Source organism: Saccostrea echinata, unplaced genomic scaffold (genome assembly GCF_033153115.1).
Source record: "Saccostrea echinata isolate AGI-Se365-2 ecotype Australia unplaced genomic scaffold, CSIRO_AGI_Sech_v1 ptg000035l, whole genome shotgun sequence".
In the NCBI taxonomy this organism is placed as follows: domain Eukaryota; kingdom Metazoa; phylum Mollusca; class Bivalvia; order Ostreida; family Ostreidae; genus Saccostrea; species Saccostrea echinata.
In genome coordinates, this window is record NW_026889784.1 from 1,003,661 (window position 1) to 1,147,839 (window position 144,179).

Below are 144,179 nucleotides of genomic sequence, written 5' to 3' on the forward strand. Positions count from 1 at the left end.
TGTCTCAAAAATTCACTCATGATTCGTGTCCTAAATTTTGACCCCTACCGAGCTTCCATACTAGGCATTTCCGGAAAATATCCAAACCCAGGTGCATAATGGCAACATGTCCTCTATCATCACTGAAAATTTCAGCGCTCTAGCTTAAGCTGTTTTTGAGTTCCATCGCAGACAAGGAGGTCCTCTGAATTTTGATAAAAGGGCGATAACTCCGGACCGGAAGTAAATTTCTAAAAATTGTTTAGCCGGAATTAACTTCAGATAACCTAGCAACAATCCTGAAAATCTGAAGCAAATCCATCGATCCATCTCCGAGAAATCGTCTGCACAAAATTTGTGCAGAAAAAAAGAATAATAATAATAATAACTAGATGGTTCTCGTTGCGAGCAACGAGTGGGTCTTCCGTCTGATTTTGGATGAGATAAGTCAAGATCTTGACTGAGATATTCGTCTATAAAAAGTGAAAGGATGCATATTGTTTATAACATTATTCTGAGAATCTTTTGTTCAATATTACTGATCAAAATATTTCCCCTTGTTCGAGGTGTCAAAGATTTGGCATTCTGGCCCTTTATGGCCCATTATTTTGAACACATGATCAAAGTTTTATAATATATAGTTAACGAATGTTAAGATGAACATTTTTCCTTCAGGAATTTATAACAAAATATTGATTATTTAAAAGTTATAAATGAAAGACTTTTGGCCCTTCTGGGCCCTAATTTGAGGGATCAACCCTTTTTTCTTGATATCAAATGAAAGGTCTTGTGATTTTCAGAAATTTCCTTTCGTTTAAGAGATATATAGAATAACAATATTTAGGGGCCAGCCCTCCAAGTCCTTAATGGGGATGTCTTGCAAAAAATAAAAGGGTGTATATTGTTTAGAACATTATTCTGAACATCTTTTGTTCAATATTGCTTATCAAAATATTTCCCCTTTTCGAGATATAATGTGTCAAAGATTTAGCATTTTGGCCCCTTATGGCCCCTTATTACGTAACATATGATCAAAATTTTATAATATATAGTTGCAGAGTGTTAAGATAAACATTTTTGCTTCAGTAATTTATAACAAAATATTGATCATTAAAGAGTTATAGATGAAAGACTTTTGGCCCTTCTGAGCCCCTAATTTGAGGGGTTAGCCCCTTTTTCTTGATATCAAATGAAAGGTCTTGTGATTTTGAAGACTTTTTGTTCAACAACTATTCAGAAATTTCCTTTCGTTTAAGAGATATATAGAATAACAATATTTAGGGGCCAGCCCTCCAAGTCCTTAATGGGGATGTCTTGCAAAAAATAAAAGGGTGTATATTGTTTAGAACATTATTCTGAACATCTTTTGTTCAATATTGCTTATCAAAATATTTCCCCTTTTCGAGATATAATGTGTCAAAGATTAAGCATTCTGGCCCCTTATGGCCCCTTATTACGTAACATATGATCAAAATTTTATAATATATAGTTGCAGAGTGTTAAGATGAACATTTTTGCTTCAGTAATATATAACAAAATATTGATCATTAAAGAGTTATAGATGAAAGACTTTTAGCCCTTCTGAGCCCCTAATTTGAGGGGTTAGCCCCTTTTTCTTGATATCAAATGAAAGGTCTTGTGATTTTGAAGACTTTTTGTTCAACAACTATTCAGAAATTTCCTTTAGTTTAAGAGATATTTAGAATAACAATATTTAGGGGCCAGCCCTCCAAGTCCTTAATGGGGATGTCTTGCAAAAAATAAAAGGTTGTATATTGTTTAGAACATTATTCTGAACATCTTTTGTTCAATATTGCTTATCAAAATATTTCCCCTTTTCGAGATATAATGTGTCAAAGATTTAGCATTCTGGCCCCTTATGGCCCCTTATTACGTAACATATGATCAAAATTTTATAATATATAGTTGCAGAGTGTTAAGATAAACATTTTTGCTTCAGTAATTTATAACAAAATATTGATCATTAAAGAGTTATAGATGAAAGACTTTTGGCCCTTCTGAGCCCCTAATTTGAGGAGTCGGCCCCTTTTTCTTGATATCAAATAAAAGGTCTTGTGATTTTGAAGACTTTTTGTTCAATATGTTTTAACAAAATACTTTTATTTAAAATGTTATTATCAGAAATGTCTCTAAAATTCACTCATAAATCACGTCCTAAATTTTGACCCCTACCGAGCTTCCATACTTCGCACTTCCGGAAAATTTGAAAACCAAGGTGCACAACTAGAACATGTCCTCTATCACCACTGAAAGTTTCAGCACTCTAGCTTTTGTCGTTCTTGAGTTTTTGTGCAGACACGAAGTCTATCAAAAAATCGATCAAAGGGCGATAACTTCCGACCGGAAGTGATTTCTCAAAAACTGAAGCGGCGTTATAAACTTCAGATAGCAACGCATTAAGCCTGAAAATTTGAAGCAAATCGATCGAGCGATCTCCGAGAAATCTTCTGCACAAAATCGGTAAGGAAAAAAAAAAGAAGAATAATAATAATAATAATAAGAAAAGTGAAAAATCAACAATAGAATAATAGAAGGGTCTTCCGCAGAAGACGGAAGACCCTAATAATAATAATAGGGAAAAAGAAACCGAACGAAAACAATAAGGTCTTCCGTTGGAGACGAAAGACCTTAATAATAATAATAATAATAATAATAATAATAATAATAATAATAATAATAATAATAATAATAACTAGATGCGTTTCTTGTTGCTAGGGCAACAAGTGGTCTTCCGACTGAACTTTTCTCCAGAACGCTTTGCTATCTCACTTCATTTAATACTTTATTGAAGGTATTTTTCGTTTGCGTTTATGTATCACAGTCTTTCAACATAGATCATAATTATTAAAGGATTTCTGTAGAATCTCTGAAAACAAAGCTTTAAAAAATAAGCAAAAACTATCATACATGTCTTCACAGAGAGAAATATTATTTTCAACTGAAAAAAGAGAGAAACAATCTCCCGCCCCAGCAGGATTCGAACGAGCAACATACGAGAAAATTTGGATCGGTCATATCTTTGCAATAAATGCATCAATCAAAATGATGAAAACATACATAGAACTCTTAAAAGACTCTCTATTAACCCTGTAAATTTCAAAGAAAAAAATTGAAAAACAAAAAAAATTGCAAATTTAACATTTTTGAATTCACTTCCGTTCGCGACCGGAAGTACAAACGACGAAAAATAAAGGTCGATCACCATATCTCCATTTGATGTTCTATCAGGTCAGTGAGTTTCAATTTCATATCTTTAGCAGTTTTCTCGAGAAAATTAACGGACAAAATTCCATTTAAAAAATACAATTTTCCCCCAAAAATCGCGAACGGAAGTGAATTTCAAAAAAGTTGAAAATTTAACATTTTTGAATTCACTTCCGTTCGCGACCGGAAGTAAGAACGACGAAAAATAAAGGTCGATCAGCATATCTACATGTAATGTTCTATCATGTCCCTGAGTTTCAATTTCATATCTTTAATCGTTCTTTAGAAAATTAGGGGACAAAACTCCATTTAAAAAATACAAATTTCCCTAAAAAATGCGAACGGAAGTGAATTTCGAAAAAAAGAAAAACAGGTCTGGAGATATTTTCATGATGCATCTTCCCTGAAAAAATCTTTGAAATCCGTCCACTCACAGCTGAGATATCGGCCGTACTATGAAAAAAGAATAATAATAATAATAACTAGATGAGATCTCGTTGCAAGCAACGAGTAGGTCTTCCGTCCGATTTTTCGATAAGATGAGATATGATTTTGACTATGATCTTTGTTAAAAGATAATAATATATAGACTTCCCTAATTAGATTTCATTCTTTTGATTTATATAACTTTATCAAAGAACTATAGATGACATGCTTTTGGCCCCTTTGAGCCCTTTGTTTGAGGGGTCGGCCCCTTTATCTTGATATCAAATGAAAGGTCTTTTAATTTTAAAGATTTTTTGTTCAGCAACTATTCAGAGATTTCTTTTCGTTGTGAAGATATGCTGAATGGAAATATTTAGGGGCCATCCCTCCAAGTCCTTAATGGGGCCGTTTGACAAAAATTAAAAGGGTGCATCTTGTTTAGAACATTATTCTGACCATCTTTTGTTCAGTATTGCTTATCAAAATATATTCCCCCTTTTCGAGATATAAAGCGTCAAAGATTTAGCATTCTGGCCCCTTGTGACCCCTTATTACGTAACATATGATCAGAATCTTATCATATATTGTTGTTAATCGTTAAGATAAGCATCTTTGCTTCAGTAATGTATTACAAATTATTGATCGTTAAAGAGTTAAAGATGGAAAACTTTTGGCCCCTCTCAGCCCCTAATTTGAAGGGTCAGCCCCTTTTTCTTGATATCAAATGAAAGGTCGTATCATTCTGCACAACTTTTCTTCTATATGTTTTAACAAATTCTTAACATGTGTGAAGATATAAAAGAAAAGGTGTAAAATTTTGCGAGATGTTTCTGAGACATTTTTTGAGCCCTACCGAGCTTCGGCGCCTTTTGCGCTAGAAAGATCTGGACACCTGCCTGCAAATCTACAAACATTCCCCTACCTTCACTGAAAATCATGACTCAATATCTTAAGTCGTTTCGGAGGAGTTTCCAGGACAAGCCGACCCTCTGAAAATCAGAAAATCCTAAATATCTCGAGATGGAAAGTGACGTCATCAACGAAAAAAATTTCCAATAAGGTTCAGATCAATACCTATTAGATCTGAAAGTTTCATGAAAATTGGCCGAGACGTTACCGAGAACTTGCGTGCACAAAATCGGTAAGAATAATAATAATAATAATAATAGGGAAAAAGAAACCGAACGAAAACAATAAGGTCTTCCGTTGGAGACGGAAGACCTTAATAATAGAAAACAGACGGAAAACAATAAGGTCTTCCAAAGGAAGTCGGAACACCTTAATAATAGAAAACAGACGGAAAACAATAAGGTCTTCCGAAGGAAGTCGGAACACCTTAATAATAGAAAACAGACGGAAAACAATAAGGTCTTCCGAAGGAAGTCGGAAGACCTTAATAATAACGAGTAAACTAATTGTTCAGAGAACAATTAGAGGCCTTTCCACCTTTTTAAGTGTTTTCGTGTCATTTGCGCTGAAAAAAATAAAAAGAAAAATGCAAAAAATGCCCCCCCCCCCCAAAAAAAATGCTCCTCCAGCTGGGATCGAACTCAAAACCCTTGGTTTGAAAGGCAGGTGCGCTAACCACTGCTCTACACATTCCGATAAAATTGGTAAGTTAATTGTTTAAGACTAAAGAATAAATACAAGCGTATTTTTAGAATCGGTAGGGGAAGAAAGAAGTTCCGTAAAAGGAAATAGTTCCTGAACTTGCAAGCAGCATATAAAATAACAAGGGACGGGCTGCGTGAGAAAACGTTAACACTGTTCCCTAATGAAAATGTATTAATGGACTGTAGCCCGATTCATCGATATTGTGAGCATGCTGAATTTTTTTAAAAATAGCTTTGTTGTAAGCTTAAAAGATCGGGTTCGGATTTTAACATTTCTGACTGAATATCCTGAAATAAATATGAAACATTTAAGTAAGCATTTCTTTGGGTTAAATTAAATATGTGTAGCACAAATTAAACTCCCAACAGGCATTTTTAGAAGGGAAACACGACAATGAAAGCGAGAATTGTTTTTAATATACCGAAAATCGCTATTTCTGGAAACTGATTAATTCTAAATAAAAATCAAATAAATTCCAGATGTAAAAGAAAGAGAGAATGCTTGGTATTAAAATGTCGTATCATATCAGGAAAATTAAATGCTACTAACGACATCTGAAGAAATAGCCGATAAAAGGTTTAGATTATTTCTTCGTTCACCTGCACTTTAATTTCAAACACAACAGAAAGTGTAGTTTTTGCCGTGAAACTTCATGACTTCTATAAACTTATAAGACTCACCGTAAAACTCTCAAGAAAGTTTCTCTGAGGTCTATACTACATTTGTACCAAATTTGGTGTCGATCCGAGGTCTGGTGTGAATTTTACAGAAATATTCTACGTAGTTGTTGATGTGATTCTTTTTTAAGAAAGGGGGGGGGGGGAGAATTATTTATTTTATGCTTCTTTTAAACTAAGAATTGTAACTATTTTCACATCCTTAAGCTGATTGTGACCTTCGGGTCAAGGTCAAAGGTCAAGGTCATAACAAAAAAAAACCCCAAGGAAATCTTTACTTTCTATGTTTTTACCTGATACTGGAGCTGGATGCATGTCCTTACTTCTCATTTGACCCAATGTCAAGGTCAAAGTTCAAGGTCATTTGGTGAATTGCTATATTTTACACATATATAAGGAATTTCTTATGTTTTTAAATGACCTTGACCTTTGACCTTGACCTATATTTCAAGATCAAAGTCAAATATGCCGATGCAGTTGGTCCCATGTCTCTAGGATACACCGTTTTAAAAAAAAGTTCATTAAATGTAAGCAGCGTAAACTTTCAGGGGCAGTAACTCATACAAGGGACCAAAGAATGCTTTTGCAATGATAGAATGAAGAGAGCACTGAATGAGTCGAAGACACTGATGAAGGCTTGGAATCTCTACGGTTTACGGTTTCGGAGGAGTAGTGATAACAAGGTTTTATTGCAAAAGGGGTGACAACTTTTGAATGGGTTAAGCTTTGGGGACAAGAATGAAATCCTTAAAATAGTTTTAGAAGGACATATTATAGATGCAAAGATATTCAGTATATGTCGAAAGGTTTTCTACAGAATCTCTGACAAAAAAGCTTTTAAAAATCAGCAAAAACTACCATACATGTTTTCAAAGAGAGAGAAGTCATTAGCAACTGAAAAAAGAGAAAAACAAAGGAAAAAAAATTAACTGCCTCCAGCAGGATTCGAACCCCAGACAGTGGGACAAAATTTGGATCGGTCATATCTTTGCAATAAATATTTAGAATTCTGTAAGACACTCTATAAACCCTGTAAATCCTGAAGAAAAATATTGGAAAACAAAAAAGTTGCAAATTTAACATTTTTGAATTCACTTCCGTTCGCGACCGGAAGTACGAAGGACGAAAAATAAAGGTAGATCACCGTATCTCCATTTGATGTTCTATCAGGTCAGTGAGTTTCAATTTCATATCTTTAATCGTTCTTTAGAAAATTAGGGGACAAAACTCCATTTAAAAAATACAAATTTCCCCAAAAAATGCGAACGGAAGTGAATTTCAAAAATGTGAGGGATACCCCTGGAGATATATTCATGATGCATCGTCCCTGAAAAAATCTTTCAAATTGAACCACGCATAGCTGAGATATAGCCTGTACTATGAAAAAAAGAATAATAATAATAATAATAATAGAAAACAGACGAAAAACAATAAGGTCTTCCGAAGGAAGTCGGAAGACCTTAATAATAGAAAACAGACGGAAAATAATAAGGTTTCCGAAGGAAGTCGGAAGACCTTAACTAGATACTCGTTGCGAGCAACGAGAGGTCTTCCGTTCGAATAGCCATCCTTAACTGTGATATTCTTTGCACGTAAAATTACATTTATATCTGCTCGTTGTAAAGACACCTAAAAATTTAACATGGGTCTTTAAAAAGATTTTTTATTTATAAAAAAAAAAAGAATAAAAAGAGCACAGAATTCACAAAGAGAAAAACTAAGTTCAACATCATTGATAAAGATGAAAACGTAAATTTAAGCAGAAAATTCAGATATTGTCGGGATTGAACCAAGATCCGCTGCCCGAAAAGAGCTAGGTTCACTTTATGCATAAAATGGCCCTGTAGATATACCAATTTATTGACTAACACTTTATGTTCCATTTTAAACAACAAGATAAAGTAGAGACTTAGTGTTTTCATTTCCTATTAAAATCTTTCTCCTTATAGCCAAGGTCTTGGAAAACAGGGCTCATGAAATTTCAATGTTCTTGAATTTTAATGAAAATAAGTATATTTGAGTATCTTCACAGAAGAGAAATAATATGAGCACACCTTCTGATCTAAAAATAAAACAGGTTTTGTAATCCTCAGAAATAGTTCTTTAATTTTATGGTTGCATATTTAAGATCAGAGGTTACGCTCTATATTGAATATTGTTTTGTAGATTTTTTCACGATATGAGGAAAATGACGCATTTCATGACGTCATAATGCATTGGCTAGCCATAAAATTACGTCATTTTTGATAGATACGCAGTCGTCAAAGGTCTAAATGATATTTAATGCATTGTCAACTAAAACCAAGCAGTTTCAGTTTTTCTGAAAATTACAGGGCCAAAAAAGGCCCTAAGTGAACCTTGTTCTTTAATATTGAAACCACTACACTAGCGCAATGTACCAGCCATCACCGATGTTTACCTGGCACTCATTCCCTGAAGTAACGAGTGTCAGGTAGGTTAATCTTTTTTCTTATAGTGTGGAATTATAGGATGAAAACTAGCCAGCTAAATTTTGTGCAAGTACTAGTAGATTTATATCGGATTTGTTACTTGAGTTTTAACAATAACTGATAGCAGAGAAAATAATTTGTTTCTGATAAAAACTAAAAAAAAACTATTGTGTTTACTTCCTTTATTCTTTATGCATTCAACTTTCTATTCTATGCAATTCCAAATTCAGACTTGTCCGTGTAATCTTTTTCTGTACTTCTACACTACTGCATCAGACCATTTGTGAAAGGCGGGTCAAGATAATTATTTCGCGCCAAATGTCACGAGTAAATCTTCGCGCCTTTTCTTTGGAATGTGTCTTCAATTGAATAAGTGTACGTGATAGCTTCAATGAAATTTTTAAAAAGATATGTTGCTATAGCCTGATTTTCTAGCCTAAGAATGTATATTTATCACACTGTACATATAACATACCGTATACGGACAAGTAACATAAATGCAGCGCTATAAGTTTTCTTACACATTTTATATTCCTCTTTACCCCCAAAGTGGTTTTTTTCCAATTAGTAACACATTAATGAAAAGACTGGAATGTTTCGCAACAAAACACGTCTCGCCATATGACGCTCAAGGAATCTGATACCTATTATGTTCAGTAACTTGCATCTAAAAAGGAATATTGCCCTACTAAAATCAAAGAAAAATATCATTGAAGTTTATTTTTCTCTCATTTGAAATTACTATATGTTATTCGATCAACATGAGAAAGTAACAAATTCTACTTTCAAAATACAATTCGGCATCTCTCCAATTTATGATACAATTGCATAGGTATCTAGCTACATATACATTTGTACCAACATGTTTTCCTCATTTTGTCATATCACAATTGCATCTATGCACATTAATTAGTGCAAAGTTCAACTGCAAACTCTTTATGAGGGAGTAAAAAGACACGCTGATATTGTGGCGTCAAACACCGCTGCTCTGACGTCGAACGACAAAGCGCCCCCCCCGCCCCCCCTCAAAGATAAAATCTTATATTTGAGCCCCAAAAAGTGAGAAAAAATTCGGACATTCTTTGGATTGAATCCGGATCGCCCACATGAATATTAAACATGCTAACCATTACGCTATCATACATCATCGCCTAAAATTGAAAAATGATAAATATTTAGAGTATGAGTTAATCAATTTTCAAACAAACTACATATTTAGCATTCTTGTAAGACTCTTTATTTAGCCTATCAACATCATAAAAATATAATGAAAAGCAAAAAAGTTCAAAAAAATACCCTTTTTAAATCACTTCCTGTGACGACCGGAAGTGACGACGACACACGAAATGTATCCATCACACATCTACAAACTAAATTCTATCATACTTGAAAGTTTCAGACTCCTATCTTTAACAGTTTCTGAGAACATTCATGGACTAGATTTTTAGTGGAAAAAGTGAAAAATCGTAATAATTCCCGACCGAAAGTAACTTTTTCCGAACTTTTTCAATATTTCAAAATGGCATGAGATAACATATCATTCCTGAAAATTTGGCTGAAAATGAATGAGTAGTTTTTGAGATATTGCGATTTGAAAAGGTCAAAAAAATAAAAATGAAAAATAATAATAATAATAATAATAACTAGAAACTCATTGCGAGCAATGAGAGGTCTTCCGTCCAATTTTGAAAATGAAAACGTAAATTCAAGCTAAAAAAGTGATAAAAAAAATCAGACACTCTGGAGATTTAACCCTGGTCGTCAGCGTGAAAGTCCAACGTGCTAACCATTACGCCGTTTGGACTCCCGCTTCAAAGTGAAAATGACGAATATCTAGAGTTTGGATTTATCATTTCGAAAACAAATTATGTATTTAGTATTTTAAAAAGAGGCTCTCTTAACCCTACAATTATTACAGAAAAATATTGAAGTAGAAAAAAATCGATTTTTTAAATTCGCTTCCGGTAGCGACCGGAAGTAACGACGACGCATGAAAAGGTCCCCTCTCCAATCTAGAAATCATGTTCTATCATCTCTAACAAGTCTCCAGTTCATATCTTTAGCCATTCTTGAGAACACTCACGGAAAAAATTTCATTTTAAAATCAGAAAAATGTCTATTACTTGTCACTGGAACCGAATTTACCAAAAACCGGAATTTTGTATCAAACTCATATAAAGATCTTTTATCCCTGAAAATTTCAAAGAAATTCTTTGAATAGTTTTCGAGAATTCGAGTCCAAAAAATTTTGTCTTAAAAAAAGAGAATAATAATAATTCTATAGAGTTTGGATTTATCAATTTTAAAACAAATTATATATTTATAATTCTGAAAAGAGTCTCTATTAACCCTAGTAATATCATAGAAAAATATTGAAACACAGAAAAGTTGAAAAATTTGACTTAGCAACCGGAAGTACTGATGACGAAAACGAAGGTCGATTTGCATATCTTAAAGTCATGTTCTATAATCTCTAACAAGTCTCCAGTTCATATCTTTAGTTGTTCTTTAGATATCCCGCGGACAATATTTCATTTTAAAATCAGAAGAATGTCCATAACTTGGAACCGGAATCGAATTTTTCCAAACTTCTTTTAAATGTAACAATGCCATTAACTGGCGCGTTATCCCTGAAAGATTGACGAAAAACCACTGAATAGTTCTCGAGATATTGCTTGGACAAAATTTGTCTAAAAAATAAGAATAACAATAATAATAATAACTAGACTCTTGTTGCCATGGCAACAAAAAGTCTTCCGTTCTTCTAAATCTGTAAAAATTTGCTTTTTTCTGTGTAAAAAACATATATATCATATTTACTGTGAAAGACAAAAGTTCTTTCAGTACTTAAGGTACTTTGATTTTCATTATCAATCTTGTATAATACATTTGGCACCTATAAGAGATATACGTATATCATTAGCAATTAAAAAAAATTGTTTGCAATCATTTCTAAGACAAACAAACAGACGAACGAACACCGTACTATCATAAACTTTACTATGTGTATGTTTTGGCATATTTGTGATGGTGTTATAAAAAAATACAATGAATTAAGATAGTAACGTCACTGAGTTTTGTAAAGTTAAAATATCAAGATTTGACAGCATACCTATGAGACAGATTATTCAATTACAGTAATTTTTCGGCAATCGATTGATTGATTGATTGATTATACGTATGTTGTTTAACGTCCCTCTCGAGAATTTTTTCACTCACATGGAGACGCCACCACTCGCCGGTGGTGACTGCAAATTTTTGTCCTATACTTTGGCACTTATCGCAATTGAGCAGTGGGGAATCTTTTTTATGCCAGCACCTTCTGCAACAAGAGACCTCGATTTATACTATCTCATCCAAAGGACCGGTCTCCACGTCCCACAATCGAAGTTCACAATACCGAAATATTTTATTTTTTGTTTTATTCTATTTTTTCACAAGTTTGTTGCATCAGATTTACTTAAAGATCATACTTCAAGATCATTTCGAACTCAGGCTACTTAATTGCAGTGCATACAGCGTCAAGTGATTTTGATTGACAGGTCAACACACGTGCACTTCGTGTGATATTTTTTAAGCTGAAAAATATACAGGATGTGACCATGCCTGACTATGAAATCAGAAAACATTTAATAAAGAATGGGTGTGACCGATATAGGACTAATTTTTGGTCTATGTAAATGGATAGGAGGATCGGGATTAAGAGGGAATCTCTCTCTCTCTCTCTCTCTCTCTCTCTCTCTCTCTCTCAGACGTAAATTGAACATTTCATAATGACAAATCTACCATTATAGAATATGAAATTCTGTATACATGTAAATGGTAATTATATTCACATGTTCCAGATTTAAATCTAAAACGAATATATAATTCAAATGCCTAGCTGCACGAACGTCTCCAAATATTAATCAAGACGGGGAGGGGGGAGGGGGGGAGGCTTCAAAGGAATTAGATTGTTATATGTTTTATGAATTATAAGGAAAAGTACGGACGTCAGTTGCATGTACATAATTATATATCATTGCATAAAATTGTGTTCATTCAGGTATACTTATCCCACATATCAACAGACCTGTACAATTTTTTTCGTGTTTTTTTTTCAAAAGAAACATATAGCGTACCATTATTTCACACAGAATCGCGTTTTCACAATTTTTTTTTTTTTTTTTTTTTTACTCTTTGAGTATTTCACAAGAATCCAAGAATCGTCTTTTCACATCTTTTATAATTCCTTGGGTATATAGAGTATAGATCATGTGTCATAAATAATTTAACTTTTTTATCAAATATACATGTAATAACCAAATCTAATCTATAGATTGATTTCTTTCTTTTAAGTTGCAGACATCAATTTATTTATAAAGGCTTTAAAACAATACTGTATTACAATTTTCTATCGCTCAATTCCTTTTTGAGTGTATGTAATATTTTTTAATATCGAAATTAAAACTCGGAAATCGGGATAATTTCGCATTCAAATCATAGAGAATAATAAATCGTCTGCATTATAGAAGGCTTATAACTATCGTATTCTGAACAACTTACTATACGAGATAGATAAAATTGCATGCCTGTCCATCACTATAAATGTATATTCAGTGCTTATAATATATTTACTTGAATTAGGTACCTAGCATATATATTAATTTTTTTTTAGATATATTCATGTGTAAATAAATTAACTGTCAATGCAGACTTACACTACATTGACAACTTTAAACTATACATGCACTGGAAGCGGTAACCAACGTACTCTTACATTTAGAAGAGTCTAAATATTTTGATATGGAGAGTTATATGTCTGACGTCATCGCTACTATTTCCGCCTTTATCTCGAAAGTTCTATTCTCACTTACAAGTCAGAGTTATCTTTCTTTGCCCATTGTTTACACACTAGGTAAATAGGGAAAATGGCGGTACCGAAAATCTGCAAAATGTGGAATCTGATTTTAAAACAAATTATATATTAAGTATTTGTAGAATAACCTCTGTTACACATAATAATATCTTGAAAAAATATTAAAAAACAAAAAAGTTGAAAATTGACCAAAAACAAATTCGCTTCCGGTTCGGACAGGAAGTACCGGAAACAAACGAAAACAACTTCGAAACAAAGAAAATGTCATGATCTAATACTCCTGTAAATTTCACATCTTTATCTCAAACCGTTTCCGAGAAAAATTCAGGACAAAAGTCCATTAAAAAATTGGAAATTCGGCCGTAACTTCGGACCGGAAGTGAATTTTTCAAAAAACGGAATTTTGTATAAACTTCATATATCAGCCTACTATCATGTAAAAAATTGTGAAAATCTATCCAACCATCTCTGAGTAATTGCGCTCACAAAATTTGGGAATAATAATAATAATAATAATAATAATAATAATAATAATAATAACTAGACTCTTGTTGCCATGGCAACAAAAAAGTCTTCCGTTCTTCTAAATCTGTAAGAATTTGCTTTTTTTCTGTGTAAAAAACATACATATCATATTTACTGTGAAAGAAAAAAAATAACTGGAAAAAAGTCCTTTCAGTACTTAAGGTACTTTGATTTTCATTATCAATCTTGTATAATACATTTGGCACCTATAAGAGATAAACGTATATCATTAGCAATTTAAAAAAAAAATTGTATGCAATCATTTCTAAGACAAACAAACAGACGAACGAACACCGTACTATCATAAACTTCATTGTGTGTATATTTTAACATAATTGTGATGGTGTTATAAAAAAATATAATGAATTAAGTTAGTATCACACTAAACGTAAAGTCACTGAATTTTGTAAAGTTATAATATCAAGATTTGACAGCATACCTATAAGACAGATTATTCATTTACAGCAATTCTTCAGCAATCGATTGATTGATTGATTGATTGATTATACGTATGTTGTTTAACGTCCCTCTCCAGAATTTTTGAATTTTTCACTCACATGGAGACGCCACCACTCGCCGGTGGAGACTGCAAATTTTTGTCCTATGCTTTGGCACTTATCGCAATTGAGCAGTGGGGAATCTTTTTTATGCCAGCACCTTCTGCGACAAGGGACCTCGATTTATACGATCTCATCCAAAGGACCGGTCTCCAAGTCCCACAATCGAAGTTCATAATATCGAGATATTTTATTTTTTATTTTATTCTATTTTTTTTACAAGTTTGTTGCATCAGATTTACTTAAAGATCGTACTTCAAGATCATTTCAAACTCAGGCTACTTAATTGCATTGCATACAGCGTCAAGTGATTTTGATTGACAGGTCAACACACGTGCACTTCGTGTGATACTTTTTAAGCTGAAAAATATACAGGATGTGACCATGACTGACTATGAAATCAGAAAACATTTAATAAAGAATGGGTGTGACCGATATAGAACTAATTTTTGGTCAATGTAAATGGATAGGAGGATCGGGATTAAGAGGGAATCTCTCCCCCCCCCCTCTCTCTCTCTTTCTCTCTCTCAGACGTAAATTGAACATTTCATAATGACAAATCTACCATTATAGAATATGAAATTCTGTATACATGTAAATGGTAATTATATTCACATGTTCCAGATTTAAATCTAAAACGAATATATAATTCAAATGCCTAGCTGCATGAACGTCTCCAAATATTAATCAAGACGGGGGGGGGGGGGAGGCTTCAAAGGAATTAGATAGTTTTATGTTTTATGAATTATAAGGAAAAGTACGGACGTCAGTTGCATGTACATAATTATATATCATTGCATAAAACTGTGTTCATTCAGATATACTTATCCCACATATCAAGAGTCCTGTGCAATTTTTTTTATCATGTTTTTTTTTTCAAAAGAAACATATAGCGTACCATTATTTCACACAGAATCGCGTTTTCACATATTTTTTTTTTAACTCTTTGAGTATTTCACAAGAATCCAAGAATCGTCTTTTCACATCTTTTATAATTCCTTGGGTATATAGAGTATAGATCATGTGTCATAAATAATTTAACTTTTTATCAAATATACATGTAATAACCAAATCTAATCTATAGATTGATTTTCTTTCTTTTAAGTGGCAGATATCAATTTATTTATAAAGGCTTTAAAACAGTACTGTATTACAATTTTCTATCGCTCAATTCCTTTTTGAATGTATGTAATATTTTTTTAATATCAAAAATAACACTCGGAAATCGGGATAATTTCGCATTCAAATCATAGAGAATAATAAATCGTCTACATTATAGAAAGTTTATAACTATCGTATTCTGAACTTACTATACGAGATAGATAAAATTGCATGCCTGTCCATCACTATAAATGTATATTCAGTGCTTATAATATATTTACTTGAATTAGGTACCTAGCATATATATATATTTTTTTTAGATATATTCATGTGTAAATCAATAAACTGTCAATACAGGCTTACACTACATTGGCAACTTTAAACTATACATGCACTGGAAGCGGTAACCAACGTACTCTTACATTTAGAAGAGTGCATATGGAACGTCTAAATATTTTTGATATGGAGAGTGTATATGTCTCTGACGTCATAGATACTATTTCCGCCTTTATCTCGAAAGTTCTATTCTCACTTACAAGTCAGAGTTATCTTTCTTTGCCCATTGTATACACACTAGGTAATGGGGAAAATGAAGGTACCTAAAATCTAGAAAATGCGCAATCCAATTTTAAAACAAATTATATATTAAGTATTTGTAGAATAACCTCTGTTACACATAATAATATCTTGAAAAAATATTAAAAAACAAAAAAGTTGAAAATTGACCAAACACATATTCACTTCCGGTTCGGACAGGAAGTACCGGAAACACACGAAAACAACTTCGAAACAAAGAGAATGTCATGATCTAATACTCCTGTAAATTTCACATCTTTACCTCAAACCGTTTTCGAGAAAAATTCCGGACAAAAGTCCATTTAAAAATTGGAAATTCGGCCGTAACTTCGGACCGGAAGTGATTTTTTCAAAAAACGGAATTTTATATAAACTTCATATATTAGCCTACTATCATGTGAAAAATTGTGAAAATCTATCCAACCATCTCTGAGTAATCGCGCTCACAAAATTTGGGAGGAATAATAATAATAATAATAATAATAATAAAAAGAAACAATACAATCACTATAAGTCTTCCGTTGTGAACGGAAGACTTAATAATAAAAAGAAACAATACAAACACTATAAGTCTTCCTTTGTGAACGGAAGACTTAACTAGACGAGCTTGTTGCAAAGCAACAAATAAGTCTTCCGTCTAAATTTCAAGGAGATGGGATCGAGATCGAGAGACATCTACGGTCATATGAGCAAGAATGAGCTATTTACCATTACTTCCGGTTTGACCGGAAGTGGCGTCATTATGACGACTTTTAATGATCTCCTTAGCTGCTTCTTGTCATTTTGAACAACTATGCTTCTATGATGCTTTACAAATTCTCAATACTTTTTGAGATATCAGGAAAACAATTTTGACCCCTCTAGCTCCCTAATTTTAGGGGCCAGCCCCTTACTGTTGATATCCTCTGAAAGATCGTGACATTCTACACAACTTTTGTTCTATATGTTTTAACAAAATATTTACAGGTAAAAAGATATTGTAGAAAAAGTGTTAGAAATTTTGAAATTCTCGATATGCCTTTTTTCAGGCCATAGCGAGCGTCGGCTTGCAGCAATTTCGGTGAGAATGAAATACGTTTGTCACATCTACATATATTGTTCTGTGATCGCTGAAAATCTCAAGTTTCTCTCTTAAGCCTTTTTTGAGAAAACTCGCGGACAAACCAACCCTCTAAAATTCATTAAAATGCAGAAATCTCGGAACCGGAAATGACGTTATCAAAACAAAAAAAATAAATGTCTAGATTTTTTAATGTTCTATCAGACCTGAAAGTTTCATGAAAATCGAGCAAGCCGTTTCCGAGAACTCGCGTGCACAAAATCGGTAAGAAAAAGAATAATAAAAACTGTGGAAAAGAAACCTAAGAATAACAAGAAGGTCTTCCGCTGAAGACGGAAGACCTTAATAATAATAAGAAACAGTAGAATCACTATAGGTCTTCCGTTGAAAACGGAAGACCTAATAATAAGAAACAGTAGAATCACTATAAGGTCTTCCGTGAAAACGGAAGACCTTAACTAGAAACTCATTGCGAGCAATGAGAGGTCTTCCGTCCTATTTTGAAAATATAAATGTAAATTCAAGCTGACAAATTGAAAAAAAAAATTCAGACACTCTGGAGATTTAACCCTGGTCGTCAGCGTGAAAATCCAACGAGCTAACCATTACGCCATTTCAACTCCCGCTTCAAAGTGAAAATGACGAATATCAGGAGTTTGGATTTATCAATTCGAAAACAAATTATATATTTAGTATTTTTGAAAAGAGGCTCTCTTAACCCTACAGATATTACAGAAAAATATTGAAGATGAAAAAATCGATTTTTAAAATTCGCTTCTGCGGAACTAACGACAACGCATGAAAAGGTCCCTTCGCAAATCTAGAAATCATGTTCTATCATCTCTAACAATCTAACAAAAAAAAAAACCCACTCAACATCATTTTATAAAGTTGAAAACGTAAATTTAAGCAAACAAATTCGGGATTAAACCCAGATCGCCTTCGTAAAAATTCAATATGGAAGCCACTACACCAGTGTAATTTTACATGCCATCATCGATGTTTACTTTGTATCATTGCCTGAAGTAGCGAGCGTCAGTGAGGTTAAAAGTTCTTTTATATAGTCCGGAGTTATAGAATGAGAGCTAGCTAGCCAAATTTTGTGCGAGCAGATTCACATCGGAATTCGTTACTTGAGTTTAAACAATAACAAAAAAAAAATCTATTACTGATGAACTGATGATACTGTTTACTTCTTTTATTCTTTTTGTATTCACATTTTTATTCCATGCAATTCGATATACATGTATTTCAAACAAATGTGTCCGTGAAATCTTTTTCTGCACTTTTGCATCAGACCATTTTTCTACTATGAAAGAAGAGTCACGATACATTATTTTGCGCCAATCGTGACGAGTAAATTTTTGCGCCTTTTCTTTGATATGTATTTTCTATTGAATGATTTCCATTCTCATATATATTATTGTATGTACCGTACAAATTACTTATTTCATTGCATTTGGAGGTCAGAGTATATATGATTTTAAAGACAGATTATCCATTTCATAATCTGCCAGATCCAACAACAATTCCTTCATATTTCATTGATCCCTGTGGTAGTTTTGATCAACAAGACGTTCGGCTTTCTCCGTAAACTCCGACCTGCCAATCGGCAATCTTCGACTGACTCAGCTACGCTCCATACAAACCTCGGAAGTGATTGGTGGAAAAATATGCATCAAATCGATTACATTTCTCCGCCAGAAACTGCCTTGTAACTCATTTCATGTTTTACTCAACATAAAGTTCTTCAAACATTTTTTTTTTCCTGTTGTCTAATTCTTCCTTGTATATTGGTTTTGATCACAGCATCATGTAAGTAGTCTTTGAAAGCAACACATAGTGTTGGGCGTGCTTCAAAGTAACTCAGATTTCAAAGGTATAACATTTGGAGAAATTTCAAATAAGACTTTATCAGCAACATGGTAGAACACCGTTGACGTCCGAGGTTAGTGTGCGAGGAACGAGCCACCCTAGGAGCTCCGAGTGCCGACCTGCTCGTCGAAGACAGCCGCCATTTTGGACCCGCTTCATATTTTAAAATGCGAATATCTAGAGTTTGGATTGATCAATTTTAAAACAAATTGCATATTAAGCATTTACAAAAGAGTCTCTCTTAAATTTACTAAAAGCATAAAAAGAAAATTGAAAAACAAAAAAAAATTAAAAAATGCCTTTTTTAAATTCGTTTCCGGTAGCAACCGGAAGTGGTGACGACGCACAAAAAGATGATTCTGCAAATCTAAAGGTCATGATCTATCTTCTCCAATAAGTCTCCAGTTCATATCTTTAGCCGTTCTTTAGAACATTCATCGACAAAAGTCCATTTCAAAATCAGGAAATAGTCCATAACTTGGAACCAAAAGAGAATTTACCAAATTTTCTTTGTGATGAACAAAGTTCATTAAATGACTCATTTTTTCCTGAAAGTTTCACTGCAAACCACTGAACAATTTTTGAGAAAACGCCTGCACAAAATTTGGTCAAAAAAATAATAATAACAATAAGAAACAGTAGAATCACTATAAGGTCTTCCGTGAAGACGGAAGACCTTAATAATAACTAGAAACTCATTGCGAGCAATGAGAGGTCTTCCGTCCGATTCTGAAAATAAAAACGAAAATTCAAGCTAAAAAAAGAGATAAAATAAATTCAGACACTCTGGAGATTTAACTCTGGTCGTCAGCGTGAAAATCAAACGTGCTAACCACTAACCATTCACTTTTTTACACCACTTCTGGTCACGACCGGAAGTACCGGAAGTAACGGCTATACAAGATTTTCTCACGATTCAAATAAACTGATGACTGTGAGATCAAATTCTAATTTTGAGGACAGGTAAACACGAGACAGGAAGTGAATTTTATAAAAATCTCCAACTTTTCTATAGACATTTGCAGTATATACAACATACATAAAGTCATTTCAAGTACTTTATCGATGATCAATATTTATGAGAAAGTTAAATATCAAAATAAAGTAGTTTATCTCCTAAAACCGGAAGTTGACGTTTTTGTTTCCGATGGAATCTAACATATTTCAAAACAGCGAAAGAGATGCAATAAAGTGATGCAAGCTTTAATTTAAAAAAGAAAAGTTAATTTTTTTAGATTTCTTTGATCACTTACTGTGAAAAGCGGAAGTGACGACTGAGGCGTTTCACCCAAATGGTTTTGCCTACACCTCAAGGTCTATTACTCATAAAAGTTTGGTGTTTTAATCTTACCTGGTTTCGAGATCTCGCTCAGACTTCACATTTTGAGGACAAGAAAACATGCGACCGGAAGTGAATTTTTGAAAGATATTTAAGATTACTCTAGACATTCGCAGTCTGAATAACATATTTAAAATTCATTTCAAATGCTTTATCTAGAAAAAAAAAATATTGCTGGGAAAGTAAAATACTCAAATTATGCAGGTTTTCGCTTATAACCGGAAGTTGTCTTTTTATTTCTGGTGGGACCAACATCTTTGGAATCTGCGAAATAGAAGCAATAAAGTGTTGCAATATTTAATGTAAAAAAGAAAAGTTGAAATTTTTGATTTCTTTGATCACTTCTTGTGACGAACGGAAGTGACGGCTGACGCTCTTAACCCTACATCTTAAGGTTTGTTGCTCATATAAGTTTGGTGTCTTATTTCCTAACCGTTTCCGAGATCTTGCTCCGACAACTTCTCATTTTGAGGACAAAAAAAAAACAAAAAACAAAAACAAAAAAAACACGCAACCGGAAGTGTATTTTACAAAAATATTTGACATTACTCTAGACACTTGCAGTCTGAATAACATATTTAAAATTCATTTCAAATACTTTATCTACAAAAGATATTAATGGGAAAGAAAAATACTCAAATTATGTAGTTTTTCTCTTATAACCGGAAGTTGACGTTTTTGTTTCCGGTGGGGCCAACATATTTCAAAACTACACAAAAGCTATACAATAATGTGATACAGGAATTAATTCAAAAAAGTGCCGACGACGAACAAAAAGGCGATTCCACAAATTTAGAAGTCACGTTCTATGCTCTCCAATAAGTCTCCCGTTCATATCTTTAACCATTCTTGAGATCATTCGCGGACAACATTCCATTTAAAAATCAGGAAATTGCCCGTAACTTGGAACCAGAATGGAATTTTCCAAATTTTCCTTGTGATGAACAAACTTCCTACAATGACTAATTTTTCCTAAAGGTTTCACGTAAAACCACTCAATAGTTTTCGAGAAAACGCCTGCACAAAATTTGGTCAAAATAATAATAATAAGAAGAAGAAGAAGAAGAAACAGTATAATCACTATAAGGTCTTCCGTGAAAACGGAAGACCTTAATAACAAGCATTCTGAGAGTATTGCATTAGCAATACTAGTCCCCTACCGGCAAGTGTAATCTGGTTCCGTTCCCGTTAAGAATTGAAAATGCCATAATTCCGTCAAAAATTAATGAAGCGGGACGAAATGCAAACTTGATCTATAACTAATCAAGGTAAAGCCAAATACCAAAAATCAGCTCAATATCTACAAGCGTTTAGAAGAAAGTTGCGGAAAACCCTTAAAAATTGAAAAGGCCGTAATTCCGTCAAAAATCAATGAAGCGGAACGAAATGCAAACTTGATCTGTAACTCATCAAGATACACTTACATACCAAAAATCAGCTCAATATCTGCAAGCGTTTAGGAAAAAAGTGCGGAAAACCAAGTGGGACAGACTGACAGACAGACAGAGGGACAGACAGACAGACAGACAGACGGACGGACAGACGGACGGACAGACTCAGAGGAAACCTATAGTCCCCTCCGGTTTCACCGGTAGGGGACTAATAAGAAACAGTAGAATCACTATAAGGTCTTCCGTGAAGACGACAGACCTTAATAAAGTATGTTTTATGTTTTAAAATCGCAATGCTGAAATTACAATATCGACTTCGGCCAGCATTACACTGTAAAAGGATAATCCTACTTCCAGGTGGCAGTACTAGTATTGACAAAGTTTGAGACAGCAAAGGTAGCATCAGGATAAGGTTCAGGATAGGTATAACTAGCATTAAATAAGCAAGCAATCGAAGTATCCAAATCAGCAAGCGAAGGAGTAACTAAATTAGCATTGGTGCTGTAACAAAATTAGTTCCTTACACTGTAGATTGGTATAATAAGTTCCTACATTATGCTACAATTAAAATTTTATGCAAGGACATGCATGCACATGTACCGAACTGTGATTGTCTAATACTTTGTAGTCTGTTTCTCTTACTATTTAATAAAATATTTTGAAATTTTAGACATGGGTGTATGTTATAAGGCACACTAAAAATATATATACGAGTTGTACATGTGATCTCGTTGCGAGCAACGAGAAGTTGAAAGGAATAGGCATTTTAATTTCTTAAAAAAATCCGTTAGCGTCTTTACTTGGATCGGTCAATTGGAAAAGTAACAGCTATACATGAAGGGAATAGGCATTTTAATTTCTTCAAAATATATTTTAAAACAGATAAAAGACAAAATTTTATGTTTTCTTGGACATCCGCGAAATGTTTGACGCGGATGTCTGAGAAAACACTAAATTTAATTGACTATTTTGTCAGAAGTCCGCAAAAACTTCGACGCGGACGTCTAAGAAAACATTTGATTGAATTTAATTTTTTTCAGACGTCTGCGATATTTCGATACGGATCGGGCGTCAGAGAAAACGTTCGATATAAATTCAACTTTTAAAGAGAATATCAATCTAGTGATAAAAAAAGATTATGTCGTATTTGATATATCAATTTTTGAACAAATTTATATATAAAGTATTTTAATAAGGAGTGTCTATTAACCTTATAAATGTTATAAAAGATATTGAAAAACAAAAAGTTTAAAAATTCGATTTTTTTAAAATTCGCTTCCCGGAGCGACCGGAATGAAAACGAAGCACATATAGGTAATTTCGCACATCTAGAAGTAATGTTAAATCATCTCAAAGAAGTCTCCGGGTCATATCTTTGGCCATTTTTGGAAAAAAAAGGTGGACAAAATTTCATTTTCAGGTCAGAAAACTGTCAATAACCCGGAACCGGAAGTGAGTTTTCCAAATTTTCATTGTAATGAACAAAGTTTGTTTAATGACGCATAATTCCTGAAAAAAATTTCTAAAACCACTGAAAAGTTTTCGAGTATACGCCTGCACAGAATTTTTTTGGGGAAATAATAATAATAACTAGATGAGATCTCGTTGCGAGCAACGAGTAGGTCTTTCGTCCGCTTTTTCGATAAGATGAGATATGATTTTGATTATGATCTTTGTTAAAAGATAATAATATATAGACTTCCCTAATTAGATTTCATTCTTTTGATTTATATAACATCATCAAAGAGCTATAGATGACATGCTTTTGGCCCCTCTGAGCCCCTAATTTGAGGGGTCAATCCCTTTTTCTTGACATCAAACGAAAGGTCTTGTTATTTTAAAAACGTTTTGTTCAAGAAATATTCAGAGATTCCCTTTCGTTGTGGATATATGCTGAATGGAAATATTAAGGGGTCACTCCTCCAAGTCCTTAAGGGGGCCGTTTGACAAAAACTGAAAGGGTGCCTATTGTTTAGAACATTATTCTGACCATCTTTTGTTCAGTATTGCTTATCAAAATATTCCCCCTTTTCGAGATATAAAGCGTCAAAGATTGAGCATTCAGGCCCCTTGTGACCCCTTATTATATATCGTATGATCAGAATCTTATCATATATTGTTGTAAATCGTTAAGATAAATATCTTTGCTTCAGTAATGTGTTACAAATTATTGATCGTTAAAGAGTTAAAGATGAAAGACTTTTGGTCCCTTTGAGCCCCTAATTTGAAGGGTCAGCCCCTTCTTCTTGATATCAAATGAAAGGTCTTGTGATTTGAAAGACTTTTTGTTCAACAACTATTCAGAGATTTCTTTTCGTTGTGGAGATATGCTGAATGGAAATATTTAGGGGCCACTCCTCAAAGTCCTTAATGGGGCCGTTTGACAAAAATTGAAAGGGTGCCTATTGTTTAGAACATTATTCTGACCATCTTTTGTTCAGTATTGCTTATCAAAATATTCCCCCTTTTCGAGATATAAAGCGTCAAAGATTGAGCATTCAGGCCCCTTGTGACCCCTTATTATATATCGTATGATCAGAATCTTATCATATATTGTTGTAAATCGTTAAGATAAATATCTTTGCTTCAGTAATGTGTTACAAATTATTGATCGTTAAAGAGTTAAAGATGAAAGACTTTTGGTCCCTTTGAGCCCCTAATTTGAAGGGTCAGCCCCTTCTTCTTGATATCAAATGAAAGGTCTTGTGATTTGAAAGACTTTTTGTTCAACAACTATTCAGAGATTTCTTTTCGTTGTGGAGATATGCTGAATGGAAATATTTAGGGGCCACTCCTCAAAGTCCTTAATGGGGCCGTTTGACAAAAATTGAAAGGGTGCCTATTGTTTAGAACATTATTCTGACCATCTTTTGTTCAGTATTGCTTATCAAAATATTCCCCCTTTTCGAGATATAAAGCGTCAAAGATTGAGCATTCAGGCCCCTTGTGACCCCTTATTATATATCGTATGATCAGAATCTTATCATATATTGTTGTAAATCGTTAAGATAAATATCTTTGCTTCAGTAATGTGTTACAAATTATTGATCGTTAAAGAGTTAAAGATGAAAGACTTTTGGTCCCTTTGAGCCCCTAATTTGAAGGGTCAGCCCCTTCTTCTTGATATCAAATGAAAGGTCTTGTGATTTGAAAGACTTTTTGTTCAACAACTATTCAGAGATTTCTTTTCGTTGTGGAGATATGCTGAATGGAAATATTTAGGGGCCACCCCTCAAAGTCCTTAATGGGGCCGTTTGACAAAAATTGAAAGGGTGCCTATTGTTTAGAACATTATTCTGAACATCTTTTGTTCAGTATTACTTATCAAAATATTCCCCCTTTTCGAGATATAAAGCGTCAAACGTTTAGTATTCTGGCCCCTTGTGACCCCTTATTACGTAACATATGATCAGAATCTTATCATATACTGTTGTAAATCGTTAAGATAAACATTTTTGCTTCAGTAATTTATAACAAAATATTGATCGTTAAAGAGTTACAGATGAAGGACTTTTGGTCCCTCTGAGCCCCCAACTTGAGGGTCAGCCCCTTTTTCTTGATATCAAATGAAAGCACTTGTCATTCTGGACAACTTTTGTTATATATGTTTTAACAAAATATTTACAGGTATAAAGATATGATAGAAAACTTGTCAATTTTTGCGAGATGCTTGTGAGCCTATTTTTCGAGCCCAGGCGAGCTTTGGCGCCTTTTGCGCTGGAAACATATATATGGACGCAAAAAAGCACATCTACAATCCCTCCTCTACCTTCACTGAAAATCTCAACTCAATATCTGGAGTCGTATTGGAGTGATTACCAGGACAAGCCGACCCCCTGAAAATCAGATAATTATCTATATCTCACGACGGGAAGTGACGTCATCAATATAAAAAATTTCCAATAAGGTTCAGATCAATATCTATCAGATCTGAAAGTTTCATGAAAATCGACCGAGTTGTTTCCGAGAACTCGCGTGCATAAAATCGGTAAGAAAAAAAAAGAATAATAATAATAACTAGATGCGATTTCGTTGCGAGCAACGAGTGGGTCTTCCGTCCGATTTTTGATAAGATGAGATACGAATTTGACTGAGATTTTCCTTCATAAATATATAAAAACTGAAAACGTATAATTTCCTTCAGTTATGTTTTTGATCATTATGGCACCTAAAAACGCCACATTTGATGAAGATTTTAAAATATTTATAGTAGCAGATCGTGAAGATAAACATTACTGTAAAAGGGTTATAGATGAAATATTTTTGACCCCTCCGAGCTCCTAATTCGAGGGGTCAGCCCCTTTTTCTTGATATCACATGAAAGGTCTTGTAATTCTGAAGACTTTTTGTTCAACAACTATTCAGAAGTTTTGTTTCGTTTTCGAGATATGTAGACTTGAAATATTTAGGGGCCGTCCCTTTAAGTCCTTATAGGGGCAGTTTAGGAAAAATTCAAAGGATGTACATTATTTAAAACATCATTCTAAACAGGTTTTGTTCAATATTGCTTTATAAAATGTTTCCCCTTTTGGAGATATAATGCATCAAAGATTTAACATTCTGGCCCCTTCTGGCCCCTAATTGCGTAATATTTGATGAAAATTTTAAGATATATAGTTGCAGATTGTGAAGATGAACATTTTTGCTTCAATAATTATTATCAAAATATTTAACGTTAAGGAGTTATAGGTGAAAGAATTTTGGCCCCTCTGAGCCCCTAATTTGAGGGGTCAGCCCTTTTTTCTTGATATCACATGAAAGGTCTTGTAATTCTGAAGACTTTTTGTTCAACAACTGTTCAGAAGTTTCGTTTCGTTTTCAAGATATGTGGACATGAAATTTAAGGGGCCGTCCCTTTATGTCCTTATAGGGGCTGTTTAGGAAAAATTAAAGGGATGCACATTGTTGAGAACATCCTTTTAAACAAGTTTTGTTCAATAATGCTTTTTAAAATGTTTCCCCTTTTGGAGATATAAATCGTCAAAGACTAAGAATTCTGGCCCCTTATGGCCCCTAATTACGTAATATTTGATGAAATTTCAAAATATATGGTTGCAGATTGTGAAGATAAACATTTTTGCTTCAATAATTATTATCAAAATATTTAACGTTAAAGAATTATAGGTGAAAGACTTTTGGCCCCTCTGAGCCCCTAATGTGAGGGGTCAGCCCCTTTTTCTTGATATCGCATGAAAAGTTTTGTAATTCTGAAGACTTTTTGTTCAACAAGTATTCAGAAGTTTCGTTTCGTTTTCGAGATATGTGGACTTGAAATATTTAGGGGCCGTCCCTTAAAGTCCTTAGAGGGGCAGTTTAGGAAAAATTCAAAGGATGCACATTGTTGAGAACATCATTCTAAACAACTTTTGTTCAATATTGCTTTTCAAAATATTTCCCCTTTTCGAGATATAAAGCGTCAAAGATTAAGCATTCTGGCCCTTGTGGCCCCTAATTATGTGCCATACGACGTAAAAATCATAATATATAGTTGTAAATTGTTGAGATAAACATTTTTGCTTCAGTAATGTATACCAAAATATTGATTGTTAAAGAGTTATTGATCTAATACTTTTGGCCCCTCTCGACCCCTAATATGATAAGTCAGCCCTTTTTTCTTGATATCAAATTAAAGATCTTGTCATTCTTCACAAATATTGTTCAGTATGTTTTAACAAAATAATTACACTTTAAAAGATATGATACAAAATGTCTCAAAAATTCACTCATGATTCGTGTCCTAAATTTCGACCCCTACCGAGCTTCCATACTAGGCACTTCCGGAAAATATCTAAACCCAGGTGCAAAATGGCAACATGTCCTCTATCATCACTGAAAATTTCAGCCCTCTAGCTTTAGCCGTTTTCGAGTTCCATCGCAGAAAAGGAGGTCCTCTGAATTTTGATAAAAGGGTGATAACTTCAGACCAAAAGTAAATATCCCTTAACGGAATTGCCGGAATTAACTTCAGATATGAACGCATTTACCACGAAAATTTGAATAAAATCGAACGAGCCATCTCCGAGAAATCGTTTGCACAAATTTTGTAAGAAGAAAAAAGAATAAAAACTAGATCTGATCTCGTTGTGAGCAACGAGTGGGTCTTCCGTCCGATTTCGATGAGGTGTGATTTTGATTGTTAAAACAAGGACTATCTCTGTATTTTGAAAGATGGAGAACATCATACAATGTGTTTTGAAATCACTCAAAGGTTAAATAGAGTGAGATTTAAACGATTTAAATTTTTCAAAAAATTTAAATTCAATCCAAATGTTAAAACAAGAACTATCTCTATATTTTGGAAGATGGAGAACATCATAAAATGTGTTTTGAAGTCTTTCAAAGATCAAATAGAGTGAATTTTAAACGATTTAAATTTTTCAAAAAATTTAAATTTAAACCAAACATTAAAACAATTACTATCTCTGTATTTTGAAAGATGGAGAACATCATACAATATATTTTGAAATCTCTCAAAGGTCAAATAGAATGAGATTTAAAGGATTTAAATTTTTCAAAAAATTTAAATTGCTTTTAAATGTTAAAACAAGGACTATCTCTGTATTTTGAAAGATGGAAAATATCATACAATGTGTTTTGAAATCTTTCAAAGGTCAAAAAGAGTGACATTTAAACAATTTAAATTTTTCAAAAAATTTAAATTAAATTCAAATGTTAAAACAAGGACTATCTCTGTATTTTGGGAGATGGAGAACATCATGAAATGTGTTTTGAAATCTTTCAAAGGTCAAATAGAGTGAAATTTAAACGATTAAAATTTTTCAAAAAAATTAAATTGATTCCAAATATAAAAACAAGGACTATCTCTGTATTTTGAAAGACAGAGAATATCATACAATGTGTTTTGAAATCACTCAAAGTCAAATAGGGTGAGATTTAAACGATTTAAATTGTTCAAAAATTTAAATTGAATCCAAATGTTAAAACAAGGACTATCTCTGTATTTTGAAAGATGGAGAACATTATACAGTGTGGTTTGAAACTTCTCAAAGGTCAAATAGAGTGAGATTCAAACGATTTAAATTTTTCAAAAAATTAAAATTGCTTCCAAACGTTAAAACAAGGACTATCTCTGTGTTTTGAAAGATTAAGAACATCATACAATGTGTTTTGAAATCTCTCAAAGGTAAAATAGAGTGAAATTTAAGCGATTTAAATTTTTCCAAAAATTTAAATTGACTCCAAATGTTAAATCAAGGACTATCTCTGTATTTTGAAAGATGGAGAACATCATGCTGTGTGTTTTGAAACCTCTCAAAGGTCAATTATAGTGAGGTTTAAACGATTTAATTTTTTCAAAAAAAATTTAAATTGCACTGAAATAATAAACAAAAGTCAACTTACATACTTTGAAGGAAGAGAACATCTTTTGTTGCGTTTAAAGGTTTGTGGAAGCAATTTAAATTTTTTGAAAAATTTAAATCGTTTAAATTTCAACCTATTAGACCTTTGAGAGATTTTAAAACACATTGTATGATGTTCTCCATCTTTCAAAATACAGAGACAGTCATTGTATTAACATTTGGATTCAATTTAAATTTTCTGAAAAATTTAATTCGTTTAAATTTCACTCTATTTGACCTTTGAGGGATTTCAAAACACATTGTAAGATGTTCTCCATCTTTCAAAATACAGAGACAGTCCTTGTTTAAACGTTTGGATTTAATTTAAATTTTTTGAAAATCTAAATCGTTTAAATTTCACTCTATTTGACCTTTGAGAGATTTCAAAACACATTATATGATGTTCTCCATCTTTCAAAATACAGAGACAGTCCTTGTTTTAACGTTTGGATTCAATTAAAATTTTTGAAAAATTTAAATCATTTAAAATTCACTTTATTTGATCTTTTAGACATTTAAAACACATTGTTTGATGTTCTACATCTTTCAAAATACAGAGACAGTCCTTGTTTTAGCATTTGGATTCAGTTTAAATTTTTTGAAAAAAATTAAATCGATAAAATTTCACTTTCTCTGACATTTGAGAGATTTCACCTCACTGTATGATGTTCTGCATCTTTGGAAGCACTTTTGAATTTTTTTTTAAAAATTTAAATCGTTTAAATTTCACTCTTTTTGACCTCCAATAGACTCCAAATCACTCTCATTCATGTTCTCATTTTTTTTTTTTAGATGTCCTTGATTTCATATTTTAAGGCTTTTAAATTATTCCAAATTTGACAATTTTTGAAGTTTTAAATGCTTCAAACATTAGAAGATATATCAAAATCTTACGATTTTAAAGGTTTTAAAATTTGAAATGATAGTATTCAAAACTTTCAATGATTTGAATTAAATACACAATTTTTCATAATCACAGGTTCATTATGAAATCACTATTTCAGACTTAATTGAATGTCCTTGCTTTCTTCTAGGTCACTGTGTATTAAACGTCGCTGAAGAAAATCGATAACTTATACATGGGCCGTCAAAATTCTCTAACACACCTGAGCTCATATTTTATTTAAAATTGCACCTAAAATCAAAACAAACATACTGTAAGAAAGGTCACAGGAAGACCTATCAGACGGTGTAAAAAGTTTTAAAATCGGTCAAGAAATAAAAGAGTAAAGATTTTTTAAAAAGAAATAAAAGGATATCCGCCAAAGATCAAAGAGTACGGTCATCCACAAGTGTCCTTGATAATGAGTTTGAAATGTCCTGTCAAAAAAAAGCTACCATACCTGAGCTCATATTTTCTTTATTAGTGCATTTACAAACAAAAGAAATATATTGTTGGAAAGGTCTCGTAAAGATCTATTTGATGGTGTATAAAATTCTAAAATCGGTCAAGATATAAAAGAGTAATGCTTTTTAAAAGAAATCAAAGGATATCTGCCAAAGATCAAAGAGTACGGTCATACGCAAGTATCCTTGACAATGATTTTGACATGTCCTGTCAAAACAAAAGGCTAACTTACCTGAGCTCATATTTTCTTCATTAGTGCACTTACAATAAAACTAAATATACTGTTGGAAAGGTCTCGTAAAGATCTATTTGACGGTGTAAAATTTTTTAAAATCGGTCAAGAAATAAAAGAGTAATGATTTTTTAAAGAAAAGTTCTAAAAGTACACTTGCACTCAAGTGTCCTAACACACCTGAGCTTATATATTGTTTATTAATGTACTCACATGAAAAACAAATACATTTTTGGAAAGTTCTCGCCAAGATCTATTTGACAATATAAAAAATTTCAAAATTCGATTAAAAATTTTTTTTTGAAAAATTTAACTTTAAAATTTGAAAAATTTAAACATCTTCTTAAAATTTCAAAAGTCAGGTGCACATGTCAAGATCACAATTCTATCATTTACGAAAATTTCAATTTTCTATTTTGCGCAGTTTCTTCGGAGTAGGAGAGACCGGAATTGGAGAAAAACGTCAAAAATACGTCATATTTCGCGACCGGGAGTGAAATCATCAAAAATGAAAAAAAAAATCCCGAGGGAACATCATTCCTTATCATCTCCGAAAGTTTCATAAAAATCCAATGAACCGTTACTGAGATACCGGGGTAGGAAAAATAATAATAATAACTAGATGCGATCTCGTTGCGAGCAACGAGTGGGTCTTCCGTCCGATTTTTGATAAGATGAGATACGAATTTGACTGAGATTTTCGTTCATAAATATATAAATAGTGAAAACGTACAATTTGCTTCAGTTGTGTTTAACAAAATTTTAACATAATGGCACCAAAAAACGCAATATTTGATGAAGATTTTAAAATATTTATAGTAGCAGATCGTGAAGATGAACACTACTGTAAAAGGGTTATAGATGAAAAACTTTTGGCCCCTTTGAGCCCCTAATTCGAGGAGTCTTGATATCACATGAAAGGTCTTGTAATTCTGAAGACTTTTCGTTCAACAAGTATTCAGTTTTCGAGATATGCAGACTTGAAATATTTAGGGGCGGTCCCTTTAAGTCCTTATAGGGGCTGTTTAGGAAAAATTCAAAGGATGCACATTGTTCGGATCATCATTCTAAACAACTTTTGTTCAATATTGCTTTTAAAAATGTGTCCCCTTTTCGAGATATAAAGCTTCAAAGATTTAGCATTCTGGCCCCTTTTGGCCCCTAATTACGTAATATTTGAAGAAAATTTTCAGATATATAGTTGCAGATTGTGAAGATGAACATTTTTGCTTCAATATTTAATATCAAAATATTTAACGTTAAGGAGTTATAGATGAAAGACCTTTGGCCCCTCTGAGCCCCTAATTTGAGGGGTCAGCCCCTTTTTCTTGATATCGCATGAAAGGTCTTGTAATTCTGAAAATTTTTTGTTCAACAACTATTCAGAAATTTCGTTTCGTTTTCGAGATATGTGGACTTGAAATATTTAGGGGGCCGTCCCTTTAAGTCCTTATAAGGGCTGTTTAGGAAAAATTCAATTGATGCACATTGTTCAGATCATCATTCTAAACAACTTTTGTTCAATATTGCTTTTCAAAATATTACCCCTTCTTGAGATATAAAGCGTCAAAGATTTAGCATTCTGGCCCCTTATGGACCCTTATTACGTAATATTTGAAGAAAATTTTCAGATATAGTTGCAGATTGTGAAGATGAACATTTTTGCTTCAATATTTAATATCAAAATATTCAACGTTAAGGAGTTATAGATGAAGGACTTTTGGCCCCTCTGAGCCCCTAATTTGAGGGGTCAGCCCCTTTTTCTTGATATCACTTGAAAGGTCTTGTAATTCTGAAAACTTTTTGTTCAACAACTATTCAGAAATTTCGTTTCGTTTTCGAGATATGTAGGCTTGAAATATTTAGGGGCCGTCCCTTTAAGTCCTTATAAGGGCTGTTTAGGAAAAATTCAAAGGATGCACATTGTTCAGATCATCATTCTAAACAACTTTTGTTCAATATTGCTTTTCAAAATGTTTCCCATTTCCGAGATATAAAGCTTCAAAGATTAAGCATTCTGGCCCCTTGTGGCCCTTATTTATGTAACATATGACGTAAAAATCATAATATATAGTTGTAGTTTGTTAAGATAAATTATTTTGCTTCAGTAATGTATACAAAAATATTGCTTGTTTAAGAGTTATCGATTAAAGACTTTCGGCCCCTCTCGGCCCCTAATGTGATGAGTCCTTTTTTCTTGATATCATGTTACAGATCTTTTATTTCTGCACAAATATTGTTCAATATGTTTTAACAAAATAATTATACTTTAAAAGTTATGATACAAAATGTCTCAAAAATTCACTCATGATTCGTGTCCTAAATTTTGACCCCTACCAAGCTTCCATACTAGGCACTTCCGGAAAATATCTAAACCCAGGTGCAATATGGCAACATGTCCTCTATCATCACTGAAAATTTCAGCGCTCTAGCTTAAGCCGTTTTTGAGTTCCATCGCAGACAAGGAAGTCCTCTGAATTTTAATAAAAGGGCGATAACTTCCGACCGAAAGTGATTTAAAAAAAACGATATTGCCGGAATTAACTTCAGATGTCAACGCATCTACCATGAAAATTTGAATAAAATCGAACGAGCCATCTCCGAGAAATCTTCTGCACAAATTTTGTAAAGAAAAAAAAAGAATAATAACTAGATGCGATCTCGTTGCGAGCAACGAGTGGGTCTTCCGTCCGATTTTTGATAAGATGAGATAAGAATTTGACTGAGATTTTCGTTCAAATATAATGATATAAATAAATTGTTAAGACGAACAATTTTGCTTTAGTAATGTTTAACAAAATATTGATCATTAAAGGGTTATAGATTAAAGACTTTCGGCCCTTCTTGGCCCCTAATGTGAGAGGTCAGCCTCTTTTTCTTGATATCATCTTAAAGCTCTCATGATTTTGAATACTCTTTGTTCAAGAACTATTCAAAAATTCTTCTTTGTTTTCGGGATATATGCAAAAGAAATATTAAGGGCCGGCCCTTTAAGTCCTAAATGGGGACGTCTAGCAAAAAATGAAAGAGTGCATATTGTTCAGAATATTATTTTGAACGTCTTTTCTTCAATATTGTTTATCAAAATATTCTTCCTTTTCGAGATACATACAAAGATTATGCAATCTGGCCCCTAAAGACCTCTTATTGCGTAACATATGATATCAACATCCATGTTATTTAAACAAAGAGTGTGAAAATGAACTATTTCGGTTCAGTAATATATTACAAAATATTGATCATTAAAAGAGTTATTGATTGTATACTTTCGGCCCCTCTCAGCACCTAATTTAAGGGGTCAGACCCTTTTCCTTGATATCACCTTAAACCTCTCATGATTTTGAACACTTTTTGTTTAACAATTATTCAAACATTCTTTTTCGTTTCCGAGAAGTACGCGAAGGATATATTTAGGGGCCAGCCCTTCAACTCCTTAATGGGGACGTTTAGCAAAAATCAAAAGGTTGCATATTGTTTAGAACATTATTTTGAATAACTTTTGTTCAATATTGCTTATCAAATTATTTCCCACTTTTGAGATATAAAGCGTCAAAGATTTAGCATTCTGGCCCCTCTTGGCCCCTAATTATGTAACATATGATGTGAATATCATAATATATAGTTGAAAATTGTTGGGATAAACATTTTTGCTTCAGTAATGCATTACAAAATATTGATCGTTAAAGAGTTATTGTTCAAAGACTTTCGGCCCCTATCAGCCCCTATTTTGAGGGGCCAGCCCCTTTTTCATCATATCACTTTAAAGCTCTCATGATTTTGAACACTTTTTGTTCAACAACTAGTCAGAAATTTTTTTTCGTTTCTGAGATATTTGCAAAAGAAGTATTTAGGGGCCAGCCCTTCAACTCCTTAAAGGGGACGTTTAGCAAAAAATGAAAGGTTGCATATTGTTTAGAACATTATTTTGAACATCTTTTGTTCAATATTGCTTATCAAAATATTTCCCACTTTTGAGATATAAAGCGTCAAAGATTGAGCATTCTGGCCCCTTATAGCCCCTAATTATATAACATATGATGTGAATATCATAATATATAGTTGTAAATTGTTGAGATAAACATTTTTGCTTCAGTAATGCATTACAAAATATTGATCGTTAAAGAGTTATTGTTCAAAGACTTTCGGCCCCTATCAGCCCCTATTTTGAGGGGCCAGCCCCTTTTTCATCATATCACTTTAAAGCTCTCATGATTTTGAACACTTTTTGTTCAAGAACTATTCAGAAATTCTTTTTCGTTTCTGATATACTTGCAAAAGAAGTATTTAGGGGCCAGCCCTTCAACTCCTTAAGGGGGACGTTAAGCAAAAAATGAAAGGTTGCATATTGTTAAGAACATTATTTTGAACATCTTTTGTTCAATATTGCTTTTCAAAATGTTTCCCCTTTTCGAGATATAAAGCTTCAAAGATTTAGCATTCTGGCCCCTTATGGCCCCTAATTACGTAATATTTGAAGAAAATTTTCAGATATATAGTTGCAGATTGTGAAGATGAACATTTTTGCTTCAATATTTAATATCAAAATATTTAACGTTAAGGAGTTATAGATGAAAGACCTTTGGCCCCTCTGAGCCCCTAATTTGAGGGGTCAGCCCCTTTTTCTTGATATCGCATGAAAGGTCTTGTAATTCTGAAAATTTTTTGTTCAACAACTATTCAGAAATTTCGTTTCGTTTTCGAGATATGTGGACTTGAAATATTTAGGGGGCCGTCCCTTTAAGTCCTTATAAGGGCTGTTTAGGAAAAATTCAATTGATGCACATTGTTCAGATCATCATTCTAAACAACTTTTGTTCAATATTGCTTTTCAAAATATTACCCCTTCTTGAGATATAAAGCGTCAAAGATTTAGCATTCTGGCCCCTTATGGACCCTTATTACGTAATATTTGAAGAAAATTTTCAGATATAGTTGCAGATTGTGAAGATGAACATTTTTGCTTCAATATTTAATATCAAAATATTCAACGTTAAGGAGTTATAGATGAAGGACTTTTGGCCCCTCTGAGCCCCTAATTTGAGGGGTCAGCCCCTTTTTCTTGATATCACTTGAAAGGTCTTGTAATTCTGAAAACTTTTTGTTCAACAACTATTCAGAAATTTCGTTTCGTTTTCGAGATATGTAGGCTTGAAATATTTAGGGGCCGTCCCTTTAAGTCCTTATAAGGGCTGTTTAGGAAAAATTCAAAGGATGCACATTGTTCAGATCATCATTCTAAACAACTTTTGTTCAATATTGCTTTTCAAAATGTTTCCCATTTCCGAGATATAAAGCTTCAAAGATTAAGCATTCTGGCCCCTTGTGGCCCTTATTTATGTAACATATGACGTAAAAATCATAATATATAGTTGTAGTTTGTTAAGATAAATTATTTTGCTTCAGTAATGTATACAAAAATATTGCTTGTTTAAGAGTTATCGATTAAAGACTTTCGGCCCCTCTCGGCCCCTAATGTGATGAGTCCTTTTTTCTTGATATCATGTTACAGATCTTTTATTTCTGCACAAATATTGTTCAATATGTTTTAACAAAATAATTATACTTTAAAAGTTATGATACAAAATGTCTCAAAAATTCACTCATGATTCGTGTCCTAAATTTTGACCCCTACCAAGCTTCCATACTAGGCACTTCCGGAAAATATCTAAACCCAGGTGCAATATGGCAACATGTCCTCTATCATCACTGAAAATTTCAGCGCTCTAGCTTAAGCCGTTTTTGAGTTCCATCGCAGACAAGGAAGTCCTCTGAATTTTAATAAAAGGGCGATAACTTCCGACCGAAAGTGATTTAAAAAAAACGATATTGCCGGAATTAACTTCAGATGTCAACGCATCTACCATGAAAATTTGAATAAAATCGAACGAGCCATCTCCGAGAAATCTTCTGCACAAATTTTGTAAAGAAAAAAAAGAATAATAACTAGATGCGATCTCGTTGCGAGCAACGAGTGGGTCTTCCGTCCGATTTTTGATAAGATGAGATAAGAATTTGACTGAGATTTTCGTTCAAATATAATGATATAAATAAATTGTTAAGACGAACAATTTTGCTTTAGTAATGTTTAACAAAATATTGATCATTAAAGGGTTATAGATTAAAGACTTTCGGCCCTTCTTGGCCCCTAATGTGAGAGGTCAGCCTCTTTTTCTTGATATCATCTTAAAGCTCTCATGATTTTGAATACTCTTTGTTCAAGAACTATTCAAAAATTCTTCTTTGTTTTCGGGATATATGCAAAAGAAATATTAAGGGCCGGCCCTTTAAGTCCTAAATGGGGACGTCTAGCAAAAAATGAAAGAGTGCATATTGTTCAGAATATTATTTTGAACGTCTTTTCTTCAATATTGTTTATCAAAATATTCTTCCTTTTCGAGATACATACAAAGATTATGCAATCTGGCCCCTAAAGACCTCTTATTGCGTAACATATGATATCAACATCCATGTTATTTAAACAAAGAGTGTGAAAATGAACTATTTCGGTTCAGTAATATATTACAAAATATTGATCATTAAAAGAGTTATTGATTGTATACTTTCGGCCCCTCTCAGCACCTAATTTAAGGGGTCAGACCCTTTTCCTTGATATCACCTTAAACCTCTCATGATTTTGAACACTTTTTGTTTAACAATTATTCAAACATTCTTTTTCGTTTCCGAGAAGTACGCGAAGGATATATTTAGGGGCCAGCCCTTCAACTCCTTAATGGGGACGTTTAGCAAAAATCAAAAGGTTGCATATTGTTTAGAACATTATTTTGAATAACTTTTGTTCAATATTGCTTATCAAATTATTTCCCACTTTTGAGATATAAAGCGTCAAAGATTTAGCATTCTGGCCCCTCTTGGCCCCTAATTATGTAACATATGATGTGAATATCATAATATATAGTTGAAAATTGTTGGGATAAACATTTTTGCTTCAGTAATGCATTACAAAATATTGATCGTTAAAGAGTTATTGTTCAAAGACTTTCGGCCCCTCTCAGTCCCTATTTTGAGGGGCCAGCCCCTTTTCCTTCATATCACTTTAAAGCTCTCATGATTTTGAACACTTTTTGTTCAACAACTAGTCAGAAATTTTTTTTCGTTTCTGAGATATTTGCAAAAGAAGTATTTAGGGGCCAGCCCTTCAACTCCTTAAAGGGGACGTTTAGCAAAAAATGAAAGGTTGCATATTGTTTAGAACATTATTTTGAACATCTTTTGTTCAATATTGCTTATCAAAATATTTCCCACTTTTGAGATATAAAGCGTCAAAGATTGAGCATTCTGGCCCCTTATAGCCCCTAATTATATAACATATGATGTGAATATCATAATATATAGTTGTAAATTGTTGAGATAAACATTTTTGCTTCAGTAATGCATTACAAAATATTGATCGTTAAAGAGTTATTGTTCAAAGACTTTCGGCCCCTATCAGCCCCTATTTTGAGGGGCCAGCCCCTTTTTCATCATATCACTTTAAAGCTCTCATGATTTTGAACACTTTTTGTTCAGGAACTATTCAGAAATTCTTTTTCGTTTCTGATATACTTGCAAAAGAAGTATTTAGGGGCCAGCCCTTCAACTCCTTAAGGGGGACGTTAAGCAAAAAATGAAAGGTTGCATGTTGTTAAGAACATTATTTTGAACATCTTTTGTTCAATATTGCTTTTCAAAATGTTTCCCCTTTTCGAGATATAAAGCTTCAAAGATTTAGCATTCTGGCCCCTTATGGCCCCTAATTACGTAATATTTGAAGAAAATTTTCAGATATATAGTTGCAGATTGTGAAGATGAACATTTTTGCTTCAATATTTAATATCAAAATATTTAACGTTAAGGAGTTATAGATGAAAGACCTTTGGCCCCTCTGAGCCCCTAATTTGAGGGGTCAGCCCCTTTTTCTTGATATCGCATGAAAGGTCTTGTAATTCTGAAAATTTTTTGTTCAACAACTATTCAGAAATTTCGTTTCGTTTTCGAGATATGTGGACTTGAAATATTTAGGGGGCCGTCCCTTTAAGTCCTTATAAGGGCTGTTTAGGAAAAATTCAATTGATGCACATTGTTCAGATCATCATTCTAAACAACTTTTGTTCAATATTGCTTTTCAAAATATTACCCCTTCTTGAGATATAAAGCGTCAAAGATTTAGCATTCTGGCCCCTTATGGACCCTTATTACGTAATATTTGAAGAAAATTTTCAGATATAGTTGCAGATTGTGAAGATGAACATTTTTGCTTCAATATTTAATATCAAAATATTCAACGTTAAGGAGTTATAGATGAAGGACTTTTGGCCCCTCTGAGCCCCTAATTTGAGGGGTCAGCCCCTTTTTCTTGATATCACTTGAAAGGTCTTGTAATTCTGAAAACTTTTTGTTCAACAACTATTCAGAAATTTCGTTTCGTTTTCGAGATATGTAGGCTTGAAATATTTAGGGGCCGTCCCTTTAAGTCCTTATAAGGGCTGTTTAGGAAAAATTCAAAGGATGCACATTGTTCAGATCATCATTCTAAACAACTTTTGTTCAATATTGCTTTTCAAAATGTTTCCCATTTCCGAGATATAAAGCTTCAAAGATTAAGCATTCTGGCCCCTTGTGGCCCTTATTTATGTAACATATGACGTAAAAATCATAATATATAGTTGTAGTTTGTTAAGATAAATTATTTTGCTTCAGTAATGTATACAAAAATATTGCTTGTTTAAGAGTTATCGATTAAAGACTTTCGGCCCCTCTCGGCCCCTAATGTGATGAGTCCTTTTTTCTTGATATCATGTTACAGATCTTTTATTTCTGCACAAATATTGTTCAATATGTTTTAACAAAATAATTATACTTTAAAAGTTATGATACAAAATGTCTCAAAAATTCACTCATGATTCGTGTCCTAAATTTTGACCCCTACCAAGCTTCCATACTAGGCACTTCCGGAAAATATCTAAACCCAGGTGCAATATGGCAACATGTCCTCTATCATCACTGAAAATTTCAGCGCTCTAGCTTAAGCCGTTTTTGAGTTCCATCGCAGACAAGGAAGTCCTCTGAATTTTAATAAAAGGGCGATAACTTCCGACCGAAAGTGATTTAAAAAAAACGATATTGCCGGAATTAACTTCAGATGTCAACGCATCTACCATGAAAATTTGAATAAAATCGAACGAGCCATCTCCGAGAAATCTTCTGCACAAATTTTGTAAAGAAAAAAAAAAGAATAATAACTAGATGCGATCTCGTTGCGAGCAACGAGTGGGTCTTCCGTCCGATTTTTGATAAGATGAGATAAGAATTTGACTGAGATTTTCGTTCAAATATAATGATATAAATAAATTGTTAAGACGAACAATTTTGCTTTAGTAATGTTTAACAAAATATTGATCATTAAAGGGTTATAGATTAAAGACTTTCGGCCCTTCTTGGCCCCTAATGTGAGAGGTCAGCCTCTTTTTCTTGATATCATCTTAAAGCTCTCATGATTTTGAATACTCTTTGTTCAAGAACTATTCAAAAATTCTTCTTTGTTTTCGGGATATATGCAAAAGAAATATTAAGGGCCGGCCCTTTAAGTCCTAAATGGGGACGTCTAGCAAAAAATGAAAGAGTGCATATTGTTCAGAATATTATTTTGAACGTCTTTTCTTCAATATTGTTTATCAAAATATTCTTCCTTTTCGAGATACATACAAAGATTATGCAATCTGGCCCCTAAAGACCTCTTATTGCGTAACATATGATATCAACATCCATGTTATTTAAACAAAGAGTGTGAAAATGAACTATTTCGGTTCAGTAATATATTACAAAATATTGATCATTAAAAGAGTTATTGATTGTATACTTTCGGCCCCTCTCAGCACCTAATTTAAGGGGTCAGACCCTTTTCCTTGATATCACCTTAAACCTCTCATGATTTTGAACACTTTTTGTTTAACAATTATTCAAACATTCTTTTTCGTTTCCGAGAAGTACGCGAAGGATATATTTAGGGGCCAGCCCTTCAACTCCTTAATGGGGACGTTTAGCAAAAATCAAAAGGTTGCATATTGTTTAGAACATTATTTTGAATAACTTTTGTTCAATATTGCTTATCAAATTATTTCCCACTTTTGAGATATAAAGCGTCAAAGATTTAGCATTCTGGCCCCTCTTGGCCCCTAATTATGTAACATATGATGTGAATATCATAATATATAGTTGAAAATTGTTGGGATAAACATTTTTGCTTCAGTAATGCATTACAAAATATTGATCGTTAAAGAGTTATTGTTCAAAGACTTTCGGCCCCTCTCAGCCCCTATTTTGAGGGGCCAGCCCCTTTTTCATCATATCACTTTAAAGCTCTCATGATTTTGAACACTTTTTGTTCACGAACTAGTCAGAAATTTTTTTTCGTTTCTGAGATATTTGCAAAAGAAGTATTTAGGGGCCAGCCCTTCAACTCCTTAAAGGGGACGTTTAGCAAAAAATGAAAGGTTGCATATTGTTTAGAACATTATTTTGAACATCTTTTGTTCAATATTGCTTATCAAAATATTTCCCACTTTTGAGATATAAAGCGTCAAAGATTGAGCATTCTGGCCCCTTATAGCCCCTAATTATATAACATATGATGTGAATATCATAATATATAGTTGAAAATTGTTGAGATAAACATTTTTGCTTCAGTAATGCATTACAAAATATTGATCGTTAAAGAGTTATTGTTCAAAGACTTTCGGCCCCTATCAGCCCCTATTTTGAGGGGCCAGCCCCTTTTTCATCATATCACTTTAAAGCTCTCATGATTTTGAACACTTTTTGTTCAAGAACTATTCAGAAATTCTTTTTCGTTTCTGATATACTTGCAAAAGAAGTATTTAGGGGCCAGCCCTTCAACTCCTTAAGGGGGACGTTAAGCAAAAAATGAAAGGTTGCATATTGTTAAGAACATTATTTTGAACATCTTTTGTTCAATATTGCTTTTCAAAATGTTTCCCCTTTTCGAGATATAAAGCTTCAAAGATTTAGCATTCTGGCCCCTTATGGCCCCTAATTACGTAATATTTGAAGAAAATTTTCAGATATATAGTTGCAGATTGTGAAGATGAACATTTTTGCTTCAATATTTAATATCAAAATATTTAACGTTAAGGAGTTATAGATGAAAGACCTTTGGCCCCTCTGAGCCCCTAATTTGAGGGGTCAGCCCCTTTTTCTTGATATCGCATGAAAGGTCTTGTAATTCTGAAAATTTTTTGTTCAACAACTATTCAGAAATTTCGTTTCGTTTTCGAGATATGTGGACTTGAAATATTTAGGGGGCCGTCCCTTTAAGTCCTTATAAGGGCTGTTTAGGAAAAATTCAATTGATGCACATTGTTCAGATCATCATTCTAAACAACTTTTGTTCAATATTGCTTTTCAAAATATTACCCCTTCTTGAGATATAAAGCGTCAAAGATTTAGCATTCTGGCCCCTTATGGACCCTTATTACGTAATATTTGAAGAAAATTTTCAGATATAGTTGCAGATTGTGAAGATGAACATTTTTGCTTCAATATTTAATATCAAAATATTCAACGTTAAGGAGTTATAGATGAAGGACTTTTGGCCCCTCTGAGCCCCTAATTTGAGGGGTCAGCCCCTTTTTCTTGATATCACTTGAAAGGTCTTGTAATTCTGAAAACTTTTTGTTCAACAACTATTCAGAAATTTCGTTTCGTTTTCGAGATATGTAGGCTTGAAATATTTAGGGGCCGTCCCTTTAAGTCCTTATAAGGGCTGTTTAGGAAAAATTCAAAGGATGCACATTGTTCAGATCATCATTCTAAACAACTTTTGTTCAATATTGCTTTTCAAAATGTTTCCCATTTCCGAGATATAAAGCTTCAAAGATTAAGCATTCTGGCCCCTTGTGGCCCTTATTTATGTAACATATGACGTAAAAATCATAATATATAGTTGTAGTTTGTTAAGATAAATTATTTTGCTTCAGTAATGTATACAAAAATATTGCTTGTTTAAGAGTTATCGATTAAAGACTTTCGGCCCCTCTCGGCCCCTAATGTGATGAGTCCTTTTTTCTTGATATCATGTTACAGATCTTTTATTTCTGCACAAATATTGTTCAATATGTTTTAACAAAATAATTATACTTTAAAAGTTATGATACAAAATGTCTCAAAAATTCACTCATGATTCGTGTCCTAAATTTTGACCCCTACCAAGCTTCCATACTAGGCACTTCCGGAAAATATCTAAACCCAGGTGCAATATGGCAACATGTCCTCTATCATCACTGAAAATTTCAGCGCTCTAGCTTAAGCCGTTTTTGAGTTCCATCGCAGACAAGGAAGTCCTCTGAATTTTAATAAAAGGGCGATAACTTCCGACCGAAAGTGATTTAAAAAAAACGATATTGCCGGAATTAACTTCAGATGTCAACGCATCTACCATGAAAATTTGAATAAAATCGAACGAGCCATCTCCGAGAAATCTTCTGCACAAATTTTGTAAAGAAAAAAAAAGAATAATAACTAGATGCGATCTCGTTGCGAGCAACGAGTGGGTCTTCCGTCCGATTTTTGATAAGATGAGATAAGAATTTGACTGAGATTTTCGTTCAAATATAATGATATAAATAAATTGTTAAGACGAACAATTTTGCTTTAGTAATGTTTAACAAAATATTGATCATTAAAGGGTTATAGATTAAAGACTTTCGGCCCTTCTTGGCCCCTAATGTGAGAGGTCAGCCTCTTTTTCTTGATATCATCTTAAAGCTCTCATGATTTTGAATACTCTTTGTTCAAGAACTATTCAAAAATTCTTCTTTGTTTTCGGGATATATGCAAAAGAAATATTAAGGGCCGGCCCTTTAAGTCCTAAATGGGGACGTCTAGCAAAAAATGAAAGAGTGCATATTGTTCAGAATATTATTTTGAACGTCTTTTCTTCAATATTGTTTATCAAAATATTCTTCCTTTTCGAGATACATACAAAGATTATGCAATCTGGCCCCTAAAGACCTCTTATTGCGTAACATATGATATCAACATCCATGTTATTTAAACAAAGAGTGTGAAAATGAACTATTTCGGTTCAGTAATATATTACAAAATATTGATCATTAAAAGAGTTATTGATTGTATACTTTCGGCCCCTCTCAGCACCTAATTTAAGGGGTCAGACCCTTTTCCTTGATATCACCTTAAACCTCTCATGATTTTGAACACTTTTTGTTTAACAATTATTCAAACATTCTTTTTCGTTTCCGAGAAGTACGCGAAGGATATATTTAGGGGCCAGCCCTTCAACTCCTTAATGGGGACGTTTAGCAAAAATCAAAAGGTTGCATATTGTTTAGAACATTATTTTGAATAACTTTTGTTCAATAATGCTTATCAAATTATTTCCCACTTTTGAGATATAAAGCGTCAAAGATTTAGCATTCTGGCCCCTCTTGGCCCCTAATTATGTAACATATGATGTGAATATCATAATATATAGTTGAAAATTGTTGGGATAAACATTTTTGCTTCAGTAATGCATTACAAAATATTGATCGTTAAAGAGTTATTGTTCAAAGACTTTCGGCCCCTCTCAGTCCCTATTTTGAGGGGCCAGCCCCTTTTCCTTCATATCACTTTAAAGCTCTCATGATTTTGAACACTTTTTGTTCAACAACTAGTCAGAAATTTTTTTTCGTTTCTGAGATATTTGCAAAAGAAGTATTTAGGGGCCAGCCCTTCAACTCCTTAAAGGGGACGTTTAGCAAAAAATGAAAGGTTGCATATTGTTTAGAACATTATTTTGAACATCTTTTGTTCAATATTGCTTATCAAAATATTTCCCACTTTTGAGATATAAAGCGTCAAAGATTGAGCATTCTGGCCCCTTATAGCCCCTAATTATATAACATATGATGTGAATATCATAATATATAGTTGTAAATTGTTGAGATAAACATTTTTGCTTCAGTAATGCATTACAAAATATTGATCGTTAAAGAGTTATTGTTCAAAGACTTTCGGCCCCTATCAGCCCCTATTTTGAGGGGCCAGCCCCTTTTTCTTCATATCACTTTAAAGCTCTCATGATTTTGAACACTTTTTGTTCAAGAACTATTCAGAAATTCTTTTTCGTTTCTGATATACTTGCAAAAGAAGTATTTAGGGGCCAGCCCTTCAACTCCTTAAGGGGGACGTTAAGCAAAAAATGAAAGGTTGCATATTGTTAAGAACATTATTTTGAACATCTTTTGTTCAATATTGCTTTTCAAAATGTTTCCCCTTTTCGAGATATAAAGCTTCAAAGATTAAGCATTCTGGCCCCTTATGGCCCCTAATTACGTAATATTTGAAGAAAATTTTAAGATATATAGTTGCAGATTGTGAAGATGAACATTTTTGCTTCAATAATTGATATCAAAATATTTAACGTTAAGGAGTTATAGATGAAAGACTTTTGGCCCCTCTGAGCCCCTAATTTGAGGGGTCAGCCCCTTTTTCTTCATATCACTTGAAAGGTCTTGTAATTCTGAAGACTTTTTGTTCAACAACTATTCAGAATTTCTTTTCCTTTTCGAGATATGTAGACTTGAAATATTTAGGGACCGTCCCTTCAAGTCCTTATAGGGGCTGTTTGGGAAAAATTCAAAGGATGCACATTGTTCAGATCATCATTCTCAGCAACTTTTGTTCAATATTGCTTTTCAAAATGTTTCCCCTTTTCAAGATATAAAGCTTCAAAGATTTAGCATTCTGGCCCCTTGTGGCCCTTATTTATGTAACATATGACGTAAAAATCATAATATATAGTTGTAGTTTGTTAAGATAAATAATTTTGCTTGAGTAATGTATACAAAAATATTGCTTGTTTAAGAGTTATCGATTAAAGACTTTCGGCCCCTATCGGCCCCTAATGTGATGAGTCAGCCCTTTTTTCTTGATATCATGTTACAGATCTTTTTATTCCGCACAAATATTGTTCAATATGTTTTTACAAAATAATTATACTTTAAAAGATATGATACAAAATGTCTCAAAAATTCACTCATGATTCGTGTCCTAAATTTCGACCCCTACCGAGCTTCCATACTATTAACTTCCGGAAAATATCCAAACCCAGGTGCATAATGGCAACATGTCCTCTATCATCACTGAAAATTTCAGCGCTCTAACTTAAGCCGTTTTTGAGTTCCATCGCAGACAAAGAGGTCCTCTAAATTTTGATAAAAGGGCGATAACTCCGGACCAGAAGTGAATTTCTAAAAATAGTTTAGCCGGAATTAACTTCAGATAACCTAGCAACAATCCTGAAAATCTGAAACAAATCCATCGATCCATCTCCGAGAAATCGTCTGCACAAAATTTGTGCAGAAAAAAAGAATAATAATAATAACTAGATGCGATCTCGTTGCGAGCAACGAGTAGGTCTTCCGTCCGATTTTCGATAAGATGAGATAAGAATTTGACTGAGATTTTCGTTAGAAAATAGTTATATAAATAAATTGTTAAGACAAACAATTTTCCTTCAGTAATGTGTAACAAAATGTTGATCATTAAAAAGTTATAGATTAAACACTTCCGGACCGTCTTGGCCTCTTATTTGAGTGGTCAGTCCCTTTTTCTTGATATCATCTTAAAGCTCTCATGATTTTGAACACTTCGTTTCCGAGATATATGCAAAAGAAATATTAAAGGCCGGTCCTAAATGGGGACGTCTAGCAAAAATTGAATGATTGCATATTATTAAGAATATTATTTTGAACGTCTTTTGTTAAAATATTGGTTATCAAAATATTCTTCCTTTTCAAGATTATTGCGCCAAAGATCATACAATCTGACCCCTAATTACCCCTTATTGCATAAGATATGATGTAAACACCATGTTATATAGTTAACGAGTGTGAAGGTGAACTATTTCACTTCAGTAATATATTACAATATATTGATCATTAAATAGTTATTGATTAAAGACTTTCGGCCCCTCTCAGCCCCTATTTTGAGGGGCCAGCCCCTTTTTCTTCATACCACTTTAAAGCTCTTATGATTTTGAACTTTTTATTCAACAACTTTTCAGAAATACTTTTTCGTTTCCGAGATATATGCAAAAGATATATTTAGGGGCCAGCCCTTCAACTCCTTAATGGGGACTTTTTGCAAAAATCGAAAGGTTACATATTGATCAGATCATTATTTTGAACATCTTTTATTCAATATTGCTTATCAAAACATTTCCCACTTTCGAGATATAAAGTGCCAAAGATTTGGCCTTCTGGCCCCTTATGGCCCCTAATTATGTAACATGTGATGTGAATATCATAATATATAGTTGGGAAATGTTGAGAGGAACATTTTTGCTTCAGTAATGAATTGCAAAATATTGATCGTTAAAGAGTTATTGATTAAAGACTTTTGGCCCCTCTCAGCCCCTATTTTGAGGGGCCAGCCCCTTTTTCTTCATATCACTTTAAAGCTCTCATGATTCTGAACACTTTTTGTTCAACAACTATTCAGAAATTCTTTTTCGTTTCCGAGCTATATGCAAAAGATATATTTAGGGGCCAGCCCTTCAACTCCTTAATGGGGACGTTTAGCAAAAATCGAAAGGTTAAATATTGTTTAGAACATTAATTTGAACATCTTTTATTCAATATTGCTTTTCAAAATATTTCCCACTTTCGAGATATAGAGTTCCAAAGATTTGGCATTCTGGCCCCTTATGGCCCCTAATTATGTAATATATGACATAAATATTATAATATATAGTTGTACATTGTTAAGATAAACATTTTTGCTTCAGTAATGTATACCAAAATATTGATCATTAAAGAGTTATTGATTTAATACTTTCGGCCCCTCTCGGCCCCTAATATGACAAGTCAGCCCTTTTTTCTTGATACCATATTAAAGATCTTGTCATTCTGCACAAATATTGTTCAATATGCTATTACAAAATAATTATACTTTAAAAGATATGATACAAAATGTCTCAAAAATTCACTCATGATTCGTGTCCTAAATTTCGACCCCTACCGAGCTTCCATACTAGGCACTTCCGGAAAATATCTAAACCCAGGTGCAAAATGGCAACATGTCCTCTCTCATCACTAAAAATTTCAGCGCTCTAGCTCAAGCCGTTTTTGAGTTCCATCGCAGACAAGGAGGTCCACTGAATTTTGATAAAAGGGCGATAATTTTCGACCGGAAGTAGATATCCCTAAATAGACTTGCCGGAATTAACTTCAGATGTCAACGCATCTACCATGAAAATTTGAATAAAATCGAACGAGCCATCTCCGAGAAATCGTCTGCACAAATTTTGTAAGAAGAAAAAAGAATAATAACTAGATCCGATCTCGTTGCGAGCAACGAGTGGGTCTTCCGTCCGATTTCGATGAGGTGTCATTTTGATTGAAACAAGGACTATCTCTGTATTTTGAAAGACGGAGAACATCATACAATGTGTTTTGAAATCACTCAAAGGTTAAATAGAGTGAAATTTAAACGATTTAAATTTTTCAAAAAATTTAAATTGAAACCAACCATTAAAACAAGGACTATCTCTGTATTTTGAAAGATGGAGAACATCATACAATGTGTTTTGAAATCACTCAAAGGTTAAATAGAGTGAAATTTAAACGATTTAAATTTTTCAAATAATTTAAATTAAATCCAAATGTTAAAACAAGGACTATCTCTGTATTTTGGAAGATGGAGAACATCATACAATGTGTTTTGAAATCTCTCAAAGGTCAAATAGAGTGAGATTTAAACGATTTAAATTTTTCAAAAAATTTAAATTGAATCCAAACGTTAAAACAAGGACTATCTCTGTATTTTGAAAGATGGAGAACATCATATAATGTGTTTTGAAATCTTTCAAAGGTTAAATAGAGTGAGATTTAAACGATTTAAATTTTTTAAAAAATTTAAATTAAATCCAAATGTTAAAACAAGGACTATCTCTGTATTTTGGAAGATGGAGAACATCATATAATTTGTTTTGAAATCTTTCAAAGGTCAAATAGAGTGAAATTTAAACGATTTAAATTTTTCAAAAAATTTAAATTGAAACCAACCATTAAAACAAGGACTATCTCTGTATTTTGAAAGATGGAGAACATCATACAATGTGTTTTGAAATCACTCAAAGGTTAAATAGAGTGAAATTTAAACAATTTAAATTTTTCAAATAATTTAAATTAAATCCAAATGTTAAAACAAGGACTATCTCTGTATTTTGGAAGATGGAGAACATCATACAATGTGTTTTGAAATCTTTCAAAGGTCAAATTGAGTGAAATTTAAACGATTTAAAATTTTCAAAAAATTTAAATTGAATCCAAACGTTAAAACAAGGACTATCTGTGTATTTTGAAAGATGGAGAACATCATACAATGTGTTTTGAAATCACTGAAAGGTTAAATAGAGTGAGATTTAAACGATTTAAATTTTTCAAAAAAATTTAAATTGTATCCACACGTTAAAAGAAGGACTATCTCTATATTTTGAGAGATGGAGAACATCATACAATGTGTTTTGAAATCTCTCAAAGGTCAAATAGAGTGAGATTTAAACGATTTAAATTTTTCAAAAAATTTAAATTGCTTCCAAATGTTAAAACAAGGACTATCTCTACATTTTGAAAGACGCAGAACATCATAAAATGTGTTTTGAAATCTCTCAAAGGTCAAATAGAGTGGAATTTAAACGATTTAAATTTTTCAAAAAATTCAAATTGAATCCAAATTTTGAAAAAAGGACTATCTCTGTATTTGGAAAGATGGAGAACATCATAAAATATTTTTTGAAATCTCTGAAAGGTCAAATAGAGTGAAATTTAAATGATTTAAATTTTTCAAAAAATTTAAATTGAATCCAAATGTAAAAACAAGGACTATTTGTGTATTTTGAAAGATGGAGAACATCATACAATGTGTTTTGAAATCACTGAAAGGTTAAATAGAGTGAGATTTAAACGATTTAAATTTTTCAAAAAAATTTAAATTGTATCCACACGTTAAAAGAAGGACTATCTCTATATTTTGAGAGATGGAGAACATCATACAATGTGTTTTGAAATCTCTCAAAGGTCAAATAGAGTGAGATTTAAACGATTTAAATTTTTCAAAAAATTTAAATTGCTTCCAAATGTTAAAACAAAGACTCTCTTTGTATTTTGAAAGATGGAGAACATTATAAAATGTGTTTTGAAATCTCTCAAAGGTCAATTAGAGTGGGATTTAAACGATTTAAATTTTTCAAAAATTTGAATTGAATCCAAATGGTAAAATCAAGGACTATCTCTACATTTTGAAAGACGCAGAACATCATAAAATGTGTTTTGAAATCTCTCAAAGGTCAAATAGAGTGGAATTTAAACGATTTAAATTTTTCAAAAAATTCAAATTGAATCCAAATTTTGAAAAAAGGACTATCTCTGTATTTGGAAAGATGGAGAACATCATAAAATATTTTTTGAAATCTCTGAAAGGTCAAATAGAGTGAGATTTAAAGGAATTAAATTTTTCAAAAAATTTAAATTGAATCCAAAAGTTAAAATAAGGACTATCTCTGTATTTTGAAAGATGGAGAACATCATACAATGTGTTTTGAAATCTTTTAAAGGTCAAATTGAGTAAGATTTAAACAATTTAAATTTTTCAAAAAATTTAAATTGAATTCAAATGGTAAAACAAGGACTATTTCTATATCTTGAAAGATGGAGAACATCATATGATGTGTTTTGAAATCTCTCAAAGGTCAAATAGAGTGAAATTTAAACGATTTAAATTTTTCAAAAAATTTAAATTGAATCCAAACGTTAAAACAAGGACTATCTGTATATTTTGAGAGATGGAGAACATCATACAATGCGTTTTGAAATCTCTCAAAGGTCAAATAGAGTGAGATTTAAACGATTTAAATTTTTCAAAAAATTTAAATTGCTTCCATATGTTAAAACAAGGACTGTCTCTGTATTTTGAAAGATGGTGAACATCGTACAATGTGTTTTGGAACCTCTCAAAGGTCAATTAGAGTGAGATTTAAACGATTTAATTTTTTCAAAAAATTTAAATTGCAATGAAATATTAAATAAAAGCCAACTTCCATATTTTGAAGGAAGAGAACATCATTTGTTGCGTTTTTAGGTTTGTGGAAGGAATTTAAATTTTTTGAAAAATTTAAATCGTTTAAATTTCACCCTATTTGACCTTTGAGAGATTTTAAAACACATTGTATGATGTTCTCCATCTTTCAAAATACAGAGATAGTCTTTGTATTAACATTTGGATTTAATTTAAATTTTTTGAAAAATTTAAATCGTTTAAATCTCACTCTATTTGACCTTTGAGAGATTTCAAAACACATTGTATGATGTTCTCCATCTCTCAAAATATAGAGATAGTCCTTGTTTTAACGTTTGGATTCAATTTAAATTTTTTGAAAAATTTAAATCGTTTAAATTTCACTCTATTTGACCTTTGAGAGATTTCAAAACACATTGTATGATGTTCTCCATCTCTCAAAATATACAGATAGTCCTTGTTTTAATGTTTGGATTCAATTTAAATTTTTTGAAAAATTTAAATCGTTTAAATTTCACTCTATTTGACCTTTGAGCGATTTCAAAACACATCATATGATGTTCTCCATCTTTCAAGATATAGAAATAGTCCTTGTTTTAACATTTGAATTCAATTTAAATTTTTTGAAAAATTTAAATCGTGTAAAATTCATTTTATTTGACCTTTAAGAGATTCAAAACACATTGTATGATGTTCTCCATCTCTCAAAATATAGAGATAGTCCTTGTTTTAACGTTTGGGTTCAATTTAAATTTTTTGAAAAATTTAAATCGTTTAAATTTCACTCTATTTGACCTTTGAGAGATTTCAACCTTATTGCATGATGTTCTCCATCTTTGGGAGCAGTTTTGAATTTTTTTTCCCAAAATTTAAATCGTTTAAATTTCACTCTTTTTGACCTCCAATAGACTCCAAATCACTCTCATTCATGTTCTCATTATTTTAGATGTCCTTGATTTCATATTTTAAGGCTTTCAAATTATTCCAAATTTGAAAATTTTTGAAGTTTTAAATGCTGTAATAAAAATTCATCAAGTAGGAGCTTACCGCTTTCAACATTAGAGGATATATCAAAATCTTACGATTTTAAAGGTTTTAAAATTTGAAATTACAGTATTCAAAACTTTCAATGATTTAAATTGAATACACAAATTTTCATAATCACAGGTACATTATGAAATCACTATTTCAGACTTAATTGAATGTCCTTGCTTTCTTCTAGGTCACTGTGTATTAAACGTTGCTGAAGAAAATCGATAACTTATACATGGGCTATCAAAATTCTCTAACACACCTGAGCTCATATTTTCTTTAAAATTTCACCTAAAATCAAAACAAATATACTGTAAGAAAGGTCACAGGAAGACCTATCAGACGGTGTAAAAAGTTTTAAAATCGGTCAAGAAATAAAAGAGTAAAGATTTTTTTTTAAAAAAAAAAGGATATCCGCCAAAGATGAAAGAGTACGGTCATCCACAAGTGTCCTTGATAATGAGTTTGACATGTCCTGTCAAAAAAAAGCTAACATACCTGAGCTCATATTTTCTTTATTAGTGCATTTACAAACAAAAGAAATATATTGTTGGAAAGGTCTCGTAAAGATCTTTTTGATGGTGTATAAAGTTCTAAAATCGGTCAAGAAATAAAAGAGTAATGCTTTTTAAAAGAAATCAAAGGATATCTGCCAAAGATCAAAGAGTACGGTCATACGCAAGTGTCCTGGACAATGATTTTGACATGTCCTGTCAAAACAAAAGGCTAACTTACCTGAGCTCATATTTTCTTTATTAGTGCATTTACAAACAAAAGAAATATATTGTTGGAAAGGTCTCGTAAAGATCTATTTGACGGTGTAAAAAGTTTTAAAATCGGTCAAGAAATAAAAGAGTAATGATTTTTTAAAGAAAAGTTCTTAAAGTACACTTGCACTCAAGTGACCTAACACACCTGAGCTTATATATTGTTTATTAATGTACTCACATGCAAAACAAATACATTTTTGGAAAGTTCTCGCCAAGATCTATTTTACAATATAAAAAATTTCAAAATTCGATTAAAAATTTTTTTTTGAAAAATTTAACTTTAAAATTTGAAAAATTTAAACATCTTCTTAAAATTTCAAAAGTCAGGTGCACATGTCAAGGTCACAATTCTATCATTCCTGAAAATTTCAAATTTCTATTTTGCGCAGTTTCTTCGGAGTAGGACAGACCGGAATTGCAGAAAAACGTCAAAAATACGTCATATTTCGCGACCGGAAGTGAAATCATCAAAAATGAAAAAAACGTCCCGAGGGAACATCGTTCCCTATCATCTCCGAAAGTTTCATAAAAATCCACCAAACCGTTACTGAGATACCAGTGTAGGAAAAAAAATAATAATAATAATAATAAGAAAAAGAAACAATACAATAATAGAAGGGTCTTCCGCTGAAGACGGAAGACCCTAATAAAGGTAAAAAAGAAACCGAAGAATAATAGAAGGGTCTTCCGCTGAAGACGGAAGACCCTAATAAGAAGCTTGAAAAAGAAACATAAGAATAATAGAAGGGTCTTCCGCTGAAGACGGAAGACCCTAATTAGCAAAAAATGAAAGGTTGCATATTGTTTAGAACATTATTTTGAACATCTTTTGTTCAATATCGCTTATCAAAATATTTCCCACTTTTGAGATATAAAGCGTCAAAGATTTAGCATTCTGGTCCCTTATGGCCCCTAATTATGTAACATATGATGTGAATATTATAATATATAGTTGTAAATTGTTGAGTTAAACATTTTTGCTTCAGTAATGCATTACAAAATATTGATCGTTAAAGATTTATTGATTAAAGACTTTCGGCCCTTCTCGGCCCCTAATGTGATGACTCAGCCCTTTTTCGTTGATATCATATTAAAGGTCTTGTAATTCTACACAATTTCTGTTCAATATGTTTTAACAAAATACTCATAGTTCAAAAGTTATCGTAAGAAACGTCTCTAAAATTCACTCATGATTCGTGTCCTAAATTTCGACCTCTACCGAGCTTCCATACTAGGCACTTCCGGAAAATATCTAAACCCAGGTGCACAATGGCAATATGTCCTCTATCATCGCTGAAAATTTCAGCACTCTAGCTTAAGCCGTTTTTGAGTTCCATCGCAGACAAGGAGGTCCTCTGAATTTTGATAAAAGGGCGATAACTTCCGACCGGAAGTTATTTTCTAGAAACAGAATTGCCGGAATTAACTTCAGATAGAAAAGTGTTAATCCTGAAAATTTGAAGCAAATCGATCGAACCATCTTCGAGAAATATTCTGCACAAAATTTGTAAAGAAAAAAAAGGAAGAATAACTTTATGCGATCTCGTTGCGAGCAACGAGTGAGTCTTCCGTCCGATTCTTGATAAGGTTAGATAAGAATTTGACTGAGATTTTTGTTCAAATACAACGATTTAAATAAATTGTGAAGATGAAGAATTTTCCTTCAGTAATAAAACGAAATATTCATCGGTAAAGAGTTATTGATTTAAGACTTCCGGTCCCTCTTGGTCCCTAATATGAGGCACTCTCTACCATCGGCTCATACATTCACCTCTGTCATTGGCTCACGTATATCACAGTGATAAGCACAAGAAATAGTGCAGTTTTTTTAAATCCATTATAAGTAAAATCTGAGCTAATGATACTCCTTAAAGATAGACATTTACTAAATAGATCTAAAACTATTGGTTTAATTTGAAATAATCCTTGAAATGGTATGTTTTTTACGTTATGTCAAAAATCTTGACGCGAGCCCATTGCAGAGGTGTCTGAGAGAGGAACGAACGATAACTCTGCATAGGAGATTGAATATGAGGGTTCAGTCTTTTTTTTCTTGATATCACCTTAAAGTTCTTATAATTTTGAACAATTATTGTTCAACACCTATTCAGAAATTCCTTTTCTTTTCGAAGATGTATGCAACAGAAATATTAGGGGTCGTTCCTTTAAGTCCTAGATTGGGACGTTTAGCAAAAATTGAAAGATTGCATATTGTTAAATTAAGAACATTATTTTGAACATCTTTTATTCAATATTGCTTATCAAGATATTTCCAACTTTCGAGATATAAAGCGCCAAAGATTTAGCATTCTGGCCCCCTTATGGCCCCCTAATTATGAAACATATGATGTGAATATCAAAATATATAGTTGTAAATTGTTGAGATAAACATTTTGCTTAACGAGCTTATATACTAAGCTCTTCCATGGACACATACAACATGTCGGCTATATGCCTAATCGCTTGAAGGTATATAGCACTGTAACTTTTGTCTTTTTTGAGATTTTGTGCAGACAAAATGGTCACTAGAAATTCGATAAAAGTGCGATAACTTCCAATTGGAAGTGAATTTCCATAAATTTAAAAAAATGAATGATACATTATTCCTGAAAATTTTAAGTGAATCCATCAAAACATCTTTGAGAAATCGTCTGCACAAAGAAGATGGGTGAACAAGGCGGGCGAAGTGCCTATAGTGCGACAAACATGAAGTGAAAAATAAAATCTCAGTTATATCAAAATTTTCTTTGACATTTCATCTTACATTAAAGTATTCTTTATGTAAAATGTCTACAATTTACAAAAATCTCACATGGACTGAAATTATTTGCCTATGAAATAGCATACACACACTAAAGAGGACAAAAAGGATCATTTTCTCATACCAAAATTTTGCGATTTAAGTGGATCTTCGCTCCATTTTTTTTTTTTGAAAGTTAATCCTAAAAGTTTGCGTAACAATATACATTTTTTTTTTACAAAAACATGGAGCAGAGACCAACTATACCTTAAAAGTACACTTTTATGACAAAGCATTCGCATCTTTCCGAGGAATACTCGAAGTCAATCAAGTCAAGGGTCATATCACAACATTCAGGTGCTATGTAGCGTAGTGTTTAGCGCCTTTTTGATTTGAAAATTCCAAGCTTGAGTATATTGTTTTATTGCATGCGCGGATCTAGAGGGGGAGGGGGGTCGGGGGTCCGGACCTCCCCATGAAAGCAGAGTTATTAAATTTATATACTAAACCAAGTAAAAAATAACCTTGGACCCCCCCCCCCCGAGAAAACGCAGACCTCCCCTCTCAAAAACGTGGATCTGTGGTAGGTTGGTATTTATGTCATAGGTATGAAGCATAAGAAGTCATCAAATCCCCACCCCCACCCACCCCCGAAATTGATTTTTCACGTTTGGGAGAGTTTTCGGTTTTGTTTTGTTTTTTTGTTTTTTTTTTTTTTTGTTTTTTTTTTTTTTTTTTTTTTTTTGGCCTGTTAATAAATTTCTAGGTTTTTTTTGACTGGGGTCCCCCTGGAAAAAATTCCTGGATCCACACCTGTATTGAAGGAAAGAGTACAGATCTAGAATTGGTGTTTTTATCATTTTTGATGATGAAATGTTAGTGTTTATGCAAGTTGACAGACTTCTTCCGACAATCAAGAGGTGCAGGAGAGAACTTTTTTTTTTTTATATAAAATACATATGATTTACCATAATAGCATTTCATGGAGAGTTACGATTTACTTTTTTAATTTGAAAACGGCATTTTTTGCATCAGTGTGACCTATATATTTATCACCGGAAAACCGTATCATGAGTCATCACACAAAATTATGCCTATATAACTAACTCGAATAAAAAAAAACGAAACAGGCTTGCATGTTTTAATTATAAAAAATAGAAATGGAAATTCGAATATGCAGGTTCTTATGAATAAATCACGTGGTTCCAAGCAATGTAATGAATAAACTGCACACTATTTCTCCATATGTAAACTTGATCAGTCTTAGCTACGCTGTTAAGTGGCACATTTGTGTCATATGCGGCGGAACCGGAGGGGGGGGGGGTATGGGGCTCTTTTTTTGCAAAGATAGACATAACATGGGCTTGCACATTTGGGCGTAGGTTTAGCCCCCCCCCCCCATCCACTACTTTCAACAGGCACATTGCAGTGTAGTCAAAAGAAGGGTAAGTGATAGTGTTTGGAAAAAAAATGGTACTGAAAGAAGTTCGACCCTAACCCCCCCCCCCATTTCCCCTACCCCCCCATCCCCCCCCCCCCCCCCCCCACGAAATAGGATTTTCGGGTTTGGACGGATGGTGGACAATTTTCAATTTTTTTAATTGCTTGTCAAGTTTTTTTTCGGGTTTGATTTTTTTCTCTTTCAGTTAGCCCCCCCCCTTTCCAATTTTAATTCGCTTCCTACGCCAATCCGTGTTTAAATTGATAGGTTTCATGTTAAAATTCAAAGAATTCATTCATCCTCAAATCTTCATTGTATTTCTCTTGATTACAAGCAAGTTAACATCTTGAATGGATATGGGGGGGGGGGGGGGGTCAAGCAACTATATTAATCTATTTCATCAGAGTCCTATGCAAACTAATTAACAAATTATAGTATAGGCAGTATACTATATTTAACCAGGTAACGATTTGACTTTCAATTCGAAATATTTAATGTACGAGTTATAATAAAACCTGATGACATTGGCACGTCTAAATTACCAAAAGCAATTCAAATGGATAAAATAAATAATGTTGAAAAGAAATATTTCTACCTTTAGCAGTTTAAGCAAGTAGAAGATTGATCTATGTTTTTTTTTTTTTTTTTCATTAGGCTATCTGACTCAGTGATATATTAATAATAACATTTTTTTTTTGTAAAACCTAAACGACTTCAATATTTGTGTACGTATAATAACTTGTATTTAATGATCTGTTTAAAATATAAAATGATGTTTAATGAATATATAAAAACGCTTGGAAATCGACAGACAACGCTTAATATTCATTTGGTCGTGCATGAAAAATTTCAAAAGAAAACGTTTTATGTTACAGTTCATCTGTCGTTTCGGGTAAATTAACGCACCCAATGACACTGACGCCATATTGAGGCATTGAACTGCGCAGTAACGGCAGTGATTCGAAGCATTTTGATTTATTGTTTTACAAGACTTCCCAAGTAGAAAAAGACAGATAAATTTGTACCATAGAGAAACTGACAGAACGTGCGAATACATTTCTCTGTCATCGTAAGTATTCGTGTTGTGCATTTGTATTTTATTTCAGCTACTCGCACAAGGCATGTTCGTCATGATGACTGATGTTGCTGTCGATGATAACAGATTCATGAAAGCTTCCGATTGTAGATGCAAATAAACTTAAAGAGAAACCAAACTAATTGAGCGTTCTGTGTTATTTTGATTATAATATTACGTGTTGAATGGTTCTGTTTAAAAATTGACTTTCATATTTATAGAAGTTATCTCCCTTGTAATTAACGTCGCACTTTTTATTGTAACTGTGTAAATGTATATTTTAAACTTAAATACTCATTTGGAAAATTTTGTACGATTTCTTGATTGGCATAGGGACAAAATTTAGAGCGCAATATAAAAAAAAAAATGGTTTTATCTCGCAAATTTGAAAGTAGACTTGTTTTGATGGATCCTTCAAGGGAAAAACTTGTGTAAATATGGAAGTCAATAATTAAAACATTGAAAAAATATCAGAATCTCAAAATGTGGGGGGGGGGGGGGGGTATTACGAACAGGGTTTGAACTCATATAGTGAAATTTTACTGATTCTAGAATAATTGTCAATAGGGTATGTCCAAAAAAAAGAAGTATGTATGTAGATCTAGTCTGAGATAAGAAAAGGGTCTATACAGTTGGTTTCTTTGCACAGAATATATACTGAATATGTTAGATTTGTCTTGATTTTTAAAGTTTAACAAGAATATGGGTGACAAATAAGTGAGGAATTTTTAAGTTAATTTCAAAGGCATTTTTTGAAGGAAAAAAAACTGAAGCCATTAGATCTATATCAGCATATCTGCTGTGGAATCATTAGATTTAATGATGGCTTTAAATTCATGGAATCTGTGGACGCTGTTCATCCATGAATATACATCCTCCATGAATTAATATACCAGCTAGGGTTTAAAAATTGTTTTGTAGATGTGAGTGAACACAAAAAAATTGCATCCCGACGTACCTATAAAACTCAATGCATGAATATTGGCCCCTACAAATTTTCATGATTCCATGGTAATCCGAATTTATCCTTCATTTAGTGAAGCTGGAGGGGACTGTAGGTTTCCTCCAAGTCTGTCCAACTTGGTTTTACGCAATTTTTTTTCTAAACGCTTGCAGACATCGAGCTGATATTTGGTATGTAAGTGTATCTTGATGAGTTAAGATCATGTTTGCATTTCGTTACCCTTCAATGATTTTTGACGAATTACGGCCTTTTTAATTTTAAGGAGTTTCCGCATTTTTTTTTTTCTCAACGCTTGCAGATATTGAGCTGATATTTCGTATGTGAATTGACCTTGATGAGTTATAGATCAAGTTTGAATTTTGTTCCGTTTCAATAATTTTTGATGGAATTGTGGGAATTCATTTTTTAGTGGGAACCAGATTACACTTGCCGGTAGGGGACTAGTACTGCTAATGCAATACTCTCAGACTGCCTGTTTTTTTTTTTTTTTTAATTTATTTTAAAGTTCAGAAAACTTAAAAGCACAGAGCTTTCTTAAAAGAATTCTATAATGGAATAATAAATGCAAAGTAGATGAAAACCTAAGAAAAATATCCAAAATATTTGGAAGAGGTTACAATGGAGAAGGTGATCATGAACAGTGATTCATCTCATAAGTCCTTATTACAGCAATGAGGATAGGATATATGACCATTTTTCAGCACAATATTGGGGCAAAATGTTTTATTCAATGAACAACGGGCAATAACAGCATTCTACTGAACGACATTTTTCAGTGATGAGCAATCATAGGGGTATGCATCTTTAAGGGGAAATATTCCTCTTCTCTAAATTTCACCAATTTTTATCATGCCCATAGGAAAGGGGGGGGGGGCACTATTAACTACCAAAATTTGTTATTATTGAGGGGGAAGAAGTATATAATAGCTATGTTTTCTAAAGCATTCTATATATCGATATAACTCCTTTAATGCTTTTCAAGATCAACTTTCAGGCACGGATTCAAATGGGAGTGATATAGAGTAAAGTAAGCTTATAACGATGTGCCAGGAATGGGCTTTTTTAGCTCACCTGAGCTGAAAGGTCAAGTGAGCTTTTCTGATCACATTTTGTCCGTGGTTTGTCCGTCTGTAAACTTTTTACATTTTCAATTTTTTTCTCCAGAACCACTGGGCCAATATCAACTGAATTTGCCACAAAGCATCCTTGGGTGAAGGGGATTCAAGTTTGTTCAAATAAAGGGCCATGCCCTCATTCAAGGGGAGATAATTTAGAAATAGTGAAAATTTGATGGCATGTATAAAAAAATCTTCTCAAGAACCACTGGGCCAAAAAAGTTGAAACTTATAGGAAACCTTCTTTATTTAGTATAGATTCAAGTTTGTTAAAATGATGACCCCTGGTTTAGGGTTGGGCCACAATGGGGGATCAAATTTTTTACATAGTAATATATAGGGGGAAAAAACTGTTGAAATCTTCTCAAGAACAGCAAAGCCATGATTAGTTATATTGAAATGGAAGTATCTTTTCGTAATGTAGATTCGAACACAATGAATATTGTATGTGCACAATAATGATATGCGCAGCTGTATGCGCAGTAAACATGATAAACAAGTTTGATCAAATGATGACCCTTGGATGTAGGGTGAGGCCACAATGGGGGATAAAAGTTTTGCATAGAGATAAAAAGGAAAAAAATTTGTTTTAAAATCTTTTCAAATACAGCAAAGCCTTGTTTTGTTATATTGAATCAGATATGGAAGCATCCTCAGGTAGTGTAGATTCAAATTTTTCTCACATCATGACCCCTGGCATCTGGGTGGGGCCTCAATGGGGGAACAAAGTTTTACATAGTAACACATAGGAAAAAAATCTTCTCAAGAACAGCAAAGCCATGATTAATCATTCTGATATGGAAGCATCCTCAGGTCCACATCAAAATTTTATATAGGATTATATAAAAGAAATTTTTTCTCAAGAACAGAAAAGCCATGATTAGTTATATTGATATGGAAGCATCCTCAGGTAGTGTAGATTCATGTTTATTCAGATCATGACCCTCTGGGGATAGGATGGGGCCACAATGGGGGATCAGAGTTTTACATAGGAATATATTGAAAAAACATTTTTCTTAAGAACGGAAAAACCATGTTAAGACATATTTATATGGAAGCATGCTCAAGTATTGTAGATTCAAGTTTGTTCAAATGATGACTCCTTGGGGTAGGGAGGGGCCACAGTGGGGTGATAAATTTTTACAAAGGAATATATTGGAAAAAATCTTCTTCCCAAGAACAGCAAAGTCATTTGTAATATTGATATAAAAGCATCATTATACCCCCGCCCCGTAGGAGATGGGGGTATACTGTTTTACCCTTGTGTGTCTGTCTGTCAATTTTGTACGAATCGGATGTCAACTTCCTGTTTATCCGTGCGTCTGTCCGTATCATACATAACAAATTTTGGTCACAGTTTTCTCAGCAACTACTGATTGCAGATGCTTGAAATTTTAGCACACTCTTTGTTTAGGCATGCCATAAGGTGGGATTCATTTTTGTACGAATCTGATGTCAATGTCTTGTTCATCCTTGAGTCTGTCCATAACTGAACTTGTGTACATTCACATCAAAGCGGGGGTATTACTAGTGAGCATTGGCTCACAGACTTCTTGTTTTTTATATTGATATGGAAGCATCCTCCCCCCTCTGTAAACTTTTCGATACTGAACTGATTTGTGCTTTTTCCTAGCCAATGTGCGTAGGTGAGCGATGTGGCCCATGGTCCTCTTGTTGCTTCGTTATAAACGTAAATCATTTTATTTCTTATTTCACAAGATGTATAAAAGCCACGGGAATGAGAATCAATTCATTATTCGCTATAAGCATGTTTTACCTTGTATATATAATGATACATTTTGGATTTGCATGGTACTTGGATTTGAATATCTGTTAATAAGGAAAAGAGATCAGTTGTTGAACTTTGTCATTATAATGCAAATTATTGTTAATAGGGTACCTCATTTGTGTGCATAGATCCTCCTATAGTTTTCTGGATAGGACGTTTTTATTTTGGAAATATCAGGGGTGGGCATGGTCATCACAAATGTGCATGGTACTTGGGAGTTTTATTAGGGCTCACTGAGAGCCCTATAGGAATCACACTGTCTGTCAACATTTCATACTTTTGTTGTGAGGCAATAACTTGGTTTTCAGGAAGAAGTTTTTATATTTTGTACACAAGAACTTTACTATAAGAAGAAGACACCTATAGATTTTGGGACTTCAGACCATATTTCTGTCTGTCCATCTGTCTCTCAACACTTTTGTTGTGATACAATAAATCTCAACAGTTTTCTACGATTTCAGATTTTATACACATGTATTTTACTACAAGAGGAAGATGCCTACAGGCCAGTAGGAAGCAATTTCAGTTTGGGGGGGGGGGGGGCACAGCCATACATTTTCAGTTGAGGGGGCACTATCAACTACCAAAAATTTCTTGACAAGCCAAAAAAAAAAAAAAAAAGGTCAGGAGACGTTTTTATTGAGGGGGAACAAGCATATAGCATCTGTTTTCTATAGTAATCTATATATCCTCAAAATTATTGGGGGGGGGGGCATCCCCCCCCCGCGCGGTTCCTACGGCCATGGCCTATAGATTTGGTCTGTCTATCAGTCAGTCTTCCTCTCAGTCCATTTGCCCTTCAACACTTTTGTTGTGATGCAATAACTCAAACCATTTTCAATGAAATGTTTTCAAAGTTTATACAAAAGTATTTTTACTTTAAGAGGATGACATCTATAAATTTGGGATTTATCTGTCAGTCAGTCTTCCTCTCAGTCCATTGTCCTTTATCACTTTTGTTGTGATGTTATAACTCAAAACAGTTTTCAGTATGTTTCAAATTTTGTATAATAATATTGTACCATGAGAGCACCTATAGAGTTAAGAGTCATATCATTGTATGTATCTTAGGGATGCATATGTTATGGATTAAAAACTCAAAATGTTTCAATGTAATCATTTAAATTTTGTACAGGGGTACTTTGCCATAATAACAAGAGACTAACAGATTTGTCTGTCTGTTTGTACATGTTCAAATGTATATTCTTGAAACTTTTTTGTTACGTGATAACTCGAAACAGCTTTTAACGTAAAATTTCTAACTCTACACTATAAGAGACAGCTTGTTATGAATTTAAGGGTCATATCATTTGTCTGTTTGTATGTCTTCAAAGTCTTTTAACAGCTCTTAGCTGGGTTCTCTGAGTCTCGGACTGTGTCATTTTTCTTGATTTTGATCTTTTCTGCAGAAAATAGCAATTGTTGAATTTCGTCATTTTTATGCATGATATGTTCATAGGGTACAATAATATTGTGATATGATCTCTTATAGTTTTAAAATAGAATAAGTCTGTATTTATGAACTGGTACTGTTCACAAACAGAATACCCAGTTTGCTCTCACATTGAAAGCTTCACCCTTGTTTTTATGCCCTGCCATGAATGTGGCTGGTATCTGTAGTTTTTATACGCCCTTCTTCAGACGGGATGTATTATGTTATAGCGTTCATGTCCGTCCGTCCGTCTGTTAGCTTTTTCGTGTCCAGGTCAAAACTTTAATACTATTAGGCCTAAAATTATCAAACTTTGTTAGCTGATAGATCTCGGGTAGAAGGTGTGTCGCGCTTTAAAAGTAAGGTTGCTCTGACCTTTAATTAAGATGCTATGGCCAAATATGGAAAAATCCTGTCCGGCTCAGAACTAGCAAACTATTAGACCTAGAATCATTGAACTTGGCCAATATATGCATCTTATGTAGAAGAAGTCACGACCTATTCAAGGTCACTTTGACTTTTAATTTAAGCAAAATTTTAAAAAAATAAGTCTTTTAACTTTTAAATTACACAATCCCAGAAGATGTAAGAGTATTGGAGTATCCTTATTTAAAAAAAATATTAAATCAAAAAGATACTTATTTTTTCATTATATACTTTACAGCAATCTGTAACAAATGTAATAAGAGAAATTCCATCTCTCCCATGGGTGTAATTATCAAGCACTGGTCAGGAAGAATTTTGACAACAGAAAATAGCATGTCAAATTAGAGAGAAATTAATGAGTTTAGTGTAAGGAGATAACTGGTAGAGCATTTCTGATCAAGCAGGTGTTATCTACATCTCTTGGGAATTGGGCTAAGGAATCAGCCTCTTAATTGAATAGTTTTGTTGCCTAGTCTAACTTTCAAGATAAATTTGATGTAAAGTATTTAAAACTAATTTGATATTGTATAATATAATTAAAACTACCTGGTAATTTGATATTGTACTTTTTTTTTAATTTTATATCTTTACAACAAATTGCAGAGTGTCATGTTAAAGATGACAAATTTATAGTCTAAAGAATAAACATAATTAGGGCCCCACAAGGATTTGCGGGTGCGCTATAGTAATCACTCTGTCTGTCTGTCCGTCCGTCTGTCTGTCATTCTTCCTTCCACAAATTTTCTGTTTTTTTCTAATAACTTTTTTTTAGGGTTGACCAATTAAGTTCAAATTTGGTATGTTGGTTGAATAGGCAGTAAGACATATTTTCATGCTAAGTTTGGGTCTCTATGTATCCCGTTTGGAGCTGGAGTGGTGGGGTAGATTCCTTAACTTTATATGAGAGTGATTGGGCAAAGCGAGAACTGCTGAGAATGTTCCTATTGTAAACTATGAAAGGCTGCAATGAGTCTCTTGGGATTAATTAACTTTCCTCTTGAAGAAAATCCAAAGCATTTATTAGCTCTTCTGAGCCAAAGGCTCAAAGAGCTAATGCTATGGCCATTTGTGCGTTGTGCGGTGTGCGTAAACTTTTTAGAATATGGGCCATAACTCAAGAACCCCTTGGCCAATTATTGTCAAATTTGTCAAAGGGTATCCTTGGCCCAAGGGCTCCCTTTTATACTAAAACTGGGGTTGTGACCCTTTAACAAGGGGAGATAATTAGGAAAATAGAAACAAAAGTACTGGTTGCTAAAAAATCTTCTTCTCAAGAACCACTGGGCAGATTATCACCAAACTTACATAAAAGGATGAGGATATGTTGTAGATTAAAATTTGCACGGGGATTTACCCTGGGGCAAAGGGCGTGGTCTCAAGGTCACTTCAAAGTTGACCAAAAATTACATTTTATTAAAATGTTGATATTTTGCTTACTATAAGAACTAGGATCATCAAATCTTGTCAGTTGGTGCATCTAAGGACCTCATATCATGTTGACTCAAAAGTAGGTCACGGTGACCTACTTTTCAAATTTTGCGGCCATTCTTTTTCATAATGATTTAGAGGCATATTTTGAACAATTTAAGGCCTATGATCATCAAACTTTGTCAGTTGATGCATCTTGGGTGGTCAAAGTAAGTCACTTAAAAAGTAGGTCACCTTGACCTACTTTTTGAATTTTATGCGTAATCTTTTTTAAAACAATTAAGGTCATTAATTCGAATACGGGGAGGCTGAGAATCATTAAATCTTGTAAGATGATGCCTCTTGGGGCCATAAAACATATTTATTAAAAGTAGGTCACAGTGACCTACTTTTTGAACTTTGCAAGCATTCGATTTCAAAGCGTTTTAGAGGCATAATTTGGACATTTTAAGTCCTATGATCATAAAACTTTGTAAGTTGATGCATCTTGGGTCCTCAAAAAAGGTCAACTGAAAAGTAGGTCACCGTGACCTACTTTTTCAATTTATTTGACTGTAATTAAATATTTCAGGTACTAATTGGCTTAGAATCATCAAACTTTGTCAGTTGATGCATCTTGGGTCTTCGGAGTAGGTCGACTAAAAAGTAGGTCACAGTGACCTACTTTTGAAAATTTATGGCCTTACTTAAATATTTCGGGTACTAATTGGCTTAGAATCATCAAACTTTGTCAGTTGATGCGTCATGGGTCTTCGGAGTAGGTCGACTAAAAAGTAGGTCACCGTGACCTACTTTCTGAAAATTTATGGCTTTAATAAAATATTTCGGGTACTAAATAGCTTAGAATCATAAAACTTTGTCAGTTTATGCGTCATGGGTCCTCAGAGTACAACAACTGAAAAGTAGGTCACGGTGACCTACTTTTGAAAATTTATGGCTTTAATCAAATATTTCGGGTACTAATTGGCTTAGAATCATTAAACTTTGTCAGTTGATGCGTCTTGGGTCCTCGGAGTACAACAACTGAAAAGTAGGTCACGGTGACCTACTTTTGAAATTTTATGGCTGTTTTTAATATTTTCAGGAATTATTTGGCTTAGAATCATCAAAATTTGTCAGTTGATGCATCTTTGGTCCTCGGAGTAGGTTGACTGAAAAGTAGGTCACTGTGACCTACTTTTGAAAATTTATGGCTGTAATTAAATATTTTGGGTACTTATTGGCTAGAATCATCAAACTTTGTCAGTCGATGTATCTTTGGTCCTTGGAGTACAGCAACTGAAAAGTAGGTCACGGTGACCTACTTTTGAAAATTTATGGCTTTAATTAAATATTACAGGTACTAATTGGCTTAGAATCATCAAACTTTGTCAGTTGATGCATCTTGGGTCCTTGGAGTAAAACAATTGAAAAGTAGGTCACTTTGACCTACTTATAAAATTTTATGATGATAATTTTAAAAAATATTTTAGGTATTAATTGGCTTAGAATCATCAGACTTAGTTGATGGGTCCTCAGAGAATGACAAGTGATAAGTAGGTCACCATGACCAACTCTCAGGTACTAATTGGCTTAGAATCATCTTGGGTTCTCAGAGTGTGAATTGGAATTTCAAGGGTTTATGTAAATATACAGGATACTTCGAGGCTTCAAATAGAAGTGATAGGTTGTACAGTTTATCAGAAGAGCGATTCAAGGCCCATGGGCCTCTTGTCTGTATCTGCCACATTGAGATTAATTAACACCTCTGTCTGCAAATGAAGTTTGTTTTGAAGTTAAGGTCAATTCTAAATGATGTTTACATTCTCTGAAATGTGGATTTAAATAATGTTCATACTTTTTTTCGGTAAAATACACAATGAGTTATGATTTTATTGAATTCTAAAAACAAGATATACATGTAGATAAAGATATCTTTTTCATTATGATTTTCTTTTTTTTTTCTTTTTTGTTTTCTTTTTTCTGCCTTATGTAAATTCAAGAATACTACAGGTATTTATTCTAACAGGTATTCAGATAATAACCTCATTCTTTCATTGCTGAAAAAGTTCTTATTGTAAACTTAGATGAAAAGGTTGAGTATAATTAATCCCCTGGGATTGATTATCTTGCTGGTTTGCAGAACATTTTGGAGGGTTATCTTTCTGTCACTTTAAGATGAATTAACACCTTTGTCTGCAACTGATATTTGTTTTGAAGTTAAGGTCAAGCCTCGGTGACATTTGCATTCACTGAAGGCTGGCATTCATGCTTCATTCTTCTTTAAATATACATTTAATTTAGTTATTATAGATATGATGTTTTTTACTGCCTTATGTAAATACAAGGATGCTATTTACAGGTTGTTGGATATTTAGCAGTTGCTGTTGCTTATTCTTTATATATAATTAAATTTTTTTAATCAAGTAAAATTCTCATCCCCTAATCTGCACCCTTATATTTCTACGGCTCGGCGGGGCCCTTGCTGACTGGTCAGATTTCTAGTTTGTTTTGATTTTTATTAGGCTGTAGCATTGTTAATCCATCATAAAATATTCAATAAACAAACCTGCAAATGAGCATTTGTTAAGCTCTAACAAAAACCAGTGGAGAAATATATGATGTATTATTTGTTATAATTAATACCTAAACCACAGGACATGTATGTACATCAAACATTATAAGGAATGGAAAAATCATTGAAATCTTTGCATCAAGGTTAACATGATTTTCTTGCACTTTAGACTGTTTATGATAATTAAACAATATTTGACGGGCGTATCATGCTGTGGCGGGGCACTTTATTCATATCCGTCTTCCATCTGTTCGTCAATCACACTTTGCATTTAGTTAAGTTTCAAAGAAACTATTTCAGATTTTTATCAAACCTTATGTGGTGATACATATTGATGTGTGGTATTCAAGCTTTGATCACATTTTGTCTGGCGTTTGTCTGTTCATCTGTCTGCCTGTAAACTTCACATTTTCAACTTCCTCTCAAGAACCACTGGGCAAAGTTCAACCAAACTTGCCACAAAGTATCCTTGGGTAAAGGGCATTCAAGTTTGTTCAAATAAAGGGACACGCCTTCTTCAAAGGGGAGACAATTACAAATAAGTGAAAAATTAGTGGTTTCTTTTAAAAATTTCTTCTCACTTGGCCAAAAAATGCAAAACTTGTACAGAAGCATCTTCAGGTAATGGAGGTTCAAATTTGTTCAAATCATGACCCCCTGGAGGGTAGGGTAGGGCCACAATGGTCGATCAAACGTTTAAATATGAATAGGAGAAATCTTTTTCTCAAGAACAGCAAAGCCCTGATTGGTCATATTTACACAGAAGCATCTTCAGGTAGTGTAGATCAAAGTTTGTTCAAATCATGACCCTCGTGGTAGGGAGGGGCCAGAATGGGGGATCAAAATTTTACAATGGTAAAAATTTGGATAAAATCTTTCACAAGCTTCTCAAGAACAGCAAAACCATGATTAGTCATATTAGTTCTGAACCATCCTCAGGTAGTGTAGATTCAACAAGATTATTCAAATCATACCCCCCTCCCTCCCCCCCCCCATAAACACACTTTTATATTTAAATTTTTCAATGCTGACTAAAATCCATATCTTGTGTCAAATCAGTGTATTTAAAATACATATGATTGTGCCAATTGTGGGTGTGCAAAAAAAAAGTCAAGAAAATCTTTTGCAAAAAATATATGTATATTTCAATAAAATGGGTCACCTTAGAGTGCAGATTAAATACAAAAAGGCCACTGCTCTATTCCTTATCAGTTTTTGTTTATTTCCAGATGCCTAAGGCAAAGAAAATGTCTGCCAGAAGGCGACGATTGGCTGACAAGCTAAAGAAAAGAAATCAGAGGGAAAAGCATAAGCAAGATTCCCCAGATGGTACACAAGCTTCAGAGCCAGAGTCTGTTGTTCCTTGCGGGACAGCAGTTGGAGCCGAGTTCGCTCCTCCCGGTAATTTTCTGGGGCAAGGCTCCATGAGGTTGCCGCCTTTTTGAGGAAAAACCCCTGGCCAGGGTGCAGGCCTCACCTCGAGTGAAAATGCATTCACCTGCCCCGAGGTTGCCATCTCCTCGGGGAAGTCGTCTGTTTGTCCATGACGAGGGCAAGGCACCGTCCCCTGACTCCCCACCGTGGGTTTGTGCTCCACCGAGGGCACCTGGATCGGACATAGTGCATATGTCTGATCCAGCAGGTCAGGCGCAGCTGGATACCTCCAGGGAGGAGGAGACCAGTGGAATATCAAAAGATGAGGGATTTTTGAAGGATACTAAAACGGAAACAGAAAGTAATAACAAAGGAATACTGAACAAAAAACCTGATATTTAAGAAAGTATGAGCAGAGAAAGAAAAATGAATGAAAATATAGAAAAAATTATGGAATTATGTGAAATAGAGAACATAGAAAATATCAGAAAATCAGATGAAAGTGATGGTAAATATTTGAAAGAGACAAATGAAAGAGATACTGACAGAAATGTGACTGAGGACAAATGTGATGATAGTCAGGGTATTGAAGATGTGAATGAGAGAAATGAACAGATAGAAAGTACTAGTAAGCAGGATGATGTTGATGAGAGAAATGCTTATTTAAAAGCAAAATCTTTGTATTCAGTGTCAGTTCAGGGCTCTTTTCATCAAGCTGATCCTATGTTTGGCGACACGGCAGGAACACAGTGTGTAGCAAATTGTTTAGCAGGTTTAGCTTATAATGTTGTGAAGAGTGCAAATATTTGGCAAACAACTGATATGAATAAAGTCTTGGTTACAGGAGATGAACTGTACACATACCTGCAACAGAGTTCCTCAATTACAAGTAGGTATTTGTTGGTGGAAGAGTTGCCTCGCTTTTTTGAATGCTACAACACAACATTTGCATTCACAGGAAAAATACTGGTCCCTAGTTTAATCAGCTTATCAGAGGAGGAGCCATGTTATGAAGATTTTAATGCTTTGCCCCTTTTTGAAGCTCTGCAGATTGCTCTTAATGAGACCGATGGATGTTTTGTGTGTTTTGGGGGAAATACCCTGTTAATCGGAAAAACAAATGATGGTTTTTTTACATTTGATTCACATGCACGTTGCTCTCATGGATATCTTAGTGTTACAGGGAAGAGTTCAAGAATTTTGTTGACAAACGTTCAGGATCTTTTTTTGCATCTTAAGTCATTGGCTATTTCTATGGGTTTTTCAAGAACTGTTGAATGTGAATTAACTGGAGTATTGTGTTCAATGAAGCAATTTGCTACTGCTGAAGTCAATGAGGTTGAAGGAACTGTAAGATATAAAGAAACATTTAAAGGTTCAACAGAGGGTGTCACACCATCAGATCAGTTAGAGGTTGAAGGGACAGGGACTCAAAGATATTCAGAAACGTTGAAAGTTTTAAACCAAGGTGGCTTAATATCAGGTCAGTTAGAGACGTTACACAGAAATGAAGTGGTTTTTATGGGTGCAGAAATCAAACAACTTGATTTTATTCCTTTGACTGTGCAGAAACAAAGGGAGTTGTGCAAAGAGTTGGGATTGCCATATTCTGTTTCTAGATGTGAATTCCATGCATTGTCTGTGAAAAACATGGATACACCTAGTGGCGTAAAGAAATTGAACCAGATGGAAATTGCTTTTTCAGGGCAATATCATTCAGTGTGACAAACACAGAGAACCATCACCAACATTTTCGTGAAACTGTTTGTCAATATTTGCAGAAAAATGAAACAAAATTTCAACAGTTTATGAGATCAGAGGGATCTTTAAGGTCATATTTACTATCCAGTAAAATGTCTCAGGAGGGTGTATGGGCCACTGAATTGGAGATTCTTGCTATGTCACATATTTTGGATGTAGATATTTATACTTATTCAGATAAGAAGTGGCTTCAATCAAAATTGAAGATGCGTAGTAAGGCTTGTTATCAGTCATCCGTCGTAGTAAAACAGAAGAAAAAAGAGAAAGTAAGAAAAGAAGGAGACTGAAACAACTGAACTTGGAACAGGAAGAGGAAGTTATCAGATCATTTAAGAAAAATGTTATCGAAGGCCCTGCTTATGCTTGTAGTTGTTGTCATAGGCTCCTGTTTAAAAGTCAAGTTCAAGCTTGTGAACATCAGATGTATCAAAAAGGTGAATCAGCAAGAATTATCTCTGACATTTGTATACTTGACAAGTATTTGCACGAATGCTCTGAATCTTGTCCAGAAACATGCACAAAATCATCATTATGGATTTGTTACACATGTCACAGAAAAATAATGAGTGGCAAAGCACCAGCCGAGGCGGCAGCAAACAGATTGATTCTGGAGGATGTGCCATCTGAATTGGCTAACTTGAACAGTTTGGAACAACACCTCATTGCAATTCACATACCATTTATGAAGGTTATGGCTCTACCCCATGGTGGGCAAGAAAACATACATGGACCTGTTATTTGTGTGCCATCAGATATGAGGAAGACATCCAGTTTGCCAGTGCAACAGGATAAAAACTTGTTGTTGCGTGTAAAATTAAAGAGGAAGTTGAATTACAAAGGCTATTTTGAATATCAATTTGTTAACACAAATCATGTCATGTCAGCCTTATCATACTTAAAGGAAAACAATCAGTGGTATAGAGATGTTAAAATTGAATCAAGCTTGGAAGATGGTTTTTAGAGTCATGAAGAGGTGACAGAAGATGTGGTTAATATTAGGGATAATACAGAAATCGAAGAGGAAATGGTTGCATTTGACACATGTTTACAACCTGTTGATGTTGCACAAGAAGTTTTAGACCACTATTTTGATGATGTGTACAACATTGCACCAGGTGAAGGAAACAACCCAATTCAAATGTTACAGGAACCTGGTAATGAAGCTAAGGCATTTCCTTGTCATTTTCCAAGTGGTCATTTTTCTTGGAATGAAGAAAGGTCAGAGAAAATATCACTTTCTAGGTATTTCAATAATAGGTTAATGAATGCAGATAACAGGTTTGCAAAGGATACAAATTACATTTTTTTCAGTCAGTACATGTCTGAATTAAACCAAGTGATTGAGAAAACTCAAATTTCACTTAGGAAGTCTCTATCAAAATGTACGAGTGGGAAACCAGTCACAGTAAACATGTTGCAAGATCCAATTGCTCTCTCTAGCCTGCTGAGAAATGATGATGCTGTACGATTTATGCAACCAATCAGAGGAACACCTGCTTATTGGGCAACTGCACAGAAAGACCTCTTTGCTATGCTGCGGCAATTGGGAATCCCAACTTGGTTTTGTTCGTTTTCTGCAGCAGAGTATAGATGGAATGATGCTGTTAGAGTTATCTCACAACAACAAAGCGACGACAGAAACCCAGATGAAATGGAATGGTCAGAGAAAAATGATGTTTTAAGGTGCAATCCAGTCACGGTGGCTAGAATGTTTGAACACAGATTTCAAATATTTCACAAGGAAGTCATACTTTCACCTGCTCAACCAATAGGAAAAGTAATAGACTTTTTTCAAAGAGTTGAATTTCAGCAGAGAGGATCCCCCCATATGCATTGTTTATACTGGATTGAAAATGCACCAAACATTGATTCTGATGGGGAGGAAGCTGTATGTAACTTCATTGACAAATATGTAACATGTGCTGTACCTTCAGAAAATGATGATGCAGAATTGAGAAGAAGTGTCTTAGAAGTACAGCAACACAGCAAGAAACACTCAAAATCTTGTAAAAAGAAGGGTACAGAATGCAGGTTTAATTTCCCAAGGCCTCCGTCTCAAAAGACATTTATTACAACTGGTCAAGATGAAGAAAGCTCAGATGAATGTGAAAAAGAAACAAAGCTAAACAAGACATATGCAAAGGAGATATTACTTAGTGTTTGGGATAGAGAACAAAATGAAGATGTAGGAACCATAATGACAGAAGAGCTATTTAATGACCTTTCAGTAACTCAAGAACTGTATGAAGATGCCCATAACATGTTATCAGCGAAGAGGTCTGTTATTCTCCAACGCTGCCCAGATGAAGTGTGGACAAACCAATATAACCCATTTGTGTTAAAATGCTGGGATGCTAATATGGACATACAGTTTGTACTGGATCCATTCAGTTGCATTGTTTATATTGTTTCCTATATATCAAAGTCAGAAAGGGAAATGGGCATGTTACTTAAACAAACAAAGTTGGAGGCCGAGGAAGGAAATTTTGATGCCAGGCAGACAATGAAAAAAATTGGTTCAGCTTACTTGCATCACAGAGAAGTGAGTGCACAGGAAGCAGTGTACAGAGTTTGCAATTTAAAGATGAAAGAGTGTTCTAGGAAAGTTGTTTTTGTGCCTGTAGGTGACAACCCAGTGCGCTTAAGTAAACCACTATCTGTGCTGAAAAAGAAAGCATCAAAGGATGTAGAGATAATTGATGAGGAAGATGAAGAAAATGAAGTTTGGATGACAAACATTATTGAGCGTTACATGAACCGGCCAGATTAACCAATTTTCCACGAGATGTGCCTTGCAGAATTTTGTTCTGAATTCAGAGTGCTTGCAAAATCTCAAGTTCCTCAGAAAGAAAATCCAAATGTGTTTGAATTACAGAATGGGAAGGGCTATGTCCAACAAAGAACAAGAACACAACCTGCTATTGTAAGGTATCCTAGATTCAGTGTGGAGAAAATGTCAGAAAAATATTATCATTCTCTTTTGCAACTTTTTCTTCCTTACTGGACAGAGGCACAGTTGAAACCACCAGGATTTGATTTATATGAGGATTTCTATGAAACTGGTTATGTGAAAATCTCCAGCAGAAAGCAAAAACAATCGGTGAAGTTCATTGTAGATTTCAATCATGCACGATATGCAAAAAATGAAGATGTGATTGATAATGCTCAAGAAGCATATGAAATGAATGGTGAACCAGAAGATGCATTGTCACGCATATGTCCAGAAACAGAGGTTCTCAGAAGGGAAGGTGTAGCACAGAGAAAAGACAACACAGTGCTACAGGAAGATGGTATTGATATCATACCGGATATTGAAAGTGAGACACATAATGTAGATGTCATGTATCATATTCAACAAAACTTGTCATCAAGAGAGGAAATGTTACCTGTTCTTCAAAATTTGAACGAAACACAGAGTAAAGTATTTTACCTAGTGCGTGAGTGGTGTTTGGCAAAGATTGTAGGGGAGAAATGTGAACCTTTACATTTATATGTAACTGGAGGTGCAGGTATTGGTAAAAGTCATCTGATAAAGGCAATTCATTATGAAGCATCACGTTTACTTTCAAGAATAATGTCTGAACCAGAGAGGACACCAGTGCTTCTTGCAGCATTCACAGGGACAGCAGCTTTCAACATTGGAGGAAATACACTTCACCACTTATTTTCATTAACAAAGTATCTTCCTTTGCCATATGAGCCACTTGGAGAACAAAGTCTCAGTGAATTGAGAGTGAAAATAGGGGAACTTCAGATTCTTATAATTGATGAAATATCAATGGTATACAAAAGACTTCTGTATTACATACATGAGAGGCTGGTGCAGATTAAGAAATGCAAAGAACCATTTGGAGGGGTTTGTGTTATTGCTGTTGGGGACTTTTACCAACTTCCTCCCGTAAAGCAGCGAAAAGATGAAAGGCTTTACAAAGAAAACACAAGTTACCCTAAGGACTACTGGCTTGACTTATTTAAAGTCATTGAGTTGAATGAAATAATGAGACAAAGAGGAGATTTGTCTTTTGCTGAAGTTCTTAATTCTCTTCGTGTAAGACAGAAAGATGAACCATTGACACAGGAGCAAAGTATCATGTTACAAGACTGTATCAGGGAAGGACCAGATGATGTTCTACATGTGTTTTCTACCAATGAGGAGGTTAATACATTTAATCTGTCAATGTTGAAGAAATCTTGTGAAGATTTGATGGAAATTGATGCCCAAGACTATAAAAAGGACAAAACATCAGGTAAATTGATACTGAGAAACAAACCTGTGACAAAATCAAAAAGTGATAGCCTACCAAGCACCTTGTTATTGTCTGTTCGTGCAAGGGTAATGCTCACAAGAAATTGTAATGTTGAAGATGGACTCGTTAATGGAGTAATGGGGCATATATGTCAGTTTATTTATGAGGAAAACAGTGATGCTGTTATTAAAGCTGTAGGAGTAGTTTTTGATAGAATGGAAGTTGGAAAGAAAACAGGACAAAAAACAGAGGATGGGAACATTGTGCTCATAGAAAGAATGCAAGAAGAGATGAAAGATAAGGCAAGTACAATGGTAAGACACCAATTTCCCATTAGGTTATCTTGGGCGTGCACGGCTCACAAGGTGCAAGGGATGACAACAGATAAAGTGGTGGTGAATTTGGATAGAGCATTTGCCCCAGGCCAAGCATATGTTGCATTGTCAAGGGTTACTTCAAAAGGGGGTCTATTTATTGATACAGAAGATCCAGATAGATTACAGAAAAATATTTATGCAGACCCAGAAGTAAAGACAGCATTAAAAGAGATGCCTGAAGCTACTTTTGATGACATATCAAAATTTTTACATTCCAGTGGAAAGAAAATAGTTCTGCATAACATCCAGAGCTTAGGAAGGCATTTTGGAGATTTGCAAAATGATGCAAGATTCAATCAAGCTGATATTATTTGCTTAACAGAGACATGGTTAAGACACAGGGACATCCCAGAAAATTATGCACTTCAAGGATTTCAGTTCCGTCATCTTCCTAGAAAAGAAGCATACGAAGGAAGTACCGTCTTATATCAAAATTTAGGAATGTCAAAAGGTGGAGGTGTAGGATTGTATCTGAAAGATGAGGAAGACTTTTACGATATTCTTTCACTGTCTGAAATGAACGTTGAAGGAATGGCCGTGAAACTAATAAAGGAAAATATTGTGTTGTTATCTGTATATCGCCCATGCATGGCAAAAATGGCAACATTCCTTCACAGTCTTCAAAAAGTTATGGACTACTTAAAAACAAATGATCAGGACAGTATTATCATGGGTGATTTTAATGAGGATGTGAAATCTAATGGTCCACTCCAAAGGTTTATGACAGAGCGAAACTACACACAGCTTGTATCCTTTAGCACCACTGAAGGCGGAACAATTTTGGATCATGTTTATGTATCCAGGTCCATACAGATTGAAGTCAAACGATTACCCACATATTACAGTTATCATGATGCTGTACTTCTTAAATTCCAAGATGAGTAATTATGGTGTTTCATTTCTAAAGCATCCCAGTTTTAAGACAACACAGCTTTATAGGTGTCTTTATGTATCCCAAAGTGATAGAAAATTACTTCTTTTACTAGATTCAGTGTACATATAGTATTATATACTGTTCTATTTTCAGAGTGTTTTTCCTTTTGATTATAGTAGTACATATATGTATTGGTTTTAAGAACTCAGCTGGTATCTTTCTGAAGTTATTAAGTAGGATGCTTTGTAATGTAAATCATATACAGTACCAATTTTGATGCACCAGATGTGCATTTTGACAAATTACTGAATTATGTCTCTTCAGTGATGCTCATGCTGAAACGTAGGAAATCCGAAATATTTCAATTGAAAAAAAAACAACATTAAAGACCTGAAAAAGGGGGTGCCATAGTCTGGAGCCAAATAAGTCATAGAATCAGACCTTGTAACAAAGTGTTAAATTAACTTATATAATCATAAAATTTTGTTAAAATTCAAGTCCAAATGTTCAAATAAGAATCACTCTAGGAAAGGCAGTTTTAACTAGGGTGAGAAAAGCATAATAGGAACAAAAGCGTTTCATGTGAGATATAACTATATAGAATTATTAATCATCATCCAAACAGAATTTCTCTTTTTAAGCAGATGAGTTCAATTCAATGACATATTTTCAAACTGAAACTCTATGGGAAATGTTAAATCAGTTCTGAAATGCATTGATTATTTTAAGTGCCATGAAATGAAGTATATTTGTATTAGAAGTTGTAGTGATTTATTAGCTATTTGACCAGTATATTTATGTTTATGTATGTATATATATTTGTAGGAAGAGAAAGAAGGAGGAGAAAGAGTTTTAATTAACTCTTGACCATGCAGAACTGTTTGAGATCAAAACATTTTTTCAATCAAGTTTACTAAAGGCTGAAGGAAAAATAATCCTGATTCAACTGGAGAAAAAATACCATTTAAAATTATTTTTTCCATTTCATTTGTAATAAGTTTTATAGATGTAAATATACATAGTTTCTTAAGTGTATTTTTAAAAAGGCAAAAATATAGAGTAGAGTACAGAAAATTTTACATATCCTGCTCAAAAACCTACTTCCACCTCCCCGGGGTGAGCAGGGGGCAACGGCTTATGTCCGGCTAATGGAAGAGGTATTTAAAAAAAAATTATTTTATAAAAAAAAAAGTTTATTAATTTTAAACACATATGTTTTCTCAGCGATCACAGCTATGAAAACTCCAGAACATGAAACTTGTTTTGATTTGAATGATTTAAGTATTTCAATGAATAATTAATAAACTATTTAATAGAAATCAGAAATTGCTCTTAATAGGGGCCTTTTAGAGGCTTTTGCCAATGTTTTCTGGAAATGAATGCCAACTTTTTGTATTTTCAGATAAAAAATTTGTGCATTTCCTTAAAAAATTGTCAAGATTCCATGTCATTCCAAGAGCACTAATAATGTTTGAACTGTTGAAATATAATTAAGGAAAATTAAATTTCAGGGGCTGGACAACTTTACCCATTAATGGAGAATATGTGAAAGTTTTGCAAAATATAGATTATCTTGACAATTTTTTATGTATCTTTGCCCTTTGGTTTAACCTATATTTCAACAGTTCCCAACAGCCCTATATGGCCTTGGAATGTCAGCTTTAAAAATTTGCACTCCAACATCTATGTTGGGGTGTTGCTAGAATAACGTGCCCTGAAAGGTAAATAAAGTTTCAGAAATAGGAGTAAAATATATGGTTTATTAAAGGATTCCATGCTTTAAGCGGGGGAACTCATACAATACAAGAAATAATACTTGAAGCAAGCGACAAAAAGTGTAGCTGTAATTGAATGTTAATTTTTATAACTCTTATATCTCTGATTTGTCTATCAGAATTTTTCTCAACCAGAGAGCTACACTTCAACAGCTACATGCATTATTAGATGAAAGGTTTTTTGAACTTTTCATGCATTTTCCTCTTCAGTCTCTACCCACGTACATTTTACAAATTTACACCCTGAATTTTGCCATGCATGCAAGTGTGAAAACAACAAGTCTGACCTGTTTTAAAGATGTATCTTAATTATAATTAATTTCTATTTTTAAAGACAGGTCAAAGTAGCTATATATCAAGTAGGTTTGAGTATCTAGGTATTTATGTCTTTGGACTGGACCTGTTAATTTGGAAGCAGCTGATCCTAAAACTCTGTACTAATTTAAACTTACTTAACATGTCAGGGACTTTTAATTGGTATCCTGTAATAAATAACCATAGCTTTATGGTTGAAACCATGTTTTCCTGTTGTTGAACTTGTCTTCAGGTGATTGTCAGAAGTCTTGAGTCAATGAGTGGTCTTGTGCAGGTGTCGTAACAGTATTTCACTTGAGGTTCACGTCAAATCATGGCTGACGCAAAATAATTCCTGAATCTTCCCTTCCGATTCGGGCATTTTAACACGAGACTGGAGCTGAATTTTTTTTATGAGATAAAAAACAATATGTAAACTTCCTATATTGACTAGATTCATTAAAATTTAGGGCGTGCTGAATTTTCTATATACTGTATTTGAGTGGGGAGTGATTAGGTCCTGGACTTGATTTTCAAGCACCTGCTCGACTTCGAGCGAGACAAACTTGAGTGCCTTGCTGGATGGCTATGTATTTTTTGGTACTAAAATCTTTATAAAGAATTGTTTTACAAGATCTGAAAAGGAAACTTCTCAAAAGTTTGTTTTCAATTAATACCACCTACTCAAAATTGCGCATTTTTGGTAAGAATATATAGCAAAATTTAATACTGTTGTGCAACCTTTACACATTTATTGTTTGTAAATACTGAATGTCGAGCCCGATCATTATTTGTACATTGTAGGTAAGAAAAGAATATTTACGCGCCATGAAATTGAGATTTTCAACAATAAAACTCTATAAAATTATTGTTACACCTTCTGAAAGATTGCATATTGTCCAGAACATTATTTTGAACGTCTTTTATTCAATGGTGCTGAACAAAATATTCCTCCTTCTCCGGAGAAATTCTGCAATCTGGTCCCCTAATGACCCTTTATTGCGTAACATATGATGCGAAAATCTGGTTATATAGTTAAAAAGCGTGAAGATAAACTGTTTTCCTTTAGTAATCTATAACAAATTGTTGATCATTAAAGAGTAATTGATTAAAGCATTTCGGCTCCTCTTGGCCCCAAATTTGAGGGGTCAGCCCCCCTTTTCTTCATATCACCTTAAAGCTCTTATTTTCTGAATATTTTTTGTTCAACAACTACTCAGAAATTCTTCTTCGTTTCTGAGTTATAAGCCAAAGAAATATTTATGACCCGACCCTTCAACTCCAAGTAATTAATGGTTACTTTTAGCGAAAATTGAAAGGTCACATATTGTTCAGAACATTATTTTGAACATCTTTCATTCAATATTGCTTATAAAAATATTTCCCACTTTTGAGGTATAGGGTGCCAAAGATTTCGCATTCTGGACCCTTATGGCCCCTTATTATGTAATATACAATATGAATATTATAATACATAGTTGTGAGTTGTTGAAATAAACATTTTTGCTTCAGTAATGAATAACAAAATATTGATCGTTAAAGAGTTATTGATTAAAGACTTTCGGCATCTCTTTGCCCCCATCTTTAGGGGCCAGCCCTTTTTTTGTTGACATCACCTTAAAGTTCGCAGGATTTTGAACACTTTCTGTGCAACATCTGTTCAGAAATTCTTTTTCTTTTCCGAGATATTTGCAAAGAAATAATTAGAGGCCGGCCCTTCAACTCCTTTATGGGAACCTTTAATGCAAATTGAAAGATTGCGTATTGTTGAGCCCTATTTTCTTCATATCTTCTTACAGCTCTCATGATTTTGAACACTTTTTGTAAAACAACTATTCTAAAATTCGTTTTCGTTTCCAAAATATATGCAAAATAAATAATAGGGGCCTGCCCTTCAACTCCTTAATGGGGACGTTTAGCAAAAATTGAAAGGTAACATATTGTTCAGAACATTATTGAGAACATCTTTTATTCAATAATGCTTATCAAAATATTTTCCACTTTGGAGATATAAAGCGTCAAAGATTTAGCATTCTGGCCCCCTAATGTCCCCTTATAACGTAACATATGATGCCAACAACATGTTATACAGTTAAGAGTATGAAGATGATCTATTTTGCCTTAGTAGTGTATTACAAAATATTGATAGTTTAAGAGTTATTGATGAAATACTTTCGGCCCCTATCAGCCCGATTTTGAGGGGCCAGTCCCTTTTTTCTTGATATCACCTTAAAGCTCTTATGATTTTGAACACATTTTGTTCAACAACTATTCAGAAATTCTTTTTCATTTCCGAGATATATGCAAAAGAAATATTTAGGGGCCTGCCCTTCAACTCCTTAATGGAGACGTTTAGCAAAGATTGAAAGGTTATATATTGTTCAGAACATTATTGAGAACATCTTTTGTTCAATATTGTCTATCAAAATATTTCCCACTTTCGAGATATAAAGCGTCAAAATTTAGCATTTCGGCCCCTTATGACCCCTAATTATGCAACATATGATGTGAATAACATACTATATAGTTGTAGTTTGCTCAGACAAACATTTTTTCTTCAATAATATATTACAAAATATTGATCGTTAAAGAGTTATTGATGAAAGACATTCGGCCCCTATCAGCCCCGATTTTGAGGGGCCAGCCCCATTTTCTTGATATCACCTTAAAGCTCTTATGATTTTGAACACATTCTATTCAACAACTATTCAGAAATTCTTTTTTGTTTCCGAGATATATGCAAAAGAAATATTTAGGGGCCGGCCCTTCAATTCCTTAATGGGGACGTTTAGCAAATATTGAAAGGTTGCATATTGTTTAGTACATTATTTTGAACATCTTTTGTTCAATATTGCTTATCAAAATATTTTCCACTTTCGAGATATAAAGCGTCAAAGATTTAGCATTCTGGCCTCTTATGGTCCCTTATTATGTAACATATGAGATAAAAATCATAATATATAGTTGTAGATTGTTCAGATAAACATTTTACCTTTATTAATGTATAACGAAATATTGATCATTAAAGAGTTATGATTTTAAGACTTTTGGTCCCTCTTGGGCCCTAATGTGATAAGTCAGCCCTTTTTTCCTGATGTCATATAAAAGAACCAGTAATTCTACACATTTTCTGTTCAATATGTTTTAAGAAAATATTCATAGTTTTGAAGATATGATAAAAAATCTCTCGAAAATTCACTCCTGATTCATGTCCTAAATTTCAACCCCTACCGAGCTTCCATAGTAGGCACTTCCAGAAAATTTGAAAACTGAGGTGCACAACTAGAACATGTCCTCTATTATCACTGAAAATTTCAGCACTCTAGCTTTTGTCGTTTTTGAGTTTTTGTGTAGACAAAATGGTCACTAAAAATTCGATTAAAGGGCGATAACTTCTGACCGGAACTAATTTATCAAAAACGGAATTGCCGGAATTAACTTCAGATAATAACCCATCAACCCTGAAAATTTGAAACAAATTGAACGAGCCATCTCCGAGAAATCTTCTGCACAAAATTTGTAAAGAAAAAAAAAAAGAATAATAAAAGTGAAAAAGAAACAATAGAATAATAGGAGGGTCTTCCGCTGAAGACGGAAGACCCTAATAATAAGAAAAGTGAAAAAGAAACAATAGAATAATAGAAGGGTCTTCCGCTGAAGACGGAAGACCCTAATAAAAGTGAAAAAGAAACAATAGAATAATAGAAGGGTCTTCCGCTGAAGACGGAAGACCCTAATAATAAAGGTAAAAAAGAAACCGAAGAACAATAGAATAATAGGGAAAAAGAAACCGAACGAAAACAAAAAGGTCTTCCGTTGGATACGGAAGACCTTAATAAGAAGAAACAGTAGAATCACTATAAGGTCTTGCGTGATGACAGAACACCTTGATAAGAGAAATCGAGAAAATACGAGCAAGCACATGTGCTAAAATCTGATTGTCTAAGATTGCAAATATTTATAACTTTATTAGTTGTTAAGCAAAGAAGACAACATACAGAGTGTATGTAAATAATACAAGCCCCTACATGTTGGAATGTTCTGAAATTAAACGAGGCGTTCGCTGAATTCTGATTCACTAATATTCAGGTTTGCTATATATTTATCAATAAAAGAATATATGCATTTTCTGTATGATCAACACAGCCCACCCTATCAGAAATCCCTTAGTGTGGCTTATTACTGAGTGCCTCTTACAATCATATTAACAGTTTGACTGCTTGATGTTTCGGAGTAAAGACGAATTTTGAAAACTGTATTAAATAATCAGGCCCTAAGAAGCAGATACCATGACAACTTTTGTTCTCTTTACCCATAGATGTTACACACCAAAATTAGTTGAATTGGTTCACTTGCTCCAGATAAAAACTGAAAATGTTCAAAAGTTTACAAACGATGGTCACATCACGACGACGGATAAAACATATAGCAGAAAGTCACCTGAGTGACAAGGGTGACTATAAAGGTTTTCAAAAAAAGTCCTACTTTAACCATCATAATGGATGTTTTATCAGGTAGCTGTAATACTTTACACTGTACATTTATGAAACATTGATTCTTTAAAATCATCCTTTTCATCAAAATATTGCTACGAATATACCTAGTATGTTTTTGTAGTTTAATGAATTGAAAGCATGTTTTCTTTACCTGTGTATGATGTGGACGATTCTGCATCATAAACATGAATTGCGTATGGCTGATTTTCCTCAGCAATAGTGTATAGTAATGAACCCGATGTTGTATCTACTCCAAATATCCATCGAGCATCTGCACTTGAAGCATGTAGTTTATTCTTTAGAAAATAAAGAAAAATAATTAATTAAATGATATAATTTGTTATATTCAGTAATAAATAGTCTAAATAGAGAAAAAGTCAACATGATTTATATTTGTTGCTTACATACATGTACATAATATAATGAACAAAACTCATATAGGCAGATTTCCCATCACCGAAATACATATTTTCTCCCTTAAGAATTTTCAATTATCAGAATTGTTACTTAAAATGTCCATCGATCTCTTTGATCAATTAAAGAACATAATAAGCAATCAATATACATAACATACAATCATAATAATACAGAGAGTCTTAGTAGCCACACGGGGATTATTATGCCCCAATGCACATTGTGGTACTACGCTGATCAATCTACGAGGTGCATGTCTCTCATACTTGGGATGAAGTCTTGTCACTTCTTGCGAATCAGGCGAGCTATCTTGAGGAGGGTTAATAGAAGGAGTCACTGTAGTTGACTTTCTTGGTATTGACCGTGGAGTGGATTCTGTAGGTTCCAACGCAACACTGCTGGATGGACTACATTTAAGGTCACTGTCCTCTACATTCTTCTGTGAAACACTTATTTGTACTGGATTGTTATCACTTTGTTCTGGTAGATCATACGAAATAAGAAGAGATAATTTCTTCTGCTTGATATTAGGTGATGTTCTCCGCAGTTTAGCAATGTGCACGTGTCTCCGCCAAATTCCACATCACTGGTCTTAACTTGACCAGTAGTCCTAATTTTCCCACAACTGTAGAATGTATCCATAGGACTTTTACCCTGTAGTCACATATCATCACATGCTGTCATACAGAATTCCTTCACTTCACTTCCTGTGTGTTTACTATGTGCCATTTGTTGATTCTGCTGTTGCACGGTATCCTGAATGCTTGGCTTAATAAAATTCAACCGTATCCGTATATTTCTGCTAAGTAAGCGTTTACCTAAACTTTCTTCTGTAGTCGAATGATGTGTTCAACGATAAATGCACAGGAAGCGGTTCAAACGTATGTTCATTGGAACTACTTTACATTTTTAAAAGCATGTTTGATATCATGAATAAATAGTTTCGCTAATCCATTTTTCATTGGATGGTAGGGAGACGATGTTGTGTGTTTGATCCCATTCATTGTGGCGAAACTCTTAAATTCCTCCGAAATGAATTGCAGACCATTATCTGACACGATCTGCTTTGGTACATCAAATTTGCAATAATGTCTTTTAGTGTGTTTACTGTGCTTGCTGCTGTTGCCGAAATCATCTTTATGACTTTTAGCCACTTACTATGACTGTCAACAACAATTAGAAACATCTGTTTCTGGAATAGTCCAGCATTGTCAAAATGAGGTATCTCCCACTCTGAACCTGTATAATCCCACGGATGAACTGGTGCTGCACTTGGTTTGGGTATCTGGCAGTGGCGTTCAGTGCATGAGTGACACATCTGTTCTCTGTCATCTTCCAAATTTGGCAACCAGAACATAAGAAAGTGCTAACGTCTTGGTTCTACAATCTCTCGCCAAGGCTCGGGGATAAAAAACACACAACTCGTTGGATAAAAATCATATCCAACTACAAATCATGGGAGACCATGTAATTAAGTAAGTACATCATGTCGTAGAGAAGTATATACAATTACTCTGTTTCCTTCACATCAAACAGCCTTGATGAGAAGTTATCTCATTCTGCCTGTTCAAAAATGGCTTCGAGTTGTCATCTTCATGGTAGTCTGTAAATCCTTGCGTAAAAATATCCAAGACGTGATATTATCGGATCTGAGTTTTTGGGGGTTCTTTGGCGGCCCCCTATGAGCTTACTCCTTTTCGAAAACTAGAGAAACGATCTTTAGCGTGTCAAGGGGTTGTAATCCTCGACACGGGGCACCATTTAACGTCCAATTCGATGGACTTTAAATTTAAAGATATATGAAAACAGTTGAATTGATGATAAAACATGCTTATAAAATCAATTTCTTGTAAGTATTGTAGGAATTGTACAGGGATTGGGGTTTGTAAAAAGATCATGCATTCGCAGAACAGTTAATGCTACAAACAAACTAATTCAGAGATTTTGTGTTCCCCGCTAGGGAAAAAAGGAGCATGCGCAGTTCGGGGGGGGGGGGGAGTAGGGCGGACCCCCCTTCCTTGGATTTGTAGAATTATTAAATGTAAACGTGTATATTGAAGCAAATAAAAAATGCCAATATAAAGATTTGATTCCTTATTCTTTCATATGTGTATAGATGTCTAATCTAGCCTTTACTAAACAGTTCTAATATATGTAATTAGAATATAAAGTCCGCCGATAACCTGTATTATACGTAATAACACTCCACATGCCCCTGTGCTAAAAATAGTGTCAAGCAATTTTGATAACATAAAAATAAAAAAAAAAGACGGGGCAGAACACTTTGAGAGGGGCGAGAGAGACCATATGGAGTTATGGTATAAAAGTTCATTGCAAAATTCCAATAGCTTCTTCAGATATCGCCCGGAAACGAAATTTTTACACACAGACGGAGTGTATGAATTTACGACCTTGAACTTTGCCCATTTGACCTCAAAATCAATAGGATTCTTCTTTAGGCCATAGGGAGTTGCTATGCAAAATTTCATCGCGAATTCTCAAAGGGTTCTTGAGATATTGCGCGGAAACAGAAGTGTTAAAGACGGACAGAAATACAGACGGACCGACGGACAGACAGCTAGACGGACGGATGGACAGACAGACCCATAATAACATCCCTCACTTTCAGTTAAGGCGGGGGACAAAAAGAGGCGGGACCCAATTTATAAGGGAAATGTAAATCATGTTTACTATGACATCACACAAAAAACAGTTCTTCAAATTACGAGAAAGTGAAATGATTTGCTATTTTAAACTGTTGGATTGCTATTAACTTCATCAACACTTAATATTACATGCAGTTTTGTCGTTTGTTAAATCCCACAAAGCAAAATATAAACAATTCACTGATCGCAATGCACTTGTAAATGTGATGTCATATCGTAAAATTCGACGCAGTTTGTATGCAGTGGGGGCGGATCAAGTTATATTTTATAAAGTGAAAAATATTTTGTAATCAAAGAAAATATCATTTATAGATATTCAAGAGCCCATTAACTTGGAAACGATGTCTATTTTATGTTCTTATTCATGTACTTTTCGTACATTCCCTAGATAAGTGTAGTGCTGCATATTTGTATGCAGATTCACCAGAGGGTAATGGAAGGGTCTTAATGAACGATATATTGCAAGGGCATAACCAAATATGATTAAAATCAGATACATTGATCGGCTCACATAGATCGCTACACAAGGATCTGAAGAAACCCCATTTAGGGTCATCTCCTGGTGAGCTTTGTAAAAATAAATTCATTAAAATGTTGATCAATCAGAGAGATCGTACTTAAGCGACATTCGGGATATTGAATGTAGAAGTGAAAGTAGCTGTGGAGAAGATCTTATCGTTTCGTAAAAAACAAATCGCTAAAAACGAGGCAAAAACAAATACTAAATATATTTCTGTACAGAAAAGACTGCGGTCGTTCTTTGGACAGGCTATGGAAAACAGGTCACGATTTTCCGTTCGTTTATCATCGGGTCTTTCACTTCTCTAACTGAATTTCGAGATACTTCTAAATTCTCTGAAGCAAACGTTTGCTTGGAGAAAATAAAAGGTCACCAGGAGATGACCCTGAATGTGGTTTCTTTAGATCCTTGTGTAGGATTTATGTGAGCGGATCAAAGGATCTGATTTTAATCAGATTGGGGCACAACCTCAATGGATCATGATAAGCTTTTACACACAAACTCAAGAAAAATGAGCTATTTGAAAATTGCTGCGAATTTGATCGAATCTTGCAAATAAATTAATTTTTTCCCCTATATTTAATGTAGTTGACCAGATATTAAACAGGCGATGTAACAAATGTAATTCTAGCAATCAGATAGTAGAATCGATATAGATTCACAGCACTTTTCACAACGTACGAAGAGTGTGGAAAATGAATATAACTTAAACTTGGAATTTTAACTTGGTTAAGCCCTTGCAATATTGGAATTTATAGATGACCTTAACACTGCAAGTATAATTGCTAAAATAACGTGACTGCCACATGATGTGACAAGTCTAGATAAAAAATTTACTCGTCCTCAACATGTAGTTTTACACCACATTACATTTCTCCGATATCAGTGAAGTCGTAAAAAGAATCGCCTAGCCTTGTACAAAGTGTATTTTTCATCTAAAAAATTACCAATATTTTCAATGGCACCGTAACTGTACTGCGTTGTTTACACATTATTTAAATGTCTACTTTGTATAGGTGAAAAGTCAGTACATTCGAAAAGGATATGGTGTATGGTTATTGCACAAGATACAGATTCAGGGTTCATTCCGTATAGTAGATATGAATGAGTAAACCTTGTATGTTCAATACGTATTCTTGACATAATAACTCCGTCCCGACGTTTCAGGCCGAAATTAGATGATCGATTAACTTTATTTTGTATGGCATACAGTTTATTATTATTATCACAAAAATCCCAGACTGCAGAGGAGAATTTACGTAAAATTTCAAGTAATACTTTAGATCGGTGTAGGAAATTTCAAAAGGTACAATTTCAAATCTAAGTGCAATTTTTGCAAAACTATCAGCCTTATTATTACCCGAAATACCAATATGAATCGGAATATAACAAAATTCGACTTTATTTTACCTTTTTGAGTGAGATAAAAGAACTCGACTAATGTATCCAAAGTGTATGTGGTGATCTGTGTTCATATTGTGTATTGACAGTAAGTAAGGGCATTCAATGAAGTCTGAAATAGTGATTTCATAATACACCTGAGGTTCTGAAAATCTATGTATTCAATTTAAATCATCGAAAGTTTTGAATACTATAATTTCAAATTTTAAAACCTTTCAAATCGTTAAGATTTTGATATATCCTCTAATGTTTAAATCAGTAAGTTCCTACTGGACGAATTTTTATTATAGCATTTAAAACTTCAAAAATTTCAAATTTGGAATAATTTAAAAGCCTTAGAATATTAAATCAAGGGCATCTAAAAAAAAATCAGAACATAAATGAGAGTAACTTGGAGTCTATTGAGGTCAAAAAGAGTGAAATTAAATCAATTCAAATTAAAAAAAATCAAAATTTTTCCAAAGATGGAGAACATCAAGCAATGTGTTCTAAAATCTCTCAAAGGTGAAATAGAGTGAAATGAAAACGATTTAAATTTTTCCAATAACGTAAATTGCTTCCACAAACCTAAAAACACAATAAATGATGTTCTCTTCCTTCAAAATACAGAAATTGACTTTTGTTTACCATTTCAGTGCAATTTAAATTTTTTGAAAAAATTAAATCGTTTAAATCTCGCTCTAATTTACCTTTCAGAGATTTCAAAACACATTGTATGATGTTCTCCATCTTTCAAAATACAGAGATAGTCCTTGTTTTTACATTTGGAAGCAATTTAATGTTTTTGAAAAATTTAAATCGTTTAAATTTCACCCTACTTGACCTTTGAGAGATTTCAAAACAATGTATGATCATCTCCATCTTTCAAAATACAGATATAGTCCTTGTTTTTATATTTGGAAGCAATTTAAATTTTTCGAAAATTTTAAATCGTTTAAATCTTACCCTATTGACCTTTGAGCGATTTCAAAACAGATTGTATGATGTTCTCTCTCTTTCAAAATACAGAGATAGTCCTTTTTTAACATTTGGATTCAATTCAATTTTTTTTTTTTTAATCTAATCGTTTAAATCTTACCCTATTTGACCTTTGAGTGATTTCAAAACACATTGTATGATGTTCTCCATCTCTAAAAATACAGAGACAACACTGGTTTTTACATTTGAAAGCAATTTGAATTTTTTGAAAATTTAAATCGTTTAAATTTTACTCTATTTGACCTTTGAGATATTTCAAACCACACTGTATGATGTTCACCATCTTTCAAAATACAGAGATAGTCCTTCTTTTAACGTTTAACGTCGTTGTTTAAATCTCACCCTATTTGACCTTTGAGAGATTTCAAAACACATCGTATGTTGTTTTCCATCTTTAGAAATGCAGAGATAGCCCTTGTTCTTACATTTGAAAGCAATTAACATTTGTAGAAAAATTTACATCGATCAAATTTCACTCTATTTGACCTTTGAGATATTTCAGTCTACATTGCATGATGTACACTATCTTTCAAAATACAGAGATGGTCCTTGTTTTAACATTTGGATCCAATTTAATTTTTTGGAAAAATATATATCGTTTAAATCTCACCCTATTCGACCCTTGAGTGATTTCAAAAGAGATTCTATGATGTTCTACGTCTTTCAAAATATAGAAATAGTCATTGTTTTTACATTTGGAAGCAATTTTAATTTTTTGAAAAGCTTGAATCGTTTAAATCTCACCCTATTTGCCCTTCGAGAGATCTCAAACCACATTGTATGATGTTTTCCATCTTTTAAAATACAGAGAGTCCTTGTTTTAACATTTGGAAGTAATTTGATTTTTTTGAAAAATTTATATCATTTAAATCCCACCCAATTTGACCTTTGAGAGATTTCAAAACACATTGTATGATATTCTCCATCTTTAAAAATACAGAAATAGTCTTTGTTTTAACATTTGGATTCAATTCAAATTTTTTGAAAGATTTAATTCATTTAAATCCCACCCTATTCGACCTTTGATTTATATCAAAAGAGATTCTATGATGTTCTCCATCTTTCAAAGTGCAGAGATAGCCCTTCTTTTTTCATTTGAAAGCAATTTACATTTTTGAAAAATTTAAATTTCACTCTAATTGACTTTTGAGAGATTTCAATCAACATTGTCTGATGTTCACCATCTTTCAAAATACAGAGATAGTCCTTGTTTAAACATTTGGATTCAATTTAATTTTTTTGAAAAACTTAAATCGTTTAAATCTTACCCTATCTGACCTTTGAGTGATTTCAAAACAGATTCTATGATGTTCTACTACTTTCAAAATATATCATTGTTTTTACATTTGGAAACAATTTTAATTTTTTTGAAAAATTTGAAGTGTTTAAATCTCACCCTATTTGACCTTTAAGAGATTTCTAACCACATTGTATGATGTTTTCCATCTTTCAAAATACAGAGGGAGTCTTTGTTTTAACATTTGGAAGCAACTTAAATTTTTTGAAAAATTTAATTCATTTAAATATCAACCAATATGACCTTTGAGAGATTCCAAATCACATTGTATGATATTCTCCATCTTTAAAAATACAGAGATAGTCTTTGTTTTAAAATTTGGATTCAATTCAAATTTTTTGAAAAATCTAAATTGTTTAAATATCACCCTATTTAACCTTTGAGTGATTTCAAAACAGTTTGTATGATGTTCTACGTCTTTCAAAATAAGGAGATAGTCCTTGTTTTTTTACATTTGGCAGCAAATTAGGTATGTTGAAAAACTTGAATCGTTTAACTCTCACCCTATTGACCTTGGATAGATTTCAAAACACATTGTATGATGTTCTCCGTCTTTCAAAATAAGGAGATGGTCATTTTTTTAACGCTTGGATTCATTCAATTTTTTGAACAATTGAAATCCTTTAAATCTCACCCTATTTGACCTTTGAGCAATTTCAAAACACATTGCATGATGTTCTCCATCTTTCAAAATACAGAGATTGTCCTTGTTCTTACATTTGAAAGCAATTATCATTTTTTGAAAAATTTTAATCGTTTAAATTTCACTCTTTTTGACTTTTGAGAAATTTCAATACACATTGTATGATGTTCATCATCTTTCAAAATACAGATATTTGGATTCAATTCAATTTTTGAGAAAAATTTAAGTTGTTTAAATCTCACCCTATTCGACCTTTGAGTGATTTCAAAAGAGATTCTATGAGGTTCTACGTCTTTCAAAATACAGAAATAGTCCTTGTTCTTACATTTGGAAGCAAATTAAATAGTTTAAAATACTTGGATCATTTAAATATCCCTCTTCTTGAAGTTTAAGAGATTTCAAAACACATTGTATGATATTTTCCATCTTTCAAAATATAAAGATAGTCCTTATTTTAACATTTTGATTTAATTTGATTTTTTTGAAAAATTTAAATCTTGTAAAACTCACCCTACTTGACTTTTGAGAGATTTCAAAACACATTGTATGATGGTCACCATCTTTCAAAATACAGAGATAGTCCTTGTTTTAACATTTGGATTCAATTTAACTTTTTTGAAAAAAATTAAATCGTTTAAATCTCACCCTACTTGACCCTTGAGAGATTTCAATCCACATTGTATGATGTTCACCATGTTTCAAAATAGAGAGATAGTCCTTGTTTTTACATTTGGATTCAATTTAATTTTTTTTTTGAAAAATTTAAATCGTTTAGATCTCACGCGATTATACCTTTGAGTGATTTCAAAACACATTTTTATGATGTTCTCCATCTTTCGAAAGACAGAGATAGTCCTTGTTTTAACATTTGGATTCAATTTAATTTTTTTAAAAAATATAAATCGTTTAAATCTCACCCTATTTGATGTTTGAGTGATTTCAAAACACATTGTATGATGTTCTCCCTCTTTCAAAATACAGAGATAACCCTTGTTTTTACATTTGAAAGCAATTTAAATTTTTTGAAAAATTTAAATCGTTTAAATTTCACTCTATTTGACCTTTGAGAGATTTCAAACCACAATGTATGATGTTTTTTTATCTTTCAAAATGCAGATACAGTCTTTAGTTTAACATATGGATTCAATTTAATTTTTTTGAAAATCTAAATCGTTTAAATCTCACCCTATTTGACCTTTGGGAGATTTCAAAACAAATTGTATGAAGTTTTCCACCTTTAAAATACCTGGATAGTTCTTGTTTTAACATTTGAAAGGAATTTAATTTTTTTTTTTTAGATTTAAATCGTTTAAATTTTATTCTATATGATCTGTAGTAAACTCCAAAACACATGGTTTGATGTTCTTCTCCCTTCAGAATACCGAAAGTGACCTAATTTTAACATTTCAGAGCAATTAAATTATTTTGAAAAATTTAAATCCTTTAGATTTTATTCTTTTTGACCTTCAACTAACTTTTAAACGCATTAATTGATGTTTGCTTTCATTCAAAATGCTTGAAATGACTTTGATTTAACAAATAAAAGCAATTTAAACTTTTTTAAAAATTCAATTCGTTTTAATTTCATTGTATTAAACCTCCAACAACATCCAAAGATATTGTATGACGTTTTTCTTTCTTTAAAAGTCTATAAATGTCCTTGTTATAATAATTTAAATCAATATTAAATTCTTTTAAAAAAATCAAATCTTTTAAATATCATTCGATTTGACTTCAAGAAACTCATTATATGTTTTTGCCTCCCCTCAAAAGTAAATGCTATTGTTTTCACATTTAAAGTAATTTATTTCATTTTATTTTATTTCTTGTTTATTTATTTTTTTTTCTTTGAAAAATTTAAATCGTTGACATATCATCAATCAACAGAGTGAGATATAAGAAATTAAATTTTCATATCATTATCTTTTGATGAATATTTCAATCAAAATCACATCTCATCGAAATCGGACGAAAGACCTACTCGTTGCTAGCAACGAGATCGGATCTAGTTTTATTAATCTTCGGTTCCTTTTCACCTTTATTAAGGTCTACCGTCTTCAGCAGAAGACTTTCTTGTTAAGGTCTTCCGTCTTCAGCGGAAGACCTTCTTGTTATTCTTAGGTTTCTTTTTCACTTCTATTATTGTTTTTTTTTTCCTTACCGATTTAGTACACGCGATTTCTCGAAAAAAAAGTTTGTTGGATTTCCGTGAAACTTTCAAGACTTATATATCATCATTTGAACCTTATGCGGTTTTTTCTGTTTTGATGATGTCACTCCTAGTCTGGAGTTTTTGTTCATTTAATGATTTTTGAATGGTCGGGTTGTCCGGAAAGTTTCTCAAAAATGGCTGAAGATATAATAATGATACATGTACATTCAGGTGTAATAGACCCATGTCAGCAGATATGCGTAACGCATTTCATTTTTACAGGAAATGCCGCACGTCGGCGCTCGCTACGGTCCGAAAAAAAGGATATCGAAAATTTCAAAATTTTCAACGCTTTCTCTACAAAAGCTTTTTACCTGTAAATAATTTGCTAAAACATATAGAACAAAATTTATTCGAAACTAAATGATATTTCATCCAATATCAACAAAAAGGAGCTGGCCCCTAAATTAAGGGATCTTGAGGGACCGAAAGTTTTTTTCCCAAATATTTGAAAAACGAGCGAAAATTTGCGATGCATTATTGAAGCAAAGTTGCTCAAAATAAAAGTGGCAGCTGGTGAGATAATTAAAAGTCGTCTAACGACATCACTTCCGGTGAAACAGGAAGTAGTCATAAAATCCATATTTTTGAAGTTTTGTACACGTTATTACGTGTTTTGAGTCATCGGAGGTGTCCAAACTCATTTTTGGCCGATCAACGTCAGTTCCGGTCAAACCATGCTTATTTTTGTAGGTATTGGCAGGAAGTTGAGTGGTTAAAGTCATTGGAGACGTCCGACTTTATTTTTTCTCAATTGACGTCACTTCCGGTCTAACCGGAAGTAGTCACCAGTGGCTTTTTTTTCACATATCTCTTTGTAATTGAATGATAAAAATCCCTGAAGACGTCTCACATCATTTTAAGTTGAGTGCTTTTCGGACTGTTCTTTTTTACAAAGTAATTTGCATTTCTGTCCTTCATTTTAATCGCTGAATTGGACGGAAGACCTGCTTGTTGCTTCAGCAACGAGCTTTGCTCTAGTTAAGGTCTCTCGACTCCAACGGAAGACCTTATTGTTATTCTTAGGTTTCTTTTCCACTATTTTCATTATTGTTTTTTTCCTACCGATTTTGTGCACGCGAGATCTCCGAACAGGCTTGTTTGATTTTCATGAAATTTTCAGGTCTGGTAGAACATTAAAAAATCTAGATATATATTTTTTTTTATTTTGATGAGTCACTTCCGGTCCGGAGATGTCTGCGATTAAGTGATTTTTAGAGGGTCACTTTGTCCGCTCGTTTTCTAAAAAAATACTTATAAAACTAACTTGATATTTTCAGCGATGATAGAGCAATGTTCATATATGTGTACTAAGTAGTTAATTTTTCCCGGAAGTGACCACGTTGACGCTCGGTATGCTCCGAAAATGGTCATATTGAGAATATCAAATATTTTAGCATTTTTTTTTCAAGAATATCTCTTTACTTGTAAATATTTTGTTAAAACATATAGAAAAAAAGTTGAGCAGAATGACTCTATTATTTGATATCAACAAATAGGGGCTGACCCTAAAATAAGGGATCTACAGGAGCTGAAAGTGTTTTCTCAAAATTTCAAAAACTATTTAGAATTTGTTACAGATAAAAGAAGCAAATTCTTCAAAATGACAAGAAGCAGCAAGTAAAATTGTCGAAAGTCGTCAAATGACGTCACTTCCGGCCAAAACGGCCGAAAGTAGCCAGAAATAGCTTATTTTGCAGGTTTTGATGCAAAATTGAAATCACTAGAAACGTCATAACTCATTTCTTACTTTTATTGACGTCACCTCCGGTCAAAACAAGACGGAAGACCTATTCTTTGCTTTGCAACGAGCTTTGGTCTAGTTAAGGTCTTCCGTCTTCAGCATCCAAAATGGAAGTAGTCAGAAATTGCATATATATGCCGTTTTCGACATGTTATTGGTTAAGAACTAGGTACGGTAAGCCCAATAATCGGCCCTGTAAAATCGGCAAAATTTAAACGCAGGTTTACATTTTATCAAATGTATCAAGTTATTGTTGAGGTTTCCCTGTGTGTGAAATGAGTAACAATTTTTTCTCAACTCAAGCGCCCTTTCATTTATATAACGTTCAAAACCGGTCTTATATTCCGGAATTCCCTTATTTTGGACGTTTACCTTCTCTTCAAGTTTATATTTCGATATGGCCGCATCCGAGTATGTATGCGAAACTTCACAGAAAGAACAAATATAACTCGATTTCTAATATCAAAGAGAAAAAATGACCTTACAAAAGTGCAGCCACATCCGTTTTTACAAAAAATTGAAGTTGAAAATGCTGCATTTATGGATAGACGTCACTTTTTCTCCACAATAAATCTAGACTTTTAAAGAAATTAATTGTTTAATTCTGTATCTGAATGTTTTATTATCTTTTTATTGTCTTTTAAATTCAATTCTGCATTTGAAAAATAATTTAATACAATTTAAACAAATGACAACCGTATAAACCTTTCTTAGTGAAATTTATTATGGGACATTACATGTAAACTAATGACGCAACGCATTGAAAAAAATAACGTCACAAAGAGCAATCATGTTGAAAGTATTATGTACTTGAAACAAATTCTTCAGTCTTCGCAACTATGATAAATATTTAATCAATATTTATAGCGTAAAAAAGTAATAACAACATAAGTTGGGATGGTTCAGACGATTAATTTACATTTAATTACATACATGTCCCTCCAATTAAAATGCGCGTCTCCTTCATAGTGGACATGGACTTTATTTGACTGTAAAAGAAAAGAATTTTTTTCCTTTTTATTGAAAATCATCAGCTTTCTTAAGTATATTTTATTCGTTTTCAATTTATTTATGTCTGGGATTCATAAATATCAAAAGACAATAGCTAGTGATCAGGGCGGGGAGGGGGGGGGGGGTAGATGGGAAGCTTAGCGTATAGCAGTCACCATTTGAACATATATTTTTTCAAAACTTGTTATCCTTGTCACTGTATTGTTGCAGATTTTTATTTGACAAAATTAATTATGTCAGAAAGGATTCTAGTGTTTTAAATATGACTAAATACTTCTAAATCTGCTACTGCCAACCTACATCTACTTATTGAACTGTTGAAGGTCAGTAGCTGGGAATGGAAAAGTTCTTACATGTAGTTACACTTATTAATTATATATACATTTTTCATGCTGATGGGAATATTGACATCAGTGTTTTCAAGTAAAATCGGGTTTAATTTATAATTTACAAGGAATTTTAGATAAGGAAAAATTAATTATGTTGACAAACCAAGTTTATAAGGCTTATAAACCTATACAGTGGTGTACGATTTCGGCGTTTTCTACGAAAATTTAAGTGAATCATGATACAATCAACCTTTTTATGGTCTCTAAATAAAGATTATATCTGTTCCCAGATCCGTTCTGTAAGAATTACAAATACGATCATACATTACTTGTGGACAATACACCCCCCTCCCCCTTTCCCGCTCTATAATCAATGATTTAACTCGATAATTTTTTTCCAGAAATTATTTTTATAATACATTTTTAAGACATTCCAAGTCTTGAAAAGAGAAAAAAATTTACTCTGTAGATATTTACCTGTATAAAAAACGAATGTACATATTAACTACATACATACATGTATTATCAATCTTGAAGTAAGCAATTATTTTTAAAATTATTTTATCCAGATTATCCATGAAATAATACTTTAAGTATGTCATAGGAAATATGTTCAGTATTCCAATGGCCGGATGTTCATCGGGGCTGGAGGGGGGGGGGGGGGGGGGGGTCCTGCCCAATATCACCTATGTGAAAACGGTGCGCATTATCTCTGAATTTTAAATATTTCAACGTCCGTCTATGATGATAATCCGTTCCAGAAAAAATATTAAAAGTATTTTATTGTTACTACAAGGACAAATGTTCAGAATTGCGAAGGAAATGCCCCAGAGAGTCAATGTATCCAAAGGAAGTGATAAAATTATCATTGTCAATGAAATATATCAAATATCTTACCTACAGTTGTATAACAATAGGCCTTAGTATACATGTTAAACATCAGGAGTTCTAAAGCAAAATCATTATCTATTTTAAAGCAATTTTTGTCTTCGTAGATGTATAGTCATGTAATGCATGTCGGCAGTTAGATATATTTTTAAAGATTTTTTTTTTATCAGACACTAACATGAAAAAGAAACATAAACAAGCAAGTAATATAGTCCGGAAATGGTAAGGATAAATCTATAAAGAAGCACTGTGACTTGTTTTACGTATAGTTCCCACAAGTAACAAAATAACATCAGATTTCGTGTAATTTGATAACTGAACTAGAAATAAAATCTCTATGTAGCTTATTAAAAGGGACGTGAAAGTGAATTTTGATTCTTTTATGTGAGTGTTCTGTTATTCTGCATTTCGATTCTTTGTATTTTGTCTCCATTTAAATAGATACAATGTAAATAGAAGGGGGTGTTACTGATAATCAAGTTATACATGTACTGTAATGATTACCATTAATATATCAAGAATTTAATTTCAAACTTAATACATCCCTTTCCAATTTTACGTGGCTCTCCACTCGACAGTGACCGTTGATCGATCTTTTACTGATCATTATCAATGCAAGTGTCTGCCGCTTCATGCTGCATTGCTTTGAAGACGACGAGCGCAGATTTTCATAGCTGACGTGGATAAACTCTATATGTAAGTCATACACACAATATTATAACCTTATTATTATTTTTTTTTATAACTTTTACTTTTAGGTAATTATGCCCGTTAGAGTGTATTACAGGCTTCTGAATCCCTTCCCGAGAATTCGTTTGCATTTCCTGTCGAATTCACTATGCGGATTTAGGCATGTAATTTTCGAGTTTGTTAATCAAATACACATGCAAAGTAGCGTGTTTGTCTCTAAAATTAAATTATTAGCATTAGCCATATAAAATATCTTGTTCATCGAGAAATGGATCTAAACGCACACTTTTTGTAAAGCCTTCGGAGATTCACGGTTTTTATTTGAAGCAAAAATTTTAATTTCAAGGTCTGTAACGCAAGTTATGATAAGGCCGTTCCAAGTTCTTTCTATGTTCAGCGTATGCGGACAGATTGGTTTTGAGGTTATGAAATTAAAAAAACACAAATTAAAATTGACAAATACAAAGCTTTGAAACGCAAACACACAGTTAACTCAAATTAAAATCAACAAATACGAATCTCTGAAATGCATTTTACTCCTTTGGGATTGACATCTCTCTTTTTTAAGTGGTGTTTTAATTTTTTTTTATTTCAATAAACTGGTAGTAAAAACTTAGTTTTATTGCGAGGAGAGGTTTCAAATGATAATAAGAAATTCTAGAACTGTTCTGAAAATGTTGTGTTTATCCCCTTTTGGTCTGTGTGTTTTCTCGGATAAGAAGATATGTTTTCGAATTTAGGATGGACGCTAAACAAAGAAAAAACTTGGAATGGCCTCATCAATCAAGATTCCGCAAGTTACGTCTCATAACCGGTCTCCACGTGTGATTTTTACATGGAAAGTGGTTGTGCATAAGTATATTGGGGATTATTTCTGGTTAGTGCTCGACATGAACCATGCAGTAAAGCGGATCCACTGAAATGAATAAATAACGATCTATAAAAGAAATCCTTACATCAAAGAAAAGTAAACGCAGTTTAACAGACACCTCATAACTCCAAAATAGTGAGTAATTTATACATTTATAAAAAAAAAATAGAAGATACGAAATTGATAGCGCTGCCATTTGTTTGAATGGAAAGGAGGAGGGGAGTGGTGTTGACGGCTTTTTCATTGCCAAAAATCCAATTTTGACAACTTTATATGGGGCGTTCCAATTTTCTTCTTAATTGATTCATGTATCTTCAAAATGTTAAATGTAACTACATAGAAAATGCGAAAAATAGTTGAAGAAATCATTAGGAAATTTTTACATTAAAAAATATAAATTTGGTACGCGCACATATATACACGATACAAATTTTAAAAGAAGTAAGTACCTCGTCCCGTCTGTATGGATGAATCAAGCTTTCTTACTTGTCTGATGATATCGTTTGTAATAAAATTATATTTTCCTACAAATTATTATACTCCTTCCAGCTATCAGAGATACATGTACGATGAATTGAAACAGAAGTTCAAAATTGTTTTCTGGAACAGTTCAAAATTGATTTCTGGAACATAAGGCAGGTTAAAGTAAATAGTTTCCGGTTCAGAGAATTTACAGATTTCTTTTAACGTAACGTTAAAATCAGTAACGCCGTGATGACGTTATCACGTCAAAATTTGTAATTTGTAAAGAAAACTCCCCATTTTTCGAAACCTCTGACGGAAAAACAGTTTGTGATAATTTAAAAAAATAAAATGATCTTGAAAAGACATATCGTAGGCATGTTTGTATGAAAATAAAATCAAATTTGGAGACAGGGCCGCCTTGTTATACATAATGTACCCAATTCTTTATGTAACCAGAAGCGTCCAGCCAAATTTTTCATCCCTAGACATCACTTCCGGTCAAACCAAAAGTAGCAAAAAATAGCTTGTTTTGCAGGATTTTATGCAAATTGAAATTTTTAAGTCAGTGGAGACGTCTTAACTCATCCCTTTCTTTTGTTAACGTCACGTCCTGTCAAAACAGGACGAAAGACCTACTAGTTGCTTTGCAACGAGCTTTGCTCTAGTTAAGGTCTCCCGTCTTCAACGGAAGACCTTCTTGTTATTCTTAGGTTTCTTTTCCACTTTTTTTTAAGGTTTTCCGTCTCAACGGAAGACCTTCTTATTATTCTGTTGTTTCTTTTCAACTTTTTAAGGTCTTTGGTCTTCTACGGAAGACCTTGTTATTCTTAGGTTTCTTTTTCACTTTTATTATTGTTTTTTCTACCGATTTTGTGCACGCGGTTTCTCGAAAACGGCTCAATAGATTTTCGTGAAACTTTCAGGATCATCACTTGAACCTTATGCATTTTTTTCCCTTTTTGATGACGACACTTCCGGTCCGGAGATATTGTCGATTTAATGATATTTGAAGGGTCGGGTTGTCCGGAAATTTTCTCATGAATGGCTCTATATAGAATCATGAAACTTTCAGGTATGATAGACCTCTGTGAGCAGATATGCGTAATGAATTTTATTTTTACAGGAAATGCCGCACATCGGCGCTCGCTATGGTCCATAAAAAAAGAATATCGAAAATTTCAAAATATTCAACGTTTTTTCTACAGTAGCTTTTTACTTGTAAATAATTTGTTAAAACATGAAGAACAAAATTTGTTCACAACTACAAGATCTTCCAATATCAACAAAAAGGGGCTGATCCCTAAAATAAGGGGTCTAGAGGCGCCAAAAGTTTTTTCTCAGTATTTCAAAAACGAGCAAAAATTTGTGATACATTATTGAAGCAAAGTTGTTTAAAATAACAAGTGGCATCTGGTGAGATCATCAAAAGTCGTCTAATGACGTCACTTCCGGTAAAAACGGAAGTAGTGAGAAAAAGCATATTTTTGAAGTTTTGTACACGTTATTGTATGTTTTGAGTCAGCTGAAACGTCAAAACTCATTTTTGGCCGATCGACGTCACTTCCGGTCAAACCGAAAGTAGCCAGGAAAGGCTTTTTTTGCAGGTATTGGCAAGAAATTGAATGGTTAAAGTCACTGGAGACGTTCGACTTTATTTTTTTGTCAGTCGACTTTACTTCCGGTCTAACCAAAAGTAGTAACCAGTAGCTTCTTTTTACAAATATTTCCTTGTAACTGAATGATAAGAGTCCATTAGGAAGTCTCACATAATTATAAGTCGAATGCTTTTCAGAATTATTCTTTTTTACATATTAATTTGTATTTCTGTCTTTCATGTTATTCACTGAATTGGACGGAAGACCTGCTTGTTGCTCCAGCAACGAGCTTTGCTCTAGTTTTTTTTTTATTTTTATTCTTACCGATTTTGTGCACGCGATTTCAAGTAAATGCATGGATGGATTTTCATGAAACTTTCAGCAATGATGGCAAATTACATAAACTTAAGGCATTTTTTTTTAGTTTTGATGATGTCACTTGCGGTCGCGAGTTATTCTCGATTTTTTTTATTTATATTGAAATTTTTCCGGGTCTCTCCTCTACCTGTAGATTTGTCTCCAGTGTTTTGTTTGTTTTTTTTTTTCCGGCCTCACTTCCATTGTCCACCGGAAGTAGTTTAAAAATATGCAAGTTTTATTTTTTTCATTTTTAAATGTTTATAACATTGACATAAACAGTGCTTCAAGTCATCTCATTTCCACCGGAAACTGTACTTCTAAATCGGAAGTTGGCCAAAAAATGAGTATTTTTCATCCAAACTTTCAGGAAAGATTTGTCATACTCAGTGTGGAGTTTTAAGTCGTTTTGAGCACTTCTTGTCATAACGGAAGTAAATTTTAAAGAACCGGAAATGGGTTGAAAGATATCACTCTTTCATGTGTTTCTAAACATATTTTGAAAAATTCAATCGCTTATTTTATTCATATATAGAGTACCAACCAGACCCAACCTGACACCAAAGTAGTCCCAGAAAGCAGTCCCCGGGACTGCTTTGGGACCGCTCTGGGGCTGCTGTGGGACTGCTCTGGGACCGCTATGGGACTGCTCTGGGACTGCTGTGGGACTGCTCTAGAAAGCAGACCCAGCAGTCCCAGCAGTCCCTGGGACTGATTTCTGGGACTGCTTTGTTCACTCATGCATGAAAAAGGTTCTGAGTGACATGATAGCTCCGCCCCTTGTGTATTCTGAATTTGCAGCTCCTTGTTGTTGTTTTGTTTACTTTCTGCAGAGAGGTGTTAAAGAAAAAAGCAAATATAAAAAACAAGTATTAATTTCTTACAAAAATTAAATAAATAGAGATAGTTATACATGTAATTACTAAATGTCTTCAGAGGGCTGTAAATTTACGCAATTGTAGTCTAGAATTAATTTTAAGAAAATAAAAGTAGTTAAAAAGGGAAGTCAGGGGATAATTTTTATCCCTTAAATTAAACTTCAATACAGGTGTTTGAACAAAAAAATTATCTAGGCCTATTTAATAAATCAATGGTGTCAAATTACATATGTACTCAAAGTTTGCATTAGCACTATTTAAAAAGAACAAACAAAATACAAACAAACTTGTCATTTCAGTAAGATACATGTATTCAGAGGAACGTACTGTACTGGATTTTTTTTCTTAATTGAAAAAGCTAATACCATGTTTAAAAAAGAGCACTCCATGCTATTTTTTACCACCCTCAAATAAAACCTAATAATTTATTTAATGACCATGAAATAAAATTATTCTACATGTACCATTCTTCTGTCACATAAACGATGTGAACAATTATTCGGGGATTTATTTATGAATTAGTTTTTAATTTGTAAACAAGTCATTAAAAGAGTACATTTATTTAAAAAATAAACATTTGAAAATATCGGGAATTGTGACTTGTTTCTTATTTCTTTTGTTTGTGTTTAGCTGGCCGGTTAATACAATGGGATTGTATAAAATGGTGTCAACTGAGAACGCAGTCCCCGAGACTGCTTTGTGTCAGGTTGGGTCTGGTTGGTACTGTACTTGTTCTTCCTTCTTTTTTTGAGGTAATCTATCACAGTCAACATCGTAGATTGGACGAAAGACCTACTCGTTGCTTTGCAACGAGCTTTCCTCTAGTTGTTATTACATGTAATATTATTATTTTTCTTACCGATTTTGTACACGCGAGTTCTCGAAAACGGCTCGATGGATTTTCATGAAACTTTCAGGTCTGATTGAACGTCAAAAAATCTAGAATTATTTTTTTTTAATTTTTATGACGTCACTTCCGGTTTTGAGATTTCCGCAATTTAGTGATTTTAGGAGGGTCACTTTTTCCGAGCGTTTTCTCAAAAAGCATTTATCATAGAATTTTCAGTGATGATAGAGTAACCTATGAAGAAGTGAATTTTGTATCTCATAACCACCGGAAGTACAAAGCGCTGACGCTCTCTATGGCTAAAATTGGCATATCGAGAGTTTCAAAATTTCTAACACTTTTTATACAATATCTTTTTACTTGGAAATACAGCATTTTGTATAGAACAAATAGAACAAAAGGAGTGCAGAATGAAAAGATCTTTCAAATGATATCTTTAAAAAGGGGCTGGCCCCTAAAATAAGGGATCTAAAGGGGCTGAAAGTTTTTTCCTGATATCATAAAAAGTATTGAGAATTTGTAATACATCAAAGAAGCAAACTTTTTCACAATGACTAGTAGCACCTAGCGAAATCCTCAAAATTAGTCGAATGACGTCACTTCCGGCCAAACAGGAAGTAGTGAAAAATTGCTTATATTCATAGATCTCCCATTGAATTGAATTATATATGTCACAGAGGACGTCTGACCGTATTTCCTGTCGAGTATCGTCATTTTTTACAACTTCCGGTTAATCCGGAAGTAACCATAAATGACTTATTTCCGCAGATATTAACATGAAACCAAATGAAATACTTCACCCAAGATATTTGACACAATTTTCTGTCCATTGGGGTCACTTCCGGTCAAATCGGAAGTAGTTTTAAATTGCTTTATTCACAAAGATCAGCAGAGATTTCAATCATAAAATACAAAATACAGACCGACATCATTTTTGGTCTGGAGGCCTTGTTTATAACGAATGATTTATTTTCATTAACCCATCTTAAAGCAGTGCTCCTGAAAATGGGAGGGAAGACTTACTCGTGGCTTTGCAACGAGCTTTGCTCTAGTTAAGGTCTTTCGTCTCCAACGGAAGACCTTATTGTTTTCGTTCGGTTTCTTTTTCCCTATTATTAAGGTCTTCCGTTTTCACAGAAGACCTTATAGTGATTCTACTGTTTCTTATTATCAAGGTCTTCCTTTTTCAATGAAGACCTTATAGTGATTCTACTGTTTCTTATTACTATTATTTTTTTTTTGACTTCTTAATTTTGTGCACGCGATTTCTCGAAGACTATTGGATAGATTTACATGAAACATTCAGGAAAGATGTGTCGTAACAAGATCTTGATCTATCTGAGAGAAAATTTTGAAATTCACTCCCGGTGCCAAGTTACAGACCATTTTCTGATTTCAAAATGACATTTTGTCCGCGGATAATCTTAAGAACGACAAGAGATATCAATGTGAAACTTTCAGGGATTATAGTTCGTGATAGATACTAGCCGGGTCGCTACATATCGTTCAAGTCACTTACGGAAGTGGTCAAAGAAATCGTAAAATTTCAACTTTCGTTTTCTAAATCAATACTTACATCAGATTATTGCATCTCTTTTGTAGTTACGAAATATGTTGGTCCCACCGGAAACAAAAACGTCAACTTCTGGTTATAAAAGAAAAACTACATAATTTAAGTATTTTTCTTTCCCATTAATATCCTTTGTAGATAAAGTATTTGAAATGAATTTCAAAAATGCTATTCAGACTGCATATATCTAGAGTAACTTCAAATATCTTTGTAAAATTCACTTCCGGTCGTGTGTTTTTCAATCCTCAAAGTGAGAAGTTGTCTGAGCAAGATCTCGGAAACGGTAAGAGATTAATACAACAAAAATATATAAGCAACAAACCTTAAGATGTAGGCAAAATCAGTTGGGTTCAGAGAGTCAACGGTCTCTTCCGGTCGTCACAGGAAGTGAACAAAGAAAACGACAAATTTCAACTTTTCTTTTTTTTTTAAATAATGCTTCACTTAATTTCATCTTTTTCGCAGATTCGAAAGACGTTGGTCCCACCGGAAACAAAAACGACAACTTCCGGTTATAAGAGAAAAACTACATAATTTGAGTATTTTACGTTCCCATCAGTATATTTTTTCTAGACAAAGTATTTGAAATGAATTTTAAATATGTTATTCAGACTGCAAATGTCTAGCAAACGACTGCAAATGTCTAGAACAATTTTAAATATCTTTCAAAAATTCACTTCCGGCCGCATGTTTTCCTGTCCTCAAAATGTGAAGTTTTCTGAGCGAGATCTCAAAACCAGGTAAAAGATTAAAACACCAAACTTTTATGAGTAATAGACCTTGAGGAGTAGTTAAAACAATTTGGGTTAAACGCGTCAGTCGTCACTTCAGCTTGTCACAGGAAGTGATAAAAAAAATATAAAAAATCTTACTTTTCTTTTTAAAATTAAAGCTTGCATCACTTTATTGCATCTCTTTTGCTGTTTTGAAATATGATAGATTCCACCGGAAACAAAAACGTCAACTTCCGGTTTTAGGAGATAAACTACTTTATTTTGATATTTAACTTTCTCATAAATATTGCTCATCGATAAAGTACTTGAAATGACTTTATGTATGTTGTATATACTGCAAATGTCTAGAGAAAAGTCAGAGATTTTGATAAAATTCACTTCCGGTCTCGTGTTTACCTGTCCTAAAAATTAGAATTTGTTCTCACAATATTGCTCGGCAACAGTGAACGACTGAAGTCTAATACTTTCAGGACTAATGGTCAGTCATCAGTTTATTTGAATCGTGAGAAAATCTTGGATCGCCGTTTCTTCCGGTACTTCCGGTCGTGACCGGAAGTGATGTAAAAAAGTGAATGGTTAATGGTAAGCATGTTGGAATTTCACGCTGACAACCAGGGTTAAATCTACAGATTGTCTGAATTTCTTTTATCTCTTTTTCAGCTTGAATTTTCGTTTTTATTTTCAGAATCGGACGGAAGACCTCTCATTGCTCGCAATGAGTTTCTAGTTAAGGTCTTCCGTCTTCACGGAAGACCTTATAGTGATTCTACTGTTTCTTCTTCTTCTTATTAGGTCTTTCCACCTTTCTGTGGAAAGACCTCTTGAAATGCTTATGTTTATTATTATTATTATTATTATTATTATTATTATTTTTCTTCCCGGACTTTTGAAACTGCAAGACTTATCGAAAAACTTTATAGGTCACTGAATATCAAAAGTTATTCCAAAAAACGACCCCCGTGTTTGACCTATGACCTCCTACGAAGTTATTGCCCCTTTCGCAAGAATAGCTTGTTATCGCTACTCCTTCGAAACCATAAACCGTAGAGGAACGGAACCTTCACCAATGTCTTCGACTAATTGAGGGGACTCTTCAGTCTTTTCATTGCGAAAGTATTCGTCAACCCCTTTTATGAGTTATTGCCCCTGAAAGTTTATGAAACTTACGAATAATTAAAAATTTTCAAAACGATAAGTTGTAGAGAGATGGGACCAACTGCATAAGATTCATTGACCTTTGACCTTCAAATATATGCAAAGGTCAAAGGACAAGGTCATTCAAAATATGAGAAATTAAGCTCTTTTTATAGATCTTTTGTCTTTCAACATATCCTAAATATCTTTGCATCATTAATATGTACTCTTAAATCTATTTCAAAGATATCATTCTTGTCCCCTAAGCTTAACCCCTTTGAAAGTTATTGCCCCTTGTGCGAAAAACATTGTTATCGCTACTCCTCTGAAACCGTAGATTGTAGAGACATCAAACCTTCACTAATGTCTTCAGGGTCTTTAGACACAACTTCAATCTATTCAGTGCAAAAGGATCCGATGACCCCTTATATGAGTTATCACCCTTTAACGTCTTTGCGCTTACTATTAAACCCTGTAACTTTAAAACTAAAAGTTGTGGAAGCATGAGACCAATTGCAATGTGATTCATGACCTTTGACCTTCAATATGCGGAAAAGGTTAAAGGTCAAGGTCATTTCAAAATTTTTAAAATTTTCATTTTTTTATCTTTCAAGCCTTTATGGATTCTTTTTGGATAAAAATTAACTTTAGAGAGAAAAATATATAAATTAAAGAAACCTAAAGAAGGTGGAAAGACCTCTAATTGTTCTGTGAACAATTAGTCTACTAGTTATTATTATTCTTATTCTTATTTTTTTCCTTAATTTTCTGCACGCGATTTCTCAGCAACTATTCAGTGGTTTTCAATGAAATTTTCAGGAATAATGCGCATCTAAGGAAACTTGATACATCTTGGAGGAATTTTGAAAATTGCCTTTCGGTGCCAAGTTATGGACAATTTCCTGATTTTAGAATGAAATTTTGTCGCCCCTTTTTCTCAAAAATGGCTAAAGATATGAACTGGAGACTTGTTGGAGACGATAGGGCATGACTTATAGGTGAACAGAATTCCCTTTTTGTTCGTCGTCGGCACTTCCGGTCGCTTACGGAAGTGATCAAAGAAATCGTAAAATTTCAACTTTCTTTTTTTAAATCAATACTTATATCATATTATTGCATCTCTTTTGTAGTTTCGAATTATGTTGGTCCCACCGGAAACAAAAACGTAAACTTCCGGTTATAAGAGAAAAACTACATAATTTGAGTATTTTTCTTTCCCATAAATATTCTTTATAGATGTAGTTTTTGAAATGAATCTTAAATATGCCATTCAGAGTGCAAATGTCTAGAGTAGCCGTAAATATATTTCAAAAATTCACTTCCGAGCGCGTGTTTTCCTGTCCTTAAAATGAGAAGATTTCTGCGCGAGATCTCAAAAAAGGTAAAAGAATAAAACACCAAACTTTTATGAGTAATAGACCTTGAGGAGTAGGCAAAACCATTTGGCTTAAACGCGTCAGTCGTCACTTCCACTTGCTACAGGAAGTGATCAAAATAAAAAAAATTAACTTTTCTTTTTTAAATTGAAACTTGCATCACTTTATTGCATCTCTTTCGCTGTTATGAAATATGTATGATTCAACCGGAAACAAATACGTCAAATTCCGGTTTTAGGAGATAAACTACGTTATTTTTATATTTAACTTTCTCATAAATATTACTTATCGATAAAGTACTTGAATTAATTTTATGTATGTTGTAGATACTGCAAATGTCTAGAGAAAAGTCAGAGATTTTTATAAAATTCACTTCCGGTCGCGTGTTTACCTGTCCTCAAAATTAGAATTTGTTCTCACAATATTGCTCGGCAACAATAAAGGACTAAAGGCTAAAACTTTCAGGACTGATAGTCAGTCGTCAGTTTATTTGAATCGTGAGATAATCTTGTATCGCCGTTACTTCCAATCGTGACAGGAAGTGATGCAAAAAGGTGAATGGTGAATGGTTAGCACGTTGGATTTTTTCGCTGACGACCAGGGTTAAATCTTCAGAGTGTCTGAATTTCTTTATCACTTTTTCAGCTTGAATTTTCGTTTTCTTTTTCCCCCTTCAGAATCGGACGGAAGACCTCTCATTGCTCGCAATGAGTTTCTAGTTATTATTATTATTCTTTTTTTTTTGAGAAAATTTCTCAAAAACTGTTCAGTATTTTTCAATGAAACTTTCACAAAAAATGACTTATCATATAAACTTTATTCATCACAAGTAAAATTTGGAAAATTTGCTTCCGGTTCCAAATTATGGGCAAATTCCTGATTTTTAAATGGAATTTTGTCCGCGGCGCATCTAAAGAACGACTAAAGGTATTAACTGGAGACTTATTAGAGATTATAGAACATGTCTTTTAAATTACCAGAATCACCTTTTCGTGCGTTGTCAGTACTTCCGGTCGCTACCGGAAGCGAATTAGAAAGTCGCATTTTTCAACTTTTTTGTTTTTCAATATATTTCGATGATATTAGTAGGGTTAGTAGAGACTCTATTCGGAATGCATAATATATAATTTGTTTGAAAATTGATAATAAATATTATAATTATTTTTAATATCTTTTAGACAAATATTATGCACGCGATATCTCAAGAACTATTCTGTGGTTTTCCGTCAAACTTTCAGGGATAATGCGTTTTAAACAGCCATTGTTACATTTGATAGAATTTTGGAAAAATTCACTTCCGGTTCCATGTTACGTGCAAATTCCTTATTTTTTAATGGAATTTGGTCGGTGGTGTATCTAAAGAACGACTAAAGGTATGAACATGAGACTTATTAGAGATTATAGAACATGTCTTTTAGATTACCAGAATCGCCTTTTCGTGCGTCGTCAGTACTTCCGGTCGCTACAGGAAGCGAACTAAAAAAATCGAATTTTTCAACTTTTTTTGTTTTCAATATATTTCGATGATATTAGTAGCGTTAAAAAAGACTCTTTTCAGAATGCATAATATATAACACTACTGGACTTATTATCCCCTGACATTCTGATTTTTCTCTGAAAATCTCTGTCAACCTTTGTACTTTCACTGTACATTACTGTACTTACCTCTGTACTTCACAGTACATAACAGTACAACTCTGTACAGAAGCACAGCATTTCACAGCACCTCCCTGTACTTTACAGTACACTTCCTCTGTACATCACAGTACCCCACAATACTCCACAGTACGCAGCCACTGCTTACCACTGTACGTCACAGATATTAGCTATACAGATAACTGATCTTCAAAGTACATTGATGTTATTCCCTAAACCTTCATACTGTACATCACAGTACATTAAAACATTCTACAGTTTATTCAGTATATACCAATGTACAACCAATTTTACTCTGTCCTACCCTGAAAAGCTTTGTATCTTAGGAAATTTATTTAATATTAAAAAAAATATATTATTTCATTTCATGGTTGCTTTTGAATACATGTATTTCTGAGAGATTAATTTTCAAAATGGATAGAGCGCCCTTGATTCTATATATAACTGAAAATGTTTTATTTAAATGTTCTATTATCTTTTCTTTTTTTTAACACTTTTGTCCAAGTATTTTAAAGAGTTTCCATTTAACATCTGAGAAATGTGTAAACGGACATTTTAAAGAGTTAAAGAGTTTTACAATTCTTTTTAATTTATAGTTAATTAATTATATTAATCTTTTCTCCACATAGTATTGCATGTTTTTAAATCTATGTAATTGTGTACACTGAAAAGCTGATTAAAACCAATGTTATGATTTAGATTTCTGATTTTCAATTAATTCAACTTTTCATTTTCCTTGAATTATCTTATATGTACAGCGTACATCAATTGATAATTTTCTCTTTATACATGTATTTATTATGAAAACAACTAGAATTAATTAATCCCTAATCGCCGTCAAACGTACTACATGTAATACCCCCCCCCCCCATTTTTCTCGACAAACTAAGAGAGAAATTATTGAAAATGTACCGTCTTTACTGCAATACGTCGATAATTATAGACTTTAAGTTATATTGCCAGAATTGAACTCCAGAACAGTGCTTGTTTTGTTTTGTCTTGGTTTGTGATGATAAACGTAATAAAAATATATAAATAATTTTATTATTAACATGGGTCCCGACTAATTCGAGATAAAGTACAAAGTATTAATCTTGCGAATCAAGTCTTAACTTAAATGAATACTGTGTATATGGAACCGTTGCTTTTTATCTCTTTCCAAGTTCAATCTTAAAATCAATTAATACAGGCCCGTAGGTAGCAATTTCACATTGAGGGGGCACAACCATACATTTTCAGTTGGGGGGGGGCACTATGAACTACCAAAATTCCTTGACAAGCTTAAAAAAAGGTCATCAGACATTATTATTGAGTGGGCACAAGCATGTAGCAGCTATGTTTTCTATAGTATTGTATATATCGGCAAAATTATTGGGGGAGGGGGGGGCGTGCCCCCCCCCCCCCCGGTTCCTACGGCCATGTAATAAATTTAATTCAAGAATTAATTATCATTTTATCCTATTCAATATAATGGGTACGTATATCCGTATGCATGTAGCTTGCTTTATTTCCTTTTACCATTGATTAGAAAAACATGCTTTTAAATATTTCTCAACAAGACAAGCACCTGAATTTTTTTCTCTCTGTATAATTTTTTTAATGTAAAATTATAAAGACTTGGTTTAAAATTAAGGAGTAATTGTGCATGTAATTTAAAATATCCCTGCTAACCGCTTTTAAGGATTTCTGGTATCCTCAGACAGATTTCTGAAATGGGTAGGAATAGTGATTGTATGACGTTTGTTGAAGCTGATGTGGAAACACACCTCCCGCCAACCCCAACCCCTCTTTCCACCCCCACCCTTTACGAAAAAACACTAGACACTTGGTATCAATACTTCATAATAAACGAGGTCCTTACTAAACTTCCTTACTGATCAAAAATAGTTCGTGAATTTTTAAATACTATATTAAACAATTGTGTCCTAATTAGCCTCTAAACCATTACATATAAGAAAACCTTTAAACGCTTAAAATGATGAATAGAATTCCCCGAATTACATAAAAACCCTAAATATCTGGTATGCATCAAAGGGATCCATTTTTATGTGTCGTTTTACTTTAAATTTCTTTGACCACTTGGCACAAACGTATTTATCATAACGTTTTGTCTCAGTTTCATATCTCAATCACTGGCCCAAACGATAATCAGCGCAGTTTTACCGTAATCTCTCTTTTTCTCTCTCCCTCTCTCTAAAAATAAAGTTTTACATGTATATACAGTGCATATAAATCCGACTGAAGTTTGATTTTTTTTAATTTCTGCTGAACTTTTTGAATGTAATTTATTTTCAAATTATGAATTTATTGAATTATTTAAACAATAATTGCAAGTTCACACAATGTACCCCATGAACATTACAACAAGGTGTGTATTTAAACTATACTCATGAAAAAAAGACTTAATTAGACTCTGTTACACCACCCTTTTTTGTTGCTTGATATTGCCCACCCAAACTAAAAATGTATGGACATGCCCTGTCAAGCCAAGTAAACAGGTCTTTCGCGGGACTGCACTTGTTTTGTTTTATTAAAGTTTATATCCACACTTAAAGTTCGTTTTCTTTTATTTGTTTATAGATCTATAATTAATGTAGTTCAGACGACATCACAATAACTTATTATCAGTCCCGTAAAATGCGCATCGCACACTAAACCGATCTACCAGAAAACAGGGGGGATGCTAAAATAATTTTCTTTTATCCCTTAATTGATTTTCACATTATCAGAGATCATTTCTTTTTATATATTTATCTATTGTGAAGGAAAGTGATAGATTATAAATATTTCAATTGATAATGTGTTTAATGGCTCAAACGTGTGTCCTTAATGTTGCATAACTAACTTCAGCAGTTCATGTCCGGCGAGTGCCTTTCTGTATAATGCAGCAGTGACACCTATTGTTTTAGTATCTCGCTACCGTACACACTCGGATCACCTCAGTCGATTCTATCTACACACAGAGTAACATCACAGACTTTCCGATTGTTTGTTTGATAATTCCGGTATTCAACAGACTCGAAACATTTCGTAATTTGTATTACTGAAAATGAAACTTGTTTATATTATACATAACAAAGATTCCGACTGGACTATGAAACATCAATTAAATTTTTTTTATAAAAGTTTTGGTGTAAACCTTTATGAAATTAAACTATTAATAACCGTAATAATTGAAATAAATAGGAACGTCTTATCATGTTAAAAAAAGAAAATGCACAAATGTTACAAATCATGCCATGTAAAATAAAATGAATTCTCCACTACATTTTAGTATAAGATATAGTATACACTATTTAATTCACCATATTTAGATTAGCGTACAAAATAATGGCACATTAATACGACTACAATATTTTGCCGTTAAATCTGGCGAGAAATTATAAATCAAAAATAATGATACCGTATCTATTGAGAGGTCAGTCGCTCACACACACAGTAAAAAAAAAAAAAAATACATGATTGTCCGTGTGTCAAAGTTTTGAGAGATCTGAAAAGTTTTCGCCTTAGTTAGTAATTAGACACTTGTTCATTATACTTCCCCGTCCATGTATTTTATTTTTCAATTAAATCAATGACAAAATGGCACATGCACTTAACGTTACGTTGTTTTTTTTTTAAATTATTTGTTATCTTAATCTCGCTGGGCTTTACGCACGAATGAAATGGACGACTAATTTTTTTTCACACTTCCCGGTAATTGCTAGCTATTTTTTTTTTTTTAAACAAATAAATAACTTACATGGTTTTTCTAAGATAGCCAGGTCTCTAAACGAATGAAATGGACGACTAATTTTTTTTTCACACTTCCCGGTAATTGCTAGCTATTTTTTTTTAAACAAATAAATAACTTACATGGTTTTTCTAAGATAGCCAGGTCTCTAAACTTTCATTATAACTGCACATGTGGGTTTAACATCATACGTGGAATCCTCAATGATCAAAATGTTATTTTTAATTCCGAAATCATTGATGGCTTGTTCGAGTTGTCTGGAAGATGACTTTGACCTTGAATCTTCACGTTTTTTAGTCACATTTCTCTCCTCCTCTAGTTGAAGTTTAAGTGCGGAACACGGTCTCGATATTATATCATATATTGAATGCCAAGTGCTATCGTATTCTGTATACGGATCTGCACATAGATATATTATTCTCACCTGTTTGACCAATGAAGCATTTCTTTAATTGTGAATGCATTTTCTTATGAATATGTATATAAATCGTAAATTATATTAGCTTAGAGTCATATTATTGATAGTGATACATTTGGTTTGTACAGCTGATCATGAATAAATGAACCGAATTTTCATGCATAGTGTACGATTTTAAGGAATATGTCATAATATGTCCACCAGATTGATGCCAGACCCCCCTTTTTTCCCCCATTGAACTGGGGTGCCGATGGGGACATTTTACTTTTAAAAATTCACTAAATGTAGTAATTATAAAATTTCAAAAATTAATTTTATTTTGTTATTCTCAACTCAAATTATGGGAAAAGAAACTAACAAAAATTCATCCAACACTTGATCTGTGGTTTGCATTTTTCGACTTACAATAACCCAAGAAAAATTATACTAAATATAATAGTATGTCAGCTTTTTAAATTAATCTTGGATATATTTTTCCTCTCTATATGGTCATAAAATTGACAACGATCAACTAATAGCAATGGCCTTAAATGTATATTTACAGACTCAAAGTGCTAAAAAAGTGTTTAAGGCAACTAAAAATAACTAATTAAAGAATATATTTAAAAAAAAATATGCGAATTCAACCTTTGAAAAATGGAATAAATAGCAATACAGCAAAATATCCTGAATAAATTTCACATTTCACGGCATTTGCAGCAAATCATAAATTAATTCATTCAATTATTTATTAATCAATCTTTCTTTTAAAATTTAATTATAAATATCAAGCTTAATGGAACCAATGGGGGGGGGGGGGGTCCTTCTTTTTTTTTTTTTTTTTTGGCTCGCTAAGGAATTCGAACAGCACGGTGTCCCTCAAACTGAAAAAATTATTTGCTTGCCCCGAAATTCCGAAAAGATCCAGGGCTGCCTATCTGATATCTCTGTCCCACGGAGCTACATGTACAGTTCTACTTTCCGTATAAGTATAATAACATTGTTAGTGAAATTAGGCCTTCCAATGTAATACTCTAAGGGTATGCAAAGTGTATATTGTATATGAAATACAACTTAAAGTTTGGAAACACAAACTTATTTAACACTGATTGATTACTCTTGCAATTAAATTGGCTTATCCCCCCCCCCTCTCTCTCTTTTACAGAGAGGTTCTGTATACTTTTAACTGAAGTACACTTAGTCTACTATTTACACAGCAAATAACACATCAGCTGCATGTTACTTTTTTCGTTCTTATTTAATATTATAATAATTATTATCAATATTAAATTTTCAAATAACTCCCTATGTTGTTTGTTTGCTATTATATTTGAAGACTTAGAGAGAAAAAAAATTACAATCCAAATGTTAAATAAAAATAAATAAATAAATGAATAAATAAATAAATAAAACTAGATGCTGTCATGAGACAGTAATACCCGCACTAAGGTGTTTGCCTCTAAATGCACACTCCTTCATACTGGGCTTACCAAGGAAGAAGTCCAAATAATTCTATAATTTACACAGTACATGTATTCGTCAAATCGAGCATAAAATGCTCAGGTGACCATGTGACCCATGAACCTCTTATACGCATTTCATATACTTAATTCATTACCAGTCTGAAATAACAGAATTTAATTAATGATGTAAATTAGGTTTTGATAAAAGGGGGGGGGGATATAAATTTTTGGCCCATAATTGGAACTTTTTAAAATTTATTTTCTCAACCAAAAATATTATTATTCTAGTACAAAGCATTTTTGATGAATTTATCAAAATGTGCAAACTTTTTTTTAGTATTTGATTAGGCAAAAACCTCCTTGAAAAGCCATACCCAATCAATTTTGTCACCACCACCCCCCCCCCCCCCCAACACACACACACAATTTGCCTGTTTTTGGAATTAGGCCTAGATGGCAAAGTTATGTCAAAACATCGTTTGTTATGATAATTTCAAATTTGTTCTTGTACTGTACATGTATGTGAACACCTTTTTGAAAATTTCTACATCACATTGGGCTTGCGTCACCCTACCAGTGCTAGTACTAGGCGCCTAGTTTTACCATTATCATTTTTAGATTGCCCATGCCATGTGACATGGTGCAGTGTTGCATGTATATCAGTGGAAATTAATTCATTTTGTGTTTTAATTGGATTATATTTCATGAAGTTGACAGGACCTATGACAGTCGGTAAGTACAAGTTTAAGTATAGATTGGGGTAAAATAAACCGAAATGCAAATGGTTAGGTTAAAGTTTAAAAAGGATCAAAGATCATCGGCAATCTCCTATGCAGAGTTGTCGTTCGTTTCTCTCACAGACACTGAATTTATGAGCCGATGGTAGAGAGTGGATCATCGGATGCCACAATAGACGAATTTCACATTCTGAAGAGTTATCTCCCGTTGTCGACATTACATTCAGTTACAGGCACAGATCCGGGAATTTTTTTCCGGGGGGGGGGGGGGGGGGTCCACACCTCAGTCCAAAAAAATTCCAGCCCAGAATTTCCTGAGGAGCAAAACAAACAAACAAACAAACAAACAAAATAAAAACAATGATGGTGGGGTCCATGTTTTTAAAGGGGGAGGGCATCCAAAGTCAATTTTATTTGCTTCTGTAAATCAGTATATAGTCCTATTTAAATAACTCTGCAAATTCCAGGGAGGGGGGGGGGGTTCCAATCTCCCTAGCCGCTCCCTGTCCCTAAAATGACAAATGATCATGTGACTCCTAAATAATAGAAGACTTTTCCATTTGACTATACATAATTTTGTTTCTTGTGTTATTATGTTTTGTACATCTAATGGTTTAAGGTTATGAACCCCTGGAGGTCATCCCCACTCTCTTAATGAACTGGAAATGTTCATAATATGACTACATCAAATTAAATAAAAGTGCATCAATGATATAAGATTACTTGACATCTCATTCATGAATTTGGGTCAACCCATGTACCCTCCTAGAATTAGGAATGAAAATCATTCAAAGAGATGGACCATTAAACTATTTGTATATCTTTACATTTTTTTTATGTCAAACCAAAGTATTAAACTAGTTTGCATACATGAACAAACAGGGGTCTGGGAAGGGGAAGGGGCAAGGGGAAGGAGTTATCTCTTTACGTCTTAATTGTTGAAAACTCCTAAAATGAATGTTAACCTCAAATCCGACTTGTACGTCTTCATTATTTTTAAGTGGTGGTGTCTCCGTATGAGTGAAAAATTCCCAAGAGGGACATTTAACAACAAACAAACATTAATGACTTAAAAAACACAATATACATGTACATGTTTATTAGTAAAGGGATATACTTCTGATCATATCTCTAGTTCTCCCTTGAATCAGAAATGATGATATAAATATTTTAAGAATGATTAAGAGTTGAAAAGGTTGTGCATTTTAAAATTCACTAAGCTCTGTGGTTGAATTAGCTATACCACTTTAGCTTATTTTGCTACTCAAAGCACCTTGATTAACTATTTTTAATCATACTGTTTTCTGAAATGTGAAGTTTTTTCAACATGGATACAAGTCATACCTTTTCAGCTTCTGAAAACAATGCATGAAAAAAAAACTGCTTTTCAAATACTGTAACTCTTTCCAAGTACTTGTGATCATCAGTTTTTAGCTCACTTGAGTTTTTCTGGTTTTCTGATCACATTTTGTTTGTCATCCATCTGTCCGCCTGTAAACTTTTCACATTTTTGTCTTCTTCACTAGAACCGCTGGGTCAATTTCAACCAACCCTGCCACAAAGCATCTTCAGGTAAAGGGGATTCAATTTTGTTCAAGTGAAGGGTCACACCCTCTTTCAAGGGGGGATAATCAAGAATTAGTGAAAATTTGGTGGTATCATTTTAAAAAAGTCTTATCAAGAACCACTGACTGGGCCCAAAAAGTTGAAACTTTCTTTACATAGACTTAGTGTAGCTTCAAATTTGTTAAAACTATGACCCACTGGGGTAGGGTGGGGCCACATATGGGGATCCAATGATTTACATAGAAAAATGCAGAGGATTTTTTCCATCATAAATCTTCTTCTCATGAACAGCAAGGGCATTATTGTCATCCGTTTTCACAAAAGGGACCTAGGGGACATTAAATCTCATTTGTCTGTCAGTCTGTCTGTTTGTTAGTCTGTCCGTCTGTCACAATAAATAAAACCTTGGTCATAACTTCTGAATAATAAGAGATAGGGCTTTCATATTTCACATGTACATTAATTACCTACAAGAACTTTCTAAACATACCATGATTTTTGAACCCATGACCTTGACCTTGAAGTTTGACCTACTTTTCAAAAAATTTAACATTATTTTAAATGATCATTTTGAAAGAGAAAAGATAGAGCGTTCATATTATACATGTATATTACCTGTGACAAGACCTTTCTAAATATATCATGACATTTGACTCTGTGACATTGACCTTGAAGTTTAACCTACTTTTCAAAAATGTTATATTTCCTTATAACTTTTGAATGAGAAGAGATAGGACTTTTATATTTGACATGTACATTACCTGTAACAAGATGTTTCCAAGCATGCTATGATTTTTTTACCCCTTGACCTTGATGTTTTACCTAATTTTCAAAAATTTTAACTTTGGTGATTACTTTTGAATGACATATGATAAGGCCTGCATATTTGAAACAATATGTCATAAATAATGGCATCCCATCCACTAGGACACGGAAAGCAGGGGGCCACAATTCTTTGAATTTGTTTGTTAGGCATTTTGATATGGAAACATCCTCATATAGTGTAGATTCAAGTTTTTTATGCCCTGCCATGAATATGGCCGAGGCATATAGTGTTTGTCATGTCCGACTTCAATAAAACGTCATATGCTGATACATACTGATGTAAGCTTTTCAACTGCATCAAAATTTTTGACCTTGACTTTTCCTTTGACCTTGACCTTACTTTTCTTAAATAAGTGTCTAGATCAGTTTTGAATAAACAATTCAAGATACAATTATTAAACTTCATATGCTGATATATACTGCTGAGAGATATCAATTGCATCAACTTTTTTGACCTTGACTTTTCCTTTGACCTTGACCTCACTTTTTTAAATTAGTGTTTATCTATGTTTTAAATAAACCATTTCTGATATTTTTATTGAACTTCTATGGTAATAGTAAATACATACTGATATAAGCTTTTCAACTGCATCAGCATTTTGACCTCAACCTTTCCTTTGACCTTGACCTCTCTTTTCTCAAATAAGTGTTAAGCTCAGTTTTAAATAAATCATTCAAGATATTTTTATCAAACCTAATATGCTGATATGTATTAGTGAGAGCTATTCAACTGCAGCAAAAACTTTTCACCTTGCACTTTCCTGTGACATTGACCTCCCTTCTCTTTAATTTGTATTTTGCTTAGTTTTAAAGAAACAATCTAAGATATTTTTATGTAAGCATGCACTTATACATAATTTTGTGAGAATTTATCATCTATATCCATTTTTTTTTACATTTTAGTATCAATTTTAAAGAAACTGTTCAAGATATTCTCATCAAACTTCATACACTCATACAAATTTTCATATTGCATTAGTAATATACATTCAGCGGGGCATTTATGTCCTATGGACATATTTCTAGTTTTCAAATCATGACCTCCGAGGATAGGGTCAGGCCACAATAAGGGATCAAAGTTTTATAGAGATTTAAAAGGAAAAAAAATCTTCAAAATTCTTCTTTTTAAGAACAAAAAAAATACATGATTAATATGGACACATTCCCAAGAAGTGTAGATTCAAGTTTGTACAAATCATGACCCCATGGGTTAAGGAGGGGCCATTTTTTTCCTGCCCCTATTTGCTATCCACATGGAAATGCAAATTTTAAAACCATTTTACACATCCACAGGACAAAATCAATCATCTTCCAAATGAACATGATTTAAGGCTAGTGCATAAAATATAAGGGAAGTTCTGGGAACCAGGATGTTTAAACATATTTTAAAAAAAAAAAATTGACCCCCATTTGGCCCCCAGGGGGAAAATAAGAATTCTGAAACCTTACTGCACATCTATAGGACACCACCAACCATCTCCCAAAAGATGATTAGGCTACTGTGTAAAATGTAAGAGGAGTTCTGGGAACCAGGGGCTTTTTGCCTAAAAAACGTCATTTTTCGACCCTCATTTGACCCCCAGGGTGAAAATGAAAATTCCGAAACCTTACTGCACATCTACATTACACCACCAACCATCTCCCAAAAGATGATTAGGCTACTGTGTAAAATGTAAGAGGAGTTCAGGGAACCAGAGGCTTTTTGCATAAAAAACGTCATTTTTTGACCCCCATTTGACCCCCAGGGTGAAAATGAAAATTCCGAAATCTTACTGCACATCTACATGACACCACCAACCATCTCCCAAAAGATGATTAGGCTACTGTGTAAAATGTAAGAGGAGTTCAGGGAACCAGAGGCTTTTTGCATAAAAAACGTCATTTTTCGACCCCCATTTGACCCCCAGGGTGAAAATGAAAATTCCGAAATCTTACTGCACATCTACATGACACCACCAACCATCTCCCAAAAGATGATTAGGCTACTGTGTAAAACGTAAGATGAGTTCAGGGAACCAGGGGCTTTTTGCATAAAAAACGTCATTTTTCGACCCCCATTTGACCCCTAGGGTGAAAATGAAAAATCTGAAACCTTACTGCACATCTACATGACACCACTAACCATCTCCCAAAAGATGATTAGGCTACTGTGTAAAATGTAAGAGGAGTTCAGGGAACCAGGGGCTTTTTGCATAAAAAACATCATTTTTCGACCCCCATTTGACCCCCAGGGTGAAAATGAAAATTCTGAAACTTTACTGCACATCTACATGACACCACCAAACATCTCCCAAAAGATGATTAGGCTACTGTGTAAAATGTAAGAGGAGTTTGAGAAATAAGAGTGTGACAGACGGATGGACGGACGGACGGACGGACAGACATGAGTAACAACAATATACCCGAACTTTCTTTAGAAAGTGCGGGTATAAATATATATATTTGTTTTTATAAATAATTAAAATAATGAAAATATTCTGCTGTTTTTTTTTTATATCTAATTATTTGATTATGGATATCAAAATAAACGTCTCAATACGTACAATCTAAATCTGTGTTTGTATTTGCGTTTCTATTAATTCAAAAATATCTTAAGTTTGAAGCTCTCAAGAAATTATAAATATATTGCTTTCTGTCGTTGTGTAACCACCCCTTGTTGATATATCAGGACACTCAGTCTTGACACCTATTGTTTAAATCTCTGGCTACTGTCCGCTGTTTAATCCACCGTTTTCCTGTTTGGTGTACATTTTCTGTTGAGTGTACACGTTAACCCACAACCATGATAAACCACCCTACCCACTGAATCATTCTTTTCATTTTTGACATTTTATTTGTATCAACAATTCAAACAATAATTAGTTTTTTTATTTTTTATCACAAACCGTGTTAAAAAATAATTATAGTGACAGGGTAAATGTATGAGTGAGAGACAGAGAGACTTAATTTTTTAAGAAAAAATATTTAAAAAATATATAATATACTAATGTTTCAAAATTTTTCTTAACATGTAACTTTCCCTACCAAATCAGGTTGTTAACCGCATTATCGAACTATAGAAAATGACAATGTGACGTTAAAATTGTTCAATACTATGAATGATAATTATTATATATAATTTAATTGCTCAGTAAATTCAAAACTATAAGACTAGAGGAATCATAATTATCAATTAAATAATCTTAAATATAATTTATAGGATTTATTTTTTACTTTTTTATATATGGTGCTAGTGTGTGTTAAGTGTACTAACAGCACAAATTTATCACTCGAGAAATAAATATTTTATTCGCTTAAATCTAAAATACCAAAGGCTTCTGAACAATTAGAGATGTAACAAGAGAATAAAATTTAGGAAATTCAAAAGTTAAATTTCATTCATTTAATACATCTAAAATATTTGCAGTATGGTTCAGTGATGTATAGTGCCAAACTGGGATGCGTACATTGAACTTCTGTGATGTACAGTGCCAGTCTGGGACGCGTACAGTGAGCAACAGTAGTGTACTGTGCTGTACAGAAGTTGAGTACTGTACACGTCTGTGATGAACAGTGTTGTACTGTGGAGGCGTACAAGGACAGACAGTGGTGTACCGGGCCGTACAGAGGGGACGTACAGTAAAGTACAGGGATGTATAGAAAATAACAGTGGGTTTGTACTGTGATTTACTGGGGAATACAGTAGGTACAGGTATTTTGTACAGTGACTGTACAGTGTTTATACAGAGAAAAACCGTACTTAAACAGTGGATATCAGAGTTTATCAGAGATTTTTCAGAGTATCAGGGAATTTTAAGTCCAGTAGTGTAATTTGTTTGAAAATTGATAATAAATATTATAATTATTATTAATATTTTTGACAAATATTATGCACGCCATTTCCCGAGAACTATTCAGCGGTTTATTATCAAACTTTCAGGGATAATGCGTTTTTAGCTTTGAAAGAATTTTGGAAAAATTCACTTCCAGTTCCATGTTAAGGGCAATTTCCTGATTTTTAAATGAATTCTTTTTCTGCAGCATTTCTAAAGAACGGCTAAAGATATGAACTGGAGACTTATTAGAGATGATAGAACATGACTTCTAGATTTGCGGAATCGCCTTTTTGTGCGTCGTTAATAGTTCCGGTCGCTACCGGAAGCGAATTAAAAAAGTCGAATTTTTCAACTTTTTTGACTCTCAATATTTTTAATGATTTTACTAGGGATAATACAGACTCTTATAAGAAATGGTCCCACTAGCGTAATGGTTAGCGTGTGTTTAATTTTCAGGCGGGCGACCTGGACTGAATCCCAAGAATGTCTGGATTTTTGTTCCTTTTTTCAGCTGAAATATAATACTTTATCTTTGAAATGATATCTGGTATAATTCTCCGTTCGAATTACGCGAAATATTTTACAATTTACGTTTTATAGTATTTCTTGTATGAAGGAGTTAAAAGGAATGCACAACGTAAAACAGATAGTGTTATGAGTGAGGAATCAACTTCTCTCATGACGGAGAAGGAACGGAAGACCTTCTTGTTGGCATGGCAACAAGTTTCTAGTTTTTATTATTAGGTCTTCCGTTTTCAACGGAAGACCTATAGTGATTCTACTGTTTCTTATTATTATCATTAAGGTCTTTCGTCTTCACGGAAGACCTTACAGTGATTCTACTGTTAACGCATTCCAAAATCAAAACAGAAAATCTTTTTTTTTCTGTTTTAGGCATTTTGCCCTCAGGTATTGACAAAATCTAACAAAAAACACAGTTTTATAAGATATTTATTCATAAGATTGTGAAAAATCAGCATTTTTCTAATGGATACACGATCTAGTGTCACAAATAAACTGAAATTTAAATATTTGGAGGAACTATTGACAATTTAGCAAGACTTTACGGGGTAAATTTCCCCCGAAAGAAAATCACTGATTCATATCTTAAAGATAGCAAAAACATACAGGGTAAATTTCCTCTCAAAAATGACATTGAAACAGTACCTAAAGTAATACAAAACAAAAGCAACCTCTTTTAGATAGCAAGACTTTACGGGATAAATTTCCCCCCAAAGAATATCACTGATACAGTATTCACTACTCTTATAAAAAGAGAACATTACACTTTGAAAATAGCAGAACTCTACAGGGTAAATTTCCTCTCAAAAATATGACATTGATTCAGTTTATGTACAGTGTTTGAAAGCAAAACCAACCATCTTGATGATAGGAAGACTTTACGGGGTAAATTTCCCCCCAAAGAAAATCTCTAATACAGTATTTATGATTCGCAAACATCGTGAAGATGGCAACAATCTATATAGTAATTTTTCTCTCAAAAATGATATTGATGCAGTTGATACACAGTATTTCTAAGCAAAACACCAATCTTGTAGATAGCAAGATTTTACGGGGTAAATTTCCCCTCCAAAGAATATCATTGATACAGTATTCATTACTCTTATAAAAGCAAACATTACACTTTGAAAATTGCAGAACTCTACAGGGTAAATTTCCTCTCAACAATGACATTGATTCAGTTTATATAAAGTGTTTGAAAGCAAAAGCAACCATCTTGATGATAACAAGACTTCACGGGGTAAATTTCCCCCCAAAGAAAGTCACTAATACAGTATTTATGATTCGCAAACATCGTGAAGATGGCAACAATCTACAGGGTAATTTTTCTCTCAAAAATGACATTGATGAAGTTTATACACGGTATTTCAAAGCAAAAACAACCATATTTTAGATAGCAAAACTTTACGGGGTAAATTTACTTCCAAAGAATATCACTCATACAGAATTTATGCTTCACAATATCTTGGCGGTAACAAAAATCTACAGGGTAAATTTCCTCTTAAAATAATTATTGATACAGTTTATCTTATACGTAGAAAAAGTGAACATTACACTTTGAAAATCGCAGAACTCTACAGGGTAAATTTCCTCTCAGAGATGAAATTGATACAGTTTATATACAGCAATTAAAAGCAAAAAGACCTGTCGTTTAGATAGCAAGACTTTACGGGGTAAATTTCTCCCAAAGAAAATAACTGATATAGTTTCTATGATTCACAACATCTTAAAGATAGCAAAAATCTTCAGGGTAAACAGCCTCTCAAAAATAACATAGATACAGTTTTCATATATTAATTCAAAGCAAAAGCACCAATGTTTTAGAAAGTAAGACTCTACGGGGTAAATTTCCCCCCAAATAAGGTATCACTGATACAGTATTCACTACTCTTGTAAAAAGCGAACATTACACTCTCAAAATTGCAAAACTCTACAGGGTAAATTTCCTCTCAAAAATGACATTGATTCAGTTTATATACAGTGTTGAAAGCAAAGACAACCATCTTGATGATAGCAAGACTTTACGGGGTAAATTCCCCCCCCCCCCCCCAAAAAAAAAAAAAATCACTGACACAGTATTTTTGATTCGCAAACATCTATAAAATGGCAACAATCTATAAGGTAATTTTCCTCTTAAAAATGACATTGATAAGTTTATATACAGTATTTCAAAGCAAAAACACTCATCTTTGAGATAGCAAGACTTTACGGGGTAAATTTCCACCAAAGAAAATCACTGATACAGAATTTATGCTTTGCAATATCTTGGAGGTAGTAAAAATTTACGGGGTAAATTTCCTCTAAAATATTACTGATACAGTTTACATCATACTTAGAAAAAACAAACATTAAACTTTGAAAATAGCAGGTATGTACGGGGTAAATCCCTCCCTCCCAAAGAGTATCAATAGTACAGTTTATATTATTCAAAGCATGACCAAACACTGCAACTCGATGATAGCAAGACTTTACGGGTAAATCAACCCCCCCCCCCCCTCCAAAGAATGTCAATTATGCAGTTTATATAATTCACAGAATAAATCAAATATTACTTTTTGAAAAAAGCAGAACTTTTTAAGGTAAATTTCCTCTCATAAAATAAACTAATTCTGTATATATTGTTTACAGAAAAGCATACATTAAATCTTGATGACAAAAAGACTGGGGTAAATTTCATATCAAAGAATATTAAAAATATATTATTTTTATATCAAACACGATACTTTTTTCTTAATATCATGCAAGCTGGAAAAGCTAACCATTAAAGTTAACATAATATTAAACCTTCTGAACATAGAAAAACATACAAAAACATAAAAAAAAAACCTCTGACATCTTCTTTCTCTGTTAAAGGTAAAAGATTTCTTTGTGTCCCGTTACACTTTCTTTATTTAAAAAGCGTCCTCCTTTAATATCTTTGACCGAAGTTCCAATACTATGCTTTTCTCTTGTCTGATACAATAGACAGATTGTAGAGTGCATTTTCAACGGAAATCAGGCAACCATATTCTGAACCAATCCATAGTCGACCTATGGATGAAAATTTTAAGTCTCATAAACCTAAATTTTCCAAAGCCTTAGGCATTAATATATGATTTCATGACAGATATGACTAGTTTAATATTGCGCACTAGAGTAGATCAGCAGGTGCCTGCTTCGAATTTTTTGTAAAACAGTCTTTCTGTTTATATTGCATGGAAATTGCATTCATCTACAGATCCCCCCAACACACACTCATATACACACATACATTTATACATGTTTCTGAGAATAACGCTCATTCGTGATATGGATCTACATAAGATAATGAAAAAAGTTACTTACTATAGTATTGTATTTGTATTGTACACGTATTACTGATGCCCTCTAGGTCCATCATGGACGTTTTTTAAGGGGAAGTGAGAGAGGTAATTGATAGCATATGCAGATAGTTTTACTGCAACCTAAATGTTGGTTAAAGTTTAACATTTCAGCTTCAGTTATTAAACCTAAAAAATACATATATGTGACATACATAAAATTGTATATTTACCTTGTTTGTTCAAGATTTGGACTTGAATTTGTAGTTCAGTTCCAGTACAAAGCAGTCTCTTTTGTATCGAATCGTCCATAAAAGTACACTTTTGAAACATTCTTAAAGTACTTGTGTCCACAAAACTGAGATGTCATCTAGCTTGGTTTCCTTTCCCTAATTTGCTTAGTGTTCTGTGTGACCTTTGGCGTGGATGAGCCAGGGAACAAGGCAAATGAACGCCGGCCATATCAATACGGCCAATAATATTTAAATTCCCAACTCACTATTCATCATATAGTGTATATTACAGGGTAACGGACACATTGCTTTCAAAGAAAATGCGTGAATTGATCAATGGGTGGTTGCGAGAAAAAAAAATTAGGTGATCAGTTTCTTATCACTTTACTGTTTACTCTTCCGCTGCGTAAATTCCAGATGTTAATCAACCCTTTTATTGGATAGCATTGCGGTCATGTCATAAATCTGACCTAAGCTAAAATAATTTCTACATTTTCTCAGCATCCATGTCTTGATCTATAAAAAGCACAGGTTGCCCTTCTTAAAACTTGGTAACATTTTACATATACTCTACAGTTGCATATGCATCATCTTTTCATGTGGCAGTTATTATTACTTTACTAAATTTGTGGTTTCAAAGATGTGAAAAAATTATGAACAGTTATTCTTTTTCAGTTGATCTTTCTACACTGACACAACCTTAGGTTGAAAAAGAGAGGAAAAAATATATAGTAATGAAAAGCAATATTTATAGAACGTATTATTGACTTTAAAACTCGAATATATTGTACATCATTTTAAAAATTAAAGAAAAAATATCCACCTTCGAATTGCTTTCTATATACTGGTGTCTACCTTTCCTAGCTGTATTCTTTGTGGAGTATCGGATGTCAAGTGCAGAAATTAATGAATGAATGATAGATAAAAATTTAAACATAAGATTTTTTTCATGTACCATAATTACAGTGACGAAATCTATCTACTTCTGGTGTTTATATTTTTATCTTTTACACGTCTTTTTTTCCGAAATTATAACACGTTATATTTTGTATGCATGTACATGAGCATATGTATAGATTCAGAGAAATGTACATGTATAAAAAAATAAAACTACAGGTATACATGGTAGAGGCCTTGTACCATTATTTTAAGCAGGCTCATATCGGCAATCGTACATTTGATAAGTAGAAAGAAGAAAAAAGGAATTTCCCGAGTGTTTTTCGAGTATTAATCTCATCTAACTTCTTATGATACCATTTTTTGTGATTAATTTTAATAATTGAATATTTAAACACTGCACATATAGGCAGAATTATTTATGAAAATTTTCAAAGAACAGAATTGTTAGTTAGCAGACATTTTCGACAATCGATTATGCCGGAAATGTCCGAGATGATTGCGATTGTCATAGTAAAGGTCATTCTATTTTAGTACAAAAACGTATCCTTTACAATGACTTTCTATTTCACGTTACACAAAACAAGCCCGCGCAGCCAAGTATAGATGGCTGTCAGAATTTCAACCCATTAGTTCACGATTAGTAGCAATATGTACTCAGCATGTATGCTTTAGGTACTCAAAGGCAATGATATCGCATTGCCCATCCTGCAGAAGTCGCCGTGCAATTCAGTCAATTAATTAGAAGAAAACAATGCTTTTACACTCTTTTTCTTAGCATGGTATTACAAGATATAAAGAAATACACAAAGAATGCATAGTTTTTTTTAATGTCAAAAATAATGTACTCATAAATTCATTTTTTTTTAAAGTTCGGAATAAAGTTCTATTAATATTGCTTTTTTAATAGCTATTTTTTTATTTTATTAATTTTTCTTTTTATAACTTAAAGGAGTAGCCGTATAGATAGATAAACTTTCTTAGGAAAGAATAACTGTTCATGATTTTTGTTACATCTTGAAAAAAAAATTCAACAGTGTAATAATTACTGCCACATTAATGAATTATGCATATGCGATTGCAGTAGAGTACATGTAAAACAAGTAACTTAGTATAATGGAATGAAATTCAATGACCTTAAAAAATCAACAAACTCAAAGAGGGCAGCTTGTGCATTGCAAGAAATCCCGTCCGATTTAGCTGTGAGCTGAACTCAATACAAGTGCTATTAACGCTAATCACTGAGTGATTCGAGACAATTGATGGCAGAATCTTGGAGAGGTGGATCTAAGGGGAAAAAATTTTTACAATTTTTTCTTCGGATGTCATTGATAAATTTAGCGTTTATTTCCTTTGATATGATTAATTATTTTGCGACCACGCATTCTTCTACATTTTTACATGTGGAATTTATTTCAATTTTATTTAGAATTAATTAAATTTTTCTTGGAATTTAGCGGGTTTTTTTTTTTTATTATAGCCTTTAAATATTTCTGAACCTAAGGAGAATCCATAGTGTGCAAGTCCCTCTAGGACACAGCGAGTTACATATACCCCATACGATGCATATTTCACTTACCCCTTGAGAAGAAGGTAAACGCGACCTATTTACACCCTTCCTACTAAGCATTCAAAGGCAACATTTCTCAATATTTTAAATTTCAATATTAATTCTTTTCCCAACACACTCTCCTTTCAATGCCCTAAAATCAGCTCAATCCACCCCGTATACATCATTAGACATATTTAAGGGGGAAAACTGTGTTTGTAATTGGCACTACTTGCGTGGTCAATGAAATGGGGTAAAATTAGTAACCTATGACATACTTATACCTTCTACCATCAAATTAAGGGTTACAGATTCGAACATTTATTTTAATTTCCTTTTTGATTTACTTTGTTTATTGTTAACTCGTTTATTTCTTATAATTATATGTTTCATTTTAAATTCATTATTATTATTGAGCGCGTAGGATATTGAAATCATGCCCTCCTCCTCCCCCCCCCCCCCCCCCCCCAAAAAAAAGGGCCTCAAATTGTTCTCTGAAAATGTTTTATAACTTTAATTTTTAAAATCTGTAAAAGTTTTGGATCCTTCCCTCAACACTGCTGACATCATTTGTCTCGCAACACTCTCATAGGTAATATAAAGATTAGCGTTAATTGCACTTTGATTAAATTCAGTCTAAAACTACACTGAAGAAAATCCACAGAATTTCTTTCAAAATCTCTTAGGTTTGACAGATTTAGTTACTGAGAAAATCTAGAGATAACAGCCTAAGGTCAGATTTATGACACGGCCGCAATGCTATCCAATACAGTCCGGGTTGAATAAACAGGACTTCACGCAGCGGGAAAGTAAACGGTAAAATGATGAGGGACAGATCACCTCAATTCAATATGTTCAATAATTTTCTTTAAAGCAATATGTTTATTTTAATTTTTGTGTTAAAACAGTTGATTTTGTTCGTTTCCCTGTAGTATACCCTACATTCATACTTGATGGATTGTGCGTTGGGAATTTAAATATTATTGGCCGTATTGATATGCGCGGCCTCCGTTTTCCTTGTTCCTTGGCTCATCCACGCCAAGGTCACAGAGAACACAAAGCAAATTAGGGAAAGGAAACCAGGCTAGATGACCTCTCAGTTTTCTGAACATACGTATTTAAGGAGTGTTTCAAAAGTGTATTTTTATGACGAGTCGATACAAAAGTGACTGTTTTGTGCTGAATGGAACAATTACAAATTCAAGACCAAATCTTGAACAATACTAAAGTTCTTGAAGCTTTCTTTGTGTATTTCTTTATATCTTGTAATATCATGCTAAGCAATAGAGTGTAAAAGAATTGTTTTCTTCTAATTAATTGACTGAATTGCATGGCGACTTCTGCAGGATGGACAATGCGGTATCATTGCCTTTGAGTACCTAAAGCATACATGTTGAGCACACATTGCTACTAATCGTGAACTAATGGGTTGAAATTCTGATAGCCACCTATACTTGGCTGCGCGGGCTTGTTTTGTGTAACGTGGAATAGAGAAAGTCATTGTAAAGGATACGTTTTTGTACTAAAATAGAATGACCTTGACTATGACAATCGCAATCATCTCGGACATTTCCGGCATAATCGATTGTCGAAAATGTCTGCTAACTAACAATTCTGTTCTTTGAAAATTTTCATAAATAATTCTGCCTATATGTGCAGTGTTTAAATATTCAATTATTAAAATTAATCACAAAAAATGGTATCATAAGAAGTTAGATGAGATTAATACTCGAAGAACACTCGGGGAAAACCTTTTTTCTTCTTTCTACATATCAAATATACGATTGCCGATATGAGCCTGCTTAAAATAATGGTACAAGGCCTCTACCATGTATACCTGTAGTTTTTTTTTTTTTTTTTTATACATGTACATTTCCCTTAATCTGTACATATATACATGTGTATGTATACAAAATATAACGTGTTATAATTTCGGGATAAAAGACATGTAAAGAGAAAAATATAAACAACAGAAATAGATTTCGTCACTCTAATTATGGTACATGAAAAATCTTATGTTTAAATTTTTGTCTATCATTCTTTCATTAATTTTTGCACTTGACATCCGATACTCCGCAAAGAATACAGCTGGGAAAGGTAGACACCAGTATATAGAAAGCAATTCGAAGGTGGATATTTTTTCTTTAATTTTTAAATTGATGTACAATATATTCGAGTTTTAAAGCCAATAAAACGTTATATCAATATTGCTTTTCATTAGCTATATATTTTTTTCTCTCTTTTTCAACCTAAAGTTGTGTCAGTGTAGAAACATCAACTGAAAAAGAGTAACTGTTCATATTTTTTTTCACATCTTACATAATTAGTAAAGTAATAATAACTGCCACATGAAAAGATGATACATATGCAACTGCAGTAGATATATGTAAAATGTTACCAAGTTTTAAGAAGGGCAACCTGTGCTTTTTATAGATCAAGACATGGATGCTGAGAAAATGTAGAAAATATTTTAGCTTAGGTCAGATTTATGACATGACCGCAATGCTATCCAATAAAAGGGTTGATTAACATCTGGAATTTACGCAGCAGAAGAGTAAACAGTAAAGTGATAAGAAACTGATCACCCAAAAAAAATTTTCTCGCAACCACCCATTGATAAATTCACGCATTTTCTTTGAAAGCAATGTGTCCGTTTCCCTGTAATATACACTACATGATGAAAAGTGGGTTGGGAATTTAAATATTATTGGCCGTATTGATATGGCCGCCGTTCATTTACCTTGTTCCCTGGCTCATCCACGCCAAAGGTCACACAGAACACTAAGCAAATTAGGGAAAGGAAACCAAGCTAGATGACCTCTCAGTTTTGTGGACACAAGTACTTTAAGAATGTTTCAAAAGTGTACTTTTATGGACGATTCGATACAAAAGAGACTGTTTTGTACTGGAACTGAACTACAAATTCAAGTCCAAATCTTGAACAAACAAGGTAAATATACAATTTTATATATGTCACGATATATGTATTTTCAGGCAGTATCTGCATTTGAATTCGTTCCTGATCTACAATTCCATTGCGCAGCATAAGGATTTCGGAACTTGGTTGCTTTCTTTATTACGTGAAATAATTGAAGCTGAAATGTTAAACTTTAACGAACATTTAGGTTGCAGTAAAACTATCTGCATATGCTATCAGTTACCACTCTCACTTCCCCTTAAAAAACGTCCATGATGGACCTAGAGGGCATCAGTAATACATGTACAATACAAATAAAATACTATAGTAAGTGCATTTAACTTTTTTTGATTATCTTATGTAGACCCATATCACGAATGAGCATTATTCTCAGAAACATGTATAAATGTATATGTGTATATGAGTGTGTGTTGGGGGGGATCTTTAGAAGAATGCAATTTCCATGCAATATAAACAGAAAGACTGTTTTACAAATATTCGGGAGCAGGCACCTGCTGATCTACTCTAGTGCGCAATATTAAACTAGTCATATCTGTCATGAAATCATATATTAATGCCTAAGGCTTTGGAAAATTTAGGTTTATGAGACTTAAAATTTTCATCCATAGGTCGACTATGGATTGGTTCAGAATATGGTTGCCTGATTTCCGTTGGAAAATGCACTCTACAATCTGTCTAGTGTATCAGCCAAGAGAAAAGCATAGTATTGGAACTTCGGTCAAAGATATTAAAGGAGGACGCTGTTTAAATAAAGAAAGTGTAACGGGACACAAAGAAATCTTATACCTTTAACAGAGAAAGAAAGATGTCAGAGGTCTTTTTTTATGTTTTTGTATGTTTTTCTATGTTCAGAAGGTTTAATATTATGTTAACTTTAATATTTAGCTTTTCCAGCTTGCATGATATTAAGATAAAGGTATCGTTTGTAATATAAAAATAATATATTATTGATATTCTTTGATATGAAATTTACCCCAGTCTTTTTGTCATCAAGATGTAATGTATGCTTTTCTGTAAACAATATATACAGAATTAGTTTATTTTATGAGAGGAAATTTACCTTTAAAAGTTCTGCTTTTTTCAAAAAGTAATATTTGTTTTATTCTGTGAATTATATAAACTGCAGCAGTGATATTCTTTGGGGGGGGGGGGGGGGTATCCCGTAAAGTCTTGCTATCATCGAGTTGCAGTGTTTGGTCACGCTTTGAATAATATAAACTGTATTATTGATACTCTTTGGGAGGGAGGGATTTACCCAGTACATACTTGCTATTTTCAAAGTTTAATGTTTGTTTTTTTTAAGTATGATGTAAACTGTATCAGTAATATTTTTAGAGGAAATTTACCCCGTACATTTTTTACTACCTCCAAGATATTGCAAAGCATAAATTCTTTAAGAGTGATATTCTTGCGGGGGGGGGGGGATTTACCCCGTAAAGTCTTGCTGTCTGAAAGATGGGTTTTTTTTGCTTTCAAATACTGTATATAAACTGTATCAATGTCATTTTTAATAGGAAAATTACCTTATAGATTGTAACCATCTTATAGATGTTTGCGAATCAAAGATACTGTTTCAGTGATTTTCTTTGGGGGGAAATTTACCCCGTAAAGTCTTGCTATCATCAAGATGGTTGACTTTGCTTTCAACACTGTATATAAACTGAATCAATGTCATTTTTGAGAGGAAAATTTACCCTGTAGCGTTCTGCGATTTTCAAAGTGTACCGTTCGCTTTTTATAAGAGTAATGAATGCTGTATCAGTGATACCTTATTTGGGGGGAAATTTAGTCTTACTTTCTTAAAGATTGGTGCTTTTGCTTTGAATTAATATATGGAAACTGTATCGACGTTATTTTTGAGAGGCAGTTTACCCCGAAGATTTTTGCTATCTTTAAGATGTTGTGAATCATAAAAACTATATCAGTTATTTTCTTTGGGGGGAAATTTACCCCGTAAAGTCTTGCTATCTAAACGATGGGTGTATTTGCTTTTAATACTGTATATAAACTGTATCATATTCATCTCTGAGAGGAAATTTACCCTGTAGAGTTCTGCGATTTTTCAAACTGTAATGTCCGCTTTTTCTACGTATAAGATAAACTGTATCAATAATTATTTTAAGAGGAAATTTACCCTGTAGATTTTTGTTACCGCCAAGATATTGTGAAGCATAAATTCTGTATGAGTGATTTTCTTTGGGGGTAAATTTACCCCGTAAAGTTTTGCTATCTAAAATATTGTTGTTTTTGCTTTGAAATACCGTGTATAAACTGCATCAATGTCATTTTTGAGAGAAAAATTACCCCTTAGATTGTTGCCATCTTCACGATGTTTGCGAATCATAAATACTGTATTAGTGACTTTCTTTGGGGGGGGGGGGGGGGATTTACCCCGTAAAGTCTTGTTATCATCAAGATGGTTGCTTTTGCTTTCAAACACTGTATATAAACTAACTCAATGTCATTGCTGAGAGGAAATTTACCCTGTAGAGTTCTGCAATTTTCAAAGTGTAATGTTCGCTTTTATAAGAGTAGTGAATACTGTATCAGCTAATGATATTCTTCGGGGGGAAATTTACCCCGTAAAATCTTGCTTTCTACAAGATTGATGTTTTGCTTAGAAATACGGCACTAGTGTATAAAATGTATCAATATCATTTTTGAGAGAAAAATTACTATATAGATTGTTGCCATCTTCACGATGTTTGCGAATCATAAATACTGTATTAGTGATTTTCTTTGGCGGGAAATTTCATTTTTGAGAGGAAATTTACCCTGTAGAGTTCTGCGATTTTCAAAGTGTAATGTTCGCTTTTTATAGGAGTAGGGAATACTGTATCAGTGATATTCTTTGGAGGAAATTTACCCCGTAAAGTCTTGCTATCTAAAAGATGGTTTCTTTTGTTTTGAATTATTGTAGGTACATTGTTTCAATGTCATTTTTGAGAGGAAATTTACCCTGTAGTTTTTTGCTATCTTTAAGATGTCAATCAGTGATTTTCTTTCGGGGGAAATTTACCCCGTAAAGTATTGCTAAATTGTCAATAGTTCCTCCAAATATTTACATTTTAGTTTATTTGTGACACTAGATCGTGTTTCTATTAGAAAAACGCTGATTTTTCACAATCTTATGAATAAATATCTTATAAAACTGTGTTTTTTTGTTAGATTTTGTCAATACCTGAGGGCAAAATGCCTAAAACAGAAAAAAGATTTTCTGTTTTGATTTTGGAATGCGTTTGTTTCTTATTAGGGTCTTCCGTCTCCAACGGAAGACCCTTCTATTATTGTATTGTTTCTTTTTCACTTTTATTATTATTATTATTATTCCACTTTTTCTTTACAATTTTTGTGCAGAAGATATCTCGCAAACGGTTCAATCGATTTTCATGAAATTTTAAGGGGTAATGCCTTTTGATCTGAAGATGATCCTTTTTTGTTCAAATCCTTAAAATTCACTTCCGGTCGGAAGTTATCGCCCTTTAATCGATTTTCAGATATTCATTTTGTCGACACAAAAACTAAAAAACGGCAAAAGCTAGAGCGCTGAAATTTTCAGCGATTATAGACTACATGTTGAAGTTTTGCACCTGGGGTTTCAAATTTTCCGGAAGTACCTAGTATGGAAGCTCGGTAGGGTCGAAATTTAGGACATGAATCAGGAGTGAATTTTCGAGACATTTTTTATCATATCTCTCAACCTATAAAGATTTTCAAAAACATATTGAATAGAAATTGTGTAGAATTACAAGATCTTTTATATGATATCAAAGAAAAAGGGCTGACTCATCACATTAGGGGCCGAGAGGGGCCGAAAATCTTTAGTCAATAGCTCTTTAACGATCAAAATTTTATTATGCATTACTGAAGCAAAAATGTTTATCTGAACAATTTACAACTATATATTATAATATTCACATCATATGTTACATAATTAGGGGCCATTAGGGGCCAGAATGCAAAATCTTTGACGCTTTATATTTCAAAAATGGGAAATATTTTGATAAGCAATATTGAACAAAAGATGTTCAAAATAATTTTCTTAACAATATGCAACGTTTCATTTTTCTCTAAACGTCCCCATTAAGGAGTTAAAGGGCCGGTCCCTAAATACTTCTTTTGCTAATATCTCGGAAACGTAAAAGAATTTCTGAATAGTTGTTGAACAAAAAGTTTGCAAAATCATAAGAGCTTTAAATGGTATGAAGAAAAAGGGGCTGGCCCCTCAAAATAAGGGCCGAGAGGGACCGAAAGTCTTTAATCAATAACTCGTTAACGATCAATATTTTGTAATGCATTACGGAAGGAAAAATGTTAATATTAACGATTTACAACTACATATTATGATATTCACATTATATGTTACTTAATTAGGGGTCATAAGGGGCCAAAATGCAAAATCTTTAACACTATATATCTCAAAAGTGTGAAATATTTTGATATGCAATATTGAACAAAAGATGTTCAAAATAATGTTCTCAACAATATGCACCCTTTTATTTTTTGCTTAACGTCCCCAATAAGGAGTTAAAGGGCCGGCCCCTAAATGCTTCTTTTGCAAATATCTGGGAAACGAAAAAGAATTTCTGAATAGTTGTTGAACAAAAAATGTTCAAAATCATGAGAGCTATAAGAAGATACCAAGAAAAAAGGACTGGCCCCTCAAAATAGGGGCCAGGACGGGCCGAAAATCTTTAATCTATAACTCTTTAATGATCAATATTTTAATACACAATACTGAAGCAAAATTTTCGTCTTAACAATTTATTTTTATCATTATATTTGAACAAAAATCTCAGTCAATTTCTGATCTCATCTTATCAAAAATCGGACGGAAGACCCACTCGTTGCTCCCAACGTTTCTAGTTATTATTATTATTATTTTGACCAAATTTTGTGCAGGCGTTTTCTCGAAAGCTATTGAGTGGTTTTACGTGAAACTTTCAGGAAAAATTATTCATTGTATGAAGTTTGTTCATCACAAGGAAAATTTGGAAAATTCCATTCTGGTTCCAAGTTACGGGCAATTTCCTGATTTTTAAATGGAATGTTGTCCGCGAATGATCTTAAGAATGTTTAAATATATGAACTGGAGACTTATTGGAGAGCATAGAACGTGACTTTTAAATTTGTGGAATCGCCTTTTCGTTCGTCGTCGGCACTTCCGGTCGTGTACGGAAGTGATCGAAAAAATCGTAAAATTTCAACTGTCCTTTTTTGAATTAATTCCTATATCACATTATTGTATCTTTTGTGTAGTTTCGAAATACGTTTGGTCCCACCGGAAACAAAAACGTCAACTTCCGGTTATAAGAGAAAAACTACATAATTTGAGTATTTTTCTTTCCCATTAATATGTTTTGTAGATAAAGTATTTGAAATGAATTTTAAATATGTTATTCAGACTGCAAATGTCTAGAGTAATGTCAAATATTTTTGTAAAATTCACTTCCGGTTGCGTGTTTTTTTTTTTTTTTTTTTTTTTTTTTTTTTTTTTTTTTGTCCTCAAAATGAGAAGTTGTCTGAGCAAGATCTCGGAAACGGTAAGGGATTAAGACACCAAACTTATATGAGCAACAAACCTTAAGATGTAGGCAAAACCATTTGGGTTAAGAGCGTCAGCCGTCACTTCCGGTCGTCACAGGAAGTGATCAAGGAAATCAAAAATTTCAACTTTTCTTTTTTAGATTAAATATTGCAACACTTTATTGCATCATTTTTGCAGATTCCAAAGATGTTGGTCCCACCAGAAATAAAAACGACAACTTCCGGTTATAAGCGAAAACCTGCATAATTTGAGTATTTTACTTTCCACGCAATATTTTTTTTCTAGATAAAGTATTTAAAATGAATTTTAAATATGTTATTTAGACTGCGAATGTCTAGAGTAATCTTAAATATCTTTCAAAAATTCACTTCCGGTCGCATGTTTTCTTGTCCTCAAAATGTGAAGTCTGAGCGAGATCTCGAAACCAGGTAAGATTAAAACACCAAACTTTTATGAGTAATAGACCTTGAGGTGTAAGCAAAACCATTTGGGTTAAACGCGTAAGTAGTCACTTCCGCTTTTCACAGTAAGTGATCAAAGAAACCTAAAAAAAATAACTTTTCTTTTTTAACTTAAAGCTAGCATCACTTTATTGCATCTCTTTCGCTGTTTTGAAATATGTTAGATTCCATCGGAAACAAAAACGTCAACTTCCGGTTTTAGGAGATAAACTACTTTATTTTGATATTTAACTTTCTCATAAATATTGCTTATCGATAAAGTACTTGAAATGACTTTATGTATGTTGTATATACTAAAAATGTTTAGAGAAAAGTTGGAGATTTTTATAAAATGCACTTCCTGTCTCGTGTTTAGCTGTCCTCAAAATTAGAATTTGATCTCACAGTCATCGGTTAATTGAAACGTGAGAAAATCTTGTATAGCCGTTACTTCCGGTACTTCCGGTCGTAACCAGAAGTGGTGTAAAAAGTGAATGGTTAATGGTTAGCACGTTTGATTTTCACGCTGACGACCAGAGTTAAATCTCCAGAGTGTCTGAATATCTTTTATCTCTTTTTTCAGCTTGAATTTTCGTTTTTATTTTCAGAATCGGACGGAAGACCTCTCATTGCTCGCAATGAGTTTCTAGTTATTATTATTATTTTTTTTTTTTGACCAAATTTTGTGCAGGCGTTTTCTCAAAAACTATTGAGTGGTTTTACGTGAAACTTTCAGGAAAAATTAGTCATTGTATGAAGTTTGTTCATCACAAGATAAATTTGGAAAATTTCATTCTGGTTCCAAGTTACGGGCAATTTCCTGATTTTTAAATGGAATGTTGTCCGCGAATGTTCTCAAGAACGGTTAAAGATATGAACTGGAAACTTATTGGAGAGCATAGAATGTGACATTTTAATTTGTGGAATCGCCATTTCGTTCGTCGTCGGCACTTCCGGTCGTGTACGAAAGTGATCAAAGAAATCGTAAAATTTCAACTTTCCTTTTTTGAATTAATTCCTATATCACATTATTGCATCTTTTGTGTAGTTTCGAAATATATTGGTCCCACCGGAAACAAAAACGTTAACTTCCGGTTATAAGAGAAAAACTACATAATTTGAGTATTTTTCTTTCCCACTAATGTCTTTTGTTGATAAAGTATTTGAAATGAATTTTAAATATGTTATTCAGACTGCAAATGTCTAGAGTAAGGTCAAATATCTTTGTAAAATTCACTTCCGGTCGCGTGTTTTTCTGTCCTCAAAATGAGAAGTTGTCTGAGCAAGATCTCGGAAACGGTTAGAGGTTAAGACACCAAACTTATATGAGCAACAGACCTTAAGATCTAGGCAAAATATTTGGGTTCAGAGCGTCAGCCGTAACTTCCGGTCGTCACAGGAAGTGATCAAAGAAATAAAATATTTCAACTTTTCTTTTTTAATTAAAAATTGCATAACTTTATTGCAACTTTTTCGCAGATTCGAAAGATGTTCGTCCCACCGGAAACAAAAACGACAACTTCCGGTTATAAGAGAAAAACTACATCATTTGAGTATTTTACCTTCCCATAAATATTCTTCATAGATAAAGTTTTTGAAATGAATTTTAAATATGTTATTCAGACTGCAAAAAGTTCACTTCCGGTCGCATGCTTTCCTGTCCTTAAAATGAGAAGATTTCTGCTCGAGATCTCAAAAACTGGTAAAAGATTAAAACACCTAGTTTTTATGAGTAATAGACCTTGAGAAGTAGGCGAAATCATTTGGGTTAAACGCGTCAGTCGTCACTTCCGCTTGCTACAGGAAGTGATCAAAGAAATCAAAAATTTTAACTTTTCTTTTTTTTAAATCAAAACTTGCATAACTTCATTGCATCTCTTTCACTGTTTTGAAATACGTCTGATTCCACCGGAAACAAAAACGCCAACTTCCGGTTTTAGGAGATAAACTACGTTATTTGGATATTTAACTTTCTCATAAATATTGCTTATCGATAAAGTACTTGAAATAATTTTATGTATGTTGTAGATGCTGCAAATGTCTAGAGAAATGTCAGAGATTTTTATAAAATTCACTTCCGGTCCCGTGTTTACCTGTGCTCAAAATTAGACTTTGTTCTCACAATATTGCTCGGCAACAATAAAGGACAAGTTTAAAACTTTCAGGACTGATAGTCAGTCATCAGTTTATTTGAATCGTGAGAAAATCTTGTATCGCCGTTACTTCCGATCGTGACAGGAAGTGATGCAAAAAGGTGAATGGTTAATGGTTAGCACGTTGGATTTTTACGCTGACGACCAGGGTTAAATCTCCAGAGTGTCTGAATTTCTTTTATCACTTTTTCAGCTTGAATCTTCGTTGTTTTGTTTTTTTTTCCAGAATCGGACGGGAGACCTCTCATTGCTCGCAATGAGTTTCTAGTTATTATTATTATTGGCGGGGGACCAAATTTTGTGCAGGCGTTTTCTCGAAAACTATTCAGTAGTTTTCAATGAAACTTTCATAAAAATGAGTCATCATGTGAACTTGTTCCATCACAAGGAAAATTTGGAAAATTCGCTTCCGGTTCCAAATTATGGGCAAATTCCTGATTTTTAAATGGAATATTCTCCGCAGCAAACCTAAAGAAATGCGTTTTAAAAAGCCATTGTAACACTTCAAAGAATTTTGGAAAAAATTCACTTCCGGTTCCATGTTACGGGCAATTTCCTGATTTTTAAATGGGATTCTTTTCCGCTGCAGATCTAAAGAAAGGCTAAAGATATGAACTGGAGACTTATTGGAGAGCATAGAACATGACTTCTAGATTTGCGTATTTCTCTTTTTGTGCGTCGTCAGTAGTTTTGGTCGCTACCGGAAGCGAATTAATAAAGTCGAATTTTTCAACTTTCTTGTCTCTCAATATTTTTAATGATTTTAGTAGGGATAATAGAGACTTTTATAAGAAATGGCCCCACAAGCGTAGTGGTTAGCGTGTTCAATTTTCACGCGGGCGACCTGATATCAATCCCCAGACTGTCTGGATTTTTTTTTTTGTACCTTTTTTTTCAGCTGAAATATAAAACTGTATCTTTGAAATGATATCTGGTAAAATTTTCTGTTCGAATGACGCAATATATTTTTACATACAACTTACGTTTTATAGTATTTCATTTATGAAGGAGTAAAAAGGAATGCACAACGTAATAGAGATAGTATTATGAGTGAGGAATCAACTTCTTTAATCACGGAGAAGGGACGGAAGACCTTTTTCTTGTTGCCATGGCAACAAGTATCTAGTTATTATTATCATTATTCTTTTTTTTTTTTTTTTTTTTTACAGATTTTGTGCAAGCGAGTTCTCGTAAACGGCTTGGTCGATTTTCACGAAACTTTTAGATCTGATAGATATTAATCCGAACCTTATTTGAAATTTTTTATATTGATGATGTCACTTCCGGTCGTCAGATATGTATGATTTTCTGATCTTCAGATTTTAGGCTTGTCCTGGCAATCACTCCTAAACGATTAAAGATATTGAGTTGAGATTCTCAGTGAAGGTAAGGGAAGGATTGTAGATATGCTTTTTGAGTCTACATCTTCCCAGCGTAAAAGGCGCCGAAGCTCGCCTGGGCCCGAAAAATAGGCTCATAACCATCGCGCAAAATTTGACACGTTTTCTTTTATATCTTTATACCTGTAAATATTTTGTTAAAACATATTTAACAAAAGTTGTGCAAATGATAAGACCTTTCATTTGATATGAAGAAAAAAGGGCTGTCCCCTCCTATAAAGGGCTTAAAGGGGCAAACATTTTTTTTATCAATAACTCTTTAACGGTCAATATTTCGGTGTAAATTACTGAAGCAAAAATGTTTATCTTAACAATTTGCAACTACCTTTTATAAAATTGGGATCATATATTACGTAATAAGGGGCCATAAGGGGCCAGAATGATAAATCTTGGATGCTTCATATCTTGGAAAGGGGAAATATTTTGATAAGCAATATTGAACAAAATATGTTCAGAATAATGTTTTAAACAATATGCACACTTTTAATTTTTGCAAAACGATCCCAGTAAGGACTTAAAGGACTGGCCCCTAAATATTTCTATTCTACTTATCTCGGAAAAGAAAAGAAACTTCTGAATAGTTGTTGAACAAAAAGTCTCCATAATCACAAGGCCTTTCTTTTGAAATCAAGAAAAGGGACTGACCCCTCAAAATAGGGGCTCGGGGGGGGGGGGGGGGGCAGAAGTCTTTATCTATAACTCTTTCATGATTTATATTTTGTCATACAGTACTGAAGCAAATATGTTTATCTTAACAATTTGCAACTATATATTATGAAATTTTGATCATATATTGCGTAATAAGGGGCCATAAGGAGCCAGAATGATAAGTCTTTGATGCTTTATATCTCGGAAAGGGGAAATATTTTGATAAGCAATATTGATCAAAATAATGTTCTAAGCAAAATTCACCCTTTCAATTTTTGCAAAACGATCCCAGTAAGGTTTTAAAGGACTGGTCCCTAAATATTTCTATTTTATATATCTAGAAAACGAAAAGAAACTTCTGAATAGTTGTTGAACAAAGTCTTCATAATCACAAGGCCTTTCATTTGATATAAAGAAAAAGGGACTGACCCCTCAAATTAGGGGTTCAGAAGGGTTAAAATCCTTTCATCTATAACTCTTTAATGATCAATATTTTGTTATAAACTAATGAAGCAAAAAATTTCATCTTAATAATTTGCAGATTTATATTATGAAATTTGGATCATATATTGCGTATTAAGGGGCCAAAAGGGGAGAAAATGCTGAATCTGAGACACTTTATATCTCGACAAGGGGAAATATTTTGTATAAGTTATATTGATCAAAAGATGTTCAGAATAATGTTCTCAACAATATGCACCCTTTCAATATTTGTAAAAAATGGTCCGTTTAAGACTTAAAGGTCTGACCCCTAAAAACTCTCTTCTTCAAATCTCGCACATGAAAAATTGTTGAACTGAAAATGTTCAAAATCATGATACCTTTCAATTGATATCAGGAACAAGGGGCTGATCTCCCACATTTTGGGGCAGTAGGGGCCGAAAGATTTTAATGTATAACTCTTTATTTATTTATACATCAGCAAAGTAAAATGTTCACTGGAAATTCTCTTGCTGTAGCTAGTTATATATTTATATCATTTTACGTAATTAGGGATCTTTAGGAGCCAAAACATTGCATCTTTCTTCCTTTATGTTACCGTTCACGGTAGCTCAGTCGGTAGAGCGCTCACTCCGTGATCGGGAGGTCGTGAGTTCGAATCTCGGCCGCGACTGACCTAAGTCGATAAAAAATTGGTAGCAACTGTTCCTTCGCCATGCGCTCGGCACTTTGAAGTGAAAGTCGCGGGTCCTTCGGATGAGACCTTAAAAACCGAGGCCCCGTGTCACGGCAGGCGTTGGCACGATAAAGATCCCTCACTGCTCAATGGCCCTGAGTGCCGAGTAAAGGTCAAAATTTGAAGCCCTTCACCGGTATATGGTGACGTCTCTATATGAGTGAAAAATTCTCGAATGGGACGTAAAACAACATACAATCAATCAATCAATCAATCTTCCTTTATGTCTTGTAAATTGAATATCTCAATGTCAATGTCAAAATCGTATCTCATCTAATCAAAAATCGGACGGAAGACCTACTCGTTCCTCGCAACGAGATCTCATCTAGTTATTATTTTTCTTCCAACCGCTTTTGTGCATGCGGTTTCTCAGAAACAACTTGGCCGATTTACATCAAACTTCAAGATGTAAAAGATATTCTATTGATCTTGACAGATTTTTTTGTTTTTCGATGAGGTCACTTCGGTCGTGAGATATTGACAATTTTCTGATTTTCAGAGGGTCAGCTTGTCCTGGTAACCCCTCCTAAACGACGTAAAATATTGAGTTAAGATTTTCAACGAAGATAGAGGAAGGATTGTAGATGTGCAATTGGGCATCAATGTCTTTCACGCTCAGAAGGCGCCGAAGCTCCCATGGGCTCAAAAAATAGGCTCATAAGCATTTCGCAAAATTTGACACGTTTTCTTTTATATTTTTTTACCTGTAAATATTTTGTTAAAAGATATATATAAAAAAAAGATGTGCAAAATCATAAGACATTTCATTTGACATCAAGAAAAAGGGCTGATCCCTCAAATTAGGGTCTCAGAGGGGCCAAAAATCTTTCAAGTATAATTCTTGAACGATTAATATTTTGTTATAAACTACTGAAGCAAAAATGTTTATCTTAACGATTTGCAACTATTTGTTTTACCACGGTAAAATTTTGATCAAATGTTACGTAATAAGGGGCCAAAAGGGCCAGAATGCAAAATCTTTGACTCTTTATATCTCATAAAGGGGGGATATTTTGATAAGAAACATTGAACAAAAGATGTTCAAAATAATATTTTAAACAATATGCAACCCATCAGTTTTTGCAAAATAGCCCCATTTAAGGACTTCAAGTACTGGTCCCTAAATATTTCAATTCAGCATATCTCGAAAACTCGAAAACAAAAACAATTTCTGAATAATTGTTGAAGAATAAGTCTTTAAAAACACAAGAAATTTCATTTGATATCAGGAAAAAAGGGCTGGTCCCTCAAATGAGGTTCCCAGAGTTTCCAAAAGTCTTTAATGGATAACTCTTAAACGATCAATATTTTGTTATAAATTATTGAAGCAAAAATGTTCATCTTAGCGATTTGCAAGTATATGTTTTAAAATTTTGATTAAATGTTACGTAATAAGGGGCCATAAGGGGCCAGAATGCCATATCTTTGAAGCTTTATATCTCGGAAAGAGGAAGTATTTTGATAAACGATAGTGAACAAAAGATGTTCAGAATAAAGTTCTAAACATTATGCAACCTTTCAATTTTTGCAAAACGGCTCCATTCTGGACTTGAAGGGTCAGCACCTCAACATTTCTACTAGGCCTATCTCGAAAACGAAAAGAAACTTCTGAATGGTTGTTGAACAAAAAGTCCTCAAAATTACAAGACCTTTCATTTGGTATCAGGAAAAGAGGACTGGAGTTTTAAATTAGGGGTTCAGAGGGCCCAAAAGATTCTTATCCGTCTTGAACGATCAATATTTTGTTTTAAATTGCTGAAGCAAAAATGCTTTAATAACAAAATGCAAGAAAAAAGTGTAAAATATTGATCCTCTGTAACGTAATTAGGGGCCATAAAGGTTCAGAATGCTGAACCTTTCACGCTTTACAGTACCAACCAGACCCAACCTGACACCTAAGCAGTCCCGGGA